Genomic DNA, 144,179 nt, shown 5'->3' on the forward strand with positions numbered 1-144,179 from the left:
AACCATGGGTGATTTTGGCGCGATCCGACACATTGCACAAAAACACAGGCGTCAAGTCGGATGCAACGGAAATAAGGTAAGCAACAGGAACGTCGGATGGTGTTGCAGCGTTCGTCCGACGTGACACGACTGTATGATGCAGACACTGCATGCTGCATCTGCATCCGATAGTCGTGTCGAGTTGGATGAATGCTGTGACTTCATCCGACATTTTCATCTTTTACCTTATTTCCGCTGCATCCGACTTGACACCTGCGTATTTGTGCAATACGTCGGATCTTGTTGACATTGCCCGTGGAGTTCCTCCCTCAACCTTGTAATTGAAACAGCCTAATTATACAGACAAGTATGCAGTAGAATCAGAATCTAATATACTGTAGGTATTTTATTAATGGACAAGGAAAAGTGAAATCACTGGGAGGAGTGTGATTTAACCTTTCCTTCTTCTGTAGCATTAGGAAAGTAAAAAAAAAATCAAACAGCTACTTGTAAAAAAAAAGGGGGGGGGAATGCAAATGTGACCCTTGAGTGTGATTTCTATGGACCAGATTGTTTACAGCTGCCAAGAGCTGGCTTCAGATCAGAAACTGTGAATCAGTGAATGCAGCAGTAACATGAAATATACAGAAGCATCACAGTTCCTTTTGCATATTTTCTTCTGGAACACAGAGGGTTTTTAACATGAAAGGGTCTTTATTAACTTTGCTCAGTGCAAAACGAAGCTCAGTAGTCCATGTTCCTATACACATATTACAAAGATAAAGTTAGTAGTAGAGTGTTGTATCATAGCTCCGAAAAATAAAAAACATTTTTTTTAGGGTAACATGATACCATTTTCCAGATCTGGACACCGCATTCTGGATGGATGGAATTTTCTAGTTCTGTGTCATTGGCAAAGAGCAATACATTGCTTACAATGCCCTGCGTCAAGTCATTAATGAACAAAAAAAAGTGGATCCAATACAGAACAGTCAATAAAAGTAACCACTCCAGACTCACCCCTCACAATATATTTTCCTCCTTTCAGCTCCACAAAAATCCGGGGTGCTCAGCCACCAGTGTCCCAACTGTAGAATATTACCACTCAAACATAGATCAGTTTTTATTGCAAGAAGTCAATGATCTGCATTGACTCACCTTAATCATAGGCTTTAATGCAGATCCTTGACTTCTTGCAATAAAGACTCTCTTCTTTTATCCAGAGTGCCGCCTAATTATGGTTGAGTGGTAAGATCCAATACAGAACCCTGCAGCAGCACAAAAAGAACATTACTTCCAGAAGAGAACGCTCCAGTGACAACCACCTTCTCTACACAATCCATTATCGCTCCATCATGTATTCAGCACTGCGCAATATGTTGGTGCTCTAAAAATACATGTTAATAATAAAATAATAATAATGAACACGCAACATAACCAATACCAACAGCACTACTAAGGCGAATGTAACAATGCTAATGTGTTATTTGGCCAAAATGTTACTATGTAGTACATATATGTAGTGCCATCATCAGGTCATTATATAACACAAATTTTTTATGAAGAATAGGTTCAGCAAGAACATTAACTAGACATTTCCACTGACAAAAACCAAATGAATGACCTCTGTGCAAAGTAGGAGACAATGTTCAGTCTCATAATGAATAGGTCATGTTGTTTTGTGGAATTCGGAAACCTTAGACTGTATTGGTTGCTAATAGTGTTCAATAGAAAAAAGGCAAAATGCAACTGATTATTTCTTCCACCTGGCACTTTATCAGATCAACTCTGTGTAGTGGTTCCCTCCAACCATTAACAAAGATTTATTCTGATAACGCAGAAATCCATTGTGGGTGATTACACAAAACAATATTTTTATGCAAAGCAAACAAGCCAAACAGATGTATAAATAAAAATATTAATATACTATTTGTGCATGGGCCTCATTTTAGTAATTTGGAACATTTTAGGGGTAATTTGAGATGTTAATACATGAAATAAAAAAAAATCTCAATTTCCATTGCAGGTGCTTGTAGGTTTATACTCTCCTAAAATGCCATTGTTTTGTGCAATAACCTTCCTTATAATTTCCTATTGTTCTTCTATTGCATTATACTTTAGTCACCAGCTGTGGATGTGTTCTATTAATCAGGTGTTGTGTTTGGGGTATGGCTAGCCTATTGAGGTTGTAAACACAACTCTTCATAGAAGTGGTCACTCCTTAGAACTTTATAGAAAGATCCCAGAAAAACTATACCAGCACAGGTGTTCTCCTACACTAAGCTTATTGTAAGAGAATGTAATGGTATAGTGGTCCTTCCGTTCAGTCTTGCTTCAAAGGTGGAGTAAACATACATAAGTAGAATAAATTGTACTGTCTGGATAGAAAGAACCAACCAAGAGAAATAGCTTGAAATATATCCAGAAGCCACACAACCTAAGTATAACCCCAGCAGGAGACTGATTATGTTAACAATGAGCAATTGGCTATCGGTAGTAAGTTAAAACCTAACTTTTCATACAGCATTTAACTGGGTAGAAATTATGAATGAGAGGGATGTGACCACATATTGTAAGTGAGTCAAATGGGACCAAAAAACAGTTACCAACACCTTGGAAAATCACTGGAAACAGAGCTGACTCCTGCTTTGCTGAATAAGACAATAAACAGTAACCAGGAGTGATGCCTACAATAAGGAAGTTATTTATCAAAGGTTGAGTTGATTTTTACCCAAAAAATTTGAGTTTTAAAGGGAATTTTTCAGTCAAAACTCGAATTTTTGGGTTAAAAAAAAAATCAAATTCGTTTAATTCGATTAATCGAGTCTTCAGGTTCTTCATCCTAAATTCAATGATTTACATTCACGTTTTTTCATAAATTTGAAAACATTTGAGTCTGAGTTTATTCGAGGTATAAAAAACCTCACAAACCTCTAATTCTAGACCTTTGATTGAGCAGGTATAGATGTTGCCATCTGAATAAGGAGAGTGAATCTAGAATAAGCAGGAGAGCTGTAGTACAGTTATATAGTAAAAATGCAAATTTTTGGAACCAATTAGCAAGTAGCATTTTGTGGACCATCTGTTTAAATAACAAACTTAAAAAACAATCTTACTGGTTATATAACACTCACGTTATCAGGAACCGTTATCAGGAGGCGCAGTGACGGGTACACCAGAATGCACAGGTGAACCCTGTGGATTCTGGTGTTCACCGATGCCCTTTTAGGAATCGTAATCAGGAGTCAGGCCAGCGTCACTTCGAAGAATGGTGACGTCAGCGCTGGATGCATGCCCTGCCCTCATGAGACTGGAAGAGACGCGCCAGGAGGTAAGGAAGCCAGGAGATCTCCTGGTGTGTCTTACAGGTTATTATTGGTTATTATATCAGGGCAAACATTTATTACATATGGGGAAAGTAGAAAATGTAGTAAAAGGGCCACTATTTGCTACAAGAGTAACCTAGAGATAGAATTTACAGATCAGCTTTTTCAGAACATCTAATTAGTTGATATGGATTACAAGACCTGGGCAGACCTTGCAGGCCACAAGAACATAGACAGTAACTTTTACTAAAACCAATACTTAAGTGTTAATTTGTCTATGTGATAGAGTTCTATCACATGATAGAACTTGAGGGAAAATTTACTAAAGGGCGAAGTGAAAAAAACGCTGGCGAAAATTCGCCAGCATGACGTCATTTCGGGACTTTGCCGATTTACTAACGGGCGCTGGTGTAAATTCACTAGCTAAGAAGATAGACTATATTGCTACTTCGCACTCTAACGATAGGCAAATTTTCTCTCTGGCGAATGGACGTAACTGCGGATTTTAATGAAAATTGCCAGACTAGGCGAAGTGCAATAAAGTAGATAGGACTTCCTCAAAAAAAAAATGTCCTAAAAAATGCTGGCGACTTTTCAATTTTTCAGGGTGATAGGCTGCAAAAGATCTAAAAATTTTTCTAGGGTACCCGGCTTCCCCCCTACATTGCCTTACATATGGCACATAAACTATACTGTGGGCACATGTGTAGGGCATTATAATAACTTTATTTTATTTTATTAAGGTTCCCTGGGCTTGTGTAGTGTAATGTATTTGCTGCAACATATACGTCCATTGAAATTTAACTTCCCACCGTATGCAAATTAGCCAACGCTAGCGCAACTTTGCTTTGCTTGCCGAATTAACGCTAGAAAAACTTCGTACAAAATTGGGGGGTTGTGGAAGCACTCATAAGGCTAAATCAAAGTAAATTTAAATATAATGGAAGTGCTACTTACAATGCACTTCCCTGGGCCCCTGTCTCATAAGTAATTCAATATAAATGCAAGTGTTTACAAAACAGGGTTTTTTTAGTTACAAAGTTATGATCATAAAGTTGAAAAGCCACCATACCACGTCAAGGTAAACCCCATATGGCGGTCCCTAACTTGTTTATTCTCAGGTCATAATATAAAAAGACAATTCTCTGCATAATAGCATTACCTGTATTCAGTGTTTGTTGAACATTGGTTTCAATCTGAAGCCTAAATTCTCCCCCGCCAGTTAAGGCTTTTAAGAGAGAGAGATTGCCCAAACCAACGCCCATATTTAAAAGCATAGGACCACCATTAGTATATAGGGGTGGGTATGGGGTGCTAGCAAAACTTCGCCATCGTTCGACGCACTGGACGCAACTTTGAATTTTAGTGAATTTAGTTGTCCTGGCGATTTTTTAGCCTGGCGAAGTATGGCAATGTGAGCGAAGCCGTCACTGTTGAATTTCCGCAGGTTAGTGAATTTGCCCATTGACTGTAAGCTCAATGGGGCAGGGACTTCCTTCCTACTGTGTTTCTTAAGCTCTTTAGCTCTGTGTCCTTATATGAGCTCTGTGTACTGTGTATATTTATTGTATTTTTGACTGACTTGTCCTCCTTGTGTGTACTTTTATATATTGAACTTTTATTTATATTGTACTTTTATGCATTGTACGGTGCTGCGGCTCCTCAACAGCACTTTACAAATAAAGTTATACATACATACATGAATAAGATAACAGTTAACGGAGTGTATATAAAATCTGTATTTTATCAAAAGTTTAAGCTCCTTTACTGCCTAATTCTGTTGTTATCTTCATAGACTCCAACTTGTTGGCGTGTTCCCCTTGCCTGGATAAACATTAACTGCATTTGTGCTGCCATGTTTTGGGTTTTAAATATTCTGATCACCTTCCTCCAGACTAAACTAGGAGCTGCTGAGCACCTGGGAAAAAAATCTGATCACTACAGACTTAATATATCTCTGCAATCAAAAAAAATCTGAAGGTTGCAAACTGGCAAGAACAAAAGCATTCGGCTACATTTATATTTTGCAGTACATAATTGAAGTCCAGTGTGATCACAGAGCATGACCAGGAGATCAGGGTAATGTGAGAAGGATGGATTCAGTGGATGGGGACTAAGAAGCCTGACATGTAATAGATATCCCTTGAGATGATATAAGGGCTCAGAGGGGAATGTCGCACATTCACAAAACTGTTGTGGATGTTTAATGATCTGTGTCACAGACAGACTCTGGTCCATTTCTTAGAGATTTTTTTTAAATGTTTCATACCTTTTTTATATAGCTGGATACTGAAGACTACCCACTGCATCTCACTTTTTACTTTTAGGCTGTGCTTATCTTTTCTTTGAACTATTTCACATATCCATGCATCCATCCATATAACAAAAACTTAAATACTGTATATGAGATTTGGATGAGGGGCAATTGGTATGAGGTCAGTCATTATGGAAACTTTGCTATATCATAGCTTCTCCTCATTATGTATGTGCACTAAAATTATACCTGATTTCCTTTACCTTGTTGTTGGCCACCTTGTTTGCAGATTCAATGCAAATTGCAGGTAACATTTTCAGGTGGAGATCGAGTTAAAATGGCATAAGCGAGTGATTCTTTTGGCACAAGTTGGCTGCATCTATTGAGGCAACCCTGGCATTGCTGCACATAAATAGTGATGATATCTCAAACACAAATAGTGGAATTAAAATGTATATTCATTGTGAGTGATGATATCCACCCAGTGTCAATAGGCTTACATTCATTCACATGATTCAACAAACAAGGCAGGATGGCTGAAATGGTGCTTAGAGCAACTATAACAAGTACAAGGATATAGTTTAGACACAAGTACCTTTAATGAATGCCATCAGTAAGTGCAATGGGTCCATTAGGGTTAGTTCACACAGGGAGTTTTGGGGAGATTTGGTCGTTTTTGGCTACTAATCGCCATCGCTAATCACATACAGGCGGTTCGTCGCCGTGTGTGATTAGCGCCAGCAGTTTTTTTATTTTATCTGGCTCAGAGTCAGGGAAGGCATTTGGGGAGAAAAAAACGAGGCGATTAGTCGCCAGGTGACCAAATCTCTCCAAAACGCCCTGTGTGGCCTGACCCTTAAAATGTAACTTTTTCCTATAAAAGGGAATTGCTGACACATAGAGACCCATATATCAACATTTTCATTTTAGTGGTCTTAGAGGTTCTTGAATGCACAAATAAATTAATTTTCTCTAAAACTGTGAATGCCATGTCATTTATTAAAAGATCTAAATATAAAAAGCACGAACGAAAAAAAAAACTTAACGATCTGTATAAAAATTCCTGTTATTTGGGCAATTACTGGTGAAAAAAAAAAATCTTATAACCTTTAACCACCATATGTAATATACGGCACTAAGTTTGCCCAGGAGCAGTAACCCATGACAACCAATAAGATTCTTGCATTTAAACAGGTGACTAGTAAATGCTCCTGCTGATTGGTTGCTATGGGTTACGGTCCCATGGCAAACTTAGTGCCTTTTATTACATAACCCCATAAAAGTCTGAAATGATTAAAAATGGACAAATAGGATTAGCACAGATCCCACTGAATTGTATAGACCTCAACAGCTTTTACATGGAGTTTTGTATTAGTGTTTTTAGTGGTTTTTACACTTTATAAATCGCTAATTTTTAGTTTTAGATACATTTTTTTTCATGAAAAATATAGAAATTCATATGTTAGTTAATAGGCCCCATAGAGATCTTGTTGCTTATTGGAATTGGTGAAGTTTTGGGTAAACAATTTTGGGTAATGTAATCAGCTAGGTGCTGCCTCACTTTTTAATATCTTAGTGCTAGCTAAATATACAGACACATCTATTGTGCTCCCCTACTTGTGTGCTATCTACACATTCCTAGTTGTCATAAAGTAGTTTACAAGACAGTTTACAAGTTTAACATTTTTTATTCTCTTTATTTCGAATACTGTACTTCATGTATTATCTGCCATGCTATTTGCATTTACAGGCATTTATTGAATGTTTATTGCCAGTGTTAAATAAGCTTGGATTATGCAAACCATCTGCTAGCTTTCACAACAATATTTTCTATAGAAAACATCTATCCGCACTAGGGGGCAGATTTACTAAAGAGCGAAGTGGCTAACGCGAGTGACTTTTCGACAGAGTTGCCACCCGCATTCACTAGCGAAACAGACCGTCGCTAGTGGTCATTTGCACTCTATCGCCAGGCGACTTTTCGCTCTGGTGAACAGACGTTACTCCGCAAATTCACTAAAATGTGGATTTTACTGAACGTCTCCTCTTTCGCCAGAGTTGCCTTTGCCTCCTCAGACCAGGCGAAGTGCAATAAAGCAGATAGATCTGCCTCAATCTTATGTCACTTACATCATATCCTGAGAGCCGAAAATGCATCAAAGTTCAAAAAACAATGGCGACTTTTCCTTTTTTCAGCGTGATTGCCTGCAAAAGTCCTAACAAACCATTTTTTTCCAGACATTTCTTAACATATGAAACTTTAATTTTACAGTGGGTTCACGTGTAGGGCAATATAATAACTCTATTGTCTTTATTAAGGTTCCCTGGACAAGTGGAATTTGTAAGTATTTGCACCAACATTTATAATAAAGACCTGCATACAACTTTAAATTTCCTGCCCTATGCAAATTGACCTGAGCGCAAGATCAGTAGCGAATTTTCGCTAGGCAGAAATGAATGCTAGCACATCTTCGCTTTGAAATGCTCGCACTGCCAAAGTACCGCTAGCGAAAAGTCACCAGCATTCGTCGCCCAGGACAAAACTCCACATATTAGTGAGTCGGCGTAGTCTGAGCACATTTGCGCCTGGCAATTTTTTTCGATGGGTGCGAAACGGACGCTGGTGAAAATTCGCCCCTGGGAGGTTTTTATTTCGGCTTTACCTGTGAATAAAGACAGAGGGTCAGCTAAGGGAAACAAGTACAGCTGTTGCCTATCACCATGAAAACTGGTTCATGAATAGAATTTAAAGGTAAAACTAAAAGCAAAAGGCATACCTGTATAATCAAATGATAAAATACATAAGAGCTGCATCTACGGTATATACTGAAAATATTCTTCCATGCTTCATTTGTAAATGCCAAAGAGTTACAAATACAATGATATATTCCACTGATGCATCAAAACATTCCTGCCAATTAATGGCAATTATGATGTGTGCCGTGATGTCACTTAAGGCACTGTTTGCCTGAAGAATTGATGGTAGGTGCATCAATAAATAACATACTGAATTTACCTAAACTGCTGGCTTCTGTTTCCATAAAAACATACCACTCAACCAATTTGGACATGTCTCTCTTGTGCCTGATATGGAGGTTAATTTGGGATTTATGTTTGCTTTCCACATATAAAAATTTGGCAACTTATCATACCTTCTTTTCCATTTGAACCTTTGTATAAATTGTACCCTTACCACCCCTACATATGCACATATTAGAAACTCTTAAGTACAATATAATAAGGGATAATGCACTCCAAAAAGGATATTAGATTTAATTTCAATGTTTATTACTTCTACTATCCTTATATTTAAGAGCAGTGAGTACATTATTCCTTTTATACTGTTGAGGTCTACAATATTGCGCTTCTCAGTGCTCCTTCAGGCAGCAGGAGGGCATAAGCCAGCCCTGTCCTTATCACCTGCCATAGGGTGTCCTCTCTTAATTCTTAACTTGCCCATCTGAATGACACACAAGTTAGTGGGTTGTGATTGCATGCCTCACCCGCCTGCCCTTTTTGAATAGAGAAATGTAGACTCTTCCAAGAGGGAAGTTGCAGGTCTATTGGTAGAGTTAATAAATATAAGGACTGGTAAAAGTTTCATTATGTGTATTAGTTTCTTACCCTTCTTGTTTCTGTAATGTTGGGATTGGTGGCAAAATTGGTCTAATGCTGCTAGGATCCACACTCCATTTATAATCTACACACTGCTCTTGTACAGCAATCTCAAGTTGTGAGATGTGCTACTCCACAAGGAACATAACAAAATCATACTTCCCTGGGTTTATATTTTTCATGATTCAACAGTAAAATAAGACATATATATTCTATGAAAATATTTCAGTGTGAGACTTATACTGGGATTGCAAAATGGGGCTGGGAGGGTAAGAAAATAAGATGTGCTGTAGGTAGTGGTGGTTGTGTTGTTATGGTTGTATACAAGCTCAAATACTAGAGAGTACAGAAGCAACTGAGAAAACAAAAAGTGAGAAAGTAAACACACTGAAAGTAGGGTAGACAGTGAATAGAACATATGTGCATTGAAATCCATTCCAGACATCAAGGTGGGGGAGTTAAAGCTAAAACAGCACATGGAAAGACCACCAGTAAAACACAGCGGCAAGCATATGGTCACTTGGTTTGTACTTGTGCAAAATATATGATCATTTAAAGATAAACTAACCCCCCATGGTGATTTGCAACTGTTAAGTGTTGGGCACAGTCAGTGCCAAACATATCTGTTCCTTCAAATGCATTGCAGGGTTGGTAGTTTGGTTGTGTTACTTCTGGTCCCAAGTTTCACACAGTTGATCCATGACAAGAAGCATGGCAGTTGACTTAGGGAAAGGACACACCACCAGATTCGGGGAGATTAGTCGCTCCAGCGACAAATCGCCTTCCCCTACCTTCCAACTGGCTACAATGGAAAATTGCCAGCAGGATGGCACTCGCGGTGCTTCGTTTTCCGAAGTTGCCCCACGAGGAAACTTCAGGCGACTTCGGAAAATGAAGAGCCACGAGTGCCATCCCGCTGGCAATTTTTCATTATAGCTGGCGGGAATGTGTAAGTCACTCATGTTTCAGCCATGCCAATTGATACTATTACGAACCAGCAAAGAGTTCCTTCTGATGGTTATACGCAATACAGTGGATTTGTAGACATTCTTTTCTTTTAAAGTTTTGTTACTTGTTGAAAATGTAATTTTCTTTAAACGGCATAGGAAATATGACAAATATTAAGTTGTAACATATAACTGTATTTAAAAATTGCTTCTTTGGCGGTTCAGTGTGCAGGTTCTATGTTTCATTTCAACCAGATGTTATGTTCTCTCCGTGTTTGTGTGGGTTCCCAGCAGGTACTTTGGCTTCTTACCACACTCCAAAAACTTACAGGAAGTTTAAATGACTCTTGATAAAACTGAACATAGTCTGTGTGTGTGATAGGGATCTTAACTTTAAAGATAATAATAATGCTGGTTCTGAAAGACTGTGGCAGAATGCAAAGTCAGAACTGCAGTGTAATTCAGTTGATTTGATTTACCTGAGTTGATCCATATATTTATTCACTCCATGATGTGAAAATTTGATCAAAACAGAATTGGCAAAATTAGTGAATACGGCAAAATGAGGACCAGTACTTTTTTGGCATCTCATTTTCCAATGTAATCCAATTTTAACAATTAGACCATTGTGCCATTTTACCCTGTTTCATCTGTTCCCCAAGTTTCCTATCCCACTTACCATGTTCCATTATTTAATTTTTCAACAGTCATCACCTGCAGGTCGATTCTAGTAGAATACAGTATATAGGAGCACTTCTGCACCCTCCACCAATGCTAATAAAATATATTGGAAAACAGTGGGCATGTGTTTTCCGCAAAACATTACACCCCTGAAGTTAAGTTGATATATATTTAAAAAATGTTTAAAAAGTATAGAATAAAACAAGGGTGCATAATAGTATAAGATGGCTTGTCATCTTTTTCTCAGCGTTCCGTCGGACCAGTCCGACACTGCCTGAGTATGGCGAGTTTTATCCAGTCATGAAAAGAAATACTTACATCAAAACTTATCAATGTTTTTTTCCCCAAAGGCTTCACATACTTACAGAGGCCAATTGTCAGAAATCTAATTTAGAATTTTTCTGAATTGAAATAGCGTGAACATCTCAAATGTGTGCTTATTTATTAAAAAGGTAAAATTTTAAAAAAACTGGCTGGGTAAAACTTGATAAAACTACCCGAACCCAGTGAAATCAAATTCAATTTCAATAGCCAGCCAAATATTGAAACTCCAATTTAAAAATAGTTTGAATTTTGCTAATACAACTCTCAATGACTTCTACATGAACTCACCTGCGTCTTGATGCCAAATTTTTGAATTTGAGTTTTGGAAACTCTCATTCAAATTTCCAATTTTTGCTACAAAAAATTTAATTATGGTAAAAAAATTTGAATGTAAAAGTTGATAAATTTGTCTCTTAGATTATAAACTCTCACAAGCAGGGCCCTTACCCTATTGTCTCCTAACAATATGCAGTTGTAACTGTTGTGTATTGCCCTGCGTACTGTTGTATCCCTTACTCTTTTAAGTGCTGCGGGAGACAATGTTCCAATATAAATAATAATAATGCTTATTATAATCTTTATGCAGGTCACAACATCTTCAATTATTTCTACAGGTCTAGGATCTATTATCCAGAATTCTTGGGGCCTGGGCTTTATCATCAAGTATTGTTTTATTATTACTTTGTAAATTAAATTTTAAAAATTTGGATAATTTGCTTAAAAATTGAATATGTCTTTTCTTTAATTTGGAGCTTTCTAGATATTTGGTTTCTGGATGTGAGTACAAACTTAGGGTTCCATATATTTGCAAACATTGCTTTAATATTTTACATTGTGCTCATATAAAAAATATGTAGCCACAGTGGTGATCATTTTGAACCCCAAATTCTAGTACAGGTATAGGATCCATTATCTGTAAACCAGTTATTCAGAAAGCTCTGAATTATGGGAAGGCCATGTCCCATAGACTTTATTTTTATTAAATAGTTCTAACTTCAAAAAGTGATTTTCTTTTTCTCTGTAAAAATGAAACAGTAACTTGTTCTTGATCCAAACTAAGCTGCATTCATACTTGGGGCAAAAAATCCTATTATTATTGTTTACTATCCTATTGTTTTATTGTTATTGTCTATCATTTAATGTTTAAATGGTTTTAAGAAAACTTAGGGGCAAAAACTAAATTTTTTCGAGGTCCTATATAAATCAATAGGAGAGGCACCTATCTCAATTTGAAGTTTTCCTGGGTTTTCTGGCAAAAATTGTAAAAAAAATCGGGCGATTCAGAAAAAAGCCTGAAAAATTTGAGCAATTCGCGTTTTTGCTCAATTTTATAGAGTTTTTCTGCAATCCAATTAATTCGGGTTATTGTATTAATAAATAAGGTCAAATTGAGCACGGGAGTTTGGTCGTGGATTGTTTTAATAAAATATGAAATAAATTTGGATTTTACTAAATAACGCCCTTAATGTATGAGGATCCAAATTACTTCTCAGGAAACCCCCAGGTTCAGAACAAACTGGATAAGATGTCCCATATCTGTACAAAACTTTAGGCCAAGAGTCATTTCTGCTCTGCAGAGTTCATTCAGATCTCACCAAAAATACAAATGCATCTGACAAGTGTGGCTGGCCTTACTATCTGACTCAACTGTTTATAAACAGCAAACTCTGAAGAATGAAAACACCAATCTGATTAATTAGTTGAACAGGGCAAACTTTCCCTTTTCTTGCTTACACCTGGCAAGATACACAATATAAGAAAATCTTAGAGATCACATTTCCTTGGCTGACATGAGGATCGGTTAGAAAAACATAAGCCAATAATATTAGGGCCAGAGGGAATGTAATCATGGCCAAGAAGTTATAGATCGGTGAGTCTGATATTTAAATCAGGCCAACCTGTATGAAGTATTGTTAACAGGTAACAGGAAACAAATCTGGACTCCAATATAAGAGTCAACATCAATTTGCAGGATATTTTCTGAGCGCTGGATCTTTAAAGGCTACATGCACTTGCAATGAACTATTTGTAAAGCGCTGTTAAGGAGCCGCAGCGCTGTACAGTGCATAAAAGTACAATAGATATAAAAATATACTCAGGGAAGACAAATCACATAATAAATATATACAGAATCAGGACAAGGAGCTTAAGTGCTATGTGGTAAGAGACGTAGTGGGAAGAGCTTACAGTTATAGCATGTAATGATGCACAGCTTAGATTGTAAGCCCTACAGGGAGCTTGATTTTAAAAATAATTGCATGTATTACATCTTATAATACAAGTCATTGCATATATATATTCCAAGTATCATTATAAAAATAAGAATATACATACGAACAACGCTGTGCATTAGGGTAAAAACAGCATTATCATAACTTGCATGCTAAAAGTGACAATACTAAATTAAGCTTGCCATATACAGGCCGATAAAAGCCGTCAACTGGGCTCCTCTAGATTTTGTAAGGAAAGGCATGTCCGTTTGATATCTGGCTCTAATTTGGTGAGATCTTTGACAGGCAGGCTTGAGAATCGTATTGGGAAAGGAACACATCAAAGTGGCATTACAGTCCTTGCCATCCAACAGGTCTATGTAGATCCAACAATAAAGTCCTATATTGGGCAGAGATCCACTTGTTTAGTACCTACTGAATCTGGAGATAATTTGGTATTAATCATTCAGAACTGCAACGCAGCTTATTTGTCTCACAAACTCTTATATATATAATCTATGAGATAGACCTGAATACTTTGTATGAAATGAACCATGTTGTATGGGGTGAACCATTTTGTGATGATGGCAGCACACACACACCAGGAGATGGGAGATGTACTGTTTTGGTTATGAAGCCACTAAATGTTCTATACTTGTCCCTAGTTTACATACATTAAACCCAATCTGTAAACAACTTTCCCTATAATAATGTTAATATGAAGAATATTTCTTTGAATGAAAAATGGTATCGGTTACTACTGCATCTGTCTTGGCAATTTTTTTTTTAAAAAGATGCATCTAAAATAAAAGGGTACTGTGATTGTGTTGTTCTCATTGTGAGCAGTGTAATCTGGTTACAATGGAAAACCATTTGACATTTCAGGAAAAGCCTTTCATTGAATAGTTTTTCATAAAGACGCTGGAAAATTAGTCCATGAGTTATTTTGTTGCAAAAAGTCACAGAGGCATACAATGACATAACCCGCTGATGTAACACAATGATTTTACTGTTAAGGTACATAATAAAGTGTATTGTTCATCAAGCAATGACCTGGTGATGGAATTATATGTTCGGCACTATGGGCACTAAGCCCCCTGCTAAATATCACAGTCATTTAAAGCCTAAGTCATGGGGGCACATTTACTTAGCTCGAGTGAAGGAATAAAATAAAAAATACTTTGAATTTCAAAGTATTTTTTTGGCTACTTCGACCATCGAATTGGCTACTTCGACCTTCGACTACGAATCAAACGATTCAAAGTAAAAATCGTTCGAGTATTTGACCATTCGATAGTCGAAGTACTGTCTCTTTAAAAAAAACTTCGACCAGCTACCTACCAAACCTCAATGTTAGCCTATGGGGAAGGTCCCCATAGGCTTTCTAGCCAATTTGTGATCGAAAGAAAATCGTTCGATCGATGGATTAAAATCCTTCGAATCGAACGATTAGCGCTAAATCCTTCTACTTCGATATTCAAAGTCCAAGGATTTAACTTCGACAGTCGAATATCGAGGGTTAATTAACCCTCGATATTTGACCCTAAGTAAATATGCCCCTCAATAGAGGGATATAGAGAATAAAACATATTTTTGATCACAATGCTTAGGAAGGCAAATGTGTGAGAGTGGGGCATGTAAACAGTGAAATGCCATTTGTGGCTGTTTCGTTTAATTTGTGTATCGTATCAATGTCTATATGGCTTCTTAGATGAGACCAATGGAGTCTACTTACCACATAAATCTACAAAAATACTGGGAACAAACATCACCAGGTGAATTGATGCCAGGAACAGTGAAATGGTTAACCTTTAAAGATTCTCTGTTAAGCAGTAAGGTAATATAAATCTGTCCAGTTTCAGAACTTGTAATAAAAGGTACCATGTGCACTCGCATTTGCATAGTCAGTTTAAGTTGTCCAAGCAGGTGCCCATTTTTGAATTCTTGGCTTGGAGTCAAGTTTTGGTTCCGGCGGGAAAAGGGGGTTGTAAAAGGAGGTGGGTTGCATGCGGGAGTAGCTGTGCGCAATGGGTCCCCCGAAAGTTTTTCTGCTGGGGTCCTAGCATGCTCTTGTTACGCCCCTGCACACTAATGCAAACAATGACGCATTCCATTTTGCAGCTTTATGCAAACAAAGATAGCTGGTATGGAAGAAATTAAGCATAGCTTTCTCTATTAAGGAACTCTCTGTAGCTATCTCACCTCTTCAGAATTTATGTTAATATGTTAATGTATTATATATTAGAGATCCATTCCATTTTTCTTTTTACCATCAATGCAGTGTATTTTAGTGTATGTACCTTTTAAATAGTGTTCACCACACCTTGCACAGTATAAATCAATGTAGACACAAATGAGTTGGTGCCAAATGGTACTGGAGCCCAGGAATTACCGCCAGCTTGTGGCAGGTGTTAATTTCAGGGTTTCCTTCTGTCCCTTACTCCCTGTACTTAGCACTTGTCCCCCATTCATCAGATTAGACTGAACCTGCCCAAAATTGGAAAGGATTAACAAATAGCATTACATGGAACACTACTTTACATTCATTTTGGCACATTGCATTTCTAAATGAGACTTCAGGTCTGCAGGGCTCTGGTTGTTTGACTAGGAAAAGGAAGCTTCTTAAGACAGCCCCCTAACCACAGCCACACCCTGCCCTTGTGAATGGAAAACTTCCTATACAGTAATAGTATCTTTTATAGGGTGCTTCACATTCACGAGGGCAGGGTTAAAGAAGATGCTATTCCTTACTCCACCATACAAGGTTCATTTCATTTACTGATAAATGGAGAAATTTAATTTTGCTTGACAATACAAGAAATTAAAAAATACATATTGTTTTTGTTTCCCCTATATTTTGACAGAGATCAGTACATGACCATTTCTGTGCTCATTGCAGATGACTGCAGATTACAGATGTAAGAATATAGAGCAAGCACAGGTAAATGAATCATCCACTGTTCAGCTGGAGTCTCCAGCGCCCATGATATAGCATTTACACTGTTGGCCTTATACTTGCACCGCAAAGTGCAAGACTAGATACAATGAGATTATTCATACACTCTAACTGCTTCTCATTATGTGCAAAGTTATGCTTATGCCTGATGATGGAACAGGAACTGCATACAAGGGCATTTTCTGTAACATCTACTAAGATTTCCTGATTTCCATGGTTCATTAAGGGGTGGCTAGTTAAAAACTAGTACTTGTCAAATTGGTTGCATTGGAATGCATAAAACATGCATAGGACACATTTAGTACTAAAGTGGTTGTAAAACTAGAACTCCCAACCCCCCCTGCCTGCTAGGCTGCTAAAGATGCTCAGATGTGAAGCCCTGAAACAGCTGACATTTGGCTATTTCTAGTGGAAATTATACTTCTTTGCATCCATGTTCTTGCTAACTTAATTTGGTCATCTTCATTTATAATAAGATGAAAGATGTGATTATAATTCTGCATTCAATAAATTCAAGTTTCTTAAATTGAGTGAAAAAATAAAAAATCACCAAAATCTTTTTATCCTCCGTTGAACTCCACAGCAATTATTGTTTTAACCTTAATTAAAATGAAAATATGAAACACCAGTGTTAAGTAAGTGATATCTAAAGAACTTCACCAAAAATATCTCAGAATCCACTCGTATAAGGCAGATGTGTCAACACAATGGTGCCTCTGAACCTCTCAGATGAAAAGTGATTGGCTGAGCAGCTCTTATTTTAATTGGCTAGAACCTGTGACACCCATTAGGTATATTTAACCAATAAACAAGTAAGAGGAAAAGCAACTAAAAGGACAGAAAATCTGCAATTTGAACATGGTACTTTTCTGTCCAAGCTATGCCACCACCCAAAAATGTTGGTGCTAATAATTGCCCAATTAAATGTGCATTAAACTAAAGAATTAAATGTGCCTTTGAATACTGAATCAACTTAGCTATGAAGAATAAATCATTTATTGATTTTGTTTCAACAGCAATGCAAACTGTACATTTATTTGAAATGATATATAAATGATCAAAATGCACGTATAGCAACAATGTATCATTTACATTTGTCACCAAGCATTTAGAAAGATAAATACAAGGTTACCAAGAAGAATAAGCTAAAACAAGCTTCATTTTGTGAGACTAAAATGTCATTCTTGACAAAATATAAAATAAAATTCATGCAAATAAAACTATATGCAGAATGACATTTTCAAAAGAGGATGAAAGAAAAAAAAACCATTTTTTATTTTGCCAAATGCTCTAACACACAATATAGCACTGTTATTATAGAAAATGTCATTTATTGCTATTAAATCATATATTTCCAAAACCATTAATAAGTAATATTGACAAGACGACTAATTCAAGTAATGCTCCAAAAAGCTTATGGCACATCTGACTCTGCAAGATCAAATCTGATTTCTGACCCTCCCTTTCAGCACTTAGAGCCCAAAAAGAGTAAGTCCCACAGATTCCACTGAATAGGACCACCTGGTCAGATTGACATCAGTCTGAAAACTAATTCCTAGTTTTAACATACGGCTGTAATAGAAAGGTCATTCAGCTCTGCTCAGATAGAGAAAACAGTTACACATTCTTCTGATTGCATTAATAAAGAAAGAGTCCTTCTGCTTTGTCATGTTACTCTTATTAGCCAACAGTAGTACATGCATCTGCAACAAGTCAAGCAATATTTGGTTTGCCACTAATAAAAAGTATCCTGATAACTGAGAGGGAAGGCTGACAGAAGCACCAGATCAGACAGGGAAAGTTAAAGAAACTGATAAAAGAAAAGTAAATAGGTTGATGGTAGTTTGACAGACAGATCACAGACTAGTAGCTTGCTATATGGAGGCTCAGAAAGATAGTCACATACATAGAGATAGATCAATAGATAGATAGATAGATAGATAGATAGATAGATAGATAGATAGATAACCAGATTGCTAGATTATGTGCTAGGATTGATGCCTGAGTAGATAGATATAGATGATGAAAGAGAGCGAGAGAGAGAGAGAGAGAGAGAGAGAGAGAGAGAGAGAGAGAGAGAGAGAGAGAGAGAGAGGGATGGATAGATAGATAGGCAGAGATGTATATAGATAATTAGATTGAGAATACATTGAGAATAATTATTAGAATGTTAACATAATATGTAGACAGAGATGCAGACATACCTCTAACAGTGAGAGAGAGATGGCTGTAGATAGATAATTGACTGCAGTTATGAGTTAGTTTCTGTGTTAAGAATTAAATGAATATCCATGCAAGTTTGATATTAGTGCACTTAGAAATGCAGAATACGGACAAATCCATAGTAAAGCAATTAGAAAAGATGGATCTTACAGATTCAGTCCCTAGCATGCCAAAAGTGTTTAAAATGCATCAGGAAAGCAAAATGGGTTAGAAAACTGAAAACACACATACTGTGCCCTGAGCCTTTTAAAAGTGTCATATTCCAGGTGGCACTGGGTGAAAGACGGTTCGATCCACAGCCAGAAAATCACGAGAACCGTATGAACCTGGGAGACCTCCCCAGATCAGCTCTCACATAGCTATACTTTTCTACTTCAGCAGAGCTCCCAAGGAAAACTTTCCTGCAAGCTCACTGTAGAAAAGAGACCTGCTTTAACAAATTGCAGTTTTTTTCCCCTGCCTGACTCTAAATGGTAGCACTTTTTTTCTTTGACAGAGGAATGAAAGAGTTTAGGTGAAGGGGGGGGGGCAGAGGAGGGAAGAGAGAAAGCAGGAGGGTTTGGGACAGTGGGAGGGAGGTAGAAGGGGACAGAAAGTGGCAAGCAAGGGAAAGGGTCCCTGCAAGAAAGGAGGGGTTTGGTGGGATGGGGAGAGGGCAGAGAGGAGTGGAGGGGCTCAGATTTCAGCTCTGCTGGGGGCAGGGGAGGACTAAGATGTGGGCATATACGTTGACTTCAACCAACACAGGAGTATAACTTCAGTACCTTGGCCCAGAGCAGTTAGTACTAAGTTTCTGCTGGGGCCTGGTACTGGATTCTCCTTCTTTTCCCAAGAATTTGGCTGCATGAAGACAAGATAACTATTGGAGACAACCATCCTCCTTCTCCCCTTCTCTTCACATTTTTCCCCACAAAGATTCTGCATGTCTAATATTTAGACATGTTTAGCTTTGTGGATTCAAGGACTCTAGTGCTGTTCGCAGCCACACAAGTCATTTTATTAGCGGTTGTACGATGCCAAGATGAAGAAGATGTCCGTAAGTTGCCATTTCATTTAACGTTCTTTCTATGCGCTTGCTAAGAGGAGCCTGAAATCAGCCTGGGAAATGGTTTACAGAACTGCAGCAAGGGTTAAGCCTGTCAGCTGGTTAAAGGAAAAAAAAGGGAATATCATTTTGAAAATGTATATATACATATATGAATAAGGCAAATGGTAAATGCATTGGTAATGTCTGTGTTAGAGACCAATCCATTCAAGTCTTCTACACCTTGGGTAGTCGGAGCATCCAGCGCACTGTAGTTTGGGAACTTGGCATCTGCACTGCAAACTTCACTTGTGCTACTGAACTCGGGGTTATTCAAATAATGTTCTGCTCCCTGGCCAACAAAGTGACTGCAATGCAGCCCTCAATTTGCATGTATTGGTATGGGATTAACAACTTCATTCTAATTTAGATTCAGCTTTAAGATTCAGCCTTTAAAATGCCTCTCAGTCTGTATGATATTGTTGTGCAAACAGTGTGTGGTCTTCAGCTATAGCTGAACTACAACTCTATACCTCCAGCCCCTCCATAGGGCCTTAATCCAGATATTCCTTGTTTAGACAACGGATAACTGGATTGTTTAGAAGCCTAACTTAATGTTATGATTAAATATTACTGTGAAAAAGGCCTGCTCATTACTCCAGTCCATAAGACACCATGGGGATGTGTATGCACTGAATATGTTTCTGGTACAGTAAGTGTCATTGCTAAGTATTGTTCCAGTGGAGAGGTGTAACCTTATCCCCTCTGAGAACAGCTGAAATTACCATAAAAGTTTAATGACACTCAGTTGCTTTAGAAGTTGAGGTTCCTTCTGTTTAAAATCACAGCTTCAAATGTGAGCCTTGAATGACTGTGGAGGAAAGGCAACTTAAAAATAGGTTTTGTTACCCTTTTTAAACATAACACAGCCCTGCACGTCTGCCTATAGCAAGTAAGGTGTTATTAGTTTAAGGGGAAAACAGAAGCTGCATTCCTGGGAAACTGATAGCTTCTGAGAATCTGAACTGGAACGTTCCCACGAGGCCACCTGAAGGTTGGAAAACATTCTAGGGGGCTTCCATTTGTTCCAAGTAGTTCCTTTAAATAGACTCACTCTTACAATAGGATAGGCAGAGAGCCCTATTTCCATGGCAACTCAGAAGCAGTTCATATTCTAGAAGTGAATAGTGTGCAAGAGAAAAAATTGTTGTTTACCCTTTTCTTAATGCTTTATTATTAATTATTGATCATAATCATGGTACTATCAATCTTAACTGCAATCAAGTTAGATTGTTCTTATCATTGTTTCGATTGTATTTGAATATCAAAATAAGAAGAGAAAGTAAAAAGAAAACTGGCAAAAAAGAATGGAATATATGAGAGAACACCTGGCTACAAAGCCATCTGGGCAATTCTTCTAGTTAAATGCTGGAAGCTTTCTTTCTTTAGAGAAAAATGTGCAACTTGCTTGGGCAGGTCCCAATGGTTAGAGAAAAAAAGAAAAATTCCTTTACGAGTCCTTCTAAAGTCTCCACATACTACAGACTGTAAATCCATCGCCCTGCTAGTATGGAAAAGGCATCTTTTTGTGAATATTTGCCAGTTTGTTTTTTTATTGGAATACCTATTCTTTTCCAAAAAAACTTTCTTAATCTGAAATGCACATCTGTAGAAAGGGGAATATGTGTGAAATGCTAAAGTAGCAGGCTGGAATCTTGCTCAGCTTATCTAGTGTCTTTATAGTTTCCAGTCAAATATTGCTTTTCATTCATAGCTTAAATCAGAGGGTTCTGGGAGTTGTAGTTTTATAATAGTTGCAATTAGATGAATAATATACTTGCTAAGTACATACTTTACCATTAATACAATTACTGGAAAATAGACATGACCCCCTATGGCCTTTGAACTGTTGTTGAACTACAATTTTTAGCAGTCCTTGGTTGTCGAGGGATTCTGGGAGTTGTAGTTCAACGGCTGGAGGACAGAAGGTTAGACATTTCTGATGCAGAAAATAGATTTTGGTTGGCACCTGTCAACTTGAGGTTTTGCATGTTCTAATTGTATAAATGATCCCTTAACCCTTGAGGAGAAGGCAATAATGGAGCAAAAATGGGGGGGGGGGGTTATACCCTCACAGAGGAAAGCTTATAAATATTACTGAAATATTACTGAAGACTGATATTAGGAAATGCTTCAACCTTTATAATGTATGTCTAGAGGTCCATCTACTGCATTTCTGAAGGTGATTAAAATGGAAGTCAAGGGCCTTGCTTAAAGGCTTCAATTCAGTATTGTGATGGTTTATTTGCACTGGGAGGATTGGCAGCAATGGTTTCCAGATGGAGTTGAAATGCTGCCCATGTTTATTTAAACTGGCCCCTGACAGTGAAATGTGAATTGAGACCTCTGTGTATTTTACAAAAAGACCCATTCATTAAGGGTCCTCTGGGCTACCCAAGCATGGGCCATGGACCCAACGGGAGTGATGCAGAGTCTAATCAAGATCACCGCTTGGGTCACAATGGATTAATATTACATCCTTTGTTATCTAATAGTCTTTATTAACAGAATTCCATCCAACCTTTTAACACATTTGAGAACTAGTTGTTGTGTACAGTTCTTCCTAGCAAATATTCTTGATCAATACAGATTTTTTTCCCATCAAATAGCTGCAATTTATTCAGTTTTTCTCTTTTTCTAGCCTTAACCATTGCATATTAATTTGCTTTATGAGAAACAGTGAAGATGCCTTGGGGAGTCTAATTTCAAAAGCAGATACTCTAGCTTTATAATGGCCTCAGGGAGAATGTTATTAACTATGCACCATAGTTCATGTTGTAATCTTATACTACAACTTCCTAAACTCTTAGCCAATATATAATGGATGAATGCCCCCAGCCAAATACACCCAGGATTTCTTACAGGACTCCCTTCACTATCATAACTATCAGATCACTTTTGTCGCTTTTATTGAACACTGCCCCCATTTGGTTAAGAATAAAACTACAATAAAAACTATTGTATAGTCTGTGTGCAGAATCCCATGGAGATAGATGGACGTTTCTTTGTATAGACATTTGCTGATTTTTTGATGTTTTTCTTTATTTCTTTGCTTCCCCTTTCTGCTTCCTTACCAATGTTAACCCTCCTCACTCTGATACAGTGGATACAGGCAGCTGCGTGCAGCATGGGCAGAGGTATAGTGATAAAGATGTGTGGAAACCCGAGCCCTGCCAAATCTGTGTCTGTGACACTGGGACTGTTCTCTGCGATGATATAATCTGCGAAGAGTCCAAAGATTGCCCCAATGCTGAGATCCCCTTCGGAGAGTGCTGCCCCATCTGCCCAACTGAGCAATCTTCTACCTCCAGTGGTCGTAATTTATTTATTTATATTTTATAAATAAATTACTTGGGCATACCTATGGATGAAAGGCCTTTCTCTAACAGACTGGGCATCCATTGGTCACTGCTGCACAGTAAAAGGGCACCTCTAGTTTAAACTTCTGCCTCTGATATAGAACTGCACAGAATTCTACCAGCCTTTGAAAAAAAATACACTATATAAAAAAGTGTATATATATATATATATATATATATATATATATATATATATATATATTTATATATTATAACTATATATATATATATATATATATATATATATATATATATATATATATATATATATATATATATATATATAATATAGCTCTATATATGTATGTCTATATCATAGACCTTTAATTTAAGGATAACATCAAAAGAGTTAGAGTTTTAACTGCATGTGCTTATTTGATCTAAGGCTTTATACCACAAAGTATAAGCTTTAAAGAACTCTTTTGGCAGAGATGTTACTAGCACATGCTACACAAACCAACCTTAGTACCTTTACCAAAAAAAAAAAGAGAACCCTCTCTCTATTTTGGTTTCTAAAATAATAAACAGAGCCCATTACACAAGAGGCAGAAGAAAAAACATTACCTGAGGTTCCCTTTTTTCCCTTTTTACCAGATTACCTACATGGGCTGTACTGTAATGGTACATGATGTTTCTATCAGTTTAATTACAGGCCTGTGTAGGTAATGAGCTACTACTGTTTTTGTTTTATACTAACCTTATGTTTAACGTTGCATTGTTCCACGGCTTCCTGTTACTAACCATTGCATCCTAAGGCCTTATGCTTATAACATTTCTCTCTGAATTTAGAGGAACTAATCATATTTCTATTTATTGTATGCACTTATTTGTTTAGTTTCTTTCATTTTTCTATATCCATGTGCTTATTCACTTTTCCATGCTTAAGTCAGGATGTTCATTATTTCTTTTCATTAGTCCTCTAGAACTGCTATTAGAGATCCATACCTGATGGTTGGATCCTGATTGGATTTTCTTTTTTTGTTTCTGGTGCTTGGGGAGAGGTTGCTATCACTTGAACAAGGCTGTGTTCATCCTTCCTGTCACTTTGGTTCTGTTGTGTGTTATTGTCATTGACATTGTTTTTATGTTGTTTTGTGTTTAGTTGCTCTGTATGTGTTTAACAGTCAGTGACAATATTTAATTTTGTTATCATTTTTTTTACAGGGCAAGGAGTGCTCAAGGTACATTTCTCTTAACTATATTTTACTTTGTTATGTGTCTTGGTGGCACATCCCCTATATTAAAGCACCCTCATAACACACCATTAGCCTGCAGTGTAGAAGAGCTAGACAATCCTATGAGAACCAGATTCTTTCAGACCTGTCTTCCTAATGTTGCCTAAGCATCAAGAAAGTTTTGTCTTGATATTGAAGCCAAAAGTATACTGTGTTTTTAAGTAGGCTTTATAGTGGGGTAGGATGTTTTACACATCTGACATTTGTGTATTTTCATATGAGTGGAAACAGCCATAGTTGCTCTGATGATGATATATTTTCCTAACATTAAAGAGAATGTGTGCCCTCCTGTGGCCACATGATAAAAATATGCAGGGTTGATTGTTTGAATTTGACTCCATCGTGCTGTTATTGCATGTATAATTTCTATATCCATAATTATTTCCCCAACTAAATGCTACTTGAACTAAACCGAAAGACTTCCAGCCATATTCATATGCTTTCAGAGTCAACATTTAATTAAAATGTAATATAAATATATCTTTCTATAGATATTGATATATACATGATATATACATGAAAACATAGCAGGGTTAAGATATAGTCTTTAGTATCAATGATGGCCTAAAAATTCTATCATTTTTGTTGTCATTTTCAGGGCCAGAAAGGTGAACCCGGTGATATTAAAGATGTAAGTGTCCTTCTGTCTTTCTCTCTCTTAAGGAAATAAAATATTATACAAGTAAATTAATAAACATTTCTTTGTGTGTTTTCTTTAAACAGGTTTTAGGACCAAGAGGACCACCTGGACCACAGGTATGACATGTAATATTAACCACATTACCCAGATATTATGTGTGATTATTTGTGTAGGGATAAGGTTTATTTTCCTTCATGGTAAATATATTATCCTATTTTAGGGACCTTCTGGTGAACAAGGATCTAGAGGAGAACGTGGAGATAAGGGCGAGAAAGTAAGTGAATTTAGAAATATATTAACAAAGAAATGAGTGTCACAATACATTTCCTGTGGTGAGAAGCTCAGTACAATAATATGCTACACCTCTGTAGATAACCATTACACACTGTCCTCTTGTTTTTAGGGTGCTCCCGGACCCCGTGGAAGAGATGGCGAACCCGGTACTCCTGGGAACCCAGGACCTGTTGGCCCACCTGGACCCCCTGGCCTTGGCGGAGTAAGTAGAAAAATGCACCCAGCATTTGCCATTGCTCTGTGGTGTTCACATTTACTCTAGATCTCAGAACTCAGCTCTGAGTGCTGAAAGGCCTCACTGTTACCAAGTAGCACATAACAGTCATTCATTGTAATCACTCAGTTTGTTTGCATTCCTCTGACACAATATATCTCATCTGCCCAGCAGCCCTTTTTTTTTTTTAAATCACTGACCTCAATACAAGCGCATAATTATCCCAACCTAGAAATTATATGCCCTGGCATTGTCTGCAATGTGAAAGCTTTATAATAAAAATTTGCAACCCAACACTTCTTCATATCTTTTAATATTAGATAAATGTTTGCCCTCCCAGAAGCACACATCATTTGGAATGAAACCTAACTAGCCAGGGACTCTGGCTCTGAATAGCAACCCCTCACAAAACAATTATAGGGGAAGAAAATAGGGTAGGAGCTATGAAGCAAATCATTATTATTTGTAGGCATGTGAACGACTTTTTCATTGGCTACAAATTGAGGCAGAATGGGTAATGTTACTGACCTTTTATATGCCTCTCCTTTCATCATTATACTGGACAGGTAGTTAAGTACAGCCTAAATGGGCCTTTGTTGCCTTAAACCTTTTCATTTATGTAACCCTACAAATGACCCTTCAGTTTTAAAATTACTTTCCAATTTCAATCTTTTTTTCCAAATATTTCAATTTTCAATTTGTGCAACGCTATTGCCAATATTTTCAGTCTTACTTAAAATACTATAATATTACCATGAATCATGTAGGCCCATTATCTAGATATACATTTTAGCAGCAGACGGCTGCAAAAAAAGCTGCAAAAGTGTCCACATCTAAAAATAGAGGGAGACGTAGAGTGACTTAAAGTAGAGAATAAAAGAGACCCCTGTTTTAAAGGGCAGTGCATGATTTACCAATATATTCATTTTATATATTCATTTTGGCATGCCTGTTAATTTGATTTTCTACTGGGAAATTATTATTTTGAAAATCTATAGAGATCCTGTAATAATATTCACTAATACAGCAGCACCTGAGCGGATTTAATTAGGGAAACAATGGGGACAGTGTACCAAAAGAAAACAACCTATTAGATGTTTCATTTTATATAGCAGACCAGCAGATGATACATGATAATGTTAATACATTGTCCTATGTTATGAAAATGCAAGCAGTAACATTTATGAGCATATCATTATTATTTGTGTCCTTGGACAATTCTGACTCCCAAGAATGGTCGGTATTTAAAGACAAATAGACGATTCTGTAAAACAAAATCAACATCTAGATACTAAAAAAAAATCAGTATATATGAAATTGGTCTAATTATTGAAGAAGGTTGCTAGGACTGTACAAAGATATTATAAACCCAATATCTTGGATCCTTCCTGGGGTACTCCATGGGCTTGCTCAAGTGGTGACCAGTAGGCAAGCGGTCAGGGACCCCTACAATGGCAAAATTGATTAATAAGAGAAAGCTGCCATTTCTGGATTTAAAATGTTGCTGCAGTAAAGTATTGATAGCTTTGCTACTTGCCTTCAGTACACCTACAGTATCTAATATCTTTTGATATGAGATACATCTTGCCTGCAATAGAACAGGCAATATTGTGCCCAGATTTATAAAGCAGACAAAACACTTGCCCCCATATGTAATAAAATGCACTAAGTTTGCCCAGGAGCAGTCACCCATAGCAACCAATTTAAACAGGTGACCAGTAAATTCTACCTGCTAATTGGTTCCTATGGGATACTGCCCCATGGCAAACTTAGTGCCTTTGATTACATAATCCTATTGATATTTTAAAATGAGGATTTTACTTCCCCTTTCCTCCAGAAAATGGTACAACTCTACTAAATGTAATACATGTTGCACATGTCTAGTAATACAGTATATAGCAGCAAGTCAGCATGTAGCAGTTACTAGTGATTTCTATAAACGAAACCATTTGATAGGGCTTATTAGACTTGTTGCAAATATTGTGCCGTTTATTACATTACCCTGTATGGGATAAAAATAAGTGAAACCTTTTCTACAGCAATGAATCAGCAGGTAGCAATTGCTGTTTTTTTTTTTATATAAATCAACCACATAATTTAGGACTTTTGGATTCTAGACAAAGTGTGGTGAGCATTCATATTTTTTAAAGAGGGTTTCTATAAATGACCCATTGCCAAACCATAGGCCAAATAGTTTTTGAACTACAAACCCCATGATGATGGCCCAAAGGTTGAACTCTGATATAAATAAATGTAACATGAAGTAATTTTCTAAGTTATTATAAAGGATGTCTTAAGATTGAGAAGTATTCATTATAGTTATAATCACCGATCAGCATCTTATTGGTAATATTTGCTGGTCACATGTTTAAACACCAACATTTGATTGGTTACTATGAGTTGCTGCACCTGAGCAAACATTCTGCCTTTTGTTGCATATGGGGTTTTGAACTAACTGTTCTTTATTGCTGCAGAATAGGTATATATGAGTTCATTATTATCGGAGTAGGAAGGAAGACTTTATGCGAACCTAGGGTGCCATGTCCAATGTCATTCAGTTGAGTGGAATTCAGAAATAAAAATGTTGGCAGTTAAGATGGAATGCAGACATGTGTTGCTAGCAGTTAAGGTTCCCTATCCAGTGGAATATTGTGACTATGCTCTTATTTCAGCATTACTTATTAGTATCCATGGCCAGATCGTAGCATACAATGATTTCAATCAACATCCCAATATATACTAATTTATGCCCCTCCCTCCAAGAAGGCCCCACATTTTAGAACGTCTGCAATAAACTAAGCCAGTGTAGTCATCATTTAATATTTAAGTCTGCAGAACAGTTTTTTTTAGATCTTAATGAAAACAATACATGTTCTGGCCTAAACCTTACCCATGTTTATCTGTGGTCTGTATATAAACAGTGAAACATGCATTATTCTGGCTCAGCTGATCCACAGGGGAAACACTTCGTTCATAATTGGTTACTGTGTATATGTAATAAAAACATTTAGTTTGTTCAGGTGCAGTGGCCCATAACCAATAAGATATTTGCTTTTAAATAAGCAACCAGTAAATACTAATTGGTTGTTAAATGTTACTGCACCTGAGCAAATTTGTGTATTTTACTCCATAACCCCCTATTCTCTAGTAAGCTCTACAGCTGCACAAAAAAAGGACATACCAATGCAGTGAACCTTACCTTTTTCACTGCTTTTGAAGTGTAATGATTTTTGCATTTTTAATATTTCCCCTGTAAAACTCCAAAAGTATGTTAAGTCCCAGATATGATGGGATATAATATTATCAAACACTCAAATCTAAATGGCCATTAGTCAGAAGAGTGAGGCTATGTGAACAGAATAAATGCCTGACATGTTCATGTGAAGATGATAATACCTCTGTTTTCATTTAGATTGCATCACATGAGGTCAGAATTTCAGGCAGTGGGACCCCAATAAAATGCTCAGTGGCATCTAACAATTCCCTATATTGAAAATAATAATTTTAGAATTTAGATGAGATTAATGATTACAATAAAGACAAATACTATAGAACACATGCAATGTTGTCTTTTCAATAGATGATCTAATCTGATAATATTCGGTTTCTGATATATTTAAGTGTTTAAAGCTAGGGGGCGCTATTTGCAATATCAAGCCTCTCCTTCTTGGATCGGTCCATAGTTTTTTGTGTGTGAGCACAGCGCTCATTAATAAGCATTATACATATATAATACACAAAAGCCATGAATATCCTGTAAATTATATCCTTATAAAAGGTGAGTTCTGATGTCATCAGTTATAAACAGTGAGTTCTGATGTCATTTCTGTCACATGACTCAATGAAATTTGTGTATTATAATAAATAAAGTACCCCCAGTTGTAAAATATGAGGATATTAGAAGTTACCTCGGAGTTCCATGACCTATATAAAAACACTCGGCCTTGTGTTTTTATATGGTCATGAAACTCCTCGGCAACTTATAATATCCTTATATTTTACAAGAGGGGGGGTACTTTATTCACTATATTATATTATACTGACACGTGTATCTATGCTTGATTTCAAGCCTTAAAAATGTTTCCAATTTTGTTTCTGCAGAACTTTGCTGCTCAAATGACAGGAGGATTTGATGAAAAAGCTGGTGGTGCACAAATGGGAGTTATGCAAGGACCAATGGTAAGAAGCTCATTTTCTTTTCAGCGGCTCATGCAAATATACTTCACTGCCACCTAGAGGTCTGGAGCAAGACCATGCTTGAATTCCACTGGCATTCCCTGAGAACAGGCAGCATAGTGTACTAAGACAGAACGCAAATTATGTAACATAGACTAGACGAATTAGCTATAATAGCTTTGATCTTTTCTCCCCTTGCTATTTCAGCTGAAAACCTATGCCAAAAACTTCACATACAGTATGATACTTCATGGGTAAACACAATGTACAGTTTGTTTTAGAGGCAGCATGGTCTTGGACTGGAAGTTAAAACATTCAGACGGCAGCTACTACTTTGCAAAATCCCCAAAGAGTTCCAACAGGAAATGTCTGTATTGCAGCCTCTCTTGGCACGCAGTAAATGAAACTTAGAATCTTGAAACATGGCTGCCTTCCAGCTAAAAGCTTCTTAGGGCTGCTGCAAATAAATATAGATGTGTTATGCAGTATAAACAAATAGCACACAGTTACTGGCTCTGTACAGAAGGCTATTGATTTGCTTCTCAGTCATGTTCAGGATAGGATTCTAAAGTCTGTGCATTAATCATGATTTGTTATTATTACAGGGCCCTATGGGACCAAGAGGACCTCCCGGCCCAACAGGAGCTCCTGTGAGTATTTCTGTTCTATAAACAAGCTTCTCCACAAGTTTGTTTCTCTTTCTCTTTCATCAGTACTGACTCCATAGCTTAACATATATTTATTGTTTTTAACTCTAGGGACCTCAAGGTTTCCAAGGCAATCCCGGAGAACCTGGTGAACCTGGCGCTGGTGTAAGTAATCAGATAAATGTATAATAACCATGAACAGTGGGCATAAATATGTATCCCATGGGGGCACATAGAATTGCTAGTGGACACAATCAGTTCATTGCTTGATCCTATGCTGCTGTGAAAATTGCAGTTGCATGCATACCATTTACATATGGAGCTCTTTGGGGTGTTATGGGATGCTGACAAGCAAAGGAGCCCTTTATTTGATGCCAGCTTATAGTAGCAAGTATACAGACTCCATCTGTACTTGGGATTGGCATCTGATACATCCGATACAATTCCTATGCAAACCATAATCTATGAAACTTCTTAACTGATCACAATTCTTGTACCATCCACTATATTTGGCCCTCTATTATCTGCTTAGTGGGGAGTGGGGAGATTAACACATCAGTCTAAAAGGAATGATTCATTTCCACTATAGGAAAAAGTCTTTCAGTTATATTAAACAGTGGTTTGTAGGTCAGTTGGACATAAACTGACCTGGAATTTCCAAATAGTAGATATCTGAGTCGTATATGAGCCTCCAAATTATATTTATGGAGTTCATCACCTGGAGCCCATCAAGGAATATTCAACCTATGTCCCTATTGTTGAACTATGATTTTGCTCATGCCCAACTACTGTTGGCAATTATACTTCAATAGATGAAAGCCACAGGCTTGCAATTCCCTGTTTAATTAACAGAGTAGCAGGCAGCTCCATTGTGTTAAAATCACACTGAGCTGTGGGCCTCGCCATCAGCCATATGGGATCTATATGCAGGCAAACATTCCTCTTTGAACTGTGTAAATAAACACAATATATGATTACACAACGGATGTCTGTGGGAGGTTTGAAGGAAAGAAGGGAAATCAAAGAATAGCAAAGACACCTTTATTTCCAGTTTACAGTGTTTATCTGTAGATTGTGGGTGAAGCTGAACATGCAGTCTGTGTGATCAGCTGTCTGGGATTTGCAACAACATATCCTTTCCCTTTGTTCCCTTATTGCTTACATAAGTACTGTGCAGACAGAAATCTGCTTCTGCAACCATAGGACACCATTGCTGTCATCACTATATTATCAGTAGTATCTTTTTGTTTAAATAGCACCATTAAATCCACATTCATGAATTCATGTATCGTTATTATAGTACACCCATGTATGTATGCATATTTTAGCTTATATAGAACCACTTATATGCACAGTGCTGTACATTAACCAGTGATATTCATTTTTATGCAAAATGATACTAAACTTTTTTTTTCTACTGTAAAGAAATTCTTGATTATTTGAAGAATTGGCATTCCCTATTACTATAAAAATGTAACAATAATATCATATTGTATCCAGTAGGTTAGTTGGTTACCCAGTTAGTTCACCATGAAAGAGGAATCCTGTTCTAAATGGTTACAATTAATATGCAAACCAATCAAAACTTTTCTCTTATACCTCTCATACAGTCTTGTAATGGCTGAACTAAATGGACTTATCTCAAACCTTTAAGTTTATATATGATTTGGTCTTAATGTTTTTTTCTCTTATCATTGTAGGGTCCTATGGGTCCTCGTGGTCCTCCTGGCCCATCTGGAAAGCCTGGTGATGATGTAAGAATATAAAGTCATTCCATATTTTTTCAAATTACACCTTTCTGGTATTACCATACCATGACCAAGATTTAGATCAGTGTTAGATCAATCTATATGTATGATAAATTACTTCCTCTTCCCTAAAGTAAGGGTAAACTTGGCACTCTGCTATCTACCATGCCCGGCATCCTTGACCGGGGTACTGGGTGCTATAGTTCAACAGCTATCCCTGGACAACAGAACAGTACTTAATAATAGCAATTCTCTTTTTGTGTTTTTTTAATTCTCTCTTTGTCTCCTTGAGTATATTTAAAATATACAGTGAAACTTACTATTATTTGTTTTCTAACGCTAGGGTGAAGCTGGCAAACCTGGCAAATCTGGTGAGCGTGGACCCCCAGGACCTCAGGTAAAATTGCAGTTATCAAACTGATCTCAATTAAGCAGAATGTAATGAATAAAGGGGGCCGGACAGAATAAATTGACATAGTCAATCCAGGCATCTAAACTGTAAGGTACAGAGCCATTTGTACTTGTAAGAGAGCAAGAGTCTATTTTTCATAGAAAATAGCAAAAATATCCCTAGTAAATACATAATGTTGTTTATAAAGAAGGTTCAAGCTTACCCATCAGGAAATATGGCAGCTCCCATTTCCATGTGCATATAGAAGGTTCATATGGAGGTTTCGAGCACATACTTTACTGTGTTTTAAAGGAAATGAACTATAATAGGCAGGGTGTATTTTCCCTTAATAGTTATTATCTAGTCACATGGACAAGAGAAGGACCTAATTATTTCTTAAGAGCAGGACATTACAAGCATTATACAAAAATGTCTTGCTCAGTAAATTACATAATAATTGGTAGTAGAAAGTGTTGTTTTACCAAGATATACTCCACTTTTGGAAAAGCCAGCTGACATGATTACCAGGGCTTGTAGCTTCTGTATCACAGTGCAGATAATTTATAAGCCATCAACTGCTATATTTAAATATCAAAAGCATTGGGTGACACTGAAATGCTATAGAAATGTAAAACTCACTGAAACATGGAAACTTTCAGGCCTAGAGATGCTGGAAAACTACAACTTTACTGCATTTATTAGAGGATATAGTTGGGATGGTGACTGACACAGGGGATAATGATAAAGGTTCTGCTTCTTTGCTGTGATTAAAGATGTGTGCTTCTTTTTTTTAGGGAGCTAGAGGTTTCCCAGGAACCCCAGGACTTCCAGGAGTAAAAGGACACCGGGTCTGTATTCACTTAATGCTCTTTCAAAGCTTCCTAGAGACAGAGATTCTGCATGCTCACACAAAAGAATCATTATAACCCAAGTATCATACAAACATTTTTATATATATTGTCTTGTGTCTTGGGTGAGCCTAACTTGGAATAGATGTATGGAATTCACGTAGATGTGTTTCATGACTGTAAAACAGTCTACAACTTCCCAATCTATTATATAGTTCCTTAGCACCAAATGCATTTATTTAGGGCAGGGGGCAACAAATTGCCCTAATGTGTATTTGGTGTGGTAAGACACATAAATGGTTTAGAACAGGTCTGGACTGACATTCAAAATAGGCCCTGGCATTCAGGTACACAGAGGCCCAAACAGGCCACACAACAGCCCCCACCAGCCCAAGAAATAGTGACTGTCCATGACAACTTACAGCAGCCCTTCTGGCATTTGCCAGAAGCCACAGATTGCCAGTCCGGGCCTGGTTTAGAACAAACCTCATTTTCACACATTCCCTTACAACTCTAGAGCATATACAATGTAAACTCTCCGTGTTACCAGTATAGAAAATTGTATTGTGTTTTCTGTATCATTTAATAACCATTTCTCTTCTTATATAGGGTTACCCAGGTCTTGATGGTGCAAAGGGTGAGGCTGGTGCTGCAGGTGCCAAGGTAAACTCTTTTCTTAATTCTTAATTTCTTCTTAATTTATAAATTTTTCCTAATTTATTAATTGCTTTTGTAGGAATTAAAAGTCCAAGAATCCCACTGACATAGGTTAGGCAGAAAAACATAACATATTTTATATAACATTTGTACATTTAAAACATTTTCGGTCAAAGACCCCCCCATAGACTTGGGCCAAATGCCTGCTGTGACCTGTCCCTAAAACTGGCCCTGATTAAATGTTAACTGCCATTCACTTATGAATACACTGATAGCACTACAGCAACCTATGCAAAGTAATTCCATTCTGGTTGCCAAACATACACTTAATGCCTGTTTCTGAGTTTATGTCATGTTGCAGAGATTACTCTTGACTGAAATCTTTTTATATAATTTTTGTTCCTTTTTTTATCTCTAGGGAGAAGGTGGAGCTACTGGTGAAGCTGGATCTCCTGGTCCAATGGTATGTAGGAACCTTGTACCAAAAATCAATATTACTAACATTTTATAAACAAATCCAAAAGCTTCGTAGTACAAGCATAGCATTTTAGAGAAAGTTAAAGAATATGAATCTGCCATCAGCAAATGAAAGCAATAGTCTAGAACTACATACAAGTCAAAGAGCCCTTAGAAAACCATGACCATTAAGCAATTAAGCTATCTACCTGCAGGGCCGGATTTACATTGCAGGAGCCCCTAGGCCCACTGCCGTTCGTCGCCCCTGTCCCCTCCCCTTTTTTCGTGCAAATTTTCATGGAGATTGTATCTACTGTGCATCACCTGTGTTTTTGAACCAATGTAGGTGTGGTTGGGCAGCATGCCGCCCCCCTAAAATCCTGCCACCCTAGGCCCGGGCCTAGGTGGCCTTTCCACAAATCCGGGCCTGTCTACCTGGAGGTGAAATGATACAGTAGGCCAGGTTCCTGAGCAGTGATACAGTGATACAAGATAAAGCACAATTTGGACTTCTGATTTCAAATGTTGAAAATAAACAGGGCTGCCATCAGGGATAGTATTTAACCCACCATAACCTTATGCAGACTGCCATGGATATGGATTCAAAATATACAAATAAAGATTAAGCAATTAGCTTTCATTCGCAAGGCTACTAAGCACTACAGATCTATAGAATTCAACATGGAACCTATTTTCATATGTTTTCAGGGTCCACGTGGTCTTCCAGGTGAGAGAGGGCGTCCTGGATCTTCTGGTGCTGCTGTAAGTATTGCCTTGATTGTGTAAGCAGATTTATCAGTTTATTCCATATTTAATAAAAGCATACTTATGTATAAAGGCAGGGGGTTATTTACAAAAAGTGTATATAATATATTATACAGTATTCTGGTATATCATATTATATTTGACTTCATTCACTTTCTTAATTTACATAAAATATACAGGCTGTATTTTTATTTGTTCGTCTCCTATTTAAGTGCATTCTAGTGAACAAATCTCATTTCCCTTTTAGTGACAATGAAAGCCACTCAGCCCTGTCTTTAAACTGAGACCACATCAAACAGTTGATGTTAGTACAGAGCAAGGCTTCTTTTTGAAAGAAATCGTTTTTAAAATAAACATCTCTGTGGGGAAGCTGACATGTTCTGTGTTTGTAAAGCAGCCAAGAGTGTCAGGAAAGTCTGTGCAGAGTTACTAATGTGCATTAAATATTTGCAGTCTTGCAGGCTTTAGGCCCTGGGAAAACGAGGGTTATTTCACTTAGATACAGTCACCCTATAGTTCTTTATTAAATATCTTTTTAAGACTTTATATCTTTATTAGCGGCCTGAAACGATAATGATTCTTTTAATTGAATCTACAGCAAACTTACATAGTTATTTTAAGCCAGTGAGTAAAATAAATGAGAAAGATGTTACAGCATGTATAACAACTTGCACCCTGCAGCTTACAGATATGTTATGAGCAGCATATTTTACTGTCCATTAAACATTGGGTTCTAGAACAGCTTTTGTTTAGGCTTGTTTCCAACATTCCACCATAACTCAGCTTGGCTCACAGCTGCCCAGCAGGGATCTATCTCATATGCTAGGAATATGGCTGCTTTTAGAGTTTAGGATATCTTCTTTTCCCCTCTCACTGTCCACTTCTGATCAGGTTACCCCAATAGCCAAAAGCATGCTGTAGATTTCACTATTCTAAAGAATTCTAAAAAATCAATCTGACAGTGCAAGATATATGTTGCTGATATCATTTATAACCAGTCGAGGGACATAATTTCCTTTTGCACTACTCACTTCCTGCTGTGTTTTAACACCCTGATTTGAAAGTGTTACTTTGACCAGTGTGTTCGAGCCTCTTTTGGGCAATAACATGTAATCTTCAGGTATATGATTAGAATTGTTATCTTCTATTTTAAAACTGGACAGGCAAGCAATCTACATGCTAAGATACGAATTAACAATTCATTCATGCCGTCTGCAGCATGCATCTGATTACTTTTGCAGGGTCTACCATTTTGGGGGTTGTTTACTTAACCCGAATGCAAAAATCCCGAAAAATTTTGGATTTTTTTTTTTATAAAATCAAGAAATTTTCAGAATTTATTTAACCAAGAGGATGGAAAACTCAGAATCTGAAAATCCAGCATCTCAGACCTGTCGAGGTTGCATATAAGTCAATGGGAGAAATCCCAATGATTTTTTGATGTGCGCTGGGTTTTGTGCAATACCCTGAAATTTTCGGGCAAAAAAGCATAAGAAATCTGAGTTTTCCACAAAGCAAATTTTCGGGAAAATGTAATAATAAATAAGAGTAAAAAACCAGAGCAGATTTGATCAGAGTTTGTAGCAGAAAATGTTGAGATACAATCAGACTTTTATAAATAGCCCCCTACTTGTTTTAAAGTGATAATGTTGCAATGCTAATCAAATTTATGTAACCAAAAAAATGTTCCCAATACATTTCCTAATGAAAATCTGTTGGGCAACGTTTAGTTCATCTGCAGTAAGTGTAGAGTACGGAACAATTGCACACAAAAGCCATAATAGAATATATAATTTAAAATATATACTTACAGTTTCGCTTAAGGAACACTTAATGAAAATAGGATGCATCTCTGTGTGGCCTTAAAACGTACTACATTCTCTTTTATCTTGGGCTTTTAAAATTTTAATTGAAGTTGCAATGTGACCCAAAGCAACCAGCTGTTTCCTTTCAAACACTTAACCGACAAATATTACATGCTAATTTGTTTTGCAACTAAAACCTTCGTGTTCTTTAAATACGTTTTCCAAAAATGTATGGAATTGGCTGTAATGTTGCATTTTTCCCACTATGCGGCAGTAATGAGATACAGCTATTAAGGGACAGACACAGTAGTCTAAAGAAAATTCCAAACACAGAATATCACACAATAAACTCAGGTTTCTAACTCTAAGTTGTAGTTAACATTTCACTATAATATGCTATTTGGCAACACAAGATTTACGGCTTCTGAGGGGGAAGGTTATATGTCATAAATATTGTAAAAGAATGTTAACACAGATATTAAGTAAGTTGGCTGCCTGCCTATGAATGATGCATTGCTGTGCTATTTACTACTGGATGTATCAGCTGGGATAAAGGCCTCTGTTCCAGAAATCTCTCCAGCTATTGCTTTCCCTGCAGTTAGCAAGCAAATCTAGACACTGGGAAATGTTTTTGTCTGGTAATCAGGATCAGCCAATCAGCAGTCAGCATTATATAGTCATTAATAAACCCACATTTCTCATTGGTTACTGGAGTAGGGAAATATGTAATCCTATGTAGGCAGCCAATGTTTATGTGTGTAGACATGTGCTAAGCCAGGAGTGCATATACTTTACTAATGCGATGGCTACGCTTAGTGATATTGTCCCATTATGATCTACATCCATAAAAGTAGTGTTAGCACTTTGTGAAAAATATTGCTTTAATATTTATTCATGAGAAAATGTATATTGTTATATTTAAACATCTATTTCTTATGTAATTTTAACACAATAAATATCTGAATGCAAAGCATGAAACAGGAAGTTGATATAGACAAGCTGTTTGCTGACAGTGTCTTGAGATCTCCTAATCACCAGCTAAAGGTCTACTGGTAGATCCAGATCTACCTTTTGGACACCCCTGTGCTAATCAATATATTTGCTACCGTGTTTCATAGATAACTCACTTCTAACTTAGCCAATGTCTTATTTTCCCAGGGTGCTCGTGGTAATGATGGTCTTCCTGGTCCCGCTGGTCCACCAGTAAGTCATTTTGTTTGGTTTCTTGATTTATATATATTTTTAGAGGGTGTTTCATAACATTTTGATATAATAGAAAAAAACATTATGGACCTGTATAAGCTTTTCATTGTCTGCTTTTGGGAGTGCAACCCACTCTATTCCAACTGTTGCCAAAACACACCCCAATATTACCAACAACATTTAGAGGATGATGGGAGTTACACCTCAGTATAAGCAGAGGTATAGCTGCTGTTGGGTCAGTTTGCTTCTTGCTATAAACACTGTTGAGTCAGTTTGGTGGCCCTGGGTTTCAGTTCTCTATGAAAAGAACTGCCTACTTAAACTTAAATAACAGATGTCCAAACTGCAGTCATTCAGCTAGAAGCTTTGGTTCCCAGAACCCTTTGGGTGTTATTGGCCTGCTGAAAAAATAAAATATTTTTAGGCTGGATATATAAGAGAATATGTAATATATACATTTATCAAGGACATATTCTGGGCTAGGACCCCAAATAATGTCTTTATTCTCTACACTAAATCCAAAAGTTTCTGACTGTATAACCCCAACACTGGGCAATACAGTAGGCAGTTCAGAGATGGCAATATAAATCTATATGTTGGTTTAAATCCATCTCCTCACTGACTTCAAGATTTGGAATTAGCATGAAATTGCATTTTGATTGAAGTTAGCAATTACAGTTCTTTTAGCACATCTCCCATATAGAAATGGTGTTGATATGGTTTCTCTGTACCAAATGTGTAGTCGCTTTCTGTAACCTTTTACCAAGATGATAAAAAATTATAATATTTTTTATACAGATTTTGCTTCATTTGAACATATTGATTGTGTGTGCTTCTGATACTAATAGTTTCTGTTTATTTTGTAGGGACCTGTTGGCCCTGCTGGTGCTCCTGGTTTCCCTGGCGCCCCTGGCTCAAAGGTATGTATAAATCCTAAACTTGACATATTTCATATCCTGTTTTAAACTGCCACTTCTTCAGATGCCCTGTGGCTTATAGAGATAAACAAGTTTAATAGAATGTAAGTACTGAGTCACATCACACAAGGAAGCAAGTGAGATTTCAGTGCTTTCCTAGGAATGCAAATTGGTTAAGGGTAGGAATAAACATTCATTAGGGATGTGGACAAGGGTGCTGATTGGTAGGCTGGCTATGTTTATGGCTGGAAAAGAACACATCAAAAAGCAATTTTCCCAATACAAACATTAAAATCCAAACTTATCACAATACAGTTTAGCTTTGTTGCTTTTTAGCAGCTGCATTTGGTCTCCAGCAATTTCAGATATTTGCAATACAAAATTGCTACCCAAATAGGTTTGCATGTTACCGACTGTAGCCTCCTATTCCAGACATGAAAGGCTTTACTGAAAGATAAACAAGAAACAGCAACTTTTTACATCTTCATTTTAAAATCTCTCTTAATAAATAAGTAGATGTACAAAAAAAGAAAAACAAATTTCAGAAGCTTTAAAGGAGAAGGAAAGCTACAGAGGCATTTTATTGCCAATAGATTAGCTGCAATAGTGCAAGCTAGAATGCTATATTTATTCTGTACAATGTTTTACCATACCCCAGTAAAAAGCTCTAGAAACTCTCTGTTTGTTTAGAATAGGAGCTGCAGTATTAATGTGGTGTGACATCACTTCCTGCCTGAGTCTCTCCCTGCTCTGGGCTCAGATTACAGTAGAGAAGGGAGGGGTGGGGGGAGAGGCGCAAACTGAGCATGCTCTTGCCCAGGGCAATGAGGTTTAAGCTGAAGGCAGGAAGTCTGATACAGAAGCCCATGAGTACACAATAGAAGGAAAGAAATGCAGTGTTTCTTTTTACAGGGGACTCAGAGCAACATTACTTTGGGGGTTTACTGGTATATTTAGATAGTCCTTTCTGATAAGGCTTACTTAGTTTTAACCTTTCCTTCTCCTTTAAGGAGTTGATATGGTTACTAAATAATGGATATCATGTTAACAATATCTGCACTGGGCTCAAATATATTTATACTATGTAGGTATTGTAATAACTCTAGGTCTGGCAGCCAAGAGCAGTCAATCAGATTTGCTTTCTAGAAGGTATCCAGTAATTGCTACCTTTTGATTGGTTGCTGTGGGGGAATTAGACTTAATTTCTTTTATGGCCCACTAGAGGCTACTGTATGTGCTCTGCCTCTGATACTGGATCTCAGTGTGGAGGGTTTTATGAGCTTGTGCTATCAATGATTTGTGACCAAGTACTCTAGTGACTTAATCTGCAGTGTTCCAGGACTAGTGCAATGATGAAGTTAGCATTGCAGAGACATTGCAACGATATGTATGAAGCCCAGAAAAGGTTGCACCTTAGGCCAGACCATTACTCTGTAACAGTTGTGAATTACTGTTCCCATCACAGTCAAACATATGCATGTAAGTGAATTGTAGCGTATTGCAGGCAGCCAACCCACACGTAGGTGACTGATTGCTAGCAAGAAGCTGGTAATTTAATTTAAATGCAGTATAAGCTGCCAGCACTTGAACATTAACAGCTAAAAACACTAAATATCTGTTTGCTATACATGCTCTCAGTAGCATAAGCATACTGGCATCTGACTGTAATAAATTACTTGATTTGCATTTTAGGAGAAAATAAATGATGCCTAATAATCAGAGAAACTGACATATTTATGTGCAGCAGTCATAAACAGCTACCCAGTTCCCAAACCCATTTTTACTATGTTGACTGTAAACTGAACAAATACACTGTGACTGTAGAGTCCAAATATGTTCGGGAAATTATATAAACTGTTGATAAATTCCCAGAAACAATTCCAAATGTGCACTTGTATTGAATAGAATATTGTATGTAACTTGGTCCTTTTTAGTTATAGCTTAAGCTGTTTATATGATACTCACATAGCACCGTGGGTCCAGCATGGAATTCTGATAAACATGACACAATAAAAGTGTGGGATATCCAAGAAATGTAGGCAGATAACAGCCATCCCATCTACTAACATGGCTTTAGTAAAGGGCAGTTGATATTGCAATATAAAGTAGTTAGCAGAATCAACTCTCCCCATACTGATAATGTGTAGCAGCATTTTGGCTACAAATAAATTATTATTATAGTTAAGATAAAGATCTGGCTAATTTATTAAACTGAAGAAAATATGTCCCAAGGCAGTGCCTCAGTGCAGCCTGCAGTCATGTTTAGCAAACAATCAGCATCTATCAATTTGGTGTTGGTAGAATAATGAAAAGAAGATTGTGATTGTTTGTTATGGGTAATTGTACTCATATCTGGTTGGATCTGTTAGTAAATGGACATCAGTTTTATTTTTAATAGAAAAATATTATGAAGTAATCATAGATTTTAGAATTATTTTTATATGCCCATGGAAGGAATGGAAAATATTTTGATGTTTTGTAATAATTGAAAACATTTGTTTTAATCTTGTGGACCTTTCAGTTGGTGACAATAAAAATAATAAAGAGCACAAATCAATCTAATAAACTAATTTCAGAGTCTTTTAGTGCTGAAACAATGTGGAAAAAAAAGAGGTTTCCTAAATATTTATACTTCATGTAGCATATGTAATATTTGAGGACTTTTTCTAAAATGAAATCATCTAAAATGAAATCCACTAGATGGTGCTAACTGAAGTATCTGAGTAACCACAGCAACCACAAATTGGATGTATTATATGAAATAAAATAGTTGCGGCTTGGTTTATGTTGTCCTTTTTTCGGTCTAAATTTGGTTTCTCTTGATTTAGCTTAGTACAAATTGTCAGGATAGGATATTATAGTTGGATTGTAGGATATAAGGTTCTGATAATATTGTGCATTAAATTGTACAGTAAGCTAGCACGGATGTTAGTCCATATCTGAAAAAGCTTTTCCACTTTTCCATTTGTAGGTAATTAAACAATTAACCAAGCATAACAAAAGCAATACTCTTTCAATGATGATCATGATTTATTTGTTGTAACCAAAAATGTCCTCTTCCTGTTAGGGTGAAGCTGGCCCAACTGGTGCTCGTGGACCTGAGGGTGCTCAAGGACCCAGAGGAGAATCTGGTACCCCTGGATCTCCCGGACCTGCTGGAGCTTCTGTAAGTGCCCATCAAACTTTTGCAAACACTTTGATATCAAGAATTCCCAAGAGTTTGCATTTGGTCTGGAAATCCCTAGTTTAATATATTGTTTTAATCAGGACACCATTTACCAGCATCCCTATCATTTCATACATCTTTGACACAAAGTGGGCACCTCATATTCCTTCTTCTTCTGAAGTGTTTACAAACAAGTGCATACAGCTTCAGTGCTTAATTAACTGTGAGTTGTATCGTTAGCCACAAAAATCCACACACTGTGGTCAGTGAATGAAACACCCACAGATGAGTCTTAGTAACACACTCCTGAATTGTGTAACTTTTATCATTAAAATATATTTTGTCCATTGATTCTATGCACCTGTGTCCAAAATTAGGATTTGCACTACCTTAAGGTGCAAGAATATGAACATCAAGGCTTGCCAGTTTGTGCAGAGTATCCAGTGATACTTTACAGTTCTTGATAATGAGAATAAAATAGAAGAGCAAGAGTGAAAGACAAAGAATCATAGTGAAAAAAGGAGATCCAACAATTATAGATCTCAGGAATAAAGTGGTGTATGTAGTTATCAAGGCATCAGTTATGGTAGCAACCATAAGGAGTGTTTGTGACTAAAATGATCTTGCACCCAATGTTTAAGGGCAATGCATTACTGCTTATATTAATATTTCATTTTGTCCTTCTACTTTAGGGTAACCCTGGTACTGATGGTATTCCTGGCGCCAAAGGTTCATCTGTAAGTATTGTTCATTTATATATTGGAAAGAAATATGAAACATTAAGCATAATATTTGTAGAAAATATTTTAATACATTTTACTTTTTTACTATTTAATTATTTTTTACAATTTAATCATTCAAAAATACACAATTTTTTCTTAATAACTAAATGTCCATATTCTGCATTGAATAACTATACAGGAAATTAGAAAAAAATATTGTGTAAAGAAATACAATAGTAGCTATTTTGTTGTTTTTGTTTTTAATTTCTTTCACCCTTCTTACCTTTTAGGGTGGTCCTGGTATTGCTGGTGCTCCTGGTTTCCCTGGCCCACGTGGTCCACCAGGACCTCAGGGAGCTACTGGTCCTCTTGGTCCCAAAGGCCAGACTGTAAGTAAATGAATTAGTAACACTCTGATATAGTGTACATAGAATATCATACACAATGTTTAATGACTAATTGCAATACAAATGCAGTACCATATCTTTTATGTGAGATTTATTCATATTTTTATTTTAGGGTGACCCTGGTGTTGCAGGTTTCAAGGGTGAACAAGGTCCCAAAGGTGAAATCGTAAGTATACGATTATTTGGAAATCTTTTTTAATGGAGCTACATTCATGCCTACTGGTAATTCTATGGATAGTTTTTATTCAACCCCATAAGTTATAATATGATAAATATGTTATATGTACCTTAATAATTTTGCTGAAAATCTGTCTACAGAATGTATTTAATAAATACATTTGCTTCGGGTTAAATCAACTGGCACACATAGTCACACTCTATACCACAGAAATCATATGTTTCATGTGTCTATTATACCTTTATTATAGAAAAGCAGTAATTTGTAGTCAAATATAAAAGCTAACCCTTAAAGGTTTACAATATATGACTGGGCTCCACTTTAGACTTGTCAGTTGCCAGTGCTATTGGCCATTCTAAAATGTAATTTTTAATTCGAAAACAATGTACTCTTACACCTGATAGCAAGTGGTAGCCATTCATTTATACTGTTACTATTAAAGTTAAGGTACAGGTAATTAACATGTAGAGATGTTTACAATGGTTATATATCAGTAAAATTATAGATTTGCATATTTAGCATGTATATGTGTTTGTTGACATAGGGGTCTGCAGGTCCTCAGGGTGCTCCTGGCCCAGCTGGTGAAGAAGGCAAAAGAGGAGCTCGTGGTGAACCTGGTGCTGCTGGGCCAAATGGTCCTCCTGGTGAGAGAGTAAGTATTGTTTAGGTCACATACATTTTTCAGCCACTAAAACATATGAAGGTTGTTTTGCAATTACAGATGTGGTCAAGAAATTTCTACTGCCCATCCTATGGTTCATACATTATCATCATAGAGAGTAGTTTGGACAGACAATCCTGTGATTGCCATTGGCTTGTCCAGACTTAGTATGGCTGCCTATCTATATATGTCATATAAAACAAAACACTGTTCAGTGTCTTATTACAATAATCTTCCTCCTAAACCTCCATCTATCTAATGACTCTCCTACAAGAATAATGTAATGGGTGCATGGTCATCCCATTTCATCTTATTACATTCAAATGAATATATATGATGTGTAGCTGATGAAGCAAACACATTAGTCTATCCTGATTGTTGTTAATTTCTCTGATTTTTATATAAAAAAACTGGAATATTCTTCAAACTAATCTTTAAACAAAAATGACAATAATGAACAAATACAATGTTAAACGTTGAAGACACATACATGGATTGTTGTCACAATGATAACCAATGTTCATTTTATTGCCTAGGGTGCTCCTGGTAATCGTGGTTTCCCTGGTCAAGATGGTCTTGCTGGTCCTAAGGTAAGTAAAATACTTGTTTTTATTTATTATACAGATAGATCTTACATGGAAATGTCCAAATTCATTTATACTTTGCCTACTAGAAAATGCAAATACTGTACAGTGAATGGAGGTGAATAAGTCAAAGCAGACTGCTAGGGCTACCATATATCATCAGTCACTGATGATATATACACCTCCCAAAAGCAATGGCTACACTAGGTGGCCAACATCAAACTCAATTGCCAAAATAATTATATTGTAGAGCAGTGATCCCCAACCAGTAGCTCATGAGCAACATGTTGCTCTCCAACCCCTTGGATGTTGCTCCCAGTAGCCTCAAAGCAGGAGCTTATTTTTGAATTCCAGGCTTGGAGGCAAGTTTTGGTTGTATAAAAACCAGGTACACTGCCAAACAGAGCCTCAATGTAGGTTGACAATCCACATAGGGGCTACCAAAGGGCCAATAACAGTACTTATTTGGCACCCAAGAACATTTTCAAGCTAGTTGTGCTCACCAACTCCTTTTACTTCTGAATGTTGCTCACAGGTTCAAAAGGTTGTTAATTCAGTCTCTTCAATATTGAAAACAATAATATTATTTTAAATACTTTGTTAATTACTAGCATATTATTACAGCATCTGTGAAGCAAGTCACCAAAGTAGCAAGATCTATTATATTAACCTTCAAGAAATATATTGTTACATTATTTCCAATTCTTCTATATGAAGTAAATTGGTAAATTTCAAATAAACAACTTGTATTTCTAACTTTATTTTGATGACTTTTTCCTTATATTATCTGTGATGGGTTTGACAACTAGATATCCAACTTATATTTCTTTTAGGGTGCTCCTGGTGAACGTGGTGTTCCAGGTCTTGGTGGACCAAAGGGTGGTAATGGTGATCCCGGCCGTCCTGGTGAACCTGGTCTCCCTGGTGCTAGAGTAAGAACATTTACAATGTAATAGATTTTATTGTAAAATAATAGCTACAGTTGATATGCATATATAACATACTAAACAAACTGCCTCAGTGGGATGAATCCACACACAGCACCATTTTGGAAGGGCAAAAATATTGCCTGATATTTTAGACATTTTCCCCAGCTTATATTTAAATTGAGGAAACATGCCACCTCTACACTGTGTTGCATTTCTACTCTCATTTAACTTGAAAATCACAAGCCTCTGTTTTTGACCAAAAAACGTAAAAATACATATATCCCCCAATGTCAACCTTAACAGAAAGAAAGGCTAAAAAGAAGGCTATAGAACAAGATGATTAGATAGTGGTAGTTACTTCCTCCTATGTCATTACACTGACTGGGATCACTCCTTTACTAAGAGCTGTAAAACAAGAATCAAATAGTTCCACCTACAAATATATGCCACTTTGAATAAAAACAATTTTTCAGCTGTTAGTTAATATATTTATATTTGTAGCTAATGTTTATTTTAAGCAAGCATAAATAATTGAATAGTAGAAACTTATTTTACATTACGTATGTTTTTAAAATCAGTACAAGTAGGAACATTCTGTAAAGGGACATTCATTTTCTAAAATAAAATCTTTAAATTAATCAACATGTCAAGTGATTTAACTTTCTTATCATTTTTTTACACCTTCCAGGGTCTTACTGGCCGTCCTGGTGATGCTGGTCCTCAGGGAAAAGTTGGGCCCTCTGTAAGTAAACTGTTTCGTCATTATATTCTAAAAATATATTTACTTTATATATGGAAAAACAAGTGACTGATGATTTTATATTATAATTAGCTTAGAATATTGCATTATAAACATGGTTTTTAATAAATTATTTTCTTATTTATTTGATTATAGGGTGCATCTGGTGAAGATGGTCGTCCAGGACCTCCTGGGCCACAAGGTGCTCGCGGTCAGCCTGGTGTTATGGGATTCCCTGGACCTAAGGGTGCCAATGTAAGTCATTTCAATATAAAGTAACAGCTACTGTGTTTTAAAGCATGAATTCATAGCATCAAATAATTGTTCAGGCACAGGCATTGGATGCTACTCTTGCTTTTGTGGCTCTACTAATCCCAGTATTTTGCACTTGGAGTTGTGTCTATTATATAAGACTACTGATCGGCAAAGCCAAACAATTTTTTTGATCATGAGATTTCTCAAAAAGCCTTGAAATGGTCTACTTTCATTAAAAAAAAAGTATATAGACCATTTGAAATTGATTGTAAAATTGTAAAACGCAATCCCAAATAGCTTTTCACTTATCCCTTATTGCTTTTCTTCACAGGGTGAACCTGGCAAAGCTGGTGAGAAAGGACTGGTTGGTGCTCCTGGTCTGAGGGTAAGTTATTATTTCCCCAATAAACATTTTTGCTGTGGTATATTTGCTCACATACATAACTGTCCAATTGTCAAAATCCTTTATGTTTACTTGCATCAGGGAGGGAGGATTCGGAAAGGTGTAAGTGCCAACACCAGCTAAAATTGAATATATTTGACTGCTCCAAGCACTTGAACACATTCTCTTAAAATTACTCATTCATCTTTTTCAATAAATGTGTCAAATTCATAAGCACTTGCTAAACAAGAAAGTGTTGTTAAAACAAAAACAACCAATTGGGAATGCTTCTGAATTGCTTGTTTTTTCTTTAATAAATCTTCCCTTATGTTTGAGATTTTGCAGTCACATACAGTATAGATATATATATATATATTTATGTATAAAACTCTTGTTGGAAACCATTGTTTTAAAAGGGAGGAAAAAACTTTAACTAATAGATACAGTAATAAAACTTGGATAGAAGATTACGGGTGGGCAGTCAAACAATACAATAAGGGGCAGATTTACTAAGCTGGAGTGAAGGATTTGAATGAAAAAAAATTCGAATTTCGAAGTATTTTATTGGATACTTCGACCATCGAATGGGTCAAATTAGATCGAATCGAATGATTCGAATGATTTGAAGTAAAAATCGTTCGACTATTCGATAGTCGAAGTACTGTCTCTTTAAAAAATACTTCGACTACATACTTAGGTTCCTACCGAGGTTCAATGTTAGCCTATGGGGACCTTACCCAGCACTTTTCTAAGTTTTTTTGATTGAATAAAAATCGTTTGAACCAATGATTAAAATCGTTCAAACGGTTCGATTCGAAGGATTTTATTGTTCGATCAAAGAATTTTTATTCGATCGTTCGATCGAAGTATTTGCGCTAAAATCCTTCAAATTCGATATTCGAATTCAAAGGATTTTACTTCGAGGGTCGAATTCGAGGATTTATTAACCCTCGAAATTATACCCTTGATAAATCTGCTCCCATATCTCTCTGTCTTATTCTATCCTATTAAAAAAGCACACCTTACTCCAGGCGGGCTGTATATTAGTGTAGTATACATTTGATAAGCCAGTATCTATAATTATTACTCTTCAGTTTTCTACATTTAACATTTACTAGCAGAAAATGTAATTTTCCATAGTTTAGGACAGAGAGACGTCATACCCTAATCTCCAACAACCTGAATGATGTAATTAACAGTTTTCATCCTGAAAAATAGCAATTCCATCATTTTACTGCTGGCTTCCTGTGGCAACTAAGCTTGCAGTACTACAACAACTCAGGAACTACTGATTGGCATTTTTATATCTTTTCCATTTTACTTACATGCCTGACTTCTCATTTTCAACTTCTTCATGATCACTATTAGTATATCCATCCTACCTCATGTGAACCCCAAATCTGTAATAACTGGATCAACTATACATATATAAGTATTTACACACATATCATTGTGGCCTTTAATAATCATATGGCTTTCTTTTTCACTTTAGGGTCTGCCTGGAAAAGATGGTGAAACTGGTTCTCAAGGTCCCAATGGTCCAGCTGTAAGTATCCATTAGTATATCTATACCATGTTATTTTCATTGTGTAAAAAATACTAACAAATATTGTATGGCAAAAAGAACCCAAGTATGGACAATAAAACTTGGGTTGTACTGTGCATAGTAGCAGTCATTCACAGCATCATATGTAAAAGAAATGGTACATTTGTGGGATCAAAACCAAAAAAGTATTTATGCATACTGAAAGAAAATCTATTTCTAAGAAACTTAGTTTACCAATAAACATCCATTTCATTTAAAATTAACATATTTAAACATCATTTGTAATTGTTGTTGAAAGTAATATTGTTTATTTCTTTCTGTTATCTTGTTTTGACTCTTGAAACAATGCAGTAGATGTAATTTCTCCTCCAGGATTTATAATCAGCTAGTTAGAACTATAAATGTAGAGAATGTAAACAGCCAAAAACCTCCCTTATTTAATTGCAATTACACTTAGAAATAACGTTTAACCACTGAACATGTATATTAGGAGGTTGCTTAGAATTGCAATTTCTTTTATTATGTAAAAAGAAGTTCTTGGGTGGAAAGATGGACACAGTTATTATAATATTATACATTAATATTATTTTTCACCCTTGCCTTATAGTCTTGCACATTAAGCAGTTTGTCAATCACCCAATATGGCATCCCACCTATGATTAAAAATGCTGTTTAAAAGGGCTGCTTCAGCACAGAAGATGTGTTAAAAAATATAAACATGCAAATTCAGATAAATTCAGTAATAAGTCAAACCCACAGATCTAAAACTATAAATATTGTAGCTGTTACTTTGCAATGGTGTTCAGTCAGTCATGTTTTCCAAACAGTTTGCAGGTCAGAACTTTTGTTTAATATTTATTGTTTACACTACATCAAACAAATAATACAAACCATAAAACAGTCCTATAGACATAGACATATATCATTTGATTTATATATTATCTAGTGATTGTTTAATATTATTATCCTTTAGTTATATTGAGCTGACTTATTTATATAGAGATTTTCCATCATTAAAACACGTTCTACCCCAGTGGAACTTACAGCATTAGTTCCCTATACTGTTAACATGCCAGGACCATTTTCAGCAGTTTTGTTTTCTTCTTGTTGACTTTAATATTAATATATTTATTTACATCACCTTCATATTTATATTTTATTCTTTTAGGGACCTGCTGGTGAGAGAGGTGAACAAGGACCTCCTGGCCCATCAGGCTTCCAAGTAAGTGTAGATGATTTAATACTGAATATGTAATTTTTAGTGTTATATTAAAATAGGAATTTAATACAACAGAAGCTTTTTTTTTTTATCAATAAATACATTTTATATAACTGTGTTTATTTACCAGTGAGTGTTTGGTTCATAAATATGGAATACTAAAAAAATAAATGTGTGTTTTCAGGGACTTCCTGGACCTCCTGGTTCTCCCGGAGAAGGTGGCAAACCAGGTGATCAGGTGGGTAGTAAACTAAATTTCCTTTTTTTTAAGAATTTTTGAAAGGAATAATAAAGTTAATTTGTAACATATAGTTTGAAATAATCATTGTAGTATAGCATACTGTAGTATTACATTTTTAATATGTCTTGTTTTATTTCTTCTTTGATAGTATGTCCTATAAAATTCCAATTTATTTTTTATTTATGTTTAGGGTGTTCCCGGAGAAGCAGGTGCCCCAGGTCTTGTTGGTCCAAGAGTAAGTTATATGTATTTTTTTCTTTCTTACTTAATGAATATAAGCCTATGGAGCCTATGGGCTCCACAAAATTCTTTGTATGCCATCATTATTTTAATACTGCAGCACTTCATGCAGGACGTTGAACAGCACTGCTGTACTGTATGTGCTAGTATCTAATTAATGACTTATCATGGCACTAAATATGTAATTACTCTTTACCTATTAGGGTGAACGTGGTTTCCCAGGTGAGCGTGGTTCTTCCGGTCCTCAAGGTCTTCAGGGTCCTCGTGGTCTTCCTGGAACTCCTGGTACTGATGGTCCCAAGGTAAGATTAAAATAATAAAATGATACTTAGTATTATTGTGTCATATAATAGTGACGGTGTCCTTCAGGTGACATATCATTGATAATTTATTTAGGGTGCAAGTGGTCCATCTGGTCCCAATGGTGCCCAAGGTCCTCCTGGTCTTCAAGGTATGCCTGGTGAGAGAGGAGCTGCTGGTATTTCCGGACCCAAGGGTGACAGAGTAAGTGTATCAGTTTTTTTGTGTGTCATTCTACTTGTAAAAATTGGCAATAATTTATGATTTCATAAATATAGGGCATATCTGATTTTGAATTATAACAGAAAATTTAAAATGTAAATAATCTGTGACATAACCTATGTCACAAAAAGATGACTGTAAAATCACATTCTTTATTTAGAAATAAATGGGCCTTAAATGTGGTCTGCCCCCTGCATAGGCACCTACTGCACTAGTAGTAATTCCACCCCAGTAACTCAATGAAGAATATGGTTTCAATCATGACAAAATAACAAACTTCTCAACAGCTGAAAACCATTATTACAAGTCTGTTTCTACAAAAAAACATAAAACTATTTCCAGAAAAAGTGAGATATCCCACTTAATCAAATAAATGATACTGTACATGGACTAAATTAGATTATTATTTATTATGCTCTGTAAACTATGAAGAGTCAGGGATAAATAAAAAAAATAACATCTATAGGCATTCTTTTCTTGGATATCAGTATATAACTAAAAAAAAATATATACCTGATTAGACCTTAATATTTTCTTCCATCTATAAGCTTTAATATAAAGAAATAGTATTCATAGTCCAAAGTTCACTTGTTATTTACATATTTACATTATATTGACACTGAGTGAAAACTACCACACTTCTTACTTGACAAAGATATTCCTCCTACTCAGCTTTAGATCAGCATCCATTTTGCACATAAATAAATGGTGATTGATAGAGTCTGAAGAGTAAGGTTGGATAAGCAATATGTCAACACATTCAAGTTCAACTGAAATCTGTAGATAAATGGAAACTTAACCCAAACAAATCATTAAAAGCCCAAGGCAGTTGTCCAGTATCTGGGCATCTGCAGTACCAAACCAGCCTGCTCAAATTAGTTGTACTCCACATAAGTTTGAGCTGCAACAACCAGTTTACTAGATTAATTATGTAACCAGTGGATACCAGTAGACATCCAAACACTACAATCAGCAGCAACAACAACTAGCCATTGCCATTCAGTAGTTCTCAACTGTTCAGATACTGAATCTTTAGGGAAGGCTGGACAGGTAACAAGCATGTCTCATACACACACACAAGATCACCATAGGACAAAGAGCTGTATACACATATCTATTGTTCAATCGGCATCAATTTCATTGCCTTTCGTGGGCTCATTATAATTTTCCTTACTGTAATATGTATTACAATGGTGTACTTGAAAACATCACCCCACCAATTATAGCTATTTAGTCCCTCATTTAATAACCATTCATACTAACTGGACTAGGTTCTGCTGAATATATAAATTTAAGATGATAATTTCACCTCCCACAAAGCACATATACTGTGCTTTATATAGTCATCCTGTAGAAACACAGTGCCTTTCCCTTTCATCATATCTAGTTCATATTAAAAGCATCACTGTAAATCAGTATCTCGATATTACTTGATATTTACACAAATATTAATATAATGTTGTCTTTTTTTATAGGGTGACACTGGTGAGAAAGGCCCAGAGGGTGCTTCTGGCAAAGATGGTTCAAGAGTAAGTATGATTACACTATAGCAGTGGTCCCTAACCAGTAGCTCGCGAGCAACATGTTGCTCACCAACCCCTTGGATGTTGCTCCCAGTAGCATCAAAGCAGGTGCAAATTTTTGAATTCCAGGCTTGGAGGCAAGTTTTGGTTGCATAAAGACCAAGTGTACTGCCAAACAGAGCCTCCTGTAGGCTACCAGTCCATATAGGGACTACCAAACAGCTAATCACAGCCCTTATTTGACATCCCCATGGACCTTTTTCATGCTTGTGTTGCTCTCCAACTCTTTTTTACATTTAAATGTGGCTCACCAGTAAAAAAAGGTTGGGGACCCCTGCAATATAGCATGCAAAAGAAAATAAAAAGAAGAAAAAAAAAATAAAATAAAAAAAACAACTTGATTTGTTGTATGTTAAATGCAAATCTATGGCCTCTATATTATTTACAAGTACACAATACGATCATTAATACGTACATACGTAATTTATACTTATGTATGGATTAGAGTTTAAAGTTAATTCAGTGGCTGATTGTCATATAAGTCCATCTAGGTTATTTTGCAATATTTAGTCCATAAGCACATTGAATTTAATATTACATTTTTGCTTGCTACCAACCGTGGCTAATATATTTCCAAATATTTCTTTCAAAGCTTAATGATATATGCCATGGTACAGAATAAATATAGAAGATTAAAGAGGTGCTTTGATCATTTAAATATATATAATTTGGAGCATTTGGAACACAAATTAAAAACAGAATGGTTAGTGATATTCTTGTTTATTTGACATTAACTTTTTATTTCAGGGTTTGACTGGTCCAATTGGTCCCCCTGGTCCTGCTGGTCCTAATGGTGAGAAGGTAAGAGCCATTTTTCCATAAAATCCATTTCGTTTTTCACAATTATTCTCTCAGGTGCAATTAAGAGGTGAGAAACTAAAAGGTGCAAAATGACTGCAGAAGACAACAAGTAGTCTCTATAGCAGCTAAATTGATTCTCATTATCTTCAGACAAACCATTACAAGTGAATTATATAGTTTCTTACTATACTGAGTACTTAGAAGTATCTCAGTATAGTTGCCATCATTGAAAACTCTAGATAATAGCATTAGGGACACCTACTTTATCTCTTTGAGGATAAACTATTAATTAGTTTTATTTTCACGCCACAGGGTTATGTACAACGTATTATTTTAGTATAATTTACATATATGTAAAACGATGTTGCAACTGATAAACAGTAGACTAAATATGTGGATATCTACTAAATTGATCCGTAATAGTCAGTAGACATTCTTCAAAATTCTTACAGTTCAATGTTTCCTGTAATACATTACTGTATAAAAATGAGGTTCAGAAACTGAAAAGTGTAATATTGTCTTTTTTTTAGGGTGAATCTGGTCCTTCTGGTCCACCTGGTATTGTTGGTGCCCGTGGTGCCCCTGTAAGTTGTTTGAACAAAATTAACCTATTCTGTCACTTTATTCTGTTATTACTCTATTTTTTTTTCCCTCTTGGTACAAAATTATGACACTTGCTTTTGAAATGCGGCCCTCTCATATTGCCATTTCTCTGTGATCATTAACTGCACTTCCAGAACACATATATATAGAGAGAGGGACAGCTATAACAATACATTTATAAAGTACTAACACCTTACACAACTCAAAAGACTTTGAGAAATGACATAACCAGAAAGTTAATAAACATCATACAGTTGTGGTTTTTTTTTTTGCTTCAATGTCATATTTCAATTAAAAAAGTACTACTTTAATGCATTTGGTACTGTTTATTATTATACATTACAATAGCAAACAAATCAAAATTATATTATTTTTCTATTACAGGGTGATCGTGGTGAGAATGGCCCTCCGGGTCCTGCTGGCTTTGCTGGTCCTCCTGTAAGTACTGACCTCTTAATTACAGAAAATAGACATAATCCCTTTTTTTACTTTAGTTTTTATTTCTTTGATAAAAAAGTGGATGGCTTCTGGCATATTTTTCCACTTTTTTTTATTGGACAGAAGGCTCTATCCACATGTATGATATTATTCTCGTTTAATGTGTCCAACATAATAAGAAAGTGTAAGGGCAACATAGATATAGTGGCCCATATCAGGGTGGGTTCAACTTTTTCAGGTGTCAAATATGGAATTAACTGAAGTCATGGATTGGTCAGATGACTCTTTATTGTAAATAGGGATGTGATATTATTTTCACAGGCCCAATCTAACATATCTGTGGCTAAGACACTGCCTAAATAGAGTACTGTCTGATATAAAATACTTTTACAAAAGCAAAAAAAATGGCCTATTAGAATAACATATTCTTAACATTTTTATAATTGTTGTAACCAAGTGTAGTAGAGATTATTAGTTATAGGGAAAAATGAATAAGTATAATCTAGATCTCCATTGAATAGAATAGACCGCACTGTAATAAAAACATGTTTAATATATATATCAGAAGTACTGGTTAAAATTTTAATTTATGATGAGACTGGTTCATTAATGATGGTATCATACGTATTATTCATTTATTTGGAAACACTTTTTAATGAATATACTTTTGTGTTACAGGGTGCCGATGGTCAATCTGGTCTTAAGGGTGATCAAGGTGAATCTGGCCAGAAGGGTGATGCTGGTGCTCCTGGTCCTCAGGGTCCATCTGGTGCTCCCGGCCCTCAGGTTGGTTCTACATTTGCTTAATTGCATCATTATTAATTTAAAACATATACATGTACCAGGTGCAGTTCTCTGTTCACAGATGACTTCTTTAAGAGAGATATTTTGTACCACAGGAAACACCAAACACATTTCTAGAAACAGATAGTTGTATACACACGCCACAATTCTTCTTATTATTATTATGCTTTATTTATATTCTGCAGGACTTTGCAGAAATTATATATCATTCACACAAATATCTGACCCAGTGGAGCTTACAATTTAAGGACCCTATCCCATACCAAATCACTAGAGACAACTTTATTAGGAGCCTTTATTAGGAGAACTTTTTATTTACCTGCTTGTATGTTTTTGACGTTTGGGAATAAAATGGAGTACCCAGAGGAAACCCATATAAGCCCAGGGAGAACATACAAACTCCTTGCAGATAGTGTCCTAGCTGGAATTGATCCTAGTACCTCAGCACTATGTGGATAGAGGGGGTTATTTATCAAGGTCCGAATTTATCTCAATATTGGCTGCTACAAAATCCGATCTAACCCGCTCAGGTTTTTAACGCTTATTTATTATTACATTTTCCCGAAAATCACCTTTGCGGGTAAAGCTCAGATTTAAACGATTTTTTCGTGAATTTTCCCCAAAACCTCTGAATTTTTTTTTGGAGATTTCACCCAAAAGCTCCAAAAACATAGTGAAATTGCCCGAAACCCCTGACACAACCAAAAATCAATGGGACTGTTCCCATTGACTTTTATGCAACCTCAACAGGTTTCAGATGCCGTGTTTTTATATTCTGGCTTTTTAGCCCTCGGGGTTTAACAAATTCCAAAAAATTTGTGCTTTTTTTAAATGTCCGATTTTATAAAAATATCACAAATTTTTCGGATTTCGGGGAATTTCGGAGCTTAGTAAATAACCCCCATAATGTTCAAGTTCAGATTCAGATTCACCCATTTGCTGTTGTTGAATGACACTTGAACTTCTGTTTGAAACAAAGGGAGGCAAAAAGCACTCTAAGGCATCTCCTATATGCCTATATGTCTCCCATAAACTCCATTTTATTCAAATAATCCAAATTTTTAATAATTATTTCCTTTTTACCTATAATAATAAAACAGCAGCTTGTAATTGAACCAAACTAAAATATAATTAATCCTTATTGGAAGCACAACCAGCCTGCTTGGTTTATTTAATGTTTACATGAAAATCTAGCAGACAAGGTATGCAGATCTAAATCTGAGCATTCTGGATAATAGGTCACATAACTTTACATTACATAGAATGGCAGCTTTAAGTCAAAAAAGCTTCTATGGCATACTTGAATCTTTCTAAGTTCCAGAATGGTACATGCATATTATACGGAGTAACATTACTATGATTGTTACAATCACAGAAAAAGAATACAGAATATTACCACAAATTCTCACTATGGATATCTATCACTATCTGCCCAAGATACACACCCCATTAGTTAACCAGTAAATAAAACAGGGTTTCTTTGATAGGAAGCAAATGGAAATCCACTACATTCCATCACAGACTATACACTTGACTTGATAAGAATGAAAATAAAACAACTCTTTTTTTTTCTTCTTCTCAGGGCCCAACTGGTGTTTTTGGTCCTAAAGGAGCTCGTGGTGCTCAAGGTCCTGCTGTAAGTATGATTCATAAAATCTTAATAATCCCACAGGGTTATGTTGAAAACCTTTTCCAATATTTCTTTGTATGAAAATCAGCTAAAATCTCATATTGGAACTACGTAATAAATATGTATTTGTTTTTATTACAAAGGGTGCTACTGGATTCCCTGGTGCTGCTGGAAGAGTTGGTACTCCAGGTCCCAATGTAAGTGGAATATTTCTAAAATACTTCTATCATATTTACAGATGATATTCATTTTTTTACTATAAGAGATTATTCTCTTAGATGTGGTTTATTATGTGTCTGTGTGTGAATCATGCAATGAATATCCTGTAAATGATATCCTTATATATGGTGCTTACTGATGTCATCAGTTATAATTAGTGCTCAGTGGTGTAATTTTTGTCACACAACTCACAGAAACTTGTGTATTACAATTAATATCGTACCCCCTGTTGTAAAATATGCGGATATTAGGAGCCACCCTGGATTTATATTTCCTATATAAAAGCATTCAACTTTTGGCTTCCTGGGACTACTTATATTTTACAATAAAGGTTACATTATTCACTATAGATACGTTAGACACTATAGAATTTCCCCACATATGGTGCAATAAGTTTCTGAAAAATTACTCCTTATCATCCATATAAATCAACCACGATATGGCATATGTGTGTCTTTGTGTTCAGTTATTTTATAGATATATTATACTAGCTTCATCCTATACTCATTTTTTAAGTCATGTTACCTTATTAGTGGACTAAATATATCTCATATTAGTTGTTTTTATACCTTATAAAATTAATGGTGAATTAGCCACATATCCATTAAGCAATAAGCAATGGCTAAGTAATCAATTAAAATGTTTGTTTTTATATTAGTATACAATTTGGCTATGTTAAAAAAAAAATATATTAAATATATCTCTAGTCTGCTCTATAATCATTATTTTCAGATAATGGTCCCTCAGTATTTCAGTTCCATTTTCAGCCTTCCTTAAAACAGTTATGATGTACATGATTATATAAGGAACAATGATCCCTCCCCATTAAAGAATGTTAGGAGGAATTCAATAATCTTATGTACAGTACAGTTCATATACTGTAACTCTGAGGTAAATTCTAATAAGGTATTTATTATGTTTTGTAATACATACTTTCCATTGAGTCACTTGTCACAGGTTACATCACTAAACCCCAGTTACAGTATAATTGATGTCATCACTAACCACTGTTGAAAAGGATTTCATTAACAGGATATTTATGTGTTTTGTATATCATAATAATAGTATGTTCCAATAGTGGCATCATTGATGTTACCTGGGATAGTATGTCTAGTCATTGGCTCTATAATTTACTACCAGGATCCACTAACAACTGTAACTAACTGGAAAGGTCAAAGTTGGAGTCAGGCCTAATTTTAGGGCAAGGTTTATGACCATGCATTGTCTTTGATAAAACTAGAAAATACATATTACTTCAATATTTACTATGGGTTAGCTATTTATATTCAGTAGTTGCATCATTTCTTCTCAAGCTGGCAACTCTTTATACTTTAACAGCCCAGCTCTGCGTTTAGTCTACGAGTCTTTGTAGATTCATGTAGAATCTACAAATAAATTATCTTTATGTATCCATGCCATGCATAAAGACATCAGGCCTGTGGCCTCATTATTTTGGGACTGGTATATACCTGATTAGTCTAAAGTCCTATAATGTAGATGTAAAGGTGTTTAAAAGTGTCTAAATGTATTTTATTGTCATCCACAGGGTAACCCTGGACCTCCTGGTCCTCCCGGATCTGCTGGTAAAGAAGGACCAAAGGGTGTACGTGGTGATGCTGGTCCTCCTGGTCGTGCTGGTGATCCAGGTCTTCAAGGAGCTGCTGGTGCTCCTGGAGAGAAGGGAGAGCCTGGTGAAGATGGTCCTTCTGTAAGTGCTATTGCAGACAATATACAACAGTTGGAGCTGTAGAAGGCTCATTTATTGAAAGGGTGTCTTTACATAGCTGCACAAAATTTAGAATTTGTAGGTAAAAGTAGCCAAAGTGTTACACCTTGTTAATTTTCCAAAGAAAGAGTTAGTTGACATCCCTTTAATTAATGGCTAACTCAGGCAACTAATAAATACAGGTTAATAGCCTTTTGATGTTGTGCACTAAAGCTGCCCTTCACCCTTAAACATAATGTACAAGGTTAGAGGATGCATTCTGTGTATAGAAAGCTTTTTCTATACCCTATGCAAACTTGTATTTACCAACTTCTATTTGCAAGCCCAAAACTCCCACAGCATACTGTACCATATGTACAAAAGAATGAATGGAGCACCATGCACTTAAAGTGTATTGATGGTTCAAATGAAAACTTTGGGAGATGGCAAAGACTTCCAGATTATACTGTTGACAACCTTGCATAGATGACTACTATTTGTAGTCTATGTAATATCTTATAATATTAATTATGTTTACACTGTTCTATTTAAAAATAATAAAATGTAACTTAAAACAATGTACATTGAAGGAAAATTATGCCCTATAAACTTAAAAATAACATGTTTGTATTACTTTAAATTTTATGAGAGCCATTGGATAGCCAACATAAAGCAGTGCATGCATTGATGATCATATATTTTGTCAGGGGGCACATATAACATTTATCCTTTATATCTCCCTTAGGGTCCAGATGGCCCCCCAGGTCCTCAAGGTTTGTCTGGACAGCGTGGTATTGTTGGTCTACCAGGTCAGCGTGGTGAAAGAGGATTCCCTGGACTTCCTGGCCCATCTGTAAGTGTTCATTTTCTCAGCTAAAAAAGAAATATATATATATATATATATTTATATATATATATATATATATATATATTATCATCATTAGTTACAAATAAGATTAAACTTGAACTTTTTGGTCAGACTCCCATCCTTTACTAATAACAAGATTAAAAATGTATTAAAATATTGGTGTATCTGACATTTAAACATCATTCCAATACTATGTACATCGGTAATGTTTCACACCAAAGTTCACAATATTTGGTGTATCTATGAGAGCATAAAGGCTTTTTCCAATAACTGGCCTTCAGAATGAATCCCCTATTCCGCTACTACAAGCTACCGCAGAGAGGCCATGCCCACACTTTGGGAATAAACATCCTTCGGTGGGGAAAAATAAATATATTTTACTGTTTTGCCCAGATTTAGTTTCTTTATCATCTATTTAAATTTGTTAACCAAAGTATCAAATGAAGAATATAAAAATTACATGGATTCTATTTGCTTTTACTTATCCTTAGTAGAATTCTTACTCTGATGTGAAATGGAGAAGCACATTTGTTAGAAGATCTTAGTGAACTCGTACAATTTTGTCAAAAGGGTTATAGTACTTGAGAATCCCTTTAGTGATACAATCCATAACACTCATATTTGATCCTACCATTCTCAGCTCTTTATTTATACTGCTTGGCTGCATATATTGTAAGATTTTGATAATCTAATTTTTACATTTTTCTTAAGGGTGAACCTGGCAAACAAGGAGGCCCTGGATCTTCAGGAGACCGTGGACCCCCTGGCCCTGTTGGCCCACCTGGTTTGACTGGACCTTCTGGAGAGCCCGGACGTGAAGTAAGTAGGGATCACTACTATCAAGTTGCTGACTAAAGCACTTTTGTTTAACATTATTGCATTTGAAGCCACACCAGAACTTAGGCTAGTCATGGAAAAGTTAGTTGTGTTGTGTCATATTATATCAATATGACAAGTCTGTATATAGTTTATTAATATATATATACATGTACAAAATATTACTGAATTCCTAGGCCTAAAGTAAATGTTAATGTTAGACATAATACAGGTACAATCAATGTTACTGTACAGTTTAGTTTTGGAATCACCAGGACTGATTGCATGTGGATGAGGCAAAGTAACAGAGATCTTCCTTTAAAATGCATATTTTTGCATTCTTTACTAGGGATAATTAGAATATTAAATTATATATTTAATGACTACAATCATACAGAATGTACTGCCCTTCTTAGCATTTTCTACATGCCCCCTCTGGCAACTGTCAGCATGTGTATCTAGCAACGTAAGTTTAGACTCCAACTTGAGACCTGAATTTCTGAACTTGACACAGTGAACATGTTTGGGTCTGAATACATAATCTGAGTGGATTGCAGCAATGCAGCAGTATAAGGTTGAGACTGAAACATATAGGCTTGTGACATTGTGTGCTCACTGTGAAGGCTGCACAATGCCATGAAGACCACCATAGCTTGATTTGTAGCTATAGATTACTGGCTACAGTTAAAGGTTGTCTAAACATGGCTAAATTGTGTATGGCTAAATTGTGTAAGGACTCTTTTGTATAGAAAGCGGAATATGTTGTACCAAGATCTGACTAATGTTTATAATGTATTTTAGGGTAACCCTGGATCTGATGGCCCACCTGGTCGTGATGGTGCTACTGGAATTAAGGTAATATTGCCTAGATATTTTGTTAGTCTTAGACTATATGCACTGTAATTTTCCTGTCTCCTAAAGTGGTAACATAACTGGTGTATATATGCTTAAATACATTTGTGCCCAAGAGGATCTTTTGATATATTTATAGATGAAAGTAGTATTTAAAAAGCATATGGATCATGTGGTTCACATTCAGATTTGTTACATTTCTTTTCATTATACAACTTCTTTTGAAACTAGTGAATTACAAATACAATAAGATAAACTGTCCAACAAGAGGAAATAAAATACACCTCGGCATGATGAAAACTTTTTCTGCAATCTTTCAGGGTGACCGTGGTGAGACTGGCCCACTTGGAGCTCCTGGTGCTCCTGGTGCCCCTGGTGCTCCTGGATCAGTTGGCCCAACTGGAAAACAAGGAGACAGAGGAGAGTCTGTAAGTATCAGTATTGTATGTCATGTAAGAAAAGCTCTCAAAATCATACATGCACATATTCTATTGTGTTTATTTCACATGTGTTTGATTGTAGTCTTCTGGTTTCTATATACAAAATGACAAATATCAGAAATTGTAATAAAATTGAGTAAAAAAGATAGAAAAAGTAGACATTTTGTATTAACTGGCTCCAAAAGTAGTTTAATAATAATAATTGATCAAACCAAGCTTTGAAAATAACATTGTTATTATTTTTATTTCCCTTATTTATGTATTCTGTTGAATGAATACCCAAGAAAAACTTTCCCAAATTTCAGGCAAAACTTATCTAAGATATCTAGTGATGGGGTTTACAGAAACGAGAAGTGGAATCATGGTCATAACATATACACTACACAGCAGGATATTTCATACTTTGATTATCCTAAATATATAATTTTTGGTATATCCTTTGGACAGGAACATTTACCCAAACCAACACTATTGTAGTTTTTTACAGAACAAAAGGAACTGACAACTCAAAGAAAACCACCAAACCAAAAAACTAATTGTGATTTAAATAGGAACATCAGCAAGAATAAATAAAAATATGCTATTATCCTCCAATGCCATGTAATAATTAATACCATGTGATAGTGTATGTACACTTGTAGTTCAGCAAAAAAGCTTGCTAGTGGAGATTAAAATTTAAATAATGTATTTTCCAGCAAACATTAAGGGAGTGAGTTATCAGCATTTGAAATCACATTTTTTGAACTAAAACTCATGAATTAGAATTTTCCTTTCACAAAATCAAATGTATGATATGTATTAAGTGTAAAAAAATAAAATTTCAAATGTCAGCATCTAAAAGCAGCGGAGTTCACCTAAAAGTGAATAGGAGCTGTCTATGTCAAACATTTTTCCAATAAATCCAATCAAGTGGAGCGCTCACCTCCCTAATACACACTTTTGTAGTGCCAGGTGCTGTACACAACTGCAACCTGACTCAGTGTGCTACTGGTTTTCTTTTAAACATTTTTCCAATGTGATTTTTTCAATAATTTCATTCACTGAAATTGATAAATAGTACAAATTCTAGTTATTTGAGCAATCCTTCATGATTTTAATAATCAGAGTTTTTATATTCAGATTTTTTTTATTAAATAAGCAAACATTCAAATTTGTAAAATGTTCATTGAAAGTAGAAAATACCTTTTAACATTACACAAGTTCAAATTTTGATAAGTAGGTCCTTAACAGCAACTTTATTTTTATTAATGTGGCCTTATCATTAAATTAAAAAAAAAACGAAAAAGCTATCTAGAGTAAACAGTCTGTCCCAGTATGCATTTAAAAAAGGGCATATTTCATCAATTCATATATTTTTATGAATTTTCTGTTATTATTTAAACTTCAAGTAACAATTTGAATTCACATACATTCACAGATTTTTTAAATCAATTATCAAAGTTCATACATAGTTAAACACATGAACACTGTTTATTATAAAGTCCATCCATAATATTTAACATAAATATATCTTTTTTTTTAGGGACCCCAAGGTCCACTTGGTCCTTCTGGTCCTGCTGGTGCTCGAGGCTTGGCTGTAAGTAACATTTATTTTTCTTATTAGTATTTTTATTACTGTTCACATAGAATTAAAAAAAATTATGTTTTAATACAATAAACTGCAATGTGGGTAAATTAAATATTTTAAACATCATATGGCTGAGAACCATCCTGAGATAAGTGTTATGTAAACCATAAAACTATAGTATCTGTTTCCATGAGCATCCTAAAAGTAAATGGTGAAAATTAACTTGTAATTGATCTTTGGCTTTCTCTTACTAAAAAGTATAGTTATTATGGGTTTGCTAAAGCCTGTTTTATAGAATGTGATATACCTGTAAATAAATTGTAATTTATTAGAATTACCACACTTCTGCAGATGGGATTGAAGAGTTTTATAATCAACTCCTCAGTTATAATAAGAAAAGTCTTTCAACTCACTTATTAATCCATACATAGTATATGGATCATAACACTTATACAATAGTAAGGCTTTTTCGTAATTAAAAAAATGTAAACCAACTACAAGAAACATGATAGTCCTAGAAGCTTATATATGCATGCAGTTCTGAAAGAATTTATTGCATTAAATCAACCAAGGGAAATAAAATTACAATCTTGTTTTTTCTTTTATAGGGTCCTCAAGGTCCACGTGGTGATAAGGGTGAAGCTGGTGAAGCAGGAGAGAGAGGACAGAAAGGTCACAGAGGATTCACTGGTCTTCAGGGTCTGCCTGGTCCCCCTGTAAGTGAATACTTAATAAAAGAAGCCTTAATACAACAGAGTTCAATGGATGAATGAATCATATCATTAATATGGATGTCATAAATACACACTGATCACATTTTGACTATTTAATACTTACTTGAATATTTAAGTAAAACTGTCATAACCAGCTGTCCCAACCACAATCCCAAGTGTGCTTAAATGTCCTTTAGAACAGAATAATAAAGGTTTCTAATTATTAGTCAAGCAATGGATATATGTAGACTCTGCCTTTACTAACTAATTTCAAGCCCTAGGGTTCCTAAAACATAGGAGTCCAGTTTCCATCTACAAGATTTGAGAGCTCTGCTTCTCAGTGGCTGTTTCAAACCAGTAACTAAAGAATGTGTAAGATGAAAAGTACATTTATCTATGGTCAAATAAAAACAATCAAATATTTTCTATTTTACAGGGTTCTGCTGGTGATCAAGGTGCTACTGGTCCTGCCGGTCCTGCTGGTCCTAGAGTGAGTAATATAAAATAAATGTAATACCTTTTTATGATGTTTAATAATATTTATATACCCCATGCTTTACTAAAAACGTATCTTCTCTTGTGTAGGGTCCCCCTGGCCCTGTTGGTCCTTCTGGAAAAGATGGCTCTAATGGTATCTCTGGTCCCATTGGTCCACCTGGTCCACGTGGTCGTAGTGGTGAAACTGGCCCCTCTGTAAGTATAATTTAAAAACATGAGTAAATGGAAATGTTTCCAATAGTATTTTGTATTCATTGTAATGAATGGCAATAAAGTAAAGATTACATAATGATTACATTTTTACATCCTCTAATAGGGTCCACCTGGTCAACCTGGACCACCTGGTCCCCCTGGTCCTCCTGGCCCTGGAATTGACATGTCTGCTTTTGCTGGCCTATCTCAACCTGAAAAAGGACCCGACCCTATGCGTTACATGCGTGCTGACCAAGCCTCCAACTCTCTCCCTGTTGATGTTGAAGCCACTTTGAAATCCCTCAATAACCAGATTGAAAACATCCGCAGCCCAGATGGTACCAAGAAGAACCCAGCCCGCACATGCCGTGACCTGAAACTCTGCCACCCTGAATGGAAGAGCGGTATGTTCAGAATGACATTGCACTTTCTAATATGTTATTGCACATTGAAATAACAGGCGCAAAGTTAGCTCCAGCAGCCCATAGTAACCAATACATTTTTCCTTTCAAACACTAGTTTAGTAAAAGCTAACTCATGTTCAATAACTAGGTTATGTGACCTCGTGCAAACGTTGTCCCTATTATATCCTCACGCCAGATTTAAAAAATTATTGGGTAATGTCATAAATGGTTTTAAATTTGCTACTTGTCTAGTAACCCATAGAAACCGATCATCAGGTAGCATTTGCTGATCAACTGTTTGAAAATAATTATCTGGTTGCTATGGGATACTATATGTGGGCAAACTTAACACTTTGTATTACATTAGCTTGTTAGTATTGTACATTTTTATTAAGTGTATATAAATTCTAAAATACGCAACAGAAATTTATCTGAACTTTTATCTTCAGAAAGTACAATAGACTGCAACAGAAATATTGAAATGAGAATAAGACTATTTAATAATAAAACTGTTAAAAGGAATCAATAGTCAACAGCGTGTACTGTACTGTACATAACAATTAATATTGTTCTTTTAATTGTAGTGGCATTTTTTCTAAATATGTTTCTTTACTTTTAGGTGACTATTGGATTGATCCCAACCAGGGCTGCACTGTTGATGCTATCAAAGTTTTCTGCGACATGGAGACTGGAGAGACCTGTGTATACCCCAACCCATCAAAGATCCCCAAGAAGAACTGGTGGAGCGCCAAGGGCAAGGAAAAGAAGCACATTTGGTTTGGAGAGACAATCAATGGTGGTTTCCAAGTAAGTATTTTATGGATATCCCCTTTTTTTATTATCACATTTTGTAAATTCAAGAAGGATTGCTACATATTGTTTCTTGGCATATACATAAGTAATAATGTTAATGTATCTAGACCTTATAACAATAAACCGTGTTATGACTATGGTGAATTAGAATGACAGCCAACCATCATGTTTTCTGTCTTTTCAGTTCAGCTATGGAGATGACAGTTCAGCACCCAACACTGCTAACATTCAGATGACCTTCCTGCGTCTGCTGTCTACTGATGCATCCCAGAACATCACTTATCACTGCAAGAACAGCATTGCATTTATGGATGAAGCTTCAGGCAACCTCAAGAAGGCTGTTCTACTCCAAGGATCAAATGATGTAGAAATCAGAGCTGAGGGCAACAGTAGATTCACTTACAATGCCTTGGAAGATGGCTGCAAGGTACTTTTGTTGCTTATTATAAAATACAACATGTAACACATTTTCAGCTGAACCATTTGAGCTCTTGACAAAAATGCTAATGATAATAGAAAAGAAAATGTTTGCACATAGTTGGCCTTTTACATGATATACCAAATATTTGAAGGCCAAGTTGTTTTAAAAAGATGGACTCATGTAAGCCTATGGAGTCACTGGTAGATATGGAGCATAAAACACCCTTACAGGGCTGCATTCACTTTGTTGGCATTGAAAATGGAAATATCATATTATACAAGACTTTAAAAACTATAAATATCAAGAAAACAATCTGTTATTATTATTATTATTAATACTAATAAAGATGATGATTGTTTAGATTGCATTACTATAGCCAACAACTTTGTCCTTTTTCTTATAGAAACACACTGGCAAATGGAGCAAGACAGTTATTGAATACAGGACACAGAAAACATCTCGCCTGCCCATCGTAGACATTGCACCTATGGATATTGGTGGTGCTGATCAGGAATTTGGTGTTGACATTGGCCCAGTCTGCTTCTTGTAAAAACCAAAAAAGCATAATAAAAATAAATAAAACCCTAAGGACCTGAGTACTTTCCAATCACTTTTAGGACTTCTGCACTGAATGGCTGAACCGACCCCAAATTTCCATTCATCCACGCGCTTACATTTTGGACTTTTTTTTTTTTTTTGAATTGCAAGGCCAGAACTGGGCAGACTGAAAAAGTAAAATCACGGTATTATTTATTTATTGTCTTCCTGTAAGACCTATGGGTCAGGTGAAGGTTTGAAACTAACTGGCATGTTTGAAGGCCCTCTAACTGTTGTATGAAGTGCAGTTTAAAGCAGCCCTCCCCCCTCACAGTGTATATCAACAGGAAAACTGTGTGTAATTGAATGAAATGGTGCTATTGTAAAACAGTTTTGTATTTTAAAATATCAACTGATATAAAAAAATCTTTTTGGAAAGTACAAGTTGATCTGGGCTTTGTTCTTTTATATTTTTATATACTGTAGATAGAAAGAAAAAAATTCCAAGGATTGTCAGTCCACCTTCCCTTTTGTTGTGGTTTTTTCCAATATGAGATGAAGGAAGTTTAGGGCAATATTAGAACTTCCCAGGTTTAAGCTACCTCACACTATCTAAAACCGAAAAAGACAAAAGTGAAATCTTGAAGCTGAACTAAACATGCAGTACTGTAGGAGTCAAAGAAACAGTCATTTATGGAACAATCTTGGGTTACGTTCTCAAGTTCAGGTGCTTATCTTATGCTTTTGGGTTCTGCATCTGGGAGAAGACTGAGAGGAAGATCAAAGATTGAGGATCAATTTGATGGCACAAAGGAGTGAATAATGTTGAATAAAGAGTTGCTGTTTTTTTTGGTGGAACAACTAGACAATGCCAAAGTTTAGCAGCTATAGTCTCAATAAAATCAATATTGTAGTAGGCAAGTGGTTGATGATGACAATTCAGGTCATAGCCATTCAAAAGAGACAATGTTGTCTTCCAAATATGTATGTGAATTATCTACCCCTAACATCTAAGTATCTCTGACCTTATTTTGCTGTATTTTTGAGGATCAAACAGTTAAGACACTTTGGCCAGAGGGAGGGAGGGGGAAGCAAAGAAGGGATAGGAACCAAGAATATGTACTATTTTGTATAGATTTTTTTTTTTTTAAATTTCGCAATACTGATTTTCGGCATAGTAGGTTAGTAAAAATGCCCACACCAACACTAATCTTTCTTGTGAAATAATTGTCTTACTGTATCTTTTTTCCCCTCATTTTCCAATCCCTCTTCTTTTCTGCAATAAAGACTAAAAAGCTTTTTCTATTAAAAAAAAAATAAAAATAAAACATGTTTGTTTGATTTTTTATTTGTATTAAATTCCATCCTATGATGTAATCTTTGTTGAATGATGTTAATCTTATCTGGGGTATTTCATGACAGAACGAAACAACACAAATAAAACTTTTAATTAAAAAAGAATATCACAAGGCTTTTTATTTTCATTGAACCCCTTTTTGTCACAATTATCCTTTTCATAAATGTAAGGATTGAATTCTTGTATTTAAAAAAAGGTATGTTGGAATCACAAGATATTTATGCCATTAAATGGGTGTTATAAAGCTATTCTCTATTAGCCCCATAACTGAAGCTTTAAAATGTAAAAAAAGAATTAATGTAAGGATTTGCAATGTTATATGTGTGGTTTATTAATTCCACAGTATCTACAGTGTTAATTAGTGAGCTGTCATTTTACCTGGTATCATAGTTAATCAATTAACCAGTACAATATAAATTGCCATTGTCATGTGTATATTGCCTAATCAATGCAACTGTGGTTCCATGTGAAATGATTTCTTACTAATTTACCCTTAGTGGATATTGTGGATGCATTTAATTATTCACCTGGGTCCACTGACTACTGTACTTAGAGGCAGATTTATCAAATTGCGAAATTAGAGCTCACCACAGTAAAATTCCGCCAATCTCTATTTATTCCTATGGGATTTTTAAAAGCGTTTTTATCAGTGGGTGAACGATAGAGATCACCATTTGATACATATGCCTCTAAAAAGGATAGAGAGTTGCAGAATTTTACTGTGGTGAGCTCTAAATTCACAATTTGATAAATCTGCCCCTGAGTAATGACATGCAACTCTAGGAAAAACTCAATCTGCACCCCACACTACCTGCACCCACCCTAACCCACTAAATGTTGTGATTGTAGAACCCGCACCAAACCTGTACCTGCTTCTTACCACTTGTAGTTTACTTCTGTGTTCACCTCTGGTTCCAAGAGAGGGAATGTTTGGGAGCAAGAGGAGTAGTGTACTTCTCCACTCTGACCCAAACTGAACCCCCCTAAATTTTTGAACTGTTGCCTAAATTTCAACCAACCCTCCCTGACCCAGGGGTCAACCTGCAGGTTTTGGGTACACCTGCCCATCATTACTACTCATTATTACTACTACAAAAATGGTTTTTTTTCAGAACATGTTATTCAATAGTATTTTCCCCATATTCCCCATATTTCACTAGACTGTGGTGAGCATACAGGTATTTAAAATGTTCAGAGTTATTATTATTCCTAATCATGTGCCTTGCTGTTTATGGCTTAAAACTGTAATTCTATGAAACGTTCTGCTTTATCAGTTTTTTTCTACTTATTGTACAGAGATGATATTTAAAGAGAGGTCTTACACTAAACAGGGCAAGTTTTAAAAACAAAAGTCAAATTCTACTTCTGGTTCAAGCACAATATATATTTATATTTGCATTTTTTTTTAGATGGGGTCAGTGAAATCAGAAGAAGGAGGCAAATAACTCAAAAACTATAAAAAAGAAAAAATGAAGACCAACTGAAACGTTGCTTAAAACTAGCCAATCTATGAGACTAAACGTGAATGTGAACCTCCCCTTTAAAAAGGGGAGTCAACATGTGTTTGGTGTCCACTTGCTGGATAGAGTAGTAAGTCAGGTAGGAGTACATAAGTAGTATCAGGGTAGATTTTGTTATAGCGCACTCTAGGGGGTAGATTTATCAAAGAGTGAAGTTAGAGATCTCCACAGTCCGCAGAGTGAAATATTGCCTCTCTCCATTCATTTCTATGGGATTTTTAAAGGCGTATTTAAAGGGTGATAGTGAAAGTTCACCATTTGATAAATACGCCTTTAAAAATCCCATAGAAATTAATGGAGAGGCGGTATTTCACTCTGTGGAGACTGTGGAGATCTCTAACTTCTCACTTTGATAAATCGACCCCTAGGAGTGAGAGTCAAGCTTAGTGCCCTGAGAGTCCCATGTAATGCTTACTTTGCTGGGAGTTGTGGCTCTCCAAATCTGAGTTGGATACGAAAAGAAGGCTGTGATACTGGATTTGAAGTGACTTTTGCCAAACTAACTCCTCCTATTAGAGACAGAATTTTGCACGTGTATCAAAGCGATACTGACACGTTCCTATAAAAGTTATAGAAAAGTGTCAGTGTCAAGTAAATGCTGCACCCGGAATAGTTCACCTCAAAGCCGCCACAGCCCCCGCAAACATGCTTAACCAGTGTCGGACTGGGATGCCAGGAGCCCACCAGAAAACCCTAGACCATGGGCTCACTTTCCAAACTTTTATTCCTCCTCTCCTCACTCAACCTCTTTATTCTCCTAGTCTTTTATATCTACTTACTATATTCTTTCATTAGTAAGCATTTTTTCCCATAAATAAATACGAAATGACCATGAAATAGACCAAATGGTTAGAAGCAAGAGGCCCGCTGACACCTGGGCCCACCGGGATTTTTCCTGGTATCCCTGCGGGGCAGTCCGACACTGTGCTTAACCCATCCCTCCGACACTTCTTAATGACCTTCTGTACCGTTTCAGTGAAGCTGGGCTGGGGAGCAGCACGATCCTTCCGTAGGCTGATTATAAATGGAAACAGGATTTTTATAGGAACGTGTCAGTATGGCTTTAAATAATGTTACAACTTTATAACAAAGTATAATCATAGAAATTATGGTACCATTAAGTGTTTTTTTTTTTAAATACACCCAGTATCTTCTTGCCTTGAGGGGTGTCTGGCCCTTGTTAACAGCTGTACAGGATATGCACATCAATTGCCATTTTTGCCCAGCATGAATGTGACTGCAAAGCTTGTGGTGCACTGGTATGACATACATTTTGTGCGTTACCCACTACTCTGCAATCACTATGGGTAGTTAACACTGAAGTGCACAGTCTTGTCTTTATCTTGAAACGTACACTTCAGATTCAAAGTCTGATCTGTAATGCCAGATATGAGCAAAGGAAACCCTTGAGTTACAAGAACCTGAACATGCTATCCTACCTCATGCAAAACTTTACAAAACTTGCGCGGTATGTTTGGTGACTATGGTGATGAAGACTAAATTGTGCCAAATAGAGGAGTAGCTCAGTGTAACAATAAATTAATTTCAACTTACTTTTCTTTGTCTCACAGTCATGCTGTAGCATTACCTTGCATTAAAACTTGTGAAGTCTCCTCTAGGACATCTGAATGTGTAAAGTAGACAGGGAGCTGGAATTCAGCACATTAGGGAGCACATTTACTATTGGTCGAATATCGAGGGTTAATTAACCCTCGATATTCGACTATCAAAGTAAAATCCTTTGACTTTGAATATCTAAGGATTTACCGCAAATACTTCGATTGAAGGAAAAATCGTTTTAATCCGTCGATCGAACGATTTTCCTTCGATCAGAAATAGGTTAGAAAGCTTATGGGGAAGGTCCCCATAGGCTAACATTGATGCTCGGCAAAGTAGGTAGTCAAAGTTTTTTTAAAGAGATTTAAAGATTTTTAGTTTGAATCGTTCAATTCAAAGTCGTAGTCGAAGTAGCCAAAAAAAACTTTGAAATTCAAAGTTTTTTTCATTCCAGTTTAGTAAATGTGCCCCTTAAGGTATAGTTGCAGTTCAGTAGTGAAAACATGTGAAGGCAGCAAAGTCAGGTTTGTGATCAGAAAGTAGGAACCCAAACACACAAAGGAAAGAAAAGATAGCTCTGATGTGCTCAATTCACTTGCATCTCGAAGGGCATATACAGGTATGGGATCCTTTATGTGGAAACCTGTTATCTAGAAAGTTCCGAATTACGTAAAGGCTGTCTCCCAAAGACTCGATTTCATCCAATTTTTTAAAAATAATTTGCTTTTTAATAATAAAAACAGTGCCTTATACTTAATCAAGACTGGGATATAATTAATCCTTATTGGACGCATAACCAGCCTATTGGGGTAATTTAAAGGGATGGTTCACCTTTAAAGTAACTTTTATTATGTTATAGAATGTCCAATTTTAAGCAACTTTTCAACTGGTTTTCATTATTTTTTTTTTTATAGTTTTGTAGTTGTTTGTCTTTTTCTTCTGATTCTTTGCAGCTTTCAAATGGGCGTCGCTGTCCCCTTCTAAAAAAAAACAAATGCTCTGTAAGGCTACAAATGTATTGTTAGTGTTACTTAGTATTCCTGACCCTTCTATTCAGGCCCTCTCCTATACATTTTCTAGTGTGTTATTCAAATCAATGCATGGTTGCTAGGGTAATTTGGACCCTAGTTATCAGATTATTTAAAATGCAAATTGAAGAGCTGCTGAATAAAAAGCAAAGGTCAAGGTGAATTTCCAAATGAAAGAAATTCAAACTTCGAGCTATTTTTTGTGCACTTGCAAATTGTCTCAGAATATCACTCTCTGCGTCATGCTAAAAGTTATCACAAAGGTGAACAGCCCCTTTAATGTTTAACTGATTTTTTTGAAATTACAGAAAGATCGGTTATCCAGAAAACCACAGGTCCTGAGCATTCTGGATCACAGGTCCCATACCTGTACTGTAATTGCTAGTTTCACAGACTCCTAAATACCTGTAACTCCTCCCCACCCCTAATCTGGCATACATTTCTGCCCTGGGTTACAGAGGCCAACAATTATACTGGAATTCCGTAAAAAAACACACACGTTGTTTTGCGCCGATATTCCCCATTAGTTGAGTAATCTGATCTCATATAAAGCTTCAAATCCAGCCAGAGCCAAAACAGATGTGCTTCTTACTGTGCCTTACCTGCCCTGATTCAGTTACAAAGTCACACACTCCGCAGTAAGTAGAGACTTTAATATACAAGTTTTGGACTGAATGAACAACAAGTTGATAGTAGAACAAATATTTATTAGAGAAATGTATTTACACAGCCTAAACCAAAGATTTTTAGACAGCAGAATTACAACTTGTACAAAAATGTGACATTTCTGTTATTGTCCTTACAAAGACAGTTAGTTCAAGCACAGCCGCAGGATGAATCGCCCCATGTTCTGACAGGTAGAAATCTTAGATGCCACAGGATGAAGCTGAGCATTGATACCCTCTTGATTCCTGTGGCTGGAGTTGTATCCACCCAACATGCACAGTGATATCTACTACACTGAATAGCAGGGGATTACTTTCCTATCTTGGCTGCAGTCATGGTAGGGACAAGGTCTGTGACAAAGCAATAAGTGTCCAGAAATTATCCCATCGCCTTTCTCCACATAATACAAAAACATTTCTTTCTTGGTATCTGATCAGTGGCAAACTAATGAAAGCAACAAGGGATTTTGAAAATGTAAATAAACAATAAACAGACAACACAATCATTTGTTATTGCTATTATCTTCATCAGTCGTTAAAAAATCCATAAGGTGAACGATAGGATAGACCAGAGTTAAAGGGAAAGTAGCTAGACACACACAGAAAAACTTCACATCATTAAATATTGCAGCCTGCGGCAACTTCTAACACCTAAATGGAAATGGGGCTATTGGTTTTAATTACCTTAAGAAATCACAGTGTCTCAAAGCAGCAGAGCTGTAAACCTATAACCCCCCTCTTTCAGCCAATTTATTTGTTGAAATGGAGAGTAAAACTACAGTATAAACTTAAAAATCCCATAGGAATAAATTGAAAGTGGATGAGTGTTTTTATGCTGAGCTTTAATTTCACATTTGGATAAATGGGCAGATTTATCCAAATGTGAAATTAAAGCTCAGCACAAAAACACTCATCCACTTTCAATTTATTCCTATGGAATTTTTTAGAATTGTATTTATCAATGGGTGAAAGTTAGTATTCACATCCCCTAGGAATGAATGAAAAGCGGGGGGAGCTCTAAACTCATATTTTGATAAATCTGCCCCAAGGGCCCTATTTATGATACATGGAACCTTCGGGTTTAAGCAAGGATAACCAAATCCTCGTGTGGGTTTGCTAACTCACGCTGGTTTTCAGGCCCCATTTTCCCTCAGCAATTTTCATTTTGTTTTCAGCAGGGTTTTGTTAAAATAACATTTGGCCACCTAAAAGCTGGCAAACTTTTTCATTAAATAAAAAGCCACTCAGGGAGAAAAATTGGGTCTACAACCCAGTGCTGAGTTAGCAAACTGGGTTGCAAACTGTTTGCAATTGTTGCTTAAGAATTACTAGGACTAACTATTTTTTCTTTTTTAGAATATAACAACAATGCATAAAACGAATCTATTGTTTCATGAATTTAGGGGCAGATTTATCTTGCAACAGGGTTTGCTTGGTAAAAAAAAAAACAAATTAGGCATTTTAGATCAGTTTATGTTTGCTCCACTACAGTTAAGAAAAAAAGTGTTAGAATACTTGATCTGCAATTTGCAGTGAAATTAAAAGACAAATAAACTCAAACACACCAGAAAGGTGCCAATCTGTTAGGACGCCCCCAGGGACTATAATGACTTAGTTTATATCATATGTTGGTGCTCCTGTTTGGAGAAAAGTGTACCGGGCAAAGAAGTCAATCTTTTGAATGCAGTGCCACCATCTCTGCAGATGTCACTCAGATGTTCTATGCACATGTGCATAAGGATAAAGTTTGAAGTTTTACTCTATTACACATGATCCCAGAGGATTCCTGGGACATCAGCAGAGACAATAGTGTGGCACTAAAAGGATTGTACCCTGGCCTGGTGAACTTTTCATCGAATAAGAGCATCAACCTAGGGTCTAAGGTAAGTGATTAGATTCACTTAGGGTTCTTAACACCCCCCTAGTGTATTTGTGTTGATTTGCCCTTTAAAGATTCAGAGTTGTGATAGAGCCCAATGAGGCTGCTGAGCCCTCAGTCTTATGTTTCTTATCCCCCCCACACATTCTTGTGTAAATCATCATTATCACATTGCTGTATTGTGATATAAAAAGACAAATAGATTGAGCTACACTCCAGTGACTTAAACAGTGCATAGGCCAATGGGTACCAAGAAATATACAAGTAGAAAAGTGGCTACATTTTTTTCTTTTTGTTTCTTCCAATGCCAAGTCTCATTCAATGAACAATGCGCCTGTTTCTTCAGTCAAACAACAACTTAAGCTCAATATATAAAATATTAACACTAGAGGCTAGGCTAGATGAACTAGCCAATAGCAAATATCAGAATATTCAATTTCCGGCAGAGCCAACAGCCATTCTACACTGGAACAGCTACAAAATAGCATCTCTATTTGAACCCCCCGCTTAGCTTATTTACCATAAATGAAGCTGGGTATTTCTTTTATCCCCCAGGTTCTGGTGCAAACTAACACACTGGCAACTAATTATTGGATACGTCACTTGCAGAGAGCAAAGCCAAAAGCAAATCAATCACAGACAAGGATACTCTAAATCTTGTCTTCCTTTTCTTAAAATAAACTTACCACCAAAATATATATTTCATATTTGTATGTGCCAGTTTTTCAAAACAAAATCCTTCCTGAGACTTCATTAACTGCTCTGGACTGAATATATTTCTTCATTAGATTGACGATGTTCACTACAAAAAGAAAATACCCTCTCCAACTAAAAAGGATCAACATGTAGAGGTTAATTAAGCTTTATTTACCTTATTTCTCTTCCCTTTGATTAAATAAGTAATATGAACAGATGTCATATTGAGTCTGTACATCTTTTTAAATAACATTACAATTGGGAAATGATTCCTAGCTGCTGTCATTCTCTAATATTACAGATTGCCAATTTTTTAAATATCACAGAATAATTATAACAGTAGCTAGGACTTTCAATGTAAACATGCACTGACGTCTTTACTAATCAGCCAAATCGTTTGCATTTGCCTATGTTCTAGGTCCAGCTATGGAGTTGTCCCAAACAATTGTAGAATTAGCCCCACAATCAATATACTGATAGGTTTCCAGTGAGCTTTGTGACACATGTCCAATGTAGGAAAACTTGACAGATGTTCTGCAGAATAGAAAAAAAAAAAAGTGAGAGCGAGAGAGATACACAAATAAAATTTCGATTTTACAATAAAAGCATTAATGGAAAAAGAAAATAAACTTACCTCATAAAAACCACAATATTATGAACTTTAACGGATGGCAATGTACAGAAGTAACTGCAAGAAAAGAAACAATCCAAGAATTTAATATCGGAAATCAGATTTAATTTCCTTAATTTAAATATAAGCAGGAACCTACGCAAACTTTAGTGCAAATATTTTTAAAATGGTTAAGGTAGGTATGGAAAGCCAAGAATAAAATTATATTATGATTTTTGAACCTACTCCCACAGCACTCATGCAGTATGATTATCGTCTTTAAAATATAAGCAGTGGGTCAGGCTTTATTTAAAAAAAAAAAAAATAGTTCCGATGTGCCAAATTGATAGACTCCAAAAGGCCGAGTGCTGTAATAGAATTAAAAATCAACCAAGTATTAGTTTTAGGGGTGAGCACACTAATGCAACCAGGTTTTCATATAATTTCTTTTTTTTTTTCATTAAACTGTTTCTAATTTGTTTTCAGCTTCTTTTTATTGAAGGGAATTATGCAATAAACATGAAAGAAGTTCTGTATCTTGGTTTCAATTTCTAATTAAAACCTGACATTTTGCTGAGGTGTTAAGACTTTTATATTCAGTGGATATAAAGAAAAAATAAAGCAAAATTTTGTACAGGAAATGTTTACTATCCATTTAGGCAACCATTGTGTCTTAAAGGGAAGTACATTATCTATGTCAGTAAATATTTAACAAATCACAAGAAAAACATTTTGCAATATTCTACCATGTACATTAACTCATACTTCCTTAAATCCACTGTTTGATACTTTACAGCTGCTCAGTAGTGCTGAGCAGAAATGCATCTTCCCTCTTCAGCTGAATTGCAAGTGTGCCTATTTACAATTTAGGTAACCCTGGAGCTACTTACTCCCCTTGGGTATGGAGGTAATTTTAGGGTTCCCAAAATGGGTTATATCAATAGGTGATAGAGACTTGTGGGTTATAGAGACTTGTGCCCCTTGAACTGGATGCTAATGCCAGAAGTGACAACGCACAAAAGCATTTGTTTTGTGATGGATACAACTTGGTGCTCAGCTGTGATTATAAATGTCCTGTTACAAAAACATAACACTGAAATGTGGGAAATGTGAGAAAAACAAGGAGATTTGCATCTGAAAATGGAGCTTTTTTTGAGGCTACAATTTTATTGTTGTGGTCAATTTTTATTTATTATATTTATAATGCAGCCCCTCTTCTATTCATCTTTCCGCCTCTTATTCTATGTAATATTGACGCTGATTTAAATATGAACTTCCATTTTAAAGTATTTAAACATGATATTAAAGTAAATAGATATTAAATTAAATACTTACTATAAATATGAAAGTGTATTACCCAGCTCTGCCTTAACTGTGAAATTCACCTAGAAAATATAAAAAAAAGTTTTTGAAATTTACATTTTATTAATTTTTAGAATATGAATGAATTATTAATAATTAAAGTGGCAGCCCAACATAGGCTTCAAGAACGTTCCACAAAAAAGTATGTTTTTCTTGGTGGAAAAAACCCACATCATTTATTCTGTTTAAACAAATACTGAATAAATTGAGATCATCATCTTTTTTCTAGTGTTTTTCTATATGAATCAATTTTTACAGGGGGCCAAAACACACAGAAATCCAGTACTGGACTGCAATTCTTCTATGTTTTCCAATGGCACGCTTAGTTAGGCTCCTTTAAGGACTGGGGCTCTGATAGACTGAAATACAGTTTAGTGGAACTCCATGCTGATCTTCGGCTCATGTAGGCTGTGGAATCAGATATGTTTGTGTGTAAAAAACACTTACATTTATTTTTTGAATTTCGGATACCGTTTATGGACCTTTTCTACATTTCTACATATTCATTTATAAAAAAGGGGCATATTTTCCCTTTCCATGTCACTCTTGGAAATTTAATGTTTCCAATAGAGATCATTGGACAGACAGACCAAATTTGTCTGTTTGTATAAGCTCTGAAAAAACACCTAGTAGTAGAAAGGTATGTAATGTAAACACTGTACCTGTTTCTCACTGAGTGGATGAATTAGAGACACATTACTGTTCTGTTGTGTTCCAATTACGGTATTCATATATTGCACTTGGCTGGTTAGACTGTCAGCAGATACTGAGTAAAAGTTTGAGTTGCTTATTTTCAGGGTACTCTGTAAATTAAGACATTTAATCACGGTCTCAGTCTGTGTCATACAGGAAAATGATAAATATATACATATAGAAATGGCTGGAGAAAATTCAACAGTATAGAGTGTTTAAATAATATCATAACCTTAGTTATTGATAATGGTTATATCTATTGGAGATATATGTCAAATACAAATATCTGTGTGAAAGATCTCATACAAGTTTTGTTGTGGCAAAATAATAGAGAAAATCTTACGGTCATTCCAAGGATGACAACTTTATTTTTTGTATCGAACCATACTTTTACCATCTTGATACCACCATCTTCTATCAGAACGGTGCGTGGAAACACGAAAAATACAACCAGGCCACATATCAAGAGGCAAAGGATAACTGAGAGCAAAACATACAGCTTTCTGTTGAGAGAAAAGTAAAATAAACCTGAAATGTAGTTAAAGGAGAAGGAAAGTTTGTTTGCCTAACATATGGCATCCCCAATTAATTGTATTGAAACCCCGGGCCGGTGCTCCTGTCGGCAGAAACTGCACCGGCCCGTGGTTTTCCTAGCGAGCACCATGGAGAGACCTTCTTCCGCCTTCTTCTTTCTCCAAATTTCCCTGGGCAAACGCATGTGCAGCAGAATGAAATAGCCGACTTTCTAGGTAAAGTTCAGCTTTTAGTTCTACTGCACATGCGCAACAGCGCGAAGAAGGAGGAAGCAGATCTCTCTGTGGGGCTCATTTTTGCACCCCCAAGAGCAAACAGACTTTCCTTCTCCTTCAACAGATGGAGGAGGATATTACAAATCATGTAAATAACCGAGAATAAATACAGTTGCAAGTGTTTTATGTAGGGAGCTTTTCCATGAGCCAATCTTCCTACATTTTTGCTGCTAATAATATATAAGACCTGCATACCAGAAAGTCACAAAAATGCTGTGCAGGAAAGCATAGGATGTTTAGGAGCAGGAGAGTTGAAGGAAAACATAAAAAAGACCAAAAGCAAAACACAAACACAGCTTTAAAGGGGGTGTAACCCCCAACCAAATTGCCTAAGCAACTCCCCAAAATACATTCATTAAAAATGTTTCCAATAATTTTAACAAACAAACTACATTTACAAATATAACTACAAGCATGTAAAAAAATATTGGAAAGCTACATAATTTATAAGGCACAACATTTGTGGGTTTATGATCCCTTTAATGCCATTGCTAAAACTATCTTTCCCAAATACTGTATCTTTTAGCTTTCACATCATTTATCCATTCCAACCCCTTACACTGAAGCTGTACCTCATATATATTTTAGAGAAAGTGTAAAACTTGGGGCAAATGTTAAAAACAGGGCTATGTTGTGTCTTGTGTCCACTTTTTAACTTTGTCTAAATGATGCCAAATTTAGGGGGCGGGTGGTGGCTGGAGGGGAAATAGCTTCCATGTTGCCCCAAATGCATACAGCACCATATTAATTGGTGGCTGCAGGTCCATATGTTCTAAAGCACAGAGCAGAGACCTGCAGTAATTAAACTAGCACAGATGGCTGGGTACAAATTAAAACATGATGGTTTGCACCTATTGTTTTTCACTTTGCATCCTTCCTCCCATGTTATTAATGACCCCTTAAGTGTGCATTAAACTACCTGCACTCAAAAATCAACTGTGATAAATAAAACAATAAATCTAGTATATGTGAAAAATCCTCTATATACTTACGTTCTTTGGGGTTGCAAGCGCTGGTCACTGTATGGTATTAATGCCACCAACTCATTTACTTGTTCTAACACAAAGGCAAATGTAGGAATATGTTAGTAGTGTTATTGCTCAATGACATAAAATCAACAGACACCACAAGATGCATTTGTCTTAGATAAAACTATATCATTTTATCAAGTAGGACCCACATACTGATTCACCTTCCTCCATCTGGCCTTAATCCACACAACATCCTTAATGTGGCCACATAGCACATATCCACCTCCATGAGGCCAATAAGCATGCAGTATATTCATACATTCTTTTATAAACATACATTAAAGCTTCTTATAGTGCTACCAAAATATAATTCACATGTGTGAGCTTAAGTCCTGTATCGTCAAATTGAAACCAGGCAAAACATTTGCAATGTACCCTACATCATCAGGCCTAATTTACAATATTTATCCATCTATGAACACAGCACTGAATGGGCAGGAGTGTGTTTGTGTGTTTGGTTACACAATGCAAACAATGTTTTTGTAGTCACACCCAAAGATTGCTAAAGTAGCAATAGTAGCAGTAGCAAAGTAGCAGAGCTTAAGCAATTTTGCAAACTCTGTAAATGGCAAAAGTATGACCATGTTTGCATTTTGGGTTGGGGGTTGTTCCCGTACAGGCACATATTTAAATAGAGAAATAACTCAGACTTATCACAACAGAGCGGAGCCCAGCCCTAAGAAAACAATGTTCCCTCCCTACAAACATGTAGCTAGATAGAAAATCGAACCCGGAAATGACTGAAAGAACAAACATCAGAACTGAAAGCAAATTCATAAAATACCTTTAGGAAGGGCCTTAGAAATGATATTCAGATAAAAAGTTATTTTCTTTAGGGTAAGGTTTAATGGAGAACTAAAGCCGAACTAAACAGGTAGGCTAGAAATGACACATCTGCATAAGAGTTGTTAATGTAGTGATTCTGCAAACGATTAATGCTGGCTATACATCTTTCACTTCCTGAATAGTGGCCTGTCAATCCCAACTGATATCCATGCACTGTGGATGTTGGTCAGTTCTGGGACCACTCGTGCTTTAAAATTTTGTCTTTTGATGCACCATAAGTATACAGACATCAGCAGATGAGGATATGAAGAGGAACTGTAGCTCTTTTTAACTTTCTGCTGTCTGACTAAATTATTTAGAAAGGCAGCCATACTGTGTAAGGCCTCTTGTACACTGTGGGGGTAATTTATCAAAGGTCAAGCTCTGTTCTGCCAGTAAAAACTCAAATTTTTAAAAGAAAAACAACTAATTTTTCTAGATTTATTATACCCTGAAGCTGCAAAAAGGCCTAATCCAAAAATACTCCAGCTAAAACCTGACGAGGTCATGTAGAAGTCAATTTGCGGAGGTCCGTTGAACCATTTTTAGCCTTCATGGGTTTTTTTTCCAGTGGTTTCCGCTCGAAAACTTGATAGGTTTTTTTCGCTGATAACACAATCAATTCAAGTATTAGAATTTTTCCACCCGATTGCATTCAATTTGTGTTTTTTATAAGCAAATATTCGAGTTGTGAGTTTATTCAATGTAGAAAAAAACCTCACAAACTCGACCTTTGATAAATAACCCCCATCTGTCTGTTTAGTCAGCTGATTGGTCAGGTAGTGCATGGTATTAATTGGTGTGTATGCTTTTATTTATAAATAATTTATAAATAATTAAAATAATAGAAGACAGTAGTGAAAAAAATAGATCATTTGATAAGATAATTTGATAAGATATTTTGATATTTAAGATCATTTGATAAGATCATTGTTTTCATTTAAAACATTTTGTCTGCAATAGGACTGAAACATTGGTCACTTTATTGCATTTACATTTGTTTATTAATTGTTTTTTAAAGCCCTATGTAAGGTCAAACTTTACTAGTGTGAGAAAAAGATCCTAAAACAAGGAGATTGTGTCATTAAAGGGGTGGTTCACCTTTAAATCAATGTTTAGAAAGTTATAGATTGGCCAGTTCTAAGCAAGTTTTCAATTGGTCTCCGTTATTGATTTTTTTATAGTCTTAATTATTTGCCTTCTTCTTTTGACTATTTCCAGTTTCAAATGGGGGTCACTGACCCCATCTTAAAACAAAAGCTCTATAAGGCTACAAATGTATTGTTATTACTGCTTTTTATTACTCATCTTTCTATTCAGGCCTCTCCTATTCATATTCCAGTCTCTTATTCCTATCAGTGTGTGGTTGCTAGGGTAATTTGAACCCTAGCAAACAGATTGCTGGAATTGCACACTAGAGAGCTGCTGAATAAAAAGTTAAATAACTCAAAAAACACAAATAATAAAAAATGACAACCTATTGCCAGTTGTCTCAGAATATTACTCTTCATATCATACTCAAAGTTAACTCAAAGGTGAACAACCCCTTTAAGTGAAACAAGGAACAGTTTCTTTGGTTAAGTGATGTGGCACGTTATAAATATGCTCGTATATGTGTATATCAGTATTCACAACTCACCTGTAGGGATGCATCCAGTTCCCTGGCAGGATGGACAAGTAATGCTGTCTCGCCCAGTAAACTCAACGTAAGGAAATTGAGCAATATCTTGCTCTCTGTTTTTTCCATCCAGCAAATCATCTTCTTCTTCACCTCCTGTGTTGTTAGACTGATTAGAGGTCTCTGCACGACTAGAGTAAATGGATGTTATCGTCCCCATGATCTGTTTTGTCTCTGTTCACCATCTGCTTTGTTGACCTTGCCATAAATATATATACATATACAATTACATTAAAGGACAAGTAACACCAACATTTTTTAGGATAGATTTCTAATTTAATTGCTTCCTAATAACATATGTATCACACTGCCAGTTAACGTTTCAGTTTGTAAAGACTTTTAAGAATAACCACATGTGCAAAATGTTCCTTGTAGTGCTACAGGATATTTACAGAGAGGTAATGTTCCTTTTTTACTATGACTAAAGATAAATAAGTTAGGGACCACCATGTGGGGTTTTACCTTGACGTAGTATGGTGGCTTATCAATATTATGATCATAACTTTGTAACAAAAAAACCCTGTTTCAAAATTACATGCACTTGCATATTTACTTGAATCATTTAGACAGGGCTTTAAACTTTTTGAAATTGGCCTTAGGTGTGCATCCACAATCTCCCCTAGTGCTACAGGATATACCAAGAATGGTGATTGGGCAACATGCACTACATGTTCTTGGCTTGAACAGGCACTGGTGCCAGCTTTCTAAACAGGCACTAGCAAGCGGCAGTGATGTCACAAGTAAGGTATGGCAGGGTGCACACTTTTTAGAAGACCTGGACTTGTTGAACCTAAGGAGACACTTAAAGGGCACCTGTTGGGTAAAAATGTTATCCCCAACCAAAGGTGCGGGCAGAGACACGCTGCTATTTCGGAAGATTAGTAGCCCAGTGACAGATCGCTTATTCTTCGGGGCGACTACTCTCCCTGAACTGCCTTCCTGACAGCTAGAATGTAAATCGCTGGCAGGATGGCATTCAGATCACTTCTGGCTTTCTGAAGTGGCCCGAAGTTTCCTCCTGAGGCAACTTCGGAAAACCAAGCGTTCATAGTGCCATCCCACTGGCAATTTACATTCTAACCGGCGGGAAGGCAGATCAGGGAGATTAGTCGCGCAAAGAATGGATTTGTCGCTGGGCGACTAATCTCCCGGAATAGCAGCGTGTCTCTGCCCTTACCCTGAAGTGAGTAGTTGAGGTATATACCAAATTCCCAGGAGAAGCCCATATTTTTAAGTGGGTAACTTAATCGTAATCCTTCCCTTTAACTGTCGCCACAGTTTTTAAAGGAAGAGTTCAGTGTAAAAATAAAAACTGTGTAAATAGATAGGCTGTGCAAAATAAAAAAAAAATCTAATATAGTTAGTTAGCCAAAAATAAGTTTCTAATATAGTTAGTTAGCCAAAAATGTATTGTATAAAGGCTGGAGTGACTGGATGTCTAACATAACAGAACACTACTTCCTGCTTTTCAGCTCTATAACTCTGAGTTAGTCAGCGACTTGAAGGGGGGCCACATGGGACATATATGTTCAGTGAGTTTGTAATTGATCCTCAGCATTCAGCTCAGATTCAAAGCAACAGATTTAACCCATGTGGCCCCCCCTCAAGTCTCTAGTAACCAGGGTAACCAGTCAGTGTAAACATAGAGCTGAAAAGCAGGAAGTAGTGTTCTGGCTATTATGTTACACATCCAGTCACTCCAGACTTTATACATTACATTTTTGGCTAACTAACTATATTAGAAACATTTTTTATTTTGCGCAGCCTATTCATTTACCCAGTTTTTATTTTTATCCTGAACAATTCCTTTAAGTCCCATCTTGTTTCATAGGAGACATCACATGCATATTAATTTTGCCCTCAGACCCCCAACAACACTTTAAGAACTGCTGAAGCAAGCACCCATATTACCAGTATGACACTGCTGATACAGGTATGGGACCTGTTATTCAGAATGCTCAGGACCTTGGGTTTTCCGGATAAGGGATCTTTTCTGTAATTTATGTAATCTGGATCTTCACATGTTGTCTACTAGAAAATCAAAAGTGTTTTTCCTGAGACAAGAGAGGTAGCTCCTCCCCTCCTGCTGTCACCTCTGCACTCGAATCCCAAGGGGCCATAAAGAGAGAAACACCATACAGGAGACCAAGATCTTATTGGTGCCACCAAAAGTCTACTATTAGCAATATAAAGCTGCCCATACTGCCATCTTGGGAAAGGGCAGTCACCCCAGGTCTCATTGGTTTGGGGTGTTAAAGTGGGGAGGGGCGCTGTGTTGCATTTATTTGGATTTCCGGTCCCCACTGCAGTCAGTGAGTTGCAGATTTTGGAAGGGAGAGCGGTTGCTATGGTGCCAGCAACTTCTTGCCCCTACACAGCTTCCGTACAGATAGTTTTATCTTAGTTATCATCCCAGTAGAGCCCTACGGCGATTGAATAGGATGGGAGGGAAGTTAAAACTTCACTCTCTAATCCACGTAACGTAAATACACAGTGCCCAACAATGGCGCTTTCCCTAACACTGGCCGCAGTCACACATCGCTAAATACACCTACCGCAAAGCTGTCAACTGCAAAGAGCTTTCTCCCTTTTAGTAAAATAATCCCGGCGCCGCAAGTATCATCACGCGAGATTTACGTGACGTGACGACTAGGCGTATGACGCATCACTCCGCTGCCTCGTGGGAACGCGGAGTGACTCGCAGCCGCTTAATCAGAAGTTGTGTGGCGGATCGGGCCCTCACACAATTTGTTTTTCTTCAGCTTGTACCTAATACTTTTATTAGAGACGAAAAGACTTTCATTTCGTGTTAGTCGCCTGCTGTGCCCTCCGTCACTTCAGCTCACACTATTTTCTCAGAAGTTATTTATAATTTAAGCTCAGAATTGTGACTGGGAAGGGAAAAAAAGATACTTTCGTGGTTGCCAACGACACCCTCAGATTCTTCTCTCAGTCTGACCAAAAAAAAACTAAAAAACAAAAGATTTTTTATGTAAACTAGGGGCTGGTGACGTTATCTTTTTAGTGTTTTTGTATGTTGCGATTACTTGCATTTTTATGCAAACAAGGGGTAGTACAAGGGCTAATTTAGCAAAAGACGGTGGGTGAAATTGACGTCTTCTGGTCCTACCTCTGACGTGTGCAGGTTCCCTGTCAGTTCTGCAGCAGAAAGTTCCGGGGCCCCAAAAGGGCGTCGGTGAAGACCAGTGCTGGCAGGGGTGTCCCCTGTTTCACGGAGGAGTTAGACCACATCGGCTTTCACCCACGGTTACTTATAAATAGACTCTCGGTCATTTTAAATGCCAGTCCAGTGTTGTATGAAGGGTTGCCACCTGGCCGGTAGAAATGATGGTTGATGCCGATGTTATTAATAGGGAAAAAAGATAAACCTATAGGAAGGCTAGTTGTATGTGAAGATAAGGACAATATCTTGCACAATTTAGGGTTAACGTATGGGCAAATCGCAGGAAAAATGGATAGGTGGCCTTGTGTTTAGCTGCCAGTGGCTGTGCATAAATATGATACAGATCCTTATACTCTGGCCTTGGGGGGGGGGTAATACGTCCTTTTCAGAAGAGTGAAAGGAACAAGATTTCTTGTTGAGTGAAAATGTTCAATAAGGACCTAACAGCAACAAATTTATAGAATAAATGACCTCCAAAGAGGTCTCAAAACAAATGCACAGGTTTCAGGGGAGAAGGAGCCTGTTGGCCACACATTACCAATTAATGCAGGACTCTGAGTGTGACAAAACTTGGAGTTAAAATAAATAATTAGATAAAATAAGATAAAAAGAAGACGGTGGGTGAAATTGACCTCTTCCTCTGGTCCTACCTCTGATGAAGTTCCACTGCCCCAAAAGGGCGTCGGTGAAGACCAGTGCTTGCAGTTGTTTCCGCTGTTTCATGGATGAGTTAGTTACTCATAAATATACTCTCGGACATTTTGAATTCCGGTCCAGTGTTGTATGTGAAGGAAAATATTTTTCACAATTTAGGTTTAACGTATGGGCTAATTTAGGAGAATCTTATGGGTACCAACATTTAGTTTACAGAGGTGTCAGAGGTTCCCAGGCATTTTTTCTGGTTGCCAACAGTATCTGTACAGCACCAACAGAACGTCTCCCAATCTGACCAAAAATGAAAGCTTTTTGGTGCAAATAAGACTCCAGTAAAATGAATGGTAGAAAGGCTCCTTTGGGCATGAAAAATGGATAGTTGGTCTTGTGTTTAGCTGCCAGTGGCTGTGCATTAATATGATACTACTCTGGCCTTGGGGGTAATACATCCTTCTCAGAAGAGTGATAGGAACAAGATTTCTTGTTTAGTGAAAATGTTCAATAAGGTCCTAATAGCAACAAATTTATAGGATATACAATCTCCAAAGAGGTCTCAAAACAAATGTGCTTTTGGCATGCACAGGTTTCAGGGGATAAGGAGCCTGTTGGCCACACATTACCAATTAATGCAGGACTCTGAGTGTAAGATGACAAACCTGAAGTTAAAATAAAAAAATTAGATAAAATAGGATAAAAATAAGCGGTTGTCTGCAGCCCCAGCACATTGGCCTGATTATACAAATATCTTGGTATATCCAGTGCACAATAGCCTGGGGTAAGAAGAGCAAATACCACTAGTCCCTCGGGGAAGAGGGTCTCTGATAATTTTGTTGTAAGGGGCCTTGTGATGTTTGAGGGCAGCCCTGAAACTGCCAGTATCTTTTAATAACTGCAAAACACAGCTATGCTTGACTCCAGGGCCTCTTATTTACATTGTTTTACTGCCTGAGAAAAGCAATATTAAAAGCCCCCTGAGCCTGAAGGCATGTAATCTACACCAATGATTGTAAGCTCCATGGGCGCGGAAACATTAGAGAATGATAAACACTCTCTTGGTGCTATACAAGGACTGCTGTTTAGGCATAACTGAAGGCCTGTACAGTTTTCCATACTGCTAAACAGACCCACTTTTCCTAACACAGCCCACAGTCCCAGACTGCTACATTCATGTTGGTTGCCAGCTCTGCCCTCTGCCGCCTCAAATCCCAATATTTCCTTAAAAGTAATTAATATTTACTGCTCTGACTTTTGATAGGGAACTGAAAATATACATTTTTCCTAGGTGCCAACAGTACCTGCCGTCAGAGCTTCTCCTGAGCTTGACCGGGCTCCTTTTTTTTTTAATGTGGCGTCTGAGGCTCCTTTTATACTTTTTCGTGGTTGCCAACAGTACTTGCTGCCATCAGACCACTTCTCCTAATTTGTGCAACTAGGTCAAAGTTAAATTGTCATCTTTTTAGTTTTTTTTTTCTTTGATGGTTCCAGTATTATTGTGCAAACAAGGAGCAGAACATGGGCTAATTTACAAGACAGTTGATGAAATTGATCAATAATCTTTTCCTCTGCGTTTTCTCTGCTCCTAAATCACAAGGTGATATGAAACAACCTTTTTGTTTTGTTTTTTTGTGTGCAAAGGTCAGATTTTTCACAATTCCGGGACAGAAGAAGAGCTTATTTAAGAATAAGGAAATAGGAGAAATTGACCCAAAAAAATCATCTGTTACTCTTCACTTTCTTTGGTTCTAACTCTTGTGTACTGTTTTCCTGTCTGTTTCACAGCAAATTCTGGAGCCCTAAAGGGCGTTGGTAAAGAATGGTAGCGGCAAGGGTTCCCCTGTTTTATAGTGGCATTAGATCACACAGGCTTTCACCAACAGTTACCCATAAACAGACTCGATTATTTGGAGTTGCAGTCCAGTGTTTTATGTGAAGATTAAGCTATTATTTTTGACAATTTATAGACAACATATTTATGGTGGTGTTCAATGATTCCATACAGTTTTTACTTGGTTGCCAACAGTACAAGTTGCCATCAGTAGCGATGTTTGAATCTGACCTGATTCGCTTCACAGAAAATTTACAAAATGGAAGAAATTTGTGAAATGCATTGGTCTATGGAGGACAACATTTTTTTGACGCACAACAATATTTTTCACCCATTGGAGTCTACCGGCGTAATTTTCGTGGCGAAACTTGCAAACAAATTTGGCTCATCATTAGCCGTCAGAAGTACTTCTCCAAATTTGACCAAAATTTTTTGCGAACTAGAGCCTGGTAAAATTAACTCCTCTTTTTAGTTTTTTGTACGTTGGTCCTGGTGTTTTTTCATACGTTGACCCTAGCATGCCCCAAGGGGCAGGTTTTTCACAATTTAGGGACATTGAATAAATGCAATGTCGGCTGGACAAGTGGACACGATAAGCATACACTCACTTCTCCATCAACTTGATTTGCTGTCTACTGGCACATCAAGGGGAAGATTTATCAAGGGTCGAATAGTAAATTAGAATTTTCGAGTTTCAAAATTCACACATTGAATTTTAACCCCCCTATTTGAATGTAAATTTGAATGTGAGATTTATCACATCTTGACCATGGTAACAGTCCTAATTCGAATATTCGCCACCTAAAACCTGCCGACTTAATGTACAAGTCAATAGCAGAGGTCCATTGAACCATTTGGAGATGTTGGCAGCCTTCCTGTAATTCGAGCCTTTTTTCGGGAGAAAAACTTGATTCGTACAAATCGAATACAATTTGAATTTTCTTTAGATTGAATATTAGACATTAAAATTGTAAGTATGTTAGAATTAAAAAAATTCACATACATTCGACCTTTGATAAATGGGCCTCCCAGGTGTTGGTAATTTTTATCCTGCTGGAACCTTATTATAGAAAATAACTGAGACAAGGTTCTCAGAATGATTGATTTATTTATGAAACAAATTCAGAATCTTGTAGAAACTTGTCTCAGTAGTACAAAACATTATTTTATTGAAGATATTCAGATTAGATCCTACAAGTCTCAGCCTTTTATAAAAGACAGCATATCTTATTAGAGATGAGACCCATCTAATATGTTTCTTTGTATTCAGTGGTTATAGCGATACAAACAGAAAAGGGCACGTTGGAGGTTAGCTAGTCAGAACTATCGGTTTAAGTCCCTATGGTTTGGGAAGATGGCTTTTTGACCTTTGTATATGACCTTTATAATACCTCTAACCTCTCCTGATTTAGGTTGGCTTTTTAAGGAAAACTGGGGAATTTAAAGCATCTCTTTATACAGAACTTACCTGTCATGAGTGAGTGTCTCCAACACAGGATTTTCCTCTAGGCTCATCAAAAATGGATTCTTGTACTCAGCACCTGTTCAAGACTCTTGAAGTCCTTAGTACTTTAAGAGTACTAAACCTCCCTATTATTTTGGTTATTAGCACCCCTGGGTAGGGACTCCTCCCCCTCACCAAAACTATTGTTGTGACTTTTAAAATAATGCATACCTTTTCTTGTATACATGTATAGTTGTGCAGCAAGGTTGACAGGTGCCATCTCCTGCCATTACATATGGTTTCATTTTCACTGGGTTGATTCAATGAAGACAGCAGCACTCCAAAAGATGACTTTTGCCTGGGTTGATTACTTACCATTAGTATGTGTACTGGATTTGTGTATGCAATTTTAAAGGGGATCTAAACCAAAAAAGAAAATGAATCCATCCTCTGAACACTTGTGAAATTACCTATACTACCTACATTTAGGTTGCTCTAGTTCATAGCTGCAGTGCCGCTACTTGTGTGTTATGTATCGTTTTTTTGTATTGATTTTTACAATAAACTCTGATGCCTAATTCATAAGTAGACCATCTAGATTACACTTGGTTTAGATTAAAATCAGGATCCATTTTATGTTGCAGGAAAATGTTTTGCTAAAGTAAGCACTGCAAAGTTGTCAAAAGTTCATCAGAGTGTAAATTCACAAAAGAGGGTTATGAATTTAGAGTAGCAATTATTATTTGAATTAAAAATTATTTTGTTTGTTTTTAGGTCAATATGTTACTCTCAAGCATGCTAAAAGCAACCTGTGACATTAGCCTTATCACTATTAATGAAAACGAAGCTAAAAAGTATTGATTAAAACAAACACACAGATGACTATAATGAGCAAAGTGTATATTAATGTTGGCAACAAAAAATTACTGTAGCTATTATGTGACACTAAGGGGCACATTTATCAACATTTGACTTTGAGTGTTTACCATGTTTCAAGTATTATTGAGCTAATGCACAAGAACTTAAATTAGATTTACTAAAACTCACATTTTCTTAATTTATTAACTTTAAAAAATGTGAAAATTCAGCATCCATAAGCTGGTATATTTATGTAGTTGTACTAGGCATAAGTCAAAAAGTTTTTCGAAAGTTGCTAGACACATTGAAAAGGATGAGTAGAATGGTTTTTTTTTCACGGTCGATTGAATTTCAATATTCAAGTTTTCAAATTTGTTGCATTTTCTCATTTTTTTTCACTGCTACACAGAGAAATGGAACCACATCTTGCATTTATAACATTAAGTCAAGTTTTTTTTGGTCTGTATATGTGACAGCATCAAAATATTATTTTCTCCATTTTTTTGACCAAAACTTTTGCATCTCTGCATGGCCTGGGAGGGAACATTGGCATATGACCACTCTCAAAGCATTTAATGAAAGGTTCTCTCATTTCTATTGACAAATAGCATTATCTGCTGCTAACAACCCGTAATCATTTATGCCCTGTTTTTGATTTTATCTTTTGTATTTAAAGTGGACATGAAGAATATGATGTCCACTGATAAACAAGGGGACATAAACTTTGAGGATTGAGAGAGAAGTTGAGAGAGAGAAGTTTTCTTCTTTTTCATCTTCTCCATAATTTTCTAGACTTACATTTTTAGCATTTCAGCCTTTGCACCAAATCTTTGAAAGTATAGTTGTTTGGGGTTACCTTATTTTTGGGAAGACATTGGACTTTCTCTAGATTTTTTGGGGGGAGTTTCAGTGACTGGTAATCCATGTTTTCTAGGGATGTAAATTTTTTTCTTTAGTCCTCTAAGACATACAACTTTTACTAATTGCACACAAATCATGAAACTTCTTATGCCCTGAGCACAATGTCTTATTGGTATAGTAAGATTCATTCTCCTCCATGGTGGAAGATCTTCAAATTTTTCACGTTAATTCTAGGTTTTATGAGAAGCAGTCAGATTCTGGAACAAACAGCAGGTTGTTTCTATATGGATGAAGTCTGAAAAACGCAAGGCATGTTCTTATACGGCAACAATGTACATTATGGTGGCTGTCCTTTTAAATGCATGTATTCTACTTATTCAGATTCACTTTTAACTTTAAAAAGGCCATCTTTTTCATCAAAAGCCGTTACATTTTTTTTATGTAGTGCAGGGCAGTATCATTGCATCACATTTAGAACAGTTTCGACAATTTTTAAGAAAACTTGGAATTTCTTTGTCATATTACTGACAGTGCTATGATCTTTGTACATTTAGCTCAACAAATCTAAAATAAACCATAAGATAGATATTCATATTTACATACATAACTTCATGCATTATACCTAAGCTACAAAGCATGTTTTGTAGAATGGTGTCTGAATAACAAATCTTAACCTACAAATTGGATGTAGTTTCACAGTTTAAAAAATAATCAAACTGATAACAAAAAAATCTGACCTGTAAACTACATGAAAGATTTGCTATCCTACGCAACATGTCTGTGGCAAGGTAGCACTGCATGCTGCATCTGCATCCATCTAGATAAAATCCGATGATTTGTGAGGCTTGTGTGTTTTATCACTAAAATACATTGTCTGATATAGATGCCTCAGACAAAAAAACAGTTTTGCTTGTATAGAGAACCTAGTCTTTCAATGTTGACAGATATTTGCTTGATTGACTATCCAGTATTTGAATTCATGATTTTTACAGCAAAAAAATTGGAATTGCAGAAATGGAATGTTTCTAAATGACCCCTTAGTAAATACACAGTCAAGTGTGACATGGTTTTGCAGAACAGACTACACCCTTTTGTTCGAAAATGTATACAACTTAATCTTTTAACCAAAACAAGCATATTATTGGCGTAGAGCCACATTTATTAAAGGTCAAATTTTGAATTCATGTGAGTTTCTTTTAAAAAAAAAAAACTTATAAAATCATGAAGACCATAGTTTGTTTAAAAGGGTCATTGAATGAGTTTCCAGTCCATTATGGATTGTAATTGTTCAGATAAGGAAGCCTTCATAGGCTTTATTCATTTGAGGCTTTTTCATTTTTGGTAGTACCACAACTTTACATGATACTTCTTCTATAAGGATCTTCCTGAAACTAAGACGGTGATCAGCAATTTTCAGACCGTTGATGACTGGCATGTCATCTGCTCTCTGAAGAAATCAGCATTAATAACGTTTAAGGCTTAAATAAGGAAATAAAGGAAAAAAGATTGCGGTTCCTCTCCATGTACCCAGTTGATTAACCCCTAAAATGACCACTGCCATATGGAAGGAACAGGAAAGTGATTATATAACTATTAGCACACACTTGTAGTTAAACTAGGACTAGCACTAAGTCACTTCACATGTTTAACAAAACTCATTGGCCCTGACCTACTTTTATTTATACTGGCAAAAGCACCTTGGCAGTGATTCAGATTACAGTAATCTTTTGTAAATTGTATTGATTCTTTTACAGCTATAATATTATTAACACCATATTGCCATCTACTGGTTGGTTTTATCAATATGTCCTCTTCAATGCAAGACTACATACTATGAACGTGTTTTGTTTACACTGGCGGCAAACTACTAAATACAATATGTTGTGTTAGTTTTATTTTTTATGAACGATCCCACAGCAGACCAACCTCAGCTTCCGTGCGATTCCAGTCTCTTGGTGCAAGTATTCAAGCTTTCAGTCCATATAAATGAAGATTGGATGATAAGACCTCAACAAAAGATATCCCCACTATTCCATGTCCAATAATTCTCTGTACAATGCTTCATTATTTTGTTCAGCATTATTTGATTTTCAGGGAAAAAAGCCACAGGATTGAATTCCTCTTTAGAACCTGTTCTCTGAGAAAAGACATCACCTACCGCATATTCAGATGGGTCAGGGTTTGGATATCTGAGGGGCAGTAGTACCTGTCTTTTTAAATAAGAAGTATATTTTGTGTACATTTTTGATAAAAGTTGACAAAGATAAAGGGGCTGGACAATCCAGGATTGCAGAATTTCTAAAAAATCTATTTGGATACCAATAGAAGATATTATGAAATCCAAGATTTTAATTTCAAATTTGGGTTTAGCATACAGATGGTGAATTTGTAAAAAAAAAAAAAGATTTTCTCTAGGTGAACCTCGTGCTCCAGTTTAAAAGCAAGTATATAATCTAGAAGTCTTTAAAGACATAATTTACGAAGTGCTGGGAGGCAGTAGAAGCATTAAGAAAGCACAAAAGGCATACCAAAGTATTATTACCTTCCCTAAGTCTCATTATACCATATGTTCTTCTAAAATCCCATTTCGAAAATATCTTTCCATCTCTTGCTGGCTGAAAAAGCTCAAGTATAAGCTGATATCTGTTTTTTTCAATGGCTGATGACAATATGGTTTGATTTCTAAAATAGGACATGTACTTCTGGAAGAGAGAATCTCTTGGAACAGCAAGGGCCTTCTTAAAAGCTTGTGATAAAAGTTGCATGCAATATCCCCTACATAACAATCTATCCCTCAAATGGCATTATTCGGTAAAAAAGTCTTGAAAGTCAGAGCATAGATGTCTGAGACTTAATAACTGATGTTATCAGTATATTTTTTATAAGGTGTTTGTGATGAGAAGATGAAGCTTGTAGTATAGTATTGGCAGCACATTCTTTCCGATATAATGAGGTAGTCACTTTTTCTCCCACATCTGCCAAGCTTATATCCAAGTAACTTATTTGATAGCTATGATATTAAGAAGTGAATCATAAATTAATTAATTGATATTAAAATATCCCATAAACTCATCAAATGATGTCCGATCCCTCTCAAATAAAAAGCACATAATCTATATAATTATAAAAATGAATACATTTTTTAAAAGGATTGTAATCCCCATATATGTACATATACTTCCTGTCACATGTTACTTCCAACCGCACGTGACTTTAGGTGTGGCTATCAGGGGTCACTCACTCAGTCTCTCACCCACCTTGCACACAGGTTAGACTAACACAAAAGCACCCCAAACACCAACCAACACCCACAAAACTCATTCGCTGCCACCATCTATCATTCACAGGCGATAGAAACCTAATGTGACTATTCCCCTGTTCTCTCCAACAGGTAATAATTCACAATACAATGCATTAAACACTCTCACTATAGTCAGTTAGTTCCTACTGATTCAACAAGTACTTCAGCATGCAGAGGGTTAAGGCTCACAGTTACACTCTTTCAGGCTAGGTTCGTTTAGAGCATCAAAGACAATCTTATTTAATTCTCTTTAATATTATAAAAGGTATAACAGTTAATATACAAAAAGATGTTACAAAAAGAGACATACTTTGAATAATACAATTACAAACAGTTGTAAAATAAAAGGGAAAACATGGAAAACCTATACTTAACTCCAAAGATAAAGAATTCCTGGTCCTGGTGGCAAGGGGAAACAAACGGGATAACTTCCAATCACAATTGGTCCTCCAAAGTAAATCCAAAGTTTAGTCAGAAGAGGTAACTGCACACTCCCCCCTCCCTCAGGAATGCAAGGGGCGTGGCCTAGTAGGACACAGATTGAGTTTTTTATTACCCCCTGTGAGTAGGAACAAGACTAAAAATATAATGACCATAACTCCCTATTGGAACATAGGAGAGAGATGGTATTATATTCATTGGTTATTAATTCTCTCATGGATTCCGTAGATATTAAACATCAATACTGTGTGACCTGCCCCTGCCCAGATATTCACATCTGATATACAGAGTACCAAACCCAGTCATGTTTGGACTCGTTTGAAAGCTGAAATTGCCTTGAACCCATCACCAGTTTTTTAATACTGTTGGTACAACAGGTCTGGGTTCTGTAAGTAAATATATTTGAGTATACATTATATGTGACCTTCACGTTACCTTTGAGGGTCTTGCTGGGAACTTTAAGTTCTCACTTCTTGGGCTTCCCCCTCCCCATGGAATGGCTCTTATCAGCCAGGGCTTGGAAAAGGGCATTACAGCTCTGACCCCTCTGACCATAGTGAAAAGAGGCCTGTTATGTGTCTGATTTAGATGCTGGCAGAAATATTTCTCATGATACCTTAGCCTGTTTTATTAACTATTACAGGCCTGTATCATGACACTTCCACCATGCCATATATAAATATAAGTTTATCAATACCAACCATATACTAAGGGGCATATTTATTATGCTGTGTAAAACTAAATTCGCAGAAAAAAAGTGAAAAGCTGTGTAAAATAAATGGCTAATTTATGAAGGTGTGTGTTTTTACACCATGCGAATGCCAGATTTGCTGCCTTTATTTTACATTGCTTCAGGCGGAGGCCACTAAGAAAAAACACTTTAAAATTTTACTCCATTTTTTACATGGTGAAGCCTTGCAATGTATTATCTTGCTTTTATTTACACAGCATAATAAATATGCCCCTTAATGTATTCCGTGTTACAGAGAGGCTTAGTTTTAGGGGGCCTATCTGTTCTGCAGTGGATTGTTGTCAGCATGAATAATTTTTTTTCTGTCAAACTATTTACAAGTTAATTTATGGCGCCACAGGCTTGGGTATCCAAATATTATATAGGGCTTTAAACAGGGGAATACTGTACTTGAGAAAAATGTATACACATATAAGTGGAAACCTTGGCCCAGTAGTGGGGGGGGAAGAGCTCTCATACAATTTTGCCAAGTCAAGGAGACAACCAGGGGGATCTGATTACAAGTCCTTTCCTTCATAAATCATGAAATAACTGGTCTACCCCATGCTGCTCTTGCAGTTTATAAAAATTGAATCCCATAGCGGGCACGCTTGTTTGGGATGTACTGGCAAAATTGTATGTGCCCATTGAGGAAGAAAAGGTACTCCTCAATACAAATATTTAGGGACGGGGTTATATACTTTCACAAATTACTTTGATAGGTTATCTATGCTATATATCATTTTATAAAGCATGTCATGACCAGGCTCATTAGGGGGTACAGTGATATAATTATTGTTAAAATAGAGAAACCGGAGCAGTAGCTGATAACAGTTTTTTTTTTATAGCCTGGAATAACGTTTTAGATATTAACTGCTTATGTTCACTCGGGGTATATTCCCCAATGTCTATGCCCAAAAGACAAAGGCCTGGGTCTAGAGGCAACTTCGAGCCCACAATGCTGGAGAGGTGTGCTATGATTTCTTCCCAGTAGGGCCGCAATTGAGAGCACTGCCACACTGAATGCATCATGGTGGCCTGCTGTGATGCACATCTTAAGCATATGGGCGAGACATTAGGGTAAATCTTATTCAGCCTTACTCTAGTGTAGTAGGCTCTATGTAGCATATATAGCTGTAGCAGCCTGTCATTATAGTTGTATGACACCTGTTTTGAAGCTCTGAGAGCCTCCACCCACTGACTATCCGTTAAGTAATGTAGGTCTCTGTCCCAAGCCTCCCGTGCCCTTAGCGGGTTACTCGTAACCATTGACTCCTGTATTAATTTTTACATCCCAGAGAGGAGACCCTTCTGGTTTGGCTTCTGGAGGGTTGCTATGAGTTTAGAAGTAGCTAATTTAATAGGTTTTGCCTTGTTTTGTTTGAGTAAGGCACTTCTGATTTGCTGTTAGGCAGCTGATAACAGTTTTTAGGCATTGTGGCAGAAAAGAAAGGGATGGACAGCACTGTAGTGGTATCCTAGTAGGATTCCAAATAATTGGCTTTTATTAGATTGTTAGTCACTTTAAAATCACAGTAATAGGAATTTTCCAAATCTCCTAGGTTGTATTGAATGATTCCGCCAGTCTTGCAACAACAATTATGTAGAGCGAAATTGGTTTGTTACAGTTTTCCAACTGTATGGTGTGAGTTATAGTTCTCCAAGAGTTATAGTTCCCAAATGGATTACCAGGCTTATTATGTGGAGATATATGTAGAGAAGGTTACAAAAGGGGGTTCAATGGGGCGTCCCCCATACCCCCTCTCTTTCCAGCTACATGTGCCCCCCAATAATGGACTGATCTCACCAGATCCTGCGTTCTGGTCTTTCCTCAAGGGTACAGTCGGGCATGGTCACTTGGTGACAGGTCACTTAGCGCTGGATCCAATAGCCTTTTGGTGATGTCTCCACTTTATAAATAACTCTTTCCAAAAATCCAAGATGGTGCCTGATGTATCTCAGCATATGCGTTCCACTGTGGAGAGCAAACTCAGAATTTGCTCACAACGAATCTCAGCAATTTACCAATTTTCATGATTCATGGAGTCCCGGTAGGTTGCCGATTTTGGTGTAAATTCACCAAATATTTAATTTCAACCTTAGGAGTGACACCATCTAGATACTGTGACGCGTTTCACCTATATGAGGCTTGATCAATTATTTTTTTTATGTATTTATATTGTTATATGTTGGGTTCCTGGCCGGCCAGGTTTTAAAAGGAACATTTTTAAAGAAAAATACAATTCTTATACATTCAGATTAATCTGGTCTCCAAATACACCTTTAATCAATTTATTACTGCTTTGTTATCCTCAAAAGGACCTTGGGGATTTAAGGTGTGTTCCAGACCAATTAAAGGGATTTTTATTTTATTAGATTCATAGCTAGTTAGTCTCAAGAACCTCTTCATGTTGTTGATAACAGTGGGATGCCACGCCTGAGCTCAAGTATATCTAGGTAGGTGATTTAGGGCAAAATATTGCTCAGCATACAGATTAGTATAGAGGACCCTATCCTGTAGGATGGCCTTAGTCATAAATAACTGAAATTAGGCATACAGGCAGGCAGGCAATTACTTTCACTTTCCATTCAGCATTTACTAGATGTCCCTGCTCTCCCCACAATCCTCCCCCCCCATTCTCTTAACCATTTAATTGTGTAACCAGTGCATTGGGATGGACATAATCAGGTCCCCCGTTCTGATGCACAAACAAGATTTTGAGATCATGCAAGACTTGTCTTAATAACAGTGTCTACAAAATGGCTCCTGCCTGCTTGCTCAGACGGAAGGAAAAAATATTCAAATCATTTTTACAGTGTAATTAAAGTTAATTTTGCTTGACTAACTTGATAAAATAAGATTTGGAATTATTTTTTTGGGTGACCGGTCCCCTTTAATACCAGAGACTACAGGAAATTGAGAGACATAAAAAAGTTTTTCTCAGAAAGGAGGGAGGAGACCATGGGACAGACCCCACATTAACACATTAAATATCTGTTTTCTGTTGAGACCTTTGCTAGGTCTCCTCGCCTATGACATTGCTACTGCTTTTGGGTCATTTGTGGGAAGATTGCAGTGATTATCGGGAAGTTCAGCACTTGTTGCCTAGGGGGCTGCCAAGTGATATGCGGCCTTTTGCAGATACAAGATTACGTGTTCTTTTATCCATTTCCATTCAGACACTTTCAGTCATATGGGGGTACCTTGTGTTGGGTGTTTCACCTTGTTTCATTTTATGATACAGGAGCAGCAAATGCACCCCATACAGGCAAATGTGCATCTTTTATGGTTGTCCAAGAACCCTTAAGTATCTGGCCCTGTGGATTAATCTCTGAGGGGCATAACACATCCCTTATACTTCTCCCTTTAGACTAATTGAGTATGTGCTCAATTCTTTTACTTTGAGTGCTTAGTTGTTTGATGAAGGGTAGGCATTCTTTCTTAGTTTTGGACTTATATGATCGTAATTCATCAGCTGCCTTAGCACTTACTGTATTTCAACTTCTTTATGTTTATAACCCATAGTATGGAGTTTTGTCTTCTCTGCTTGGGCATAGCATGTCTCATTGGACTAGATCTTTCATGCTTTAGCAAATGGCCCTTTAGGAATTGTTTAGATTACACTTGAAGCATGGAGACTGGATGCATGCAGAAAGTTATTTGGTTTCTTTTCTATATAGATTAGTGTTTATTTGATCATCTTTTAGATTAATCACTACTGTACATTCAAAAAGTTGAGGATATTGAAGATCACTGCAATGGTAGGTATGCATTATTGGCATCATTGCTTCAAAAGCTGTAAGTGGACCTTCCCATAGTACGTGTATACCATCGACAAGCCTATAGTAGTCAACTATGTGTTTTTTGTTGTGGGCTCTCCAAGAAAAACTTTTTTCTAGCTGGTAGCCAAAAAAAATTCACACATGTTGGGGTGGTCACCATGCATGTCAACGTGCGTTGCTACTGCCAATAATACTTATAATACATGAGTAACAGAAAATGTATTTCTTTTATGACTATTGTTAGGTTAACAGTCACAAAATACAACAAATATAATGGCAGATATCATACAGATTATCTGTATGTTTATGAAAAGGATCTGTATAAAAATCAAAACATTTTTAAAAATTCTGGAATTTGAGTGCATACTGAAATGCGGGGAATAAATAGTCATCTATCCATGTGGTAGGAATAATACATCTTACATCCACACAGCATTAAAAAGATGCAATGAAAATAAACAGGTGGCACAGAAATCCATTTGTTTCCAAGACAACCTGGATCTGTTTCCATTTCTTGTGCTTTTATGCAGTAGGGGAAGAATAACAAGTTGAGTTCCATCAACAGGTCAAAAAAAGTAACTTTGTCTATGTGGCAAATGAGAATGTTCCAATGTGGAAAACATTTCCATTTCAAGAGGGAATGTAGTTAGTTGTCAAGGTTACCTTTCAGTTAGTTCCATGTAGTCCTTTTGTGACTATTAATTGATGCCCTCAAGGGAGATGGGATTTTGGTGGAAGAAGCAGCAGATGCATTCCAGAGAATAAAACTTTTTTTAAAGATACTTATCAGAAGGTCAGATAAAGCTTTTGCATTTTGAAGAGGGGTAAGTATTTTGGCCAGCATTGTTCTCTACCTTAGTGGATTGAAAATGTTAGCAAGGAAATTAAACCGTGTTGATTCTTTCTCTTAAATAGGAGCCTTTTACAAAACATGTTTATTTATTTATAAAAAAATTAGGCTTTCTGTGGAGATACAGTGCTTGTGCATGAAATAATCTAAAATGGCCATTTATTTTCCTTTTAAATTGTAATTATTATACTACGCTTTGAACTAGGGATGGGCGATTTTTTTATCCTTGTTTCGCAGCAGAAATGACGCCCATAGACTTGTACAGCGCTGTGCGACAAAAAAAAAATATTTTTGATGCCCATAGACATTAAGACATTAATTTGCCGGTGGCAAATTTTTAACGAAACGGATAAAATTCACCCATCCCTACTTTTCACTAATTGTTTGCTATAACTGACCATTTTCGAAAATAGGGTGCAGAAAGGACAAGAAAGTGAAAGAACAAGATTCTAAGGAAATTCTCAAAAATAATAAAAACAAAATAATCAGGTGAGTGGTTTTTGTTAGGTCTTTTAAATCTGCTTTAAAGCTATATCTCTATTTTTTTATTTCATTAATAGGGATGGGTGAATTTTTTCGGCAGAAAAATGTTGCCCATAGACTTTTATGGTGTCGCGCGTCGAAATAAAAAGAATCGCGTCAAAAAAATTTCATCGCACAACCAAATATTTTTGACGCCCATAGACTTTAATGGGCGTCGGCAACATTTCGCCGACATGGGAGTTGCAGACAGCATTACTTGCTTACAAAACCCCAATTACAACAACCAATCATAGACACGGACACTTGCATGGTGGAGAATGGCCGCAGCTGTTGTTTATTAAATATCATATCAATCAGAACATTAATATTGCTAATGATACTAATACCTGTTCATACATATCTTCCCAGCCAGCCTCTGCATCAGATCTCTGCAGCGGACCGCCTTAAAGCTTGACCACAAATATCCTTAAGCCCCGCCAATTTTTTTACCTAGCCAGGAGCATACCTCCACATGAAACTTCACTATAAACAACAATTAACTGCTGCGACAATATTGTTTTTTTTTTTTTTTTTTTTTATTATATATGCATTCATATATTATATACCATAACAGGGTGGGTGGGTGGGATTTCCAAGACGATCCTCTCACGTCGGCTGCCGGCGAAGAATGAAGAGTGTTCGCCGGTTCGTCCTTTTATAGCCGGTCTTCGCGGCTTTTCCTGTGAAGCCACGCCCCTTTTTTGAATCGACCAATCAGAAGGCTTGGGATTGAAAATTGACCAATCGGAAGAGAGGTAAGTTTTTTCCACAGAACTACACGAGGTAAGTAAAAAATACATCAAACGGGGGGGAGCTGCCGCACTCCCATGTTAGGGGAGGTTAAGTCACTCCCCGTTCATGGGAGTTGCAGACAGCATTACTTGCTTACAAAACCCCAATTACAACAACCAATCATAGACACGGACACTTGCATGGTGGAGAATGGCCGCAGCTGTTGTTTATTAAATATCATATCAATCAGAACATTAATATTGCTAATGATACTAATACCTGTTCATACATATCTTCCCAGCCAGCCTCTGCATCAGATCTCTGCAGCGGACCGCCTTAAAGCTTGACCACAAATATCCTTAAGCCCCGCCAATTTTTTTACCTAGCCAGGAGCATACCTCCACGTCAAGGCCAATTAAACCATTACATTGGCCTTGGCCATTCCCCACACATGTAAAGCTCTTTCAATTGCACTTTGGAATCCCATGTTCAGAATGTCAAAACCGATATCTGACAAATGTACCCTGTCCGCACGATACAGGCCTTCAAAACCTTGCTCCAACTCATAGTGCCTATAAACCAAAATATTAACTGTCTTGGAAAATTTTGAGATAGCAAAATTGAGTTTTTTGCGGCATCTCTCAAGGGGGTGAAAGCCTGCATCTTGAAGCCAGACTAATCTGGGCACAACTTCAGACCAAATTATCACAGTATTGGGAAAAATAAATCTGATCTGAGCAAGGTCTCTTTTTATATTACGAATTAAATCAATGTTTCTACCCTTTCCAATGTCATTTCCAGCTAAATGGATCAGAATAATTGCTGGGAAACCCCAACGAGATTTCATTTGCAAAATTATTGGTAATAAATCTGGCCATTTAAGGCCTCGAATGCCCATCCAGACAATTCTAACATCTTTAATGCCTAAATTAGTTGTGTAGGTTCGTTGTTCTGCTCTAGCTCTCGCTCTGTGGACGAAAGAGTGTCCAATAATCCAGACCAAAGGAGGAGAAACTGTAACGAAAAAAGGTAACACTTACTAAACCAGGGTAGGTCTGACATAAAGTTGATACCTAGAGGAGTTCTATCTGCCAAGCCTTTTGATGAACTCTTCTCCTAAACCCATCAATGAGGCTTGTGTGGCAGCTCCAGTGCGAAAAGAATGTGTGTTATAATGGTCAGGTGGTATACCTAGCTTACTGACAGCTCCTTTGAGAATTTTCACAAATTGAAATCTTTTAAGGAAAGATCCATCACTGTGTATAAAGAAAGGGCCAGGAAGGCAGGGTCTGACTTGCTGATAATGTCTAAAAGCTAATACTGGACATATTGACTGTTCCGTGCTATTACCAAGCCAAATGGTTGTCCCTCTTCCTACTTTATCCGTTTTTGATTTTTTTAATATAATCTTTAATTTGCCCTCAACCAGATGAATGTCTTCACTCCCAATACCCCCTGGGGATCTTTTACTCTGAGAGACCGACTCACTTACCCGAAGGGCACCAAAGAACGACACAGAAAATAACAACGTAAACAACATTGTTTCAAACCGAGAATAGCATATTTGAGGTAGGACCGAAACGAGATCTTTCAACAATGATAATGTGATGGGTCTCCTAATGTCTACAGATCGTGTAATCCTACCAACACCCCGAAGAATTTGTTTAACCAAAAAGGATTTAGTTATGTCAGCCTCACCTTGAACCTTTAAAAAGAAAGATATGCCTGCTAATTTTTTAGTTATAGCTGAAAGAGAGTACTGAGCCTCAACTTGCTCCAGTACAAAAGACAATAAGACGTCACTGTCCCTTTGATAATGCTCTTTAGGAAAACTTGTTTTGAACTTCATCCACTCATTCCAGCTTGCGATGTAAGCATGCCAGGTTTTGTCTGCCACTGACATACTTAACCATTTTGAAATTCTGGCAATACTAAATTCCACAGATGTTGGGGGCATGGTGTTCCTTCTTTGTCCAAATAATTGGCGATTTCCCAGAGCTCGTTGAACTGAAATCGAGATAATGCGTCAGCCACAACATTGGTACAACCAGGGATATGCTTTGCTTGAATCAAAATGTTAAATTTAAGAGCTCGGAATACTGCCTGCCTAAGTAATCTCAGTACTGGGGGGGAGTTAGAAGATAGATTATTAACAACTTGCACCACACCCATATTATCGCAGTGCCAAACAATACGTTTGTTAGCCAATTGGGGGCCCCACACTTCCAAAACAACTAACAGTGGAAAAAATTCCAGTAACACTAGATTTTTGGTAAGCTTGAGTTCTACCCAGAAAGATGGCCACGCATCCGCAATCCAATGTGTGCCAAAGATAGCACCAAACCCAGCTGAAGCCGCGGCGTCTGTATACAGATTCAAAGCTGCATTCTCGAACAATTCTCCTTGCCAATAAGAAATGCCATTGAAATTCTCTAGAAATTCCTGCCAAACAATCAGGTCATCTTTAACCACCTGAGGGATTCTTATGTGCCAGTTAGGATTATCTAGGCCAGACGTAAGTGCAATAAGTCTCCTGTTAAAAACCCGACCAATAGGAATAACCCGTGTAGCGAAATTCAGATGTCCGATCAAGGATTGTATGTGTTTTAATTTAACCTTTTTAGATTTTAAAGTTGCGTTTAGAATGCTTCTCAGCTTAGCTACTTTTCCTTCGGGTAAGCGAAATTCACGATTTACAGTATCTATCTGAATACCAAGGAATTCTAAAGTTGTTGTAGGGGGTATTGTTTTTTCAACAGCTAGTGGAATGGCAAATTTCCTAGCAAACCACGTAAAAGTACTTAACAAAATTCCACATGAACTAGAATCTGCAGGACCGACAAATAGGAAATCATCTAAATAATGAATAACCCCCTTAGAACCAGTTTCCCATTGAACTACCCATTGCAAAAAGGATGCAAAGGCTTCAAAATAAAAGCAGGAAAGGGAACAGCCCATTGGGAGGCATCTGTCAAAATAGAAACTGCCTTCATAATGAAAGCCTAAAAGCTTATAACAGTCAGGGTGTATGGGCAGTAGCCTGAAAGCCGATTGAATGTCACTTTTAGCAAATAATGAACCTTGACCAAATTCTTGAATTATCGATATTGCCTGGTCGAAAGTCGTATATGAAACTGAAGATAATTCCTGACCAATTCCATCATTGACAGATGCCCCCGAAGGATATGATAAATGGTGAATTAAGCGATAGCTTCCTGGCTCCTTCTTCGGTACAAGTCCTAAAGGCGAAACTCTGAAATCCTCAAATGGAGGATCATCAAACGGGCCATCAATTCTGCCCAATCTAAGCTCCTTCTCAATTTTTTCCTTAACTACTTTTGGGTTTAGCTCAATTGATTTTAAATTCTTGGGAAATGATATGAGGGTTACAGGATCTGCTGATGGTATCCAAAAGCCAACTTCAAAACCCTTCTCTAAGAGGCAGGCCATCTGGCGCTTTGGATATAGCTCTAGGTATTGGCGCATTTCTGGTAACCTCACTGGGGTTATCTGACTTACTGGAGTCCCTACCACTGTGCTTTGTAGCAAATCGTTTGATGCAACGAAAGGCAGGATGGTTGCCAGCACAATGAGCACATTCATGTTTATATCTACAGTTTGCCTGAAAGCGGCAAGTTGACTCATTGAATGCCCAGCAAGCATTGTATTTCACAGGAGTCTTGTTCCCCGGTAATGGAACTAATGGCTGTTTGGGAATAAGCATTCCCATCCAAAGGTCAATATCCTTTGAACCCCAAGATATTGACTTCTGAATGGACATTTTCTGTCTGAATCTATCATCATACAAAAAACAGGAAATACCCCCATAGGCTTTATATGCTTCCAGAATAATGTCAATGTGTTTAAATAGGCCTGGACCTAATTGTGGGTGTTTTTCACACAATACATTTGAATAAATACAAAATGCCTGTAACCAATTAGTGAATGTCCTTGCCACAGGCCTGCGTCTGTCCATTTCAGGATCTGACTGCTTAACTTGCTTGCCTAAAAATTCCTTTGATGATGGCAACAGTGAGAGCATGTCAATATACTCCCCTTTTGTGATTTTTTCCTTTATGGCCTGTGGCAAGTGCAAACCCAAAGGTGTAGCATCAAAGAGTATTGAATCTCTAAAAGCAGTTTCAGCTACTTGAGAAAACACAGCCCCTGTGCTTGTATGCGTTGACGCCGCACCAGGGGTTAACAAAGCTAACAAAGATTTTATGACATCAGTGGCAGCATAGTTACCAATCACTTGGATGGGTTGACTCTCCTCCTGAGGGGTAAAACCAGCAGGCTGGGGTGCGCTGTGGGTGACAGATGGTGATGTATGACCCCTGATGGCAGGTGGCAGAACCGGGTGCCCTATAGTGTTACAGCTGGAGGGCCCCGGTTCTGGGCGGCTTTGGGGGCCCCTGCTGACCTGGTGCCCCTCATAGGAGCTGCCGGCTGCCGGACCTCCCCCGGACCCTGTGGAAGGAAAGGGCCCTGAAGTGTTAAAGCTCTTTTGATGGAGCGGCCCACCACTTGCAACAGCGGCGGAACTCACTCGCGATGAAGGGGGGGAAGCCGACGGCCAAACTCCTGTCTGCGGCGGGTCAGCGACGATCCTCTTCTTGGCGGAGACCGCTGACGTCATCTGGGTTCTCTTCTTCGCCGCTTGTTTCCCTCTGGTGTTCCTCTTGACGGCGACGATCCGCCTCTTTCCTGGTCCGCGTGAAGCTGGGGTGCGCTGGATGGCGACGTCAGATGCGGCTCCTGAAGATGACGCAGCTTCCTCTGACGGCGATCCTGGAGGCTCTGCAGTCGGAAGTGATGTCACCGCTGTCGTCGTCGATGATGCGAGCTGGCACTGCTGAAGGAGCGTCTGGATGTCTTCATGTCCCGCCTCCGCCTGGATCCATCGAAGGATGTCGCGAAGTCTGCCGTCGGGATTCTCTTCAGCCATTTCCAAGACGATCCTCTCCCCATCGGCTGCCGGCGAAGAATGAAGAGTGTTCGCCGGTTCGTCCTTTTATAGCCGGTCTTCGTGGCTTTTCCTGTGAAGCCACGCCCCTTTTTTGAATCGACCAATCGGAAGGCTTGGGATTGAAAATTGACCAATCGGAAGAGAGGTACGTTTTTTCCACAGAACTACACGAGGTAAGTAAAAAATACATCAAACGGGGGGGAGCTGCCGCACTCCCATGTTAGGGGAGGTTAAGTCACTCCCCGTTCAGCAAATTTTTGGTGAAACAAAAAGCGTCAAATTCGCCCCCTATTCATTAATTATGTTGAAAAGAAAATCTATTGCATTACCCATAAGTTAGAAATTACATTTGTAAAATGGATTTTCTTTTGTATCAAATAAATAACTGTTTTTCAAAATCAACCATTCTGCTTTGACAGTAAGTGATTATTTATCAAATAATAACTAACAGTCTGAGCCTTATGGAAAGCCAGTTTATTAATCACATCATAGGTGGGTTTGTAGACATTTTATAAATGTTTAAATTGCTGTAATTCAGTATTTATAATGATATAGCTCTGATACTTTTTTCAATATACAATAATATTTATGAAATAATAGCAAAGTCATGGTACTTTAAGAAAAGTACTGCCACATACAGGCAGTTTTAATATTATCGCATCATTTTAAGGATTTTTTAAGGTATAGATTGATGTGAGATCAATGGGGAATATTTACTAAATCTATGGGGGACTTAATGAATTGTTAAAAACAATATTTTCTGTTTTCTGTGGAACAGTAGTAACAGAACAATAGATTAACAGAACTTCACCCTAAAAACAAAATAGAGTACAATGCTGTAGTCTATACAGTATATCAAACTTATTGCACCTAAAGTTTCATAACCTTTAAATTAGTAATGATTCAGACCTTTAAAGTTGTGCACTGGGGGTCACCATCTTGGATTTTGCTAGGAGGGTCAATGACATGCACATGCTTAGTGTGTGGGCTAAGAAGCTAAGCTTATAGGTTGTATGAAATCATCAAGCAGAAAATATTTTCCTTGATACTATAAGGTTTATTTTTTTGGTCTGCCATGTAATTAGAATCTGAATTAATTATTAGTCAGCTCTGTAAAGTGATAGTTATATTCTATATATACAGTATATTGAGTCGGTCCCCAAGATCAGGCAAGTGACAGCAGCACAGAGCATGTGCAGTGAATCAGCAGAAAAGAAGATGGGGAGTTACTGGATAATATTTGAATTCTAAGATTTTGCCTGTTAAATGGCTGTGGTTAACTTGTTTACTGGTACAGAAACTCAAAAGATGACATGCAGCTTTTTTAACTTATTTCTTATTTAAGCTTTAGTTCATCTTTACAAATCGTAAATCCTTGAGGAACCAACAAGTATAAAAAAAAACTTAATGTACCAGTAAATAGGCATTACTAGACCCTTATGGCCCTGGTACAGAAATTTACTTCTTGTTTAAGACTAAACCAAAATTGTCCACAAGGCTTTCAGTTCCTGGCTCAGTATAGCACAACCAGACCGTCTTTGTGATGACATGGTGCCTAAAAATGTTTTAATAAGCTTCAATTTAGAAAAAGTTCTTTCTGCTGTTGATACTAACTGCCAATGTGAGAGAGTAACAATACTGTACACACATACAGAAGTGTAGAAGACAAAGCAACAGTGGCAATTATTAACAATTGTGCCAAGTCCTTAACTGTGCAGCACTTGCATATTTCACCCTGAATTGCACTTTAAAAGCTTACTGGTACAATTTAGTTTCAGCTGCAAACAGTTTACTATCTGATTCTACAGCAAGAATTTGAGGATGAAATATCCTAAATATTTCAGCTACAATGTTCATGCCATTAACGATATCTAAACTAGAGTCCTGCAGCAGGGCGAGTTCAGGGTGCGATTAAAGATGTGGGTCGGCGGTTCTGCGGGTTTGCAGGTCGGGCCGCGGGTCGTCTCAATAGCTATATTTACTCCTTTGTTCTGGTCACGTCTACTTCCTATGACATCACTTCCGGTTTACAATGACAGCACTTCCTGTTTTACTCCTTTTTTTCTGATAACGTCTACTTCCGATGATGTCACTTCCGTTTTACAATGACCATGACACAGTTTGCGCGTCCAGGTTGTGGATAAGATACTTGCGGGTAGGGTCGGGTCTAAACTTCCATAAAAAATTGTAGTTTTGAATCAGCTCTCTGGATCCTCCAGCCTTTCATCCTGACACAGCTCTTCATAGTGGCTCAACACTTTTGTAGTTCTTTTATTTTCAAACTTTGTAGAAATAGAATGCATTTTATTTTGCATTCTCAAAATGATTTCTGTACATTCTCAGGTCTTCTTTGGCATTGTGGAATAAAATAAGCAGCATTTAAAAGATCATTTTTTTCTGATTGAAAATGTTTTTATATTAAATATAGGGTGTCTAAATATTTGCTTTGTAGGACAATTATCAATAAAACAACTCAAAAGACTATAATTATTTCTTCAGGAATTTAGCCTTCTAACTTCAGTGGATGTCAACATTAGGTTTGAGAGTGCCTTCATAATATCTAAAAAATCAAAACCAGAGAGGAGTTCTTTTATTTTCAAACTTTGTACAAATATTTGCATTTTGTTTTGCATTCCCAAAATGATTTCTGTACATGCTCAGGTCTTTGGCGTTGTGTATTAAATGAGCAGCAATTAATAGATCATTTTTTTCTGATTGCAAAATTTTTTATAGCAAATATATGTTGTCTACAATTTTGCTTAGCAGGACACATAAATAAAACAACTCAAAAGACTATCATTATTTTTTCAGGAATTTAGCCTTATAACTTTAGGGGATGTCAACATTAAAGTTGAGAGCGCCTTCAAAATATCGAAAAATCGAAACCGGAGAGCAGTTATTTTGAAGAAATACCCCATTTTTCTGCAAGTAAAATTGCATTTTGTTTTGCACTCTCAAAATTATTTCTGTACATCCTCAGGTCTTCTTTGGCATTGTGTATTAAATAAAACTGCAGAGCAAAAAGAGATGCATATAGGGATGACTGATATGTATAGGCTACAAGGGTTTTAGGTCCACGGTGGAATCCATGTTAGAAGCTGAGAGAACAGCCCATTGCTTGATATTTTCATTGAAAGAAACACATTGCTTGTAAAACATTAAAAAATCTGGATATTTATGCAAAGGTATGCAAACAACAGCGCCTTGTACCAAATTTAGATTATGAGCTGCACAAAGGACATACAGTGAATTGCTTTGCTTCCATAGATTACGAGCTTGCACACCATGATGATTAAATAAACCAGAGAAGATTTTTATTTATATTTATTGAAAATTTTAGATACAATTCTTTTTTCTTCTTGTTTTGCAAAAATAAATATTTTTTTGTTTTGTACTTTGGGACTCAGATATTTAACTCAAGAAGCTGTTTGAAATATGGTCATAACAGACAAACAATTCAATGACTGAGGGAAAATTGCCATTCCTCCTATCTCCTAATCGTTCTTTGTGCCCACTGAAAACTAGATTAGCCATTGCCATAGTCGGTCTGAAAAATATTAATGATAATGATTGACGATTCTTTGTAGAACTTGGCCTCAAAGACTTTTCTCTATTTAAAATATGCTTTTTATCCTCCTTTTCCATAGTATTTTGAATCCTTGTGGACCTATATTCTTTTCTGTATGCCCTAAGCTCATGCAGGCTGAAGGCCTAATTTTATTCAGTCTCCAAATAACCAGCATGGTTCACAGCAGGCAGTACTTAATTTTGGAGAATAACAAAGTCACGTTATTGGAATTGACCTGTTTTTGTTATTTTAATAATAATTTTTAGTGAAACATCTGCTCTTTTGGTCTTGGTCTCATGGGAATGATCCTTTTTTGCCTGTAAGGACCATGGGCAAGAATATATTTTTTAATATTAGGATCTGTAATATGGCATAATGCCCTCTGTCTGTAACAACCTCTTGTCCAATTCTGTGTTTTATGGAGAATGTACCAGTGTCGCTGCTACTTGAGGTTTTATGAATAAATGCACAAATTCACTGCTTGTATTTGTTTCTTTGCTTTCTGCACTGAAATGTAAGCCACATCCTTCATAGGGATCATTAGTCATCAAGAATGGCTCAGAATACATAATATTACTCTCACTCGCTGAACTGACTAGTGTATTGTTTACATCTGCATTCTGACCAGTTACAGATGTCACCAGCATTAAACATGTCAACAGATGAATGTGAAATATGTGCAGTGGTACTAGTTGTATTTGTGTATTTGGCTTGTTGCCTTCTGCTCTGAAATATAAACGACATCCTTCTTTCAGATCATTAGTCACCACTAGTGGATCAGAAGTTTGTAATGTTACTCTTACTCAATGAACAGCTCAGTGTATTGCTCCCTACATTCTTACCAGTTACATTGTCACCAGCATTAGAATTGCCACCAGATGAATGTGAAAAATAACTGCTTATTTTAATGAGTTTCTGGATGTTCCAATTCCTTTTTTTTTTTTTTTTGCTTTTTTGAGAACCACTTAGATGAGTACACATTATGCTGATCTCAAATAGTTGCTTGACAAAATCAACTATACTGTTTATAAAAATAACTAATAAGTAAATAATAACTGAAAAAAATAGGTTTTCCTTAAAGTAATAGTTCATCTTTACACACACACAAAATTTGTCTTAATTCTTTGTATTTTGTTAATTATTTATCTCTTTGTTTAGTAGCTCTTGAGAAATGTTTGCTACTGTTGGATAGGGTTCTATTTACTGTAAATCAGTGAGACAGTGTGTTAAATGACACAAGTAAATGACTGCATCTGCAAAGATAACGGATGAAGGATAGAACACCTTTTGCTTCAGTGTGCAAAGGGCTCAGGGCAGGCAGCTGGTAAGGTTAGACAGGTTGCTGCACACTTAATTCTTCCCTTTCCATCATACTTTGCACATTTGTCTGTACCCCCCCTAGCTTTTGAATAGCTAGTACAGTGTATGCCCTACCTCGCCTCACAACCCTGGCTGGACCCCACTGGACAGAAGATACAGGGTCGTTGGATTTAATTTTTTTTGCTCTAGAGATGCCAGAGACCACCACAACCAGGGGAAATTAGAATTGGTGCCAAATAGTAAAACTATGTTCGCACACACAAGCGTGGCAGTGATGAAGTCACATGGGAATCTCAGCCACTTTGGTTTGGAATCTGCTGTATGTTATATCTGTTGTAACTGACAGCATGGCATGAGTATAGACGTTTATATTTTGAAGTTGTCAATAGGGATGGGCGAATTTTTTGCCTCGTTTCGCCTGATAAAATGACGCCCATATACTTGTATGGCGGTGTGCGTCAAAAAAAAAAAAAAAAGACGCGCATCAAAACAATTTCGCTGCGCGACAATTTTTTTTTGACGCCCATAGGCTTTAATGGGCGTCTGCGACATTTCGCCGGCGGCAAATTATTGGTGAAACGAAACGGGTCAAATTCGCCCATCCCTAGTTGTCAATGTGAATTTTTAAGGTTATAATTAAAACAGAGACCAAGTTAGAAAATGGTGTCTTTACTGTATTGTTAATATATTTAACATATACTGGACAATTTACCCTCTTGAAGCTGATTTATATTTAGAAAGTTATATTTTATTTATTTTATTGGCACACATAATTTTCACTGGTAAATGTATAGAAAAGCTGCAAATATTTATAGAGCAAATTGATGCATTTCATGCAGTTCTTCATTCTTTTTTATCCCTGTTTTCTTCAAACATCCTGATTAAAGTTCTTTTTAAATTCCAATGCAAGTTACTAAGCAACAAAAACATTTAATAAAAACTTATTTCATGTTTAAGTCAATGGGAATTGTAATTTCACAGTTTAAGCTGTTTTTCAAAGAATATTTTCAAGATCAAATCACAATTCAGTAGGCTCGTTGAAAATGAAAAACAGAAGGTGATTTCACAGCTTTTTTCTGACATTGTTGCGCAATAATGTATTGGATATTTGTTTTGATAAATATGCACACATTTTCAGGTCTCTGACTTTTTTTTTAGAAAATAAATCTCAAAAACTAGAAAATTTGATTTTTGATAAAGCTGCCCATAAAGTGTCTAGGATTTATTGAACAAATAAAAGTGAAAAATCACCAGAAAAGAACTCAGAAAGTTAAGACTGACGAGTTTTTACAGTCAGTGGCAATTGGAAACTTTAAATTATTACTTATTTTGTCAGTTTATTAAAGGGGACCCGTCACCCAAAAAAATTATTCAAAATCCTATTTTATCACATTAGTCAAGCAAAATGAACTTTAATTACACTGTTTAAATGATTTGAATCTTGTTTCCTTCAGTCTGGGAATTCCAAATGATAGCAAGCAGGCAGCAGCCATTTTGTGGACACTGTTATTAAGGAAAGCCTTGTATCACCTCAGAATCTTGTTTGTGCACCAGAATGGGGGACCTGATGTCCATCCCCATGCCCTGGCTACACAATTAAATGGTAAAGAGAACGGGGGAATGTGTGGAGAGCAGTGACATCTAGGAAGTGCTGAATGGAAAGTGAAAGTAATTGTCTGCCCCGCCTCTATGCCCATGGCATAGAGGAGGGGCAGACAATATTTGATTGACATCTGAGATATTTAAATGAGCTTACAGCAGCTATGAATGGTTTAATAAAAAATAGAAATTGGATTTCATGTTTAATTTGAAAAGGACTTTTCTCATACAGATTTTTGTGTCTGGTTGACAGGTCCACTTTAAAGTATTTGAGATTTTTAGCCTCATTGAAATAAGGGAACAATATGATTCTCTCTCATGTGTGAGTTTTTTTCCATTGGAAAATGCGACCATGGATATGTAACCTAATTTGTCTTAAATAGACATATACCAACTAGAGGGTAGAGCATGGGCTACACTGGACCCTCTTTCACCAGGATGGGCTTTTGCTAAGTGGAAAGAGCACGTGAGTGTGTTGTTGGACTACACCTTTATACTGCCAAAAGTGTAAAAGAATACACTTTGCAAAAAAGTAGAACAGGTATTAAGGGATTGGCGAATTTGACCCGCTATGTTTTGCCAAAAATTAGCCGCTGGCGAAATGTCACAGACGCCCATTAAAGTCTATGGGTGTCAAAAAATTTTTGAAGCACGCCAAAATTATTTTGATGCACGTCTTTTTTTTTTTTGACACACAACACCATACAAGTCTATGGGCGTCAATTCTGTGGCGAAACAAGGCGAAAAATTTCAGTTGTGGTCAGTGTGCACATTGCACAGGTATTATACGTGGTGCAACTCTATTTCATCCCTCTAAAGGTACATCTATTGAAATTAAGGGACATTATACCTGCAATAGCTCTGGAGTAATTTATCTGATAAAGTGTCCATGTGGGTTACAATGTGGGTTACCTTATGTGGGGCAGACAGCCAGGAATATTATGACCCGATTAAATGAACATAAAAGTAACATAAAAAATTATAATCCAGAGAAAGAAAAAGGAAAGATTAAACAGGAAGAAACAAAGAAATTTATATCTCTCTTGCTAAACACTTTTATTATGCAAAACACACAATGACTCAAGTAAGATGGGTGATACTGGAACAAGTTAACTTACCCAGAGTGGGTAACCTCAGTCAACATTTATTAAGGAGAGGCAGTATGGATTAAGAAATTGGATTCCCTTTCCCCTTTAGGTTTAAACAAAAGTTTTAGTCTAAGATTCTTTTTATAAACAATGCATATTTATTGATACTCTATTGGAGATTGGAATAGTAATAATTTGTATTTATCGTATGTATTGTTACATTTGTCAGATAAGAAACATGAGGACTACTGTGCACTGAGATGAATTTTTGATACATGATCTGATGTTATTCTCATTGATTGTATAAATGAGAAAGGGCTAATATAGCACATGTCTGTAACACATGATGTGTAGGGTATTTAATGATTTTTGTGTTCACCTGAGGAAGGGGTTGTTCCCCGAAAACTTGGGCTTTGAATTTCTGCAATAAAATGTGATTAAGGCAAATTTGCCGGAACAAATCCGGTGTGCTTCATCCATATGAGCAGTTTTGATAATACTCACATATGAGGTAGTCAGAATAAATGCCTGGTACTTTCAAGGATGTTGCAGACACAGCATAATTGGCACCTCTGAAGGAATAGCAGGGGTAGTTGAAAGTATACACCTTCTAGGTTGTCAGTACCTCATGTGGCCTGGATCCCCTACAGTAGATGTGGAACAAGGATAGAACAATAATCTGATTCCCTTGTAAGTACTGTGGTCCCTTTACTACAGGCAAGTAGGGCCTGGGGGAGAGCTACTCCCATCTATCCTCCTTGGTGTAGCTTGAAGCTGCTCTTACCAATTAAAGCTCATAAACTCACTCTCTATAGAGAGTGCTATAACAGTGGCTCTCCCGCACACTAGCTTTATCTTGTTCATGGGGTCCATGTACCTCGACTTCTCTAAAGGGGTTGTCCCTTTAGGGCCAAACACTTCTGGGGCTTTGTTGACTCAAGACTCAATGAAACTTCCACCCAGATCAACTGCTACAGGCCAAAGAGGAAGGACCTCTCTATGCAAAGCATGCACAGTGATGCGGGAGATGGTCATCATCCTAGGGCCAATGAAATGGGTATGCAGAATAAGGTACAAAGTGTTACATGGGGTTTAAACCAGCAACAAGGAAATGAGGCACTTGTAGGGAATGAAGCCATAACGCTCCCTACAGATAATTTGATCAGTGGTCGCAGGAGAGATTGTTCGTTTTCAATACAGACATGTTAGAGATGGATTGTCAGATATACAGGTAGAAACAATGGAATTCTACCTGTATGATGATTCAGCAGTAACAGTGGGCGGTGTTCAGCCGCTCAAAATTTTCATACATGCCCGATCGATGAGGTGACTGATATTCAAGTCTTCTGCTAATATTGGTTGTCTCATCTTCAGCCATACTCGCACCGAATATCGTACAAAAATATGTTGCATCTATGTGCATCTATGGGCACTCTTAGAAAGTGATTTTCCAGAGTTTGAAAATAGCAGGCAAAATAGGTGCAAGCATCATTTGCTTTTCTTATCTGACTGGCAGATATAAATAAAGATGCCTACTACCATAGTAAATATTGGCATCCGTCTGCTCTTCAAATTATTTGTGGATTTTTAATAAAAACACACCTAGGGGCACATTTACTAAGCTCGAGTGAAGGATTCGAAGTAAAAAAACGTCGAATTTCAAAGTTTTTTTTTTTTTTGGGTACTTCGACCATCGAATACCTTCCCATAAGCTTTTTATGCTTTTTTTGATCGAAGGAAAATCGTTCGATCGATGGATTAACGATTTTTCATTCGATCGAAGTATTTGTGGTAAATCCTTCGACTTCGATATTTGAAGTCGAAGGATTTTACTTCGATGGTCGCATATCGAGGGTTAATTAACCCTCGATATTCGACCCTAAGTAAATGTGCCCCATGTGTCATTCTCAAACACTCCTATAGTATGGTATATTGCCTCTAAGAATGGCAAGGTTGATCTATATAAAATATTTAAAAAAGTTTGTTTTGTGTTTAGAGCAAGGCCAGATAGGGAACACAATGTAGTCCCGTACCCATTTGCTTGACATGTTTATTTTGCTTGCTGTTTTTGAAATTTGCTCACTCTCTTAAGCATAGTTAACTATGGTATAGATGAATTAATATAACATATACTTAAAGGGATTCTGTCATGAGTTTTATAGTTTACTTTTTATTTCTAAATTACACTGTTTACATTGCAAATAATTCACTATACTATTTAAAATGTTATCCTTGAACCAACAAATGTATTTTTTTAGCTGTAATATTGGTGTGGAGGCAGCCTAATCCTGAGCTTTGAGAAGGAGCCAGCACTTCAGAATGAAACTGCTTTGAGACAGCTATAGTTTCTCCCCTTTCCATGGTATTATACCACAACATGGGTCATGCTAGCACTGCTAAAAGTATTCCCTTGTGCTCCTCACCTAATGGAAGACATAAGAATAGCACAGAAGCAGGAAAAAAGAGCAATTTTAGCAATGCAAATAAATCCTTCAGCAGCAGTGTCAGATAGCTGCTATCTGGTAGCTGCCCATTGTTCTGTTGATAGGCTGCTGGGGAGGGAAGAAGGAATGAAGGTAATATTACTCCAACTTGCAGTACAGCAGTGACTGAAGTTTATCAGAGCACAAGTCACATGACCTGAGGACTCCTGGGAAACTGACAATATGTCTAGCAACATGCCAAATTTCAAAATTAAATATAAAAAAATATGTTTGCTCTTTTAAAACTTGGATTTCAGTGCAGAATTCTGCTGGGGCAGCACTATTAACTGGTTGACTGGCATTATACCCCAACAATTGTGGGATATTTCATATTGCTGTAGTCACGGATAACTCACTTTTCATACTAGCTTTATATTATTCCATAAAGATGTCAGTTTTATGTTTCTTTATTCAGTCTTATTATTTTTACAGATTCTTACATTTCCCTACCTGTATGAGAAGATCCGTTATTTCCTTCCTTTCAGTTATTTTCACTATACCACAATATTATCTTTAAAGCATGCACTTTCCACCAACTTCTTATAAAGCTTATCAAACTAATCTACTTTACACAATTTAGACATACTCATTGAGAACGCATTTGCTGATGTATTGATTTCTGCTTTATTAAATATGGTATATGAGGCAAAAAAAAAATCAATTTGCAAGCATCAGTTAGCAGCTGGAACTCAGTGTCCGATAAACATGACTACTTTTCCAGGCATCCTCCTGGGACAAGTGCCTAACCTCTAAGTTAATTATACAGATGGCTGCCAGCTCAAAATTATATGATTTGTAAATAGTATTTCTGTAGAGAAAGTCTGTGTGACTTGTGACAGTTCCACGTACCTTTAGCAATTTTCTAGAAATATAAAAATTAAAAAGATATTCTCACCCTCATTCTATTCACTTCTATGGGATTTTTAAAAGTGTATTTCTCTATCTTTCACCCATTGGTAAATACACTTTTAAAAATCTCATAGGAGTGAATAGAAAGCGGGTGAGTTTTTTGCAGTAAACTTTAATTTTACAATTTTTATAAATCTGCCCCTAAGAGTGGGAGTAAAGGTAGAAGTATCATTGTGTGAGAGCTGCACTGTTAATACCTTTGAGAAGCAGAAATAGGTACAGGTATGGGACCCGTTATCCAGAAACACCCCATTTTATCCATATAATCCAAGTTTTAAAAAATTATTTCCTTTTTCTCTGTAATAATAAAATAGTACCTTGTACTTGAGCCAAACTAAGATATAAATAAATAAGAAAAAAGTTTGACCCATATGGTTGCACCAACCCACAGTCACAGATTCCCACCATATGAAATGGTATTAAAACTTTAACATAATAATAATCTGTCCAGGACTCACCATGGTTAAAATATCATTAGGAGTTTAAGCTGAATCGACTCAGGGGTCACTAGCTTATTGACGGATTCTAGAGGAATAAAACTCTTAATAGGTGACTGATCACAGTCAGTAACTTCTTATACCTCTATTGAGGGTTGTTAGGTTTTGAGTGTGGTATTACAGGATTGGAAGATGTCACAGTAATGCAATCCTATTGCTCGGTCGCTAATGCTAAGGAGCTATGGTAGCATTTTAATTTGAAATAGTTTTTTACTGCATCCTCCATGTGTCGCCTACTGTATTACAATATCTATTATTGCAGAGATTTGAATGTTGGACCATAGAGATTGTAAACTCTTGTGAGCAGTGCCGTTTTTATTCTTTAATGTGTGTATTGTAAAGTACTGAGTAACTTGCTGGTGCTGTATAAATAAATGATGAAGATGAGGATGAATATATTATATTTTTTGTCTTCTTTCTAATGACATTGGTGGATGACTATTAGTAGAAAACCTAATGACGCTTTTGACAAATAACATTTTTGAAAAACTTTTTTTTGTCACAAAAGTTACAGTTCTAAACCTGGAATATTGTATGCACAGTTTTTATTTTAAAAATCATTTGTTATCAAAATCTAATTTTCTACATCACATTTTATTTGGCACACCTCATTTTAAATGTCATTGAGAGCAGTATTTCTTTTCTTTTTCTGTTCTCTGCACTCACTCACAATTCTCACTAGCAGATGATTCTCACCCAGGTCTAAATAAAATTGTTTCAGGAAACAGAACAAAAAACAATATATCTTTCATTAAAAAATATAGTCCACTGTAGAGATGAGTGAAATACAATGTAGCTTTATTTGGCTTTTTATAGCAGTACGATTTAAATTATTTAATACTGTTTATTGATAAGTAGTATTGATAATCAAGTTTCGCCTCAAAAATTACACCTATGCACTCTAATGGGTGAAAGCATTTGTTGTGCGTCAAAAATGTGTTGCGCAATTTCTTACCCGTAGACATCAATGCATTTCTGCAAATTTCTTGGGAAACGAGTCGTGGTCAGATCTATGTTGTAACTCCCATCATTCCCAGCTACAGTCAGGTGATCTCAGTGGTGTCCAATAAAAAGGGCAACCATTTGTGAGATTTAAAGGAGAAGGAAAGCTACGGAGGCATTTTATTGCCAATAGATTAGCTGCAATAGTGCAAGCTAGAATGCTATATTTATTCTGTAGAATGTTTTACCATACCTGAGTAAAAAGCTCTAGAAACTCTCTGTTTGTTTAGAATAGGAGCTGCAGTATTAACATGGTGTGACATCACTTCCTGCCTGAGTCTCTCCCTGCTCTGGGCTCAGATTACAGTAGAGAAGGGAGTTGTGGGGGGAGAGGAGGACACTGAGCATGCTCTTGCCCAGGGCAATGAGGTTTAAGCTGAAGGCAGGAAGTCTGATACAGAAGCCCATGTGTACACAATAGAAGAAAAGAAATGCAGTGTTTCTTTTGACAGGGGACTCAGAGCAGCATTACTTTGGGGGATTACTGGTATATTTAGATGGACCTTTCTGATAAGGCTTGCTTAGTTTTAACCTTTCCTTCTCCTTTAACCTTGTAAAGCAGTTAAAACTTACCTGTGCTTTATGAATCAGGTGAAAGTGAATGTACGACTGGCCAGACCAGGGATGACTTTGATGAGGTTGGCCAGCTTAAGTATGTTGTAGTATATGGACACAGCAAATCCGGTAAACCAATTATAAATACCCTGTAGCTCACCTTTAGTATATGTAGGTGGATTCTCCTGCAATGGTGTCCTGTGTCCACACCCAAAATGATACAATCAGTACTATAGTAGAAAGCAGGACAAATCCAAGGCAGTAACTACGACTTCAAAGTGCTTTTATTGGGGAAAAGTGCTCCACAACATGTTTCGGGCATTGGCCCTTTATCAAGTGACTTGATAAAGGGCCAATGCCCGAAACATGTTGTGGAGCACTTTTCCCCAATAAAAGCACTTTGCAGTCGTAGGTACTGCCTTGGATTTGTCCTGCTTTTCTATAGTACTGATTGTACTATATGGACAAACAATCCCTGTTTTGTTTAAAGAAGAGGACATTCATGCACAAGAAATCTAAATGTGCTTTATATATTGATAATGGGTGAATGCAGAGGATCTCTGGTCTTTGTCTTATGAATTTTGTGGTCAGTCCCACCTAATGGTTTAAAATTGTTTAGAGGTGAGCACAACTTTTCCTTCTTGTTACAGACTACCATACAAGTCTATCCATGGGAAATTCATACTTACATTGGCAAAGTATCTTTAAAAGGTTCTACTTTAAAATACAACATTATAACCGAGTGCTGCTCTCTTATAAAAAGCAAGCCAACACAATAAATGAAACCAAATAGAAAAAAATAGGATCTCTTTTCCAGAATGGGACCTGGGGGATTTCTGATTTCTGAATAAGAGAATAAAAGTCATTTAAATATTATATAAACCCCAAAGGATTGTTCTGCCACCAGTTTGGATTCATGCAGCTTAGTTACCATCATGTACAAGGTAATTTTTTTTTTATTATTACAGGGAAAATCATTTTGAATAATTCGAATTATTTACTTAACATGGAGTCTATGGGGCAAATTCGCTAAGATCCAAAGTTGTGCTAGCGACAGCTTTGCCGCACTTCGCCAGGCGTAGTTTCGCCAGGCGTAGTTTCGCCAGCGCTACACACATCCAATAAAATGTGAAGTTGCGCTCAGGGAGGCGAACGGTAGCGAAATTGCACTAGCGATGCCTAATTTGCATATGGCGCAAAGTTTAAGTACAATGGACGTATATGTAGCAGCAAATACATTACACTACACAAGCCTGGGAAAGCTTCATAAAATAAAATAAGAGTTGTTCTTTTGCCCTATACATGTGCCCACTGTATAGTTTAGGTGCCATATGTTAGAAAATGTAGGGGGGAAGGAGGGTACACCCAACAAAAATTTACGATCTTTTTCAGCCAATCACCCTTAAAAAAGGAAAAGATGCCAGCGTTTTATGGGACTTAGAAAAAATGTAAACTTTTTTTGAAGCAAACCCTATATACTCTATTGCACTTCGCCTGGTCTGTGGAGGCGAAGGCAAGTCTGGCGCAAGAGGTAACATTCAGTAAAATGTGCAAGTTAGTGAATTAGCGTAGTTACGTCCCTTCACCATAGCGCAACTTCACCTGGCGTAAGAGTGCGAAATAGCGCTAGAGTAGGTTCACTTCGCTAGTGAATCGATGCCAGCACCCGTTAGTAAATTGGCGAAGTAACGAAATTATGTCACGCTGGCGAATTTGCGCTAGCGTTAGCCGCTTTGCACTTTAGTAAATTTGCCCCCAAGGGAGATAGCTATCCTGTGATTTGCAGCATTCTCGAAAACGAGTTTCAGGATAAGGGAGCCCATACCTTTAGTTTCCTATCACCAGTTGGCATCTCTAAATATATCTGCACTTTATTGCACTCAGTGTTCCATTGGACCTTTTTGTTTTCTAAGTAAATAACATTGTAAATGACTCTTCCAAAGTGACTGCTTTCAAGGCCACTGAAACATTTAAATATTGCAGTAGTTTCTTAGAACTTGTTTTGAACAGATACATCTTCCAATAGCATTTACAAAGAACGTTAAAACTGTATAGATGGTTGCTTAGAATTACGTTTCATTATGCAAAAAAAACCTCTTTAGTGAAAACAATGTCTTTAGCAGGGAATAATGTATAAAATCAACTGTAGTCTAATTAAAAGCAACCATATGAAATTATGTGCTAATTTGGTGCTGTCCCTCTGATCTTTATAGCCAGAAATTGTGCGCTGGGTTTAAGCAGTATTAGTAATGTACAGCTATTGCAAGTGCACTTTAAGTTAATGCAGAACATACATAATCGTAATAGCCAGCCTTCTAAATTCAGCATCTCAGTGAAGCAAAAAAGAATGACGGTATGCTGCCCCCTCCCTTTCAGTAACAATCATGGACAAAATTCAACATTTAATAGTATATTCAGCAATTTGAATTAGTAAAGTTATGTTGAAAGCAATGTTGAAATAGATTCTTCCTTTTTGTTTGTTGTATTGTCTCTGTGCCCCCGGAATGTGAAGAGCACTGAAATTGGATTTCATGTTTAATTCGAAAAGGACTTTTATTATACAACTTTTTTGTGTCGGGGTGACAGGTCCACCTTAAGTGCTCAATAAAAATATTTTCCACTCCTTCCATTAAAAACGCAGTTGGAGAAGAGCAGATGATCTGCTGTGTTTGTCCTTGGCCTAAATCTACAAATTACGGCATCAGCAACAGTAAGGAAACTATTAAAGTAAATAAACCTTGCTAAATAATCATAAAGAAGTACAAAATAGATGCTACATATAAAGTGATGACTCTGAACTACTGTGTAAGTGTAAAATAAATGGCAGAAAAACCCAAAAAACTTTCAATAAAAGTTTATTGAAAGAAAAAAAAAACAACGAATTTAAGCATGAACTTAACCCTTTAAGTGCCAGCAGAATTTCACATTTTGGTTACGCGAAATGCCAGCCGTTTTTGAAACATTTTGTGCTCTCTCACTTTAGGGGCATTTTCTGAGGGGAAACCTATAGTTTACCTAGGAAAACTATACATTGTTTTTTCGGTAGAAACTGAGCTTTCTAAATCTGCCGGAGTTTTCATGTATTTCCACCTGTGCAAAAAAATTTATAGTGCTAAATACCAAAAAAAAATGAAAAATTACCATTTTTCATCGTATATCAATTTATACCAGAAAAATATTTCATTTTAGGGATGAAAATCCAACTGATTTGGAAAGCCTTATGTCTCTCGAACGTGCCAATACCAGATATGTATAGTTTTAGGGAGATTTAGGATTTCTGTACAGCAAAAACTCCCGGCAGTATATTACCGAATTTTGAAAGCACTAAGGCAGAAAACGGCATGCTTTAGATTCCAAGGCAAAAAATCCTGAAACCGTAGGTTTACCCCAGAAAACCATACATTTTTGAAAAGTACACATTCTGCCGATTACAAAATGGGTAACTATGTCTCTCTACTCCCAACTACCAAACATAAAAGCTTGTCTGAAAATAGCGGTTTTTTCAAAAAAAAATTCAAAATTCTGAAAAATCATTTCAAAGGTTTTATTTTGCTGCTCCGCATATCCCAAACTATATTAGGTACCAAGAAAAAGCACCTGAAATATGATTGCCAGGGGTCCACTGAACAGTTTGATACCCATTATGCATAGGTTTACCAAAGTATCTGGCATTTAGAGACACCAATATGAAGTTAGCACATCCAAATTGATCAGGACTTTACTTCAGCTACTGAGAAATCAACACATTGACTGCATTTTTTGTGGGGTAAAAACACAGAAATATATGTTTACCCCCCAAACCCATATATTTTTGGAAAGTACACATTCTACTGAATCTAAAATGGGTACCCATGCCTTTCTGCTCCAAACTACTGAGTCGCAAGGCTTTCCCAAAATTGTCGGTTTTGGTGAAATATCTGAAAATTGCCTCAAACCTTCAACTTCCCAGCACCATATCGCCCATGTATCATTACGTACTAAGAAAAAGCACCCTAAATATGATTGCCAGGGTTCCTCTGAACATTTTGGTGGTCATTGTTCATAAGTTTACCAAAGTATCTGGCATTTAGAGGCCCCAAAATGAAGTTAGCGCATACAAACAGTCCCGTGGGTAACTTCAGCTAATGAAAGATCAACACATTGACTGCATTTTTGTGGGGTAAAAACACAGAAATATATGTTTACCCCCCAAAACCCATATATTTTTGGAAAGTACACATTCTACCGAATCTAAAATGGGTACCCATGCCTTTCTGCTCCAAACTACTGAGTCGCAAGGCTTTCCCAAAATTGTCGGTTTTGGTGAAATATCTGAAAATTGCCTCAAAGCTTCAACTTCCCAGCACCATATCACCCATGTATCGTTACGCACCAAGAAAAAGCACCCTAAATATGATTGCCAGGGTTCCTCCAAACAATTTGGTGGCCATTGTTCATAGGTTTACCAAAGTATCTGGCATTTAGAGGCCTCAAAATGAAGTTAGCGTATACAAATAGTCCTGTGGGTAACTTCATCTAATGAAAAATCAACACATTGACTGCATTTTTGTGGGGTAAAAACACAGAAATATATGTTTACCCCCCAAACCCATATATTTTTGGAAAGTACACATTCTACTGAATCTAAAATGGGTACCCATGCCTTTCTGCTCCAAACTACTGAGTCGCAAGGCTTTCCCAAAGTTGTCGGTTTTGGTGAAATATCTGAAAATTGCCTCAAAGCTTCAACTTCCCAGCACCATATCACCCATGTGTCATTACGTACTAAGAAAAAGCACCCTAAATATGATTGCCAGGGTTCCTCTGAACATTTTGATGGCCGTTGTTCATAAGTTTACCAAAGTATCTGGCATTTAGAGGCCCCAAAATGAAGTTAGCGCATACAAACAGTCCCGTGGGTAACTTCATCTAATGAAAAATCAACACATTGACTGCATTTTTGTGGGGTAAAAACACAGAAATATATGTTTACCCCCCAAACCCATATATTTTTGGAAAGTACACATTCTACTGAATCTAAAATGGGTACCCATGCCTTTCTGCTCCAAACTACTGAGTCGCAAGGCTTTCCCAAAGTTGTCGGTTTTGGTGAAATATCTGAAAATTGCCTCAAAGCTTCAACTTCCCAGCACCATATCACCCATGTGTCATTACGTACTAAGAAAAAGCACCCTAAATATGATTGCCAGGGTTCCTCTGAACATTTTGGTGGCCATTGTTCATAAGTTTACCAAAGTATCTGGCATTTAGAGGCCCCAAAATGAAGTTAGCGCATACAAACAGTCCCGTGGGTAACTTCAGCTAATGAAAAATCAACACATTGACTGCATTTTTGTGGGGTAAAAACACAGAAATATATGTTTACCCCCCAAACCCATACATTTTTGGAAAGTACACATTCTACAGAATCTAAAATGGGTACCCATGCCTTTCTGCTCCAAACTACTGAGTCGCAAGGCTTTCCCACATTTGTCGGTTTTGGTGAAATATATGAAAATTGCCTCAAAGCTTCAACTTCCCAGCACCATATCACCCATGTATCGTTATGCACCAAGAAAAAGCACCCTAAATATGATTGCCAGGGTTCCTCCGAACAGTTTGGTGGCCATTGTTCATAGGTTTACCAAAGTATCTGGCATTTAGAGGCCCCAAAATGAAGTTAGCGCATACAAATAGTCCTGTGGGTAACTTCAGCTAATGAAAGATCAACACATTGACTGCATTTTTGTGGGGTAAAAACACAGAAATATATGTTTACCCCCCAAACCCATACATTTTTGGAAAGTACACATTCTACAGAATCTAAAATGGGTACCCATGCCTTATTGCTCCAAACTACCGAGTCGCAAGGCTTTCCCAAAGTTGCCGGTTTTGGTGAAATATCTGAAAATTGCCTCAAAGCTTCAACTTCCCAGCACCATATCACCCATGTGTCATTACGTACTAAGAAAAAGCACACTAAATATGATTGCCAGGGTTCCTCTGAACATTTTGGTGGCCATTGTTCATAAGTTTACCAAAGTATCTGGCATTTAGAGGCCCCAAAATGAAGTTAGCGCATACAAACAGTCCCGTGGGTAACTTCAGCTAATGAAAAATCAACACATTGACTGCATTTTTGCGGGGTAAAAACACAGAAATATATGTTTACCCCCCAAACCCATATATTTTTGGAAAGTACACATTCTACGGAATCTAAAATGGGTACCCATGCCTTTCTGCTCCAAACTACTGAGTCGCAAGGCTTTGCCAAATTTGGCGGTTTTGGTGAAATATCTGGAAATTGCCTCAAAGCTTCAACTTTCCAGCATCGTATTGTCCATGTATCATTACCAGCATAAAGCATCCTAAATATAAACATAGGGGTCTACTAAACAGTTTGATGCCCAATATGCATAGATATACCAAACTATGTGGCGCACAGAGACCCCCAAATGACAATATGTATAGACATTTTCACGGCTGACGCGCTGGCTGCTGCAATATAACCACTCGGTGTGTGTATTATGCGACATTAGACCACCTAACAGTACAGAGACCCCAGAAAACCATATATTTTCAGAAAGTACAGATTCTGACGAATCCAATATGGGTAAATAAGTGTTTCTACTGCAAACTGCCAAACTGAAAAGCAATGCTGAACATAACGGTTTTTATCAAATTTCTGAAAATCGTCACAAAGCTTGAATTTTACCCCATTATATGCCCCACATTTCGTAACTTATCAGCATAAAACATCCTAAATATGAACGCCAGGGGTCTACTAAACACTTTGATGCCCAATATGCATAGATATACCAAACTATGTGGCGCACAGAGACCACCAAATGACAATAGTGTATATACATTTTCACGGCTGACGCGCGCTGGCTGCTGCAATATGAGCACCTGGTGTGTGTAATATGCGACATTAGACCCCCCTAACAGTACAGAGACCCCAGAAAACCATATATTTTCAGAAAGTACACATTCTGACGAATCCAATATGGGTAAATATGTGTTCCTACTGCAAACTGCCAAACTGCAAAGCAATGCTGAACGTAACGGTTTTTATCAAATTTCTGAAAATCGTCACAAAGCTTGAATTTTACCCCATTATATGCCCCACATTTCGTAACTTATCAGCATAAAACATCCCAAATATGAACGCCAGGGGTCTACTGAACACTTTGATGCCCAGTATGCATAGATATACCAAACTATGTGGCGCACAGAGACCCCCAAATGACAATAGTGTATATACATTTTCACGGCTGACGCACTGGCAGCTGCAATATAAGCACCTGGTGTGTGTATTATGCGACATTAGACCCCCCTAACAGTACAGAGACCCCAGAAAACCATATATTTTCAGAAAGTACACATTCTGACGAATCCAATATGGGTAAATAAGTGTTTCTACTGCAAACTGCCAAACTGCAAAGCAATGCTGAACATAACGGTTTTTATCAAATTTCTGAAAATTGTCAGAAAGCTTGAATTTTACCCCATTATATGCCACACATTTCGTAACGTATCAGCATAAAACATCCTAAATATGAACGCCAGGGGTCTACTGAACACTTTGATGCCCAATTTGCATAGATATACTAAACTATGTGGCGCACAGAGACCCCCAAATGACAATAGTGTATATACATTTTCACGGCTGACGCGCTGGCTGCTGCAATATGAGCACCTGGTGTGTGTATTATGCGACATTAGACCCCCCTAAAAGTACAGAGACCCCAGAAAACCATATATTTTCAGAAAGTACACATTCTGACGAATCCAATATGGGTAAATAAGTGTTTCTACTGCAAACTGCCAGACTGCAAATCAATGCTGAACGTAACCGTTTTTATCAAATTTCTGAAAATCGTCACAAAGCTTGAATTTTACCCCATTATATGCCCCACATTTCGTAACTTATCAGCATAAAACATCCTAAATATGAACGCCAGGGGTCTACTGAACACTTTGATGCCCAATATGCATAGATATACCAAACTATGTGGCGCACAGAGACCCCCAAATGACAATAGTGTATATACATTTTCACGGCTGACGCGCTGGCTGCTGCAATATAAGCACCTGGTGTGTGTATTATGCGACATTAGACCCCCCTAACAGTATAGAGACCCCAGAAAACCATATATTTTCAGAAAGTACACATTCTGACGAATCCAATATGGGTAAATATGTGTTTCTACTGCAAACTGCCAAACTGCAAAGCAATGCTGAACATAACGGTTTTTATCAAATTTCTGAAAATTGTCAGAAAGATTGAATTTTACCCCATTATATGCCCCACATTTCGTAACGTATCAGCATAAAACATCCTAAATATGAACGCCAGAGGTCTACTGAACACTTTGATGCCCAATATGCATAGATATACCAAACTATGTGGCGCACAGAGACCCCCAAATGACAATAGTGTATATACATTTTCACAGCTGACGCGCTGGCTGCTGCAATATAAGCACCTGGTGTGTGTATTATGCAACATTAGACCCCCCTAACAGTACAAAGACCCCAGAAAACCATATATTTTCAGAAAGTACACATTCTGACGAATCCAATATGGGTAAATAAGTGTTTCTACTGCAAACTGCCAAACTGCAAAGCAATGCTGAACATAACGGTTTTTATCAAATTTCTGAAAATTGTCAGAAAGCTTGAATTTTACCCCATTATATGCCCCACATTTCGTAACGTATCAGCATAAAACATCCTAAATATGAACGCCAGAGGTCTACTGAACACTTTGATGCCCAAAATGCATAGATATACCAAACTATGTGGCGCACAGAGACCCCCAAATGGATATATAGTAGATAAAATTTACAAGGCAAAACAAAATAAGGCAGTAAAGGGTGAAATGCAAAAAAATCCAATAAAACCACAAAAATCAATGTTTTTTTTCCAGACTAGTGTTATCAGCTGTCAGAATCACAGTTTGAATATTTTAGATGGGCCAAACAGGTTATACGGCTAGAAAAAAGTGAACACAATATATGCAGACCTGAAAATGCAATAAAATGGCTAAAAATTCAATAAAATGGCTAAAAATGCACCAAAATACCCAAAATTGCAATATAATCACCGAAATAACATACAAAAGGTATTGCACAGTACGGTTAGCGAATACGCTATGCGTAATGGCAATAAAACATTTTTTTCAGCCAAAAAAAGAAACGATGCGATAAGAAAAAAAAAAAAAAGGCCACAATGCCATGTATGTGCGTGTGCGTGTGTACAAATGGTAAATTACATGTTATGTGCGCGTGTGTGCGTGTGCACATGTGTGTAAGTGCAGTGAGTGTAAGTGACCCCCCCAATCCCCAAAAATGTATGTGTAAGTGTGTGTAAGTGTGAATCTAAGTGTGTATTACTGTAATAAGTGTGTGTTGGTGTGTTTGTGTGTGTAATTGTTGCACTAACCTGAAAAAATCGCTGGAGACTGTTGCAGGCGATCAGGAAGAGCCCCTGGAAGACATCTGCCTCGTGGTTCCTGTCTGTGTGCTGTGGGGGCGGAGATCGACGATCCGGTGCAGGCTGCAGCAGCAGGACACGTAAGTAACACGTGCCTGCTGCTGTTTTTGGGCCCCTGGGCGATCGCGCCCCAGGGGCCACTCGATCCCCTGCTCTGCTCGTTGCCTAGGGGCAGGGGATCGAGCAGGAACGGAGCGAGCGGCTCTAACAGCCGCTCCTCCGCTCCTGAAACAGGAAATGCTGCAGAACGTAGAATCTACGTTCTGTGGCATTTCAAGTACCTTTGCCACAGAACGTAGATTCTACGATCTGTGGCATTTAAAAGGTTAATGAGATGTAAATGGCCACAACCAAATTCCAATAGCCAAAATTAAGTTCATACCACTCATTCCTACTTTCTATTAGGAAAGCCAACACATGCCCTTTCATTCAGTAACAGCATGGCTATATGTAACTTATCATATCTGCACTAAAAGCATATTTTACCATAAACAGCTGCTAAACATTGGAACTCTCACAAACAAATAATAATTAGACCATTAAAACTGAAAATGTTTATTATGAGAAGAGTGAAACTTAGACAGTGGGATTACAGTGGATCCAAATCATCTAGGATATACTTGTATTTTGCCACTGGTCTAAAAGTGCTTTCTAAACTAAGGTCTATTGGTCTTGGTAGTACTGTTTTTACTTGCTGACAGTTGTGACATTCTATCACTTGAGTGGTTGTATTGGCATATTGTTTCAATAAAAACAAATACAAAAAGGATGTGTATGTATATTTTTAAACAGTGCAATTCATGCACACAGCGCTGTACAGTGGAACAATACTTTATAATTGAATAGATAGGTGTCAGTGCAGTAATAAAATACAAAATTCAGTTACATTCAATAATAAAGGCTATAGATTCCATTGTATCCAAATAATCCAAATCATTAAAATGATTTCCTTTTTCTCTGTAACAATAAAACATGACCTTGTCCTTTATCCCAATTAAGATATAATTAATCCTTATTGGAAACAAAATCAGCCTATTGGGTTAATTTAATGTTTACATGATTTTCTAGTAGACTTAAGGTATGAAGATCCAAATTACGGAAAGATCCATTATCTGAAAAGCCCCAGGTCCACAGCATTCTGGGTAACAGGTCCCATACCTGTAGAAGATGAAACTGAATTGCTTGGCAAGTATAAAAGAAAAACTTGAATACTTTTAATATCCTTATTAAGACTGGGCAGGAGTTTATTTTATTCCTTTTGTATTTGCCAGCCTAACATCATAGGGAGCATTGATGACCAAAAATACCATCAGAAAACTGTAGGCATACAACAGCAACATGAGTTTATTCATAGCATATACATTAACATAGTTATTTTATTGTGTGTATTCCCCTGAATGATGCAGCATATGAAAACTCTAATGGGGGAATCTAATATTGTTAGCTAACGGAAAAATTATTCACAATGTGAATAAATGTTTGCAATTAGAACAATTTTGCCTTTGCGAACCCTTTGCCCCCATGCGACATTAGTATAATGATTAGGGATTGGCACATTTTTTCGCCTCGTTTCGCCGAAAAAATTACGCCCATAGACTCGTATGGCAGTTTCGCCGCGCGACAAAATTTTTTTGTCGCCCATAGACTTTAATGGGCGTCTGCGACATTTCGCTGGCGGCGAATTTTTGGCGAAGCGAAACGGGTCAAATTCGCCCATCCCTGATAATGATTTTATAGTTTGTGATAGTGTGCAGTGTATGTAACAAAACTTGAAAAAGTTTGCTCCAAAAGTTTACACCACCTTCAAGCAGGTGTTATAAGTTTGCAACATGCAATTGAGATTCGCAATGCAATAAAAAAAAAAAAAAATGTGTACATTTATTCTCTTTGCAAATTTTATTACATTTCCCTCCTAATTTGCTTACATTTTGCCTAGGACAACTCCCACTGATTTCTAAATGAACTTGCAAGCATTTAGATGCTGAAATTTTACACCTGAGGTTTCCAAATTTGTTAGGCTTAATACTGTAAATATAGAACATTTGAGTTTTGGAAACCCTAACAAAGATAAGTAATACCATTTTTTAAATAACTAGCCTCAATTGATTTTTTTTGGCTGTTGTGGTGACCCCCATTTGAAAGATGGCAAAATGCAGAAGATAAAGGCAAATAATTCTTAAAAAACTAAAGCCAACTGAAAGGATAGGAGATTGTATAACATACAGAAAAGTAACTTTAGTTGTGGTTAACTACCACTCTAACCCTTTCCCTAAGGATACTTAGGGTAGGGACACACGGCGCGATTTCGCCGCGATTCTGCGCTGCGCGAGTTGTCGCTGCGGTTTTAAGCGTTTTTTAAGCCGAAATAGCTTTGTTAACTTTGGCGCTGGCGTCAATGCAAATCGCGGCAAAATCGCTGCGCTAATTCACACGCGGCGATTCTTTTTCTATTGTCGCCCGAAGTTGCCTCGCTGGGCGTTTCCGGGCGACAGTAGAAAAAGAATCGCCGCGTGTGAATTAGCGCAGCGATTTCGCCGCGATTTGCATTGACGCCAGCGCCAAAGTTAGCAAAGCTATTTCGGCTTAAAAAACGCAGCGACAACTCGCCCAGCGCAGAATCGCGGCGAAATCGCGCCGTGTGCCCCTAGCCTTACAGTGAATGGCATTTTGTACATTGCTAACCAAACAATGCAATGTAACAAGAGCTTAGACCCGATAACATAGTTGCCACATTGTTGACAGGCTATCAGTTTGCTTACTGATAACATAACACCTATGTCTTTGGTAGGCAAGAGTGTAAAAGGGAAAAGGAAGGCAAAGTTTAAGGAAAAAATAAGACCAATGACCCTATCAATAAAACGTTAATTTGCAACACTTCTGTGAACTTTTCTATGGTTTACACTTATGTACTGACACAGCTCTCTGCATTTACAATGAAAGAGACATGTATTCCCAGAATGCCTGATAGTGATGAGGCAGTGGCATTAAAATTGTGCAAAAATCTAACAGTGTTATGGGATAGTCTGCATGCAGAAAAGCAGACAATATAGTTTACACTCATTTCCAGCAAGGATTTAATTTGTACTCTGAGCATCTTGAAAAATTGCCATGGTGACACACAATTGGGCATAGGGTTTTGAATGCTGCACTTCAGCTAAAGATGAACACTGTTAAAGCTATGCCCAGTACGTGTGTTCCTGTACTGAATTCTCAGAACTGGAGAAGAAATTCTTCTGTTCTCAATATGTGAAAAGCACCAGAACAGATATTTTTTTGAAAACAAGGTTTCACTACATTAATCATTATACAGTATATATATATATATATATATATATATATATATATATATATATATATATATATATATATATACATACACACACCTACATTTACATAACTAAATTGTCTATAAAATGCATATTTAAAGTTAAAAGTGGTCCAAGGGTCTGTATAGGTCCTCTGCCCAATGGAGGTGTGGGGGGGTGAGTAACCCCAGAACATATACTTCTTAACTGGTGTAGCAGAGGTTATCAGAACTAGCAGGATTTTTAACCAAGTGTTTACCCCCAACCTAATCCACCTAATTACAGAATATATATAATAAAGAATATATCATGAATAGAATTGGTGGCCTTGTCAGAAATAATACATTTCTGCATAATGTCTTTGACTAGAGGAATATGAAATGAAAATTAGAGGATTATAAATTCTTTGGAGGAATTTGGCTAAAATCAGAATATGGTGAAGGGTATGTTTTGTTCTCTTATCAATAAATGCTTGGATTAGGTGCACATTTCATCCAGAAGATTTCACCATGCCCACAACACATATCGGAAATTAGGGAGGCAGATTTATAAAAATTGGATTTCAAAATGAAAATTTTTTATTTTTCATTGAAAAAATGAGAAAACTAGCCAAAACGAAATGTGCGCTTATTTATAAACCCCCCTCCCCAAAAACCTGATTGTTTAAAAAACGGGAAAAAAACTTGAAGTAGTGCAGTCACAACCCACTCATTATTTCTATACACTCTGTCAGACAATATCTCAACAATACATTACCAAAATGCCTCCATCCATCTGTTAAAATCTAAATTTTACTCACCGTAATTTATTTTCCTTTGGATCCAAGCAGCAGCAGCACCAATGAGAGTTATTCTGCCCTTTAAAAAAGGATAGGACAGTTAACGACACCCCCAAATTTTCATTAGCCAGTTAAAGCCCCTTGGTAGCTCTCACCCACATTGTAATAACAAGTAACACCAAAATAATGCCACCAATGTTTATTAGGCAAGGAACAAAATTCATAGAGAAGGTGGGAAACAGATACCATAGACGCAGAAAACTGCTGCTGAAGTGTCTTTATTGACCACATGCGTTTCGAGCTACATGAGCTTTCTCAAGTGTAACACACAGGTAACTTGTGGTAAAATATATACCTTTAACCACACCCACCAATCACATGAATTGGTTAAGGGAACTGCTTAGAGGTATTATAGCCAGCCAATTGCAATTTGAAAGGTATAAAAAAAGTCTCCGTGAAAAACAGTTAAGGTGTATCCACAGTCCATACATAACAGGATCCCAGTTTTCAGGTCCAAACTTTTCCTTTTATCATGTGAACTCCATAGGTCAATTTATTTAATAGTCCATATTTACCCACCTAATAAGGTAAAAAGCATATAAAATACCCACAATAGGATTTAAGATTTTTTTTTTTTAAAAAAACATTATTTTATTAAACAATTTAAAACATAACACTTGACCTCAGTACTGCCCATTAGGCCTACTCATCCCATGCATTTTTTAACACTGCAATAAACTCTATACGGTTTTATATACTAACTGCCAAGAGTAATATTCATTCTAAATTATCCATCTTACCATGCAGAAGTTTTCAAAGGTTGCACTCTGTGTAATATATCTCAATAATTTCAACCCTTAAAAATTTTTTAAATACTCAAAACAAATCAGAAAAACCGAACAATGTGTATATAAATGAATTCATATATACCGGTGAATTAATTCGAATAAATTAATTCAACTTAATCAGATTGCAATAATTACTTAACAAATTGGCCATAAAATTGATCAATCATTCTGTTTATATGCTGTTAAAAATCCCAAAGGTGAAGTAGGAGATTAAATCATATTAGCAGCCATGTCAACTCTTTAGTGTTAATTTGTGTCAGTAGATAATCGCTACTTTTGTCACTGGAATATATTACAGTCTTTCAACTTGAAGCCAGTGATCAGGCTATTTTACCATGCCTGGAACTTTTCGGAATACCATGTCATTGCTGTGGCTATTGATGAAAAATCTGCTTATTAAAGACACATATTAATGCCCATAAATATGTGTTTTGCGGGCACTAGTGTTTAACTTGTACTACATTAATGCAGACATAGGAGCATACTTTACCGCACTGCTCTCTGGAACATTAGTACTTGCGGTGTTCCTTCTCTGTTTAAATACCCGGTATCTGAGCTTCATATGATTCACTGCTTGTTAGCGTTTTTTACCGCAATATTTTCAGAGCGGTACGTTGGTCTCAGCATTTACACGGCAGCTTGTGTATTGCTCGTCCTTCTTTCTGAAGGATCAACCTCTTTTTATTCCCACCTCTTTGGGGTTCCTGTATTACTTCAAGCACCATCCACTTCAGTTGTAACATATTGTGCCTACACCAGTTGAAATGACGCAAGACTGAAGTTCCTGTACATGTATTGGGTTTAAAGTTCTTTATATCCTTTCTCTGTTCTTTAATTCTGGCTTTCACTTGTCTAAACGTCTGTCTGACAGACACTTTTCCACAGGAACACTATAACATATATACCACCCCTGTGGTGTCACATGTGGCATAATGTCTTAATTTGATGTTATTTCCTATTGTAGGGTGTTGCACAACTGCACCTTTAATAATTAAGGGGCAACAAACAAACGTTAGGCATGGAAAAGTATATATCACTGGTTTTCTTTGAATATGCTTTCCATCCTCTTAGGCCAGTAAGTTTCCGCTGGGCAGAGAATATCATTAAGGGTCTGGCTTTTTTTATAACTAAACAAAGGTGGTTGTGGACACAACCTAACTAATGTTGTATCCACTTCAAAGATAGGCCAAAACCTTTTAATAATCTTCTCAGTACCATAGCTTCGTATATATTCTTACCAACCGGATACCATTTGGTCTAGTCGCCTGGACATCCCTTAGCCCTTCAGACCACAAAACATTTCTGGGGACCCCCCCACATGTTTGACAGTGTCTATAAGGGTAATTCCATCATACCCCTTCTCTTTAAACCTGTCAATCATCATAGATTAGCAATAGTCATCATCACTTGATGCTATTCTTCTAGCCCTCATAAATATACTTTTGGGATTGCTTTTTTACATCGAGGGTTATGAAAGGTGGACACATTTAACAGGTTATTACGGTCAGTGGCCTTTCTATATAAACTTGCAGTAAGATTGCAATCATCCAATGTTAGTGTTACATCCAATAAATTGAATGATGTCGAAATTTCTGATGTACGGTAAATTTGATCGTGGGATGTTTAGTATTTGCTTCAGAAACCATCTGAAGAAAAGAGCGGCTTCACGCTTCTATCTATCCAAAAATTTTTGAGAAGCCCAGATGTAGCCTGTAGTGTTTAAAAAATTTGTGTAGACTGCTCCATGTAGCTGCTTTACAAATTTGCTCTGCTGAAATTTGAGCCCTTTACACCCAATAAGTAGCCACTGCTCTAGCAATTGTGAACTTAGAAGCATTAAGACCTTTTTTTTTCCCAGCAAAAGATACAAGTAAACTTTGTGAATTTCTGCAAGGTCTTGTATTTGATAAATAGCACATAAGACATCTTGCCACATACAAAGCATGAAGTTTTTTCTCCTTCCCTGTTACTGGGTTTGGAAAAAAAAGTCAGCAACATTATTTCTTGATTAATATTGGTACTCTAAGCTAGCTTTGGCTGGAACAAAAGAACTGTTGTCAATAACACTCTGTCCTCCAAAAATAGCAGATAGGGTTCCTCCGTAGATAATGCACTAAGCTCAGACACCCAAGAGAAGTGATTGCCAAGAGAAAAGCTACTTTCCATCTGCTCTAGAGGCTCAAATGGAGGACCACAAAAACTATTTAGCACCAAGTTCAGGTCCCAACTAGGAACCGGATCTTTAAATGATGGACGAAGTTTACTAATAGCCTTCAGAAACCTTACGAAAGGACTAGTTGAAAAAGAAGTGCCTGTAAAGGCTGAAATATCTGATACAGTAAATGAGCTTTTAGAGTTACTGGCTTTAGTAATTAGTCAAATCCTTGCTGAAGAAAATGCAAAACTTCTTGAACTTGAGCCAAACAGTCTACTCCGTGATCTAAACAACAACCTTCAAAGATTTTCTGCACTCTGCCATAAGTTTTGTTAGTAGATGGTTTCCTAGTGTGGAGCATGGTCTCACTTTCTCAAAGCTGGTTTAATAAGGGCCTTTCAAGTTCCAGGCTGTCAAACAAAGCCTCTCTGCTCCCTTGTATTAAAACTGTCCTTGCGACAACAGGTTCTTAACCTGTGGAAGGATCCACAAGGTGTTACATGGAACTGGATTGCACCTACACCAGAGGTGGACGCTTGCCTTTATTTCAGGGATGCTAACCACGCCACGCTAACCCCCCTGCAAAAATCAATATAAACTGGTATATTTACCCTTATCTAATTATATTCTGGTATCAAGAACCCGTTGCTTCCATCCAGAGCAAAAGTAATCAATAAATCCGGTAACTGGGAAATTATACCAATAGGTGCAGGAATTCTGCTGCAAGGTGCCTTTATTCAACTACATGTTTCGAGCTTAACAGCTCTTTATCAAGTGTGAGCAAAATCTGCGTGATAAACAGTACAAATACACAAAACCCCTCCACTCCACATTTAGATTGGTCGGCCAGCAACTGCTGGGAGGATTTATCAGCCTAGCCAGTCCATAACAATTAAAGTCCAAGTAATTCATCTGTATGAGAAGTAAAGTCCAAAAAACAAAAGTTCAACAAATTCATGTGGTGGTGTTCAGTGTCCCAGTATTCCAAGTGCAATCAACTATTAAGTAGTAAAGTAAATAAACATTAAATATTAAGCACTTGAACCTCAGCACTACCTTTTCGAGGTCAGCTAAAGAGAATGTTAGTCAAAGCAATAAGTTATAGTTACACATCATTTATATTAGCAAGAATCGGCTACATAGTGATTCTGATTGCTGCCATACTTATTTGTAACAATTTACATGTAACATTGTATATCTCTGGGAAGTATTCTTACCATACAGGAAGTTTTCAATTCAAATTCAAGGCAGCACTATCTGTTAAAGACAGAAACAATATTTAATACCCATTCTACAAGAAACAGGCAATGCTCCATTGGTCATTTAGACCTTCTGGTACCAGTGCGCATAATTTCTTTATCCACAACGCCTCTTTTTGTAGGAGTAATTTCTTACTGTCTCCCCCTCTCTGTGGTAACTGGATTACTTCCAGTACTAGCCATTTTAGTTGTGACATATTATGTCTGTTCTGGTTGAAGTGGCGTGATACAGGGGTGTTTTGCTTTGTAATTTTTAATATCTCCTCTGTGTTCTTTTATCCACTTTCCCTTTAATGATAGAGGGATAACAAACACAGTTTAAACAAGGGAAGGTGCCTATGTTTGGTTTACTTTTGAAGATCTTTTCCATTCTTGTTACTTTCTTTGGTTCCGCAAGGCACAGGATATCTTTTAATGTATAACCTTTTTTGTAGCTAAATAGTGGTGGTTGTACACGTGTTCCCCAAAGTTTTATCATTAAAAAGTATGGGCCAGATTCTTTTCATGATTTTCTCTATTTGTTTGCTTTGTTTAGCATATTTGCTAACAAAGGGAATCCTAGTAGGCATCGCTTTTTCCACTGTCTGAGTTTTTGGTGGCAACAATGTGTTTCTGGGAGTATCTCCTACTTGAATTGCAGTGTCGATTAGGTTTCTTTCATTGTAGCCCTTTGATTTATACCTGTCAATTAGAGCAAAAGCTGCTTTGCAATACCCATCATTGTCTGATGCTATCCTCCTTGCCCTTAGGAACTGGCCTTTAGGGATACCTGTAATGCACCGAGGGTTATGAAAGCTAGATGCCTTTAGCAGATTGTTTTTATCTGTGGCCTTCCTATAGAGGTCAGTGGTCAATTTACCCTTTTCAATTGAAATTTTCACATCAAGAAAGTTTATACATTTATCAGAGGTCTCTAGTAAATTTAATAGTCGGATGTCTATCATTTGCCTCTGAGACCATTTCATTAAAGAGTGACACCTCTCCCTTCCACACCACTAGGATGTCATCCACAAACCGCAGATACAATCCTAGATGTTTGCTGTATTTGTGCTGTAAAAAGGAACTTTTTTCCAACATATGTATAAACAGGTTAGCAAAGGAAGGTGCTACTGCAGCACCCATTGACGTGCCTTGGAGCTGCCAGTAGTATTCACCTTCGTACCTGAAGTAGTTCTTTTTTAGAACAATATTGAGACAATCCAAAAGGAAAAAAATTTAATTATTGGATAAATTAGTCTCTAATAAAGCTTCTTCTATACACTTCAGCCCTTCATTTTGTGGTATGGATGTGTACAAACTCACAATGTCTATGCTGCACAGTGTGACCTCTTTATTCATTACTGGCAATTGGTTCAGCCGTGTCAGTAAGTCATTTGTATCTTTGAGGCAGGTATTGATGTTTTGCACAAGTGGTTGTAGATATAAATCTGCAAATTTAGAGAGTGGCTCTAAGACAGAGCCTACACCAGAGACTATTGGTCGCCCTGGAGGATTGACCATTGACTTATGTATTTTTGGTTGTAAATGTAACACCGGAGTACGTGGGTGATCAGTCATTAAGAATTCTCCAGTACTCATTGTAATAGTGTTGTTATTGCATGCATCAGTCACAGGGTCTTTACCAATTTTTTGATAGTGTCCCAGTGTAGTTAATTGCCTCATCACTTCTCTCCTCTAACAATCTTTATCCAAGATTACAATAGCACCACCTTTATCGGCTTTTTTAATTATAATATTATCGTTAGTTTTTAAGGAGTTTAAGTGCTAGTCTCTCTTCATGTGTTAAATTAGGAGTATACTTCCCTTGGTGGTCCCATAGTTTTTTAACCTCATTGGTTACCACCAATTCAAAGTCACTAAGTGCATAATTTTCTACTAGAGGCATATATGAACTTTTTTTTCTTAAACACTTGTTTATTCAGGGTAGTAGAAGCCTCTGGATTATCAGAGAAACACATTTTGAGTTTAAGGTTATGAATAAATTTTTGAAAACCAATCTCCTATTCATAAAGTCAATTTGGTAAGTGGGTATGAAGCCTAATCCGTTATTTAGAAGATATATTAATAACAATATTTTCTTTTACCTCTGCGATCTTTGTCTGCTTGGGTATTGCTCCCTGGGGAATGGTGCACGGGGGTTTCTTTTCTTTGTTGGATGCTGTGACGTGTCCTGGCCTTAAAAACTGCTGCTGGAGAAATCCCCTGAGGTGTGCCTATATGTGGAGGAATATTCTCTCCTCTTTTCAGTGGGATGCGATGTAGGAAATTCCCTGGTGTTCCTCTCCATGTAACCCCTTCTCCTCTGGCCATTATTAAATTGCTGGGGTGGGGAATATGTTTGGCGCTGCCTTCTCCTTTCCTCGCGCCAACAATACACTTGGTTCCGACGATAATCCTGAGCGTCACGCTCAAACTTTGTCTGTTTCCGCTCCTTGGTAGTTTTGCGGTATCTGTTCAGCGTCTCCTCGTAGTCGCGTAGGATGGCAGCCGTCTGTTCCGTCCCCTTCTCTCACGTGATTTCCTCCTTCAACTCACTTAGTCTCTTCCGAATAGCAGATAATTTTACCTGCAGGCCTTCAATGGTTAGTACAATTAGATCAAGGCTGCACTTATTGCAGATCTCTTGCCATTTTTGGACCAACACTGGATCGTCAGCGCATAAGTTAGGTTTCATATCAATTCGCAGTCCTCTTGGAATCCGCTTTGTCCTTGCATATTGTACCAAGGAGATTAAGACCAATTTCTTTCTTTTGAAGATTTAGAAGTTCTTTCTTTGTATCACATACATCTGCTGTACCACTCGGGGATATCTCCCTCCTCAATTTCGCGGAGCGCTTCAGTAGTGGAAGGAGTAGCGGTAGCAGCGGCGTGACCTTCTTCATCCATGGCCCGTTATAATGTCACGGTCGGCACCGAACACTAGAACAAATGCCAAGCACCCTGGTCTCGGCTCATGCTTCACCTGTAGTGTGACCGCCTTTGGCCTCGGGAGGAGCCCTCAGCTAATTGGATGCCACCAGGACTTAAACAAGAGGTGCAAGGCTAGAGGTTCTGGATAGGCAGAGGGGCATGACTGTTAGCGAGAGTCTTTGGGCACAAGGTCGTAGTACAAGGCATTCGGCAATAGAGTAGTCAGATCAGCCTGGGTCAAGGTCAGAATAGTCAAAAGCCAGGCAGGGGGTCACAACAGGTATCAAATCAGGTTCAGACGGATTTAGCTTAAAGCTCAGAAGCACCAGGAACAAACTCCTATAACGGGCACTGAATTACACACTGAAGTCCCTTTAAATACCTTTTGAATTTCGCGCCACTGTGCGCTGACGTCATCACGCCAGTGCGCATGCGCTATAAACAATTTTTTTCGTGAATTTTCCCCAAAATCTCTTCTGAGTTTTCACCCGAAAGCTCAGAAAACATGAAATTGCCGAAACCCCTGACACAACCTATTGACTTTTATGCAACCTTATGCAAGGGACCTCTTACAAGAAACCTGTTGACAGACTCTTATTTCATTACATGAAACATAACCCCACACTGTGGTGTTAACCAGCTGCTTTTTTTCCAGTTCTTGAGATAACCTGCACTCTGGAGTGTTTTTTGTCACGTCAGATGGAAAATCTTCCATGTCATTTACACATCAGATGTTTTAGTCACATCCTACAAGCCATGGTTACACCACTCAGTTGCACATAATACCCATTGTTGCTGGGGGCTCAATTAATGAAAATGCTCATATAGCTCCTGAGTAGCGATGACAAATCTGACCCATTTCGCTTTGCCATAAATTCACGAAACGGCGGAATTTGCTGAAATGCATTGGTCTATTGGCAAAATTTTTTTTGACACCCAACAATTTTTTTCACCCATTAGAGCCTATGACCATCATTTTCACAGCAAAACTTGTCCAAATTTTTTTTTGCTCATCACTACTCTAGTAAACAGTATGCAATGTAGGACGTTAAATGAGGGGCCTTACGTTGCACGTGAGTTTACATATAGTAACCAAAATGTGGTCCTAACACCTCCATTTTTTTTAAAACCTGTATTTATAGAGATTTATACAGGTTGAATTGTTTTTTGAGGCTCTAGTAATAGGATAGGACCAAGCAGGTACGTTAAGGGCTGCAAAATGTCTCTGATCATCATTAAAGGTGTTTGGTTGATGTGGACTGACATCAAATTCTTTTTGACTGTGGCATCCAATTCTTAATAAGGCATAAACATACAAGGCCCAAGTATGTTTTTAAGTAAAAAAGTAATTTTTGTCAGTGTACTTCTTCCAAATGTTGTCTCTTCCCATTTATTTTTTACAAACTATGTACAGGTTATTTCTTGACCACTACCTGATCTCCTGCTTCAGTTGGAGGTGGTGTTCTAGGAGGTTTGTTAGGATGCAATTTTTTCACACATGTATGAGATCTTCACTGCTCCTCATTGGAAGGGATTGGTACATGTAAGATAGATATTATTATCTACCTACCCAAACTCTGCAATATATTTAGTCATATTTTTTTTATTCTGTCTTGTCTGCCACTCCTTACTGGATTTTTTGTCATTCAAATGCTTATTGGCAAAAAAAAGAGAAGCTCCGTGGAAGTGGTTGAACATTCCACACTGTAATGTAGGCATCTCGTTAGGCACTAAACATTTTCACAGGGTAAAATTTGCCAACTTTATAAAAATAGTCCATTTAGTTCATATAATAGATGTCTTTTCATCAGCAGCTGCATGAAAAGAAGCCTGGATAATTGTCCTCATTCTTCCCAGCAACCTCTGCATTGCACGTATGTACCAATCTTTGTTTCAAATTTGGGGCCTTTTAAAAAATTATTTTTGTTTTTTTTGGGAGGATTGCTTTGAGTTCTTTATCTAGGCTAAGTACATTCCAATGTCTTTCCAAGATTTTTCCTATTTCAGTTTCCCTGTACTGTGTCACAAAGCACAAATTGAAATTGTCCTCTTCTTTTTTTATATTCTGCGTTTTTTTTTCTTTTTTGTATTCCAGCATTTGTTTTCTATTCTGTTTACTTATTTCCTCCCATGTTTCTTGTATATTACTCTCCCTGTAACCTCTCTCTATAAATCTATTTTTCAGGATCATAAGGATTATAAGGAACTAGGAGCAATCCTCCCAAAAAAAAACAAAAAATATTTATATATAAGGAAAACAAATAGGAAAATACGAGTGAGAATAAGAGAACATGTAAACAATATATGCAAAGGGAATTTGAAGCATTCAGCATTCAAACATTTTTCAGAGAAACATAATAAAAATCCGGCAGGTCTGAAATGGATAGGAATAGAGAAGGTTAAAAAGAGAGGAGGGGATCTGACTAATAGAACACTACAAAAAGAAAGCTGGTGGATTCACAGGCTAAAATCCCTAGTTCCACTTGGTTTAAATATTAATTTTAATTTAAGGGCATTTTTAGCATAGTGTAACAATATTTGATGTATATTGTAATTTTGTATAATACAAGTATCTTTTTTTATTGTGTAAGTTTCTTTTTATCATAGGGGGGTGTTCTGGAACAAATCACTTTGATACATCAATGGCAAGGAGAAAATGCACAGGATTAATAAAGTTGTTTGAAGATATGCGAAACGATTGTGGAGGATAAAAAAGTGACGAGCAGGAGAGGACGTCATCGTTCTGAGAGGAAGCAAGTTTGGCGAAACGCGTTAGCGAGGACGCCATCGCTCTGAATTTGCGGAATCGTGTCACCGATATGCACATTGGACTCTAAGGGACACAGAGGAACCGAAAGCTTTGGTTTTTCGAGGGATACAGCAATTCATATTTGAAGAGTTTTGTTTATTTATGTTACCTTGATACTAGGGGGTTATTATCAAAGGTCCAGTTTGTGAGATTTTTTTTATACCTTGAATAAACTCACAATTTTAATATTGAATATACAAACGGTTTTCTGCATGCTGTTAGTTTCTACCCTAGATCACAGGTACGATCTATTCCATACAGCCAGATGCTTCGTATTAAGAGAATTTTTAGTAATGATGATATTTTACCAGAGAGAATTAATAGTCTTAAATCTAAATTTGTACAAAGGGGTTAACATTGTGGCACCTGAAATCATGCCGAAAATAAATTGAAAAATATTGACAGGGACTCACTACTAAGGGATAAACCTCCTAAATCCCATGATAGGCAGTATTTGTACAAACATATTGTTCCCAATCTGATGTAATTAAAAGTATCATCTTGAGAAATTGGCATATTTTACAGGATGACCCCCAGTATGGGAATCTGTTTATGGATAAACCTGTTTTTGCCTTTAATAGTGCAAAAAATCGAAGAGACAAACTTGTACATGCCGACACACAAGAGAAAGGGCTAAAACAATCTTTTCTTATGAAATCAGTAAATGGGACTTTTCCGTGTAGGAATTGTGCACAATGCAAAGGCATCATAAAAAGTGACCAAGTGATGCATCCCTCGACTGGGAAAGCGATAAAAATCTTTGGATATCATACCTGTTTGAGTAAATATGTGGTATACTATTTAAAATGTCCATGTGGACTGGGATATGTAGGCAAGATGATACAATGTGCTAAAGATAGGATATCTAAGCACAAGTCTGATATTGCCACAGATAAAAATACCCCAGTAGCTAGACATTTTAAGGAGAAAGGCCACAATGTCTCTCAATTGAGATTCCAAATTTTGGAAGAAGTACCGTATATACTCGAGTATAAGCCGTCCCGAGTATAAGCCGAGGTACCTAATTTTACCTCCAAAAACTGGGAAAGCTTATTGACTCGAGTATAAGCCGAGGGTGAGAAATGCAGCAGCTTCTGGTAAGTT

The 144,179-nt window shown here is 36.9% G+C and overlaps 3 protein-coding genes and 1 long non-coding RNA gene across 7 annotated transcripts; 1 reads left to right on the top strand and 3 right to left on the bottom strand.

The window, feature by feature from the left end:
• Positions 1 to 19,245: 19,245 nt before the first annotated feature.
• col2a1.L (collagen, type II, alpha 1 L homeolog) lies at positions 19,246 to 67,977 on the top strand. 2 transcript variants are annotated; one of them, NM_001087789.1, is given in 54 exon segments: positions 19,286 to 19,551; positions 22,703 to 22,912; positions 24,123 to 24,139; positions 24,792 to 24,824; positions 24,917 to 24,949; positions 25,054 to 25,107; positions 25,237 to 25,329; positions 29,443 to 29,520; positions 30,123 to 30,167; positions 30,276 to 30,329; positions 31,865 to 31,918; positions 32,256 to 32,309; positions 33,098 to 33,151; positions 33,761 to 33,814; positions 34,227 to 34,271; positions 34,973 to 35,026; positions 37,993 to 38,037; positions 38,904 to 38,957; positions 42,022 to 42,120; positions 42,813 to 42,857; positions 43,133 to 43,231; positions 43,362 to 43,415; positions 43,972 to 44,079; positions 44,625 to 44,678; positions 45,506 to 45,604; positions 46,290 to 46,343; positions 46,497 to 46,595; positions 46,927 to 46,980; positions 48,470 to 48,523; positions 49,692 to 49,745; positions 49,927 to 49,980; positions 50,174 to 50,218; positions 50,427 to 50,525; positions 50,620 to 50,727; positions 52,221 to 52,274; positions 53,076 to 53,129; positions 53,660 to 53,713; positions 54,117 to 54,170; positions 54,849 to 54,956; positions 56,557 to 56,610; positions 56,748 to 56,801; positions 58,370 to 58,531; positions 59,274 to 59,381; positions 60,108 to 60,215; positions 61,014 to 61,067; positions 61,385 to 61,492; positions 63,027 to 63,080; positions 63,680 to 63,787; positions 64,221 to 64,274; positions 64,370 to 64,477; positions 64,599 to 64,878; positions 65,498 to 65,685; positions 65,876 to 66,118; positions 66,516 to 67,090. In NM_001087789.1, coding segments are annotated over 54 exon segments (4,461 nt in total). In that variant the 5' UTR covers positions 19,286 to 19,454; the 3' UTR covers positions 66,663 to 67,090.
• A 4,824-nt stretch (positions 67,978 to 72,801) lies between these two features.
• tmem106c.L (transmembrane protein 106C L homeolog) lies at positions 72,802 to 86,113 on the bottom strand. Of its 3 annotated transcripts, none has more exons than XM_041582570.1 (8): positions 85,490 to 86,113; positions 82,321 to 82,557; positions 79,818 to 79,881; positions 78,360 to 78,519; positions 77,986 to 78,126; positions 77,297 to 77,346; positions 75,986 to 76,039; positions 72,802 to 75,885 (listed from the first exon to the last, which is right to left on the bottom strand). In XM_041582570.1, the coding sequence occupies exons 2-8, from the start codon at positions 82,517 to 82,519 to the stop codon at positions 75,759 to 75,761; spliced, it is 795 nt and encodes a 264-aa protein (XP_041438504.1). In that variant the 5' UTR covers positions 82,520 to 82,557; positions 85,490 to 86,113; the 3' UTR covers positions 72,802 to 75,758. The 3 variants fall into 3 exon arrangements, with proteins under 3 accessions (XP_041438504.1, XP_041438503.1, XP_041438505.1); XM_041582569.1 differs by lacking the exon at positions 85,490 to 86,113 and adding an exon at positions 84,915 to 85,061; XM_041582571.1 differs by lacking the exon at positions 85,490 to 86,113 and adding an exon at positions 84,271 to 84,310.
• Positions 86,114 to 101,081: 14,968 nt separating this feature from the next.
• Positions 101,082 to 102,623, bottom strand: LOC121400052. The gene is made up of 2 exons (XR_005965510.1): positions 101,943 to 102,623; positions 101,082 to 101,278 (listed from the first exon to the last, which is right to left on the bottom strand). It is a non-coding gene; the product is annotated as an uncharacterized LOC121400052 (long non-coding RNA).
• Positions 102,624 to 102,628: 5 nt separating this feature from the next.
• On the bottom strand, positions 102,629 to 106,504 carry LOC121399737. The gene is made up of 2 exons (XM_041581292.1): positions 105,793 to 106,504; positions 102,629 to 103,551 (listed from the first exon to the last, which is right to left on the bottom strand). The coding sequence occupies exons 1-2, from the start codon at positions 106,490 to 106,492 to the stop codon at positions 102,629 to 102,631; spliced, it is 1,623 nt and encodes a 540-aa protein (XP_041437226.1). The 5' UTR covers positions 106,493 to 106,504.
• Positions 106,505 to 144,179: the final 37,675 nt, after the last annotated feature.

This window comes from Xenopus laevis, chromosome 2L, assembly GCF_017654675.1.
Source record: "Xenopus laevis strain J_2021 chromosome 2L, Xenopus_laevis_v10.1, whole genome shotgun sequence".
Taxonomy (NCBI): domain Eukaryota; kingdom Metazoa; phylum Chordata; class Amphibia; order Anura; family Pipidae; genus Xenopus; species Xenopus laevis.

Coding starts and splice junctions, on each gene's coding strand:
- col2a1.L (XM_018244858.2), top strand. CDS start 19,455: ATGTTTAGCTTTGTGGATTCAAGGACTCTAGTGCTGTTCGCAGCCACA. Junction 46,596..46,926: donor CTGGACCTAAGGGTGCCAAT/GTAAGTCATTTC, acceptor TTTTCTTCACAG/GGTGAACCTGGCAAAGCTGG. Junction 54,957..56,556: donor CTGGTGCTCCCGGCCCTCAG/GTTGGTTCTACA, acceptor TCTTCTTCTCAG/GGCCCAACTGGTGTTTTTGG.
- tmem106c.L (XM_041582570.1), bottom strand. CDS start 82,519: ATGGGGACGATAACATCCATTTACTCTAGTCGTGCAGAGACCTCTAAT. Junction 78,520..79,817: donor CGCTTGCAACCCCAAAGAAC/GTAAGTATATAG, acceptor TTCTCTCAACAG/AAAGCTGTATGTTTTGCTCT. Junction 75,886..75,985: donor AATATTGTGGTTTTTATGAG/GTAAGTTTATTT, acceptor TCTATTCTGCAG/AACATCTGTCAAGTTTTCCT.
- LOC121399737 (XM_041581292.1), bottom strand. CDS start 106,492: ATGGCTGAAGAGAATCCCGACGGCAGACTTCGCGACATCCTTCGATGG. Junction 103,552..105,792: donor TCAACCCATCCAAGTGATTG/GTAACTATGCTG, acceptor TCTCGATTTCAG/TTCAACGAGCTCTGGGAAAT.